At 38.3% G+C, this 144179-nt stretch overlaps 1 protein-coding gene across 2 annotated transcripts; it reads right to left on the bottom strand.

Moving 5' to 3' along the window:
• Positions 1-14088: 14088 nt before the first annotated feature.
• On the bottom strand, positions 14089-76823 carry LOC117408768 (centromere-associated protein E-like). 2 transcript variants are annotated; one of them, XM_059000196.1, is made up of 62 exons: positions 76644-76823; positions 74497-74600; positions 74152-74241; positions 65996-66114; positions 65712-65831; positions 65375-65456; positions 64287-64354; positions 64113-64187; positions 63791-63842; positions 62141-62228; positions 61836-61965; positions 61627-61746; positions 61220-61372; positions 60903-61056; positions 60116-60263; positions 59302-59740; positions 59052-59108; positions 58458-58625; positions 56290-56364; positions 55910-55957; positions 53772-53903; positions 53501-53678; positions 52240-52394; positions 49301-49609; positions 48850-49131; positions 48461-48613; positions 48001-48261; positions 47687-47914; positions 44065-44214; positions 43640-43876; positions 43022-43156; positions 42705-42917; positions 42089-42250; positions 41757-41984; positions 41425-41520; positions 37908-38132; positions 37593-37688; positions 36374-36481; positions 36029-36232; positions 35190-35306; positions 34859-35065; positions 31918-32013; positions 31515-31670; positions 30545-30652; positions 29560-29763; positions 28466-28582; positions 28075-28230; positions 27705-27812; positions 27141-27275; positions 25722-26012; positions 25240-25395; positions 24348-24563; positions 22787-22996; positions 22418-22621; positions 21167-21385; positions 18436-18612; positions 17934-18046; positions 17702-17799; positions 17022-17187; positions 16498-16802; positions 16315-16356; positions 14089-15049 (listed from the first exon to the last, which is right to left on the bottom strand). In XM_059000196.1, the coding sequence occupies exons 1-62, from the start codon at positions 76697-76699 to the stop codon at positions 14952-14954; spliced, it is 9597 nt and encodes a 3198-aa protein (XP_058856179.1). In that variant the 5' UTR covers positions 76700-76823; the 3' UTR covers positions 14089-14951. The 2 variants fall into 2 exon arrangements, with proteins under 2 accessions (XP_058856179.1, XP_058856185.1); XM_059000202.1 differs by lacking the exon at positions 16315-16356 and having other exon boundaries at positions 76644-76822.
• Between the last annotated feature and the right edge of the window lie 67356 nt (positions 76824-144179).

Here is a 144179-nt window from a genome sequence, read left to right on the forward strand (position 1 = left end):
CGCTGTCTAAATTGAAACAAAACTGGGGAATCTGTCAATATACTCACTCACCCCGACTTTGTCACTTCAAATAATGTATTTTTAGTGGTTTGTATACTCTACAGAATAACACACTTCTGCACATTATCCACTCCTCTCCGACACAGACCTTGAAAAATTACTGAAATCAGAGACATCATTATTTTTTTTTACTCACATTCTGCTGAAACAACAGCATCTTGCACTCACAGAAAAAATGAATTCAGTGCCGTCTCAACTTCGCCTCCTGCTGTATCTTTTCAATTCAACACATCAAAAACAAATATTTACTTACCTTTGCATGTTTCAATTAAATCCATTTACACAGCTTAACTTGGTGTGTAGTTCAGAGTTATAGATGGGACTACTTTTGAGTTCCCTTTATTGGCGCAAGGATAATTACTAATGCTTTTTTTTCTTTTTTTTCAAATCCACTGTTTGACCTGGATTATAAGTGCATAAAGGCCCTTCAGAGTGTCTGTAGACATTGAATATATCGACCTCGGGGATTGGAGGCACTCAACTTCGTCTTGTGCCGCACGATGTCCTGAGGCCTCCATATATTCGATGTATACGGACACCCTATCGGGCCTTATTGCATACCTCAATCCTTATAATTTAACTTTAGCTGAATGTTTTACACAATAATCCAAGGATTATAGTTTATAACTATTATCTGTAAAAATAAAAATGTTGTAGAAATGAAATTTTGTTTGACAATAAAATGTAATAATTACAATAGATTTTGAAAGGCATTTTTTTTATTGTTATCGACTAATAGACTTTTGATAATGTTGGGAGTAACCCTTAATAAATTCCTAATAAATTTGATTCTAAAGCATCGCTGTAGAAGACAACTGACTTCTGCTAACTCTCCTGCAGAGCAGATTTCTGAGGGCTAATAAAACCTTTTTCAATATCTCCTTACCAGTTTGAATACAATTGCTGTTTCATGATCAGGTAATATGAGGACAAATACCAGATTGACTGTTGTCCTATTTGGACCCCAGGTCATTTGTGTCATAGCTAGTGGGTCCAGTGCACTGTGTATTGCCATAGCCATGATTATAATGCAGAGAACCATGATTCCAGTTTCTTGAAAGCCATCACAGTAATGCACATTTACATATTTCAATTTTTTGCCTTAAGTACAGCGATAGTAAAATACTTTTCCCATCTGCATATTTACACAGCCATTCTAAATTTAGATTTCAGATTTGAATTGTAAATAATGCTGCTGCTTCATCCAAGTGCAGTCTTTTTCTTTTATGAAGAGTAATGAATTAAATGTCTTCTGGAATTATTGTACTTAAAGTAAAGCAACTTTAATGTCTAAATCTTTATTCCATCTAATTATGTAATAATCTATATAAGATGTATGATTACTAAACCAAAACATTCTACATTCTAAAATAAACCTGGTAAAAATGAATACCAGTTTCACCGTTGCGTGCATCTACAGGTACAATGTTAATATAAAGCCAGCAGGGATTTAGCTTAGCCACAAGTAATTGCAATGCAAGTATAATTGATCTCTGAGGCAGAAATAACTATTTTCTAAACCAGCATGCAGGCAGGTGGTTTCAGTTGTATTAGAGCAGTACGGCCCAAACACGGTCCTGGAGAGCCCCTATCCAGCAGGTTTTATAGGTAACCTTTAATCATCGATTTCTTAACACCTGGAACAGTTTCATTGTGATCAATTGAGCAGGTGATTTATTAAATGAAGTCATTTAGAGATCATTTGGTACAAAAAATGAACTACCCTTTTCAGCCCTCAATGGCCTGGATTACATGCTGGGAAAATGTCATGACTTATCTGTCTACTGTCATGATTTATTTAAGGTGGTACGGCTGAGTTATAATTTTAGATAATTTTGGTTTGTTTAATTTAACAATTCCTGCTTTGAAACTTCATGTTGTATTTGATTTTTGTATAATGTATTACATTTGTATTCAAACATAAACTAAACATAAACCAAAACTAACTAAAATTATAATCCAGACCGTACCAATTTAAATAAGTCATGACAGTGAACAAGTCGTGACATTTTCCAAGCATGTAAACTGGCCTAGTGACCAGAGTTCCCTTAATTGAACAAGTTATTTGCTTAATTGATCAATAACTTCCATGTGTTCCCAGTCTTTAGAAATTAGCAATTTAGGGTGACCTACAAAACTTACTGGATAGGGGCTCTCCAGGACTGTGTTTGGGCAGCACTGTATTACAGTAAAGTTAGACAATGGAGTCTAACAGCTGGTTTCAAAGACCCATAGTTAGCACTAGTCTTGGACTAGTTAATGTTACAGGAGGTGAAATAGTCAAAGATTAATGCTAATCGGGGTCTGCGAAACTAGCCAAGTTGTTTCAATTCAGTACTTAAAAAAAAAAAAAAAAAGTTTATTCTGAAGAAAGAATAAAACAGCACACCTGCAGTATGTAAAAAATGATGTATTTGTTAATGTCTTCATTCTACAGTTCTGTGGCTTAGGAAACACAATTCAGGTTGCCATCAATGTATACATATTCTTTAAATCTCTTGAACAGAATGCGCAAAACAAATTAGCTACTGTATTTTGCATTATTATTAGAAATGTGATTACTGGAATAGTTTTCTGCACAACTGTAATTGTTAACAAATAGAAATTTGCATTCAAAACTTGATGCACATGTTGGAGCAATATCATAAACCATAGAAAAAAGAATTAAGCACTTGGTTAACATTTTGAACACAAGTTGTAGAGGTCCGTTGATTTGGCACTTTCACATTTACTGCTTAGAACTTATCTTGGACTATCTTAACTTTCCATTGATTAAGTAATGTAAGATCAGTGCTAATGAGGGTCTGTAAAACCACCCATTAGACTAAAGCCTGTGGAATGTCTCTGGACTGTTGATAACCTGAAAGAAAACAGGCCCAAATGCATTTAACTTAAATGTCCATAACCAGTGGCATGAGCAGACCTGCTAATACAGAACGTTTCTCCTGCATGTGGATGTTTTGTTTTTCCTTTTTATTCTATGGTGCTGACATTTTGTCCATCTGTAGAAGAAACCCTGGTGTCTCTGAAAGTAGTTTTGAATCATGTCTTTTTCAAGTTGAAACTATTTTACATGGGTTAGCAGTAATTTATACTGTACAGTGCCTTGCGAAAGTATTCGGCCCCCTTGAACTTTGCGACCTTTTGCCACATTTCAGGCTTCAAACATAAAGATATGAAACTGTAATTTTTTGTGAAGAATCAACAACAAGTGGGACACAATCATGAAGTGGAACGAAATTTATTGGATATTTCAAACTTTTTTAACAAATAAAAAACTGAAAAATTGGGCGTGCAAAATTATTCAGCCCCCTTAACTTAATACTTTGTAGCGCCACCTTTTGCTGCGATTACAGCTGTAAGTCGCTTGGGGTATGTCTCTATCAGTTTTGCACATCGAGAGACTGAAATTTTTGCCCATTCCTCCTTGCAAAACAGCTCGAGCTCAGTGAGGTTGGATGGAGAGCATTTGTGAACAGCAGTTTTCAGTTCTTTCCACAGATTCTCGATTGGATTCAGGTCTGGACTTTGACTTGGCCATTCTAACACCTGGATATGTTTATTTGTGAACCATTCCATTGTAGATTTTGCTTTATGTTTTGGATCATTGTCTTGTTGGAAGACAAATCTCCGTCCCAGTCTCAGGTCTTTTGCAGACTCCATCAGGTTTTCTTCCAGAATGGTCCTGTATTTGGCTCCATCCATCTTCCCTGTCCCTGCTGAAGAAAAGCAGGCCCAAACCATGATGCTGCCACCACCATGAGCTGTGTTGCTTTTACGCCAAACATAACGTTTTGCATTGTGGCCAAAAAGTTCGATTTTGGTTTCATCTCACCAGAGCACCTTCTTCCACATGTTTCGTGTGTCTCCCAGGTGGCTTGTGGCAAACTGTAAACGACACTTTTTATGGATATCTTTAAGAAATGGCTTTCTTCTTGCCACTCTTCCATAAAGGCCAGATTTGTGCAGTATACGACTGATTGTTGTCCTATGGACAGAGTCTCCCACCTCAGCTGTAGATCTCTGCAGTTCATCCAGAGTGATCATGGGCCTCTTGGCTGCATCTCTGATCAGTCTTCTCCTTGTATGAGCTGAAAGTTTAGAGGGACGGCCAGGTCTTGGTAGATTTGCAGTGGTCTGATACTCCTTCCATTTCAATATTATCACTTGCACAGTGCTCCTTGGGATGTTTAAAGCTTGGGAAATCTTTTTGTATCCAAATCCGCCTTTAAACTTCTCCACAACAGTATCTCGGACCTGCCTGGTGTGTTCCTTGTTCTTCATGATACTCTCTGCGCTTTAAACGGACCTCTGAGACTATCACAGTGCAGGTGCATTTATACGGAGACTTGATTACACACAGGTGGATTCTATTTATCATCATTAGTCATTTAGGTCAACATTGGATCATTCAGAGATCCTCACTGAACTTCTGGAGAGAGTTTGCTGCACTGAAAGTAAAGGGGCTGAATAATTTTGCACGCCCAATTTTTCAGTTTTTTATTTGTTAAAAAAGTTTGAAATATCCAATAAATTTCGTTCCACTTCATGATTGTGTCCCACTTGTTGTTGATTCTTCACAAAAAATTACAGTTTCATATCTTTATGTTTGAAGCCTGAAATGTGGCAAAAGGTCGCAAAGTTCAAGGGGGGCGAATACTTTCGCAAGGCACTGTAGCTTTCATTCAATTCAATAGACTGATTAGGCATCAATGTGTACAGTAAATTCTGCAGAACAATCATTTTATCTTGGCTCTGTTTAGATATATTATTATGCATCATATAAAGTAAATCATTTAATCTTAGCTCTGTTTAGATATATTATTATGCATCTATGTGCACGTACATAATAGCAGTATCTAAGCAAGTATTCTGTAAACTCAAGAATACCGTACTCAACAGCAGCACAAAAAACATATTTTGTGTAATAGCAATATGTACTGTAGCCATTCAACATTATTCAAAACTACCTTTTATTTAAAAAGAAAATATTAATGTTCTCCTATTAAGTAGGTCACTAGATCAGATTAACCGAATAACCCTTTGCTCGCTAGAAGATATATACATTGGATTCAAGGATATTTAAGTAACAAGGCTGGTCTGGCAGCATTGAAATCTTACATTGGAAGCACTAGGCACTGCCATGATAACAAATGTCTTTAAATAATGTGAAAATATAACAAATTGAAACCAAGGCCAGAGACACAAAAAAGTTCACTGGTGTGCAAGTAATGCCATTCCTTTATCTGTCTTGCAATGTGCACAGCCATTCTTCTCATTCACTACACAGTGAATGCTATTTCTTACTCTACCTTCGAATACAAACTTTCACTCAGATTGTACTGTCATCTCGTTTATGGTTCTCAGATGGCTCTTCCACTTTTGGTTTGCCTGTGTGTGTTTTTTTAAACAATGAGCAAGATGATTATTTAAAAAAAAGAAAAGCCCTACGATTATTTTAAATATATTTGCATAACACAATACATTCTGTGGATGGAAAAATACAGTTGTGTCCACATTGTATGAACAGGTGAAGAAAACCATTAAAAACATCTGTTACATATAGTACACATTTGCAAGGTTGGTCCAATTCTTGAATCTTATTATCGATGGATTAGACATGGGTTTATTAGGGATAAGATGGACTGGAAAAGTAGCAAGTTTTCCTGTAATTCCGCAGGTCAAAGTCATCTAGGGGGTCAACACATTCACATTGCCAGACATAATGTATACAGGTATGGAAAACTAAAGCCTCCAACCTATAAATCACAGATGTTATTGTGGGAAGTGTCTGAATTTCTTATGTGTCATTATATCTGCTCATTTTATGTAAAGTCTGTGTGCAATAGGTAGTTGAACAGTATGCCAAATTGTGCTACGAAAAGCTCATACCAAGTTTAATCTCATTTGGAGGTGCAATTCTCAAAATATAACTAGCCACGGGTTGTGCTATACAAAATTTCAATGCCGGCTAATGAAAATGCTATCACAAGAGCTCTTTCGTCTTAATCAAAGCAACATTGGCGTATCATTTCTCTTAGATTAAGGTACATATCGTCTTAACTGTACTTGGATTCAGTGAAGTAACAGATATCTGTGCTGCCGTCAAACCAAACAGGACTGGCTGGAAGATGGCCTGCAACTCCAACAATATCTTCCACAGCACCCTATTCAATTAACAGTTAAAAGAGAGAGACAATGGTATACAGGATACTAAAACAGAAATGCAAATGAGCAAAGCTGATAGAAATTTGATTTGGAAAGATAACACTATCAATATGTAATTTGAAGCAAAATGTGTTTGTGAATAGTTTTTCTTTTTTCTTTGTTTTTGTTTTGTTCATTTTTCATAGTGCAAAGTTATTAAATTTAACTTTTTACTCAATTGCTATGTAACACATTTTTTAAAAAGGTACTGTAACTAATAAATTATATCAAATGTTTTTGTTTTAATACCCAAGCCACTAAGGTATGTGCTTGTATATGCTTGTAGTAAGTTATCTCACTTCAGTGATGATGTTGACTTGTCATGAGTCAGTGGGTGTGGAGCCATTTGCTTTTTGAAAACAACAACCCAGGAGACATGACGTGGACGAGGGGGGGGGGGGGGGGGGCGGGGGGGGGGGGTTGGGACAGACCATAGTTAATTGCAGTTGATGTCATTTAATTTCATAAATATGTGCTTCATCATCTGTGGTGCCTTGAGGAGGTGTTAAGAACGAGACAGCTATTAAAATAAGGTTGTTTTATTGAGGTGCTAGGTTGGATATTAATTATGAATCCAAGCTCATTGTTCTTTGCTGGGGTCCTCACAGCTGTGAGCAGAGAGTGTTGTTCCTGCCAACTGACAAAAAGGAATACTGCAATAATGATGTGGTACTAGAGGAACTAAATTATTACAATCTACATGATGCACTCCAATTTCCACATTTGAGCCATTTGATTAATCTGTACCACAATGCCATGTTGTTTTATACTTTGGAATAAATAGTTCGTTAAATTCAAAAAAAGGTTATGGCAAGAACTGAAAAGTCTAGGTGGCAGTGAGAAATCAAAAAATCAGTCTAATGTGGTTTTGGAAATTGATGGTGAACTTTGTTGTGATTCTAACAAGGTGGCTGATTTAGGAAAAACATCCATACCAATGCAGATTACTCAATTCATAGTCATTTAAGAGGGGATATTTAAATGTCTGTGTCTGCTTACTATGTAGGAAAAGAACGACTCTGAATATCGTGAGGAAAGCTTCATGCGTTGCCATGAAGATAAAAACATTTAACAAGAGAAATGAATTGACGTGTTGTTGCGCACATTCTGAATTACGCCGCGCATTAGCTAGTTTGTCTGGTTACCTTTCCAACACACACACACGCACCTACACACACAATAAAATATAATTTCTCCAAAGTACAAGTTTTACTACTTAGAATTTATGTGTGTGTGTGTGTGTGTGTGCGTGTTTGTGGAACATCTAAAAGTTAAACTTCATTAACACTAGAACCGCCTTTTACAATACATGTTTTTATTTTGAAAATAACTTACAATATTATATTTTATATATTTATATTTTATATATATATATATATATATATATATATATATATATATATATATATATACACACACACACACACATACACACACACACACACACACACACAAGCCTGTTGTTATCTCTACTGGACCTATCAGCCACCAATTCCTTCGTTTTGTACAAGAAATGCACCGGGGAAAATATCAGTAGGATCAGTAGCAGAAACATTTCGATCACGTACCGATTGAGCTACGATTTCTCACTGTAGATCGGGGGATTGCAACCTACACACACTACACGAGATATCTTGTCGCGGACTGCGCCTATTTTCATTGCAGAATCGTAGACATCATTCGGGAGAATCATGGACTCAAGCGAGGAGGCGACCGCTTTTGTCTGTGCATTGTTTTGCACAGGAAAAAAGAAGAAAACGCGGAGAAGATCCATTTGGACGCGCAGTTGGCTTATGTGTCTCCCGATTGAAAAAATCGTGGAGTGTAAGCCTGGACTGCTTAAGTAATTGAACACTGCATAGAGGTGCACGATTTCTTTAAAATGTCTTCAAGGAAAGACACCAGCTGCATCAAAGATCGGAAATAGTCCACTACACGAAGGAGTCATTTCACGAGTCTGTTGTTATTTTTACATTTATATTGTTTGATAATTCATTGCTGGTGAAAATAGAAAGTCTTTAAAAAGGTTAACATAAAAAATTAAATATTCTTAAAACGTAACATTTACCGTTTTTCAGGTAAGTATTTCAATATTTAGGAATATTTGTTGTATAATAGCTATAACAAATGATACACTTTGACTTTTACTTATTTTTTCTGCTTTAATAAATATTACTATGTTTAAAATTGGGAAATATCTTGAAATACTTATTTTTAGACGGTGAAAGGCCAGGAAAGAAGTCTTTTGCCGTGAAAAAATTATAGCCCTAATAGCTTTTGAAAATCGTGAATAACTGGGAACACGTCACTAGATGGCGACACAATGACAGGCATGAGGCTGCACTGTATCAAAGTACTGTTAAAACTCTGCAAAACAGTGACATCTGGTGTTAAAATGATTTAAAGGCTCCTATCACAGACACTGCAACATGTTTCTAGAATCATGTCTCCTGAACAAATACAAAAAAAACCCAAAACATTTTAAAAGGAGCACATGCATATACAAATCCCTTTTTTCTACACAGGGTACAGTACAAAATGTATTGCGTCCAACTGGACTTTCACAGATGTATAAGATGTGCTGGAATTATTTTCATTATCACATTGTACATTTCTGTCTTTTTTTTACCTTAATTATTTTTTTCTTTAAAATATTTTTTTAAAAAATACTTCTGATTGACCTTAAACCTTACCCGTAGAGAAAGCCATCCCCAGAAATATGTTGAAACTAGTGATGGCCAGGATGTCAAAGCTGCCTGCAGCCATTAAGAGTGTGGGTATTCCTTGCTCAACACGATAGCCCACTTTCTGCAGAAGCAGCATGAAGGGGACTACAACAGCAGAAGACACTGCCCCTAACACAAATCTGAGGACAAGGGACTCTGAGTTAGGAATTCAGACACACCAGACTCTATGGTGTATTTTATGAGTACTTGTACTGGCTGCTCTAGGAAATTACAGTAAAATATGTAATTAAGAATGTAGCATCTACTAGAGACTAAAAATATCAGGCCACCATTTGTTCTGACCACAGCCTTGACTCCACAAGGTTCTGGAAGGGGTCTTGAGGAATGTTAATTCAGGTGGCAGAAGAGTGTGACAGTGAATCGCCTAAATTAATCCCAAAACAAGGTATGGCCGATTCCATGGGACCTGCTATTAATTTAATTTGGGTAAAGACTAAGAACTGTTCAGTTATTATCATAACCCTGGTTCCCTGAAATAGAAATGTAACCATTACCGTATGGGTAATTACCTCCTGAAGACCTGAAACCTGAATAACATACATCAAAGCTGCTCAGCGAGCTTGTGGCACAGTGTTATGGGGTACCCCCCACTCCTGGGTGTATTTGGTTTATTTGTATAATGTGGGTTATGTAGCACGGGTGATTTAAAATGTGATTTGTATGTGGGCACGAGGAAGTCACAATTAGTTCACGAGACACTAGTTCATTGCAGACTGGGCAATATTGCAGAACGACTGGAATGCTACAAGGCTAAGCCAAGAGGCTGCCTTACGCATTACCATACGGAACCCCAGTAACAGTAGCTAGGGTGAAAAAATTGAGGGAGAAACTCACCTCTGCCTATGTTAAGGGTCAACTGAGAAGCCAGGGTTTTAAGGGTTTCTACGAGTCAATCTGTAGAACCTAGTGAAGGTATGGGGAGTAGCCCACACCATTGCATAGGTCCTTGACAGATGCACCCTGGAACAAAGCCCACAAAGTTGCCATGCCAAAAAATTAGTTTGGACTGCCTCCAACTTTTCATCCTGTCAACATAGTAAGCCAGGGCCCGCACTGGGCAAAGTGTATGGCACTGTCGCTCTCTGTCAGACTGGAAAGGAGGTGGATGGAAAGCCTCAAATTCCACAGGTAGACATGGAGTGCCGAGATCGTCTTTGGAGAAAAAAGGAAAAAAAATACATATATAGAAATATGGAGAATGCCTGCATCTCACTCACCCACTTTGCGGAGGTAATAGCAAGCAAGAAAGCCGCTTTGAGCGATACATTTCAGCTCAGCTGAATGCATGGGCTCAAATAGAGGATTCATGAGTGCATTAAGCACCACGTTTAACCTCCAGCGAGGAACAATGTCCTTTATAGGTGGCTGAAGCCACCGCGGCCCTTTCAGAAATTGCCCCACCAGGAAGTGAGCTCCTGGGGAGGCAGAGTCCGTTTTGACATGACAAGCTGAAATGGCTGCCAGATAAACCTTTAACGTGGAGGGGGATTTGCCCTCGTCAAAAAGGTCCTGCAAAAACTGCAGTATAACTGCCATGGGACAGGTAGTGGGTCAAACCCACGAGGCAGGCACCAAGTCCCACTTGTAACCGTACTGCGAACACATGGACACTGCTCTGGCATTTTGCAGCCATTCAGGGGTCAGACCCAGACCTGCAGGCTCGATGAGTCGGGATGCCATAAAGTCCCCTGTGCCTGACTGAGCAGGTCGCGACGCTTTGTCCGTTCAGGAACTGCATCAGGGTTTTAACCAGTCTCCTGGGCCAATAAGGGGCTACTAGCAGCACCTTGGCAGAGTCCTGCCTGATTTTCTTCAGACACGGGAGCAGGGCGAGCGGTGGCAAAGCATATAACTGTTGCCTTGGCAACTGGTGTGCCAAGGCATCTAGTGCCAGCAGGTCCCTGCCTGAGCAGATGTACAGCCCGCAGTGAGAGGAGGTTCTTGTATGCCTAGCAGAAAAAGCTTGCAGGCTACGTGATGGAGACAGTGGGAGCTGAGGCCGCCCTGGTAGTTGATTTAAGCCACAAGCACGTCTCCCTCGAATCTCCTGCAAAAAGTTCTACACCTTGCGCACCTCTGCCATTCTACAGTGCCCCAAGCCCAAGCTGGTCATGCCCTTGGTGACGATTTCTCTCTTCTGGTGACACTGCCCAGCACTACGCCAAGGCGTAGATGGGCCAGCTGTTTCCACCAAGAGAGTGTCTTTAGAAACCCTGCTGTTGAACGAGATCTGCAGAGGGCGCATCCACAGGAGACCCAATGGAAGTCTGGGAAGCTGCTGCCATTAAGTCCAGAAGTCTCTAACGTCACTACTGTAAGTGCTCTGTTGAGCTGAAAGCTTCAAAGAGGCAGCTATTCTCTGCACCCTGCAGTCTGTCCACTCAGTCAGTATTCACACGAGACTGAGGGAAGCTTACTTGTCAGAATGAACCAACAGCCTTCGTAACGGTGATGCTAAAGCAGCCACCAAAAACGGCATCAAGATACCGTGGGGGAGATTGTAAGCAAACATGAGTCAAGTATCTTGGTCCTGCAGTGCTGATGAACCCAGCAGCTGCTGTTGTACACTTGTGCTCGCAGAATGACATTGCAGAAGGGCCTGCACTTAATCTCTGTGCAAACAGAATGAGAAAATTCAACAAAAATACAGTAATTGTAATTTTAGCCTTAGTCAAAAGGAGAAATAAAAAACTCCAGCTGGAGCTATTGCAGCCTGGGGGACAGCACAAAGTCAGCTGACTTATGTTGCTAGATGCCTGGGAAGGAGGGGCACAAGGCCACAGTGGGACATAACAAACAGGCCGCAGTGCACAAATACACGTAATTAATAAAACTAATACAGCGATTATTTTTAATATCACATAAAATTGTGTAAAACACAATAAATGCAAAATATAAAAGTAGAAAAAGTAACAAGTACTTATCTGAAACAGCTATCCTGTCAGGTCAGTTCCTGAAAGGAAAAATTGCATTGAAGTCTGTTTTATGTCCTCTGGGGGGCAGGCCATGACTGAGTCACAGGCTTGTCAACCTTATTCAGGTTTCAGGTCTTTAGGAGGTAAAAACCCATTCGGTAATAGTTACATTTCGTACTTGAAAGGGAATACTTGGTTTACGTGGAAAGTGGCGCTATAGAGCTGAAGGAATTAAGCTCCTTGTAAGGAAAAGTCCTACAGCAGTGCTGCCCAAACACTGTCCTGGAGAGCACCTATCCAGTAAGTTTTGTAGGTCACCCTAAAATCGCTAATTTCTAAAGATTGGGAACACATGGAAGTTATTGATCAATTAAGCAAATAACTTGTTCAAATTAAGGGAACTCTGGTCATTGGGCCAGTTTACATGCTTGGAAAATGTCATGACTTGTTTACTGTCATGACTTAAGGTGGTAAGGTCTGTATTACAATTTTAGTTAGTTTTGGTTTATGTGTAGTTTATGTTTGAATACAAATGTAATACATTATACAAAAATCAAATACAACATGAAGTTTCAAAGCAGGAATTGTTAAATTAAACAAACCAAAATTATACAATTATTTATCTTGCTCTTAATTGTATTATTACTTGTACTGTGATACTTGAAATGTATTTGCTTACGATTGTAAGTCGTCCTGGATAAGGGTGTCTGCTAAGAAATAAATAAATAAATAATAATAATAATAATAATAATAATAATAATAAATAATCAACAACAACAACAATTCAGCCGTACCACCTTAAATAAGTCATGACATTTTCCCAGCATGTAATCCAGGCCATTGAGGACTGAAAAGGGTAGTTCATTTTTTGTACCAAATGATCTCTAAATGACTTCATTTAATAATTCACCTGCTTAATTGATCACAATGAAATTGTTCCAGGTGTTAAGAAATTGATGATTAAAGGTTACCTATGAAACCTGCTGGATAGGGGCTCTCCAGGACCGGGTTTGGGCAGCACTGTCCTACAGGAACAAGACTCAACCTTGAAGTGACTAAGGCAACTTGAATTTAAAATAAGTTTCCTGGAATTAATTTATACTTAAAATATATATTTTTTTTTCTGAGGGCCAATTGGCTCGATTATATAAAATACTTCCCAATACCAGGTGTATCGACAGCTGTTAATCATTAACCTCGATATTCAGAATTATATTCAAAGTACCACATGGAACCTATAGCAGTAACTAGTTATAATTTTGCTGCTAGTTGGAGAAAGATTGGAGAATGCTTACCTCAAACAACATTACTCAACTGAAACTGAGATTGGTACATGATTAGGGATACCACATTTCCAGAGTGAAAACCTGATACATTTTGCTCTTCAATTCAGTAAAGCCAGAAACTCTGAAGCAGTTAAAATAAGCGTAGTATATAACATAAATCATAATTTAAAATTAAATTAAACATTTAGTATAGATAAGAGATAGAGAGACATTAAAAATCAGGTATAAAAATGGCTGCTTATCAAAATACGGACTAACTTAAGGGGCTGACTTGGCTGGTGGCACTTCCAATCTACAGTTTTGTACCAAAAAAATGTGAATACAAAATAGAAATACCGGGGCAATTTTACTGTTGCTGACTGGGACAAAAAAATCCCAGTTTTCCCAGGATGCCCGGTAAACCCATACAGGATGCAAAAAAATCACTACTGATCACATGGATCTTAGTTGATTTCTGTATGACGAATAATTTTCTATGAACACAACAATTGTATAGAAATTAGATTTGGGATCACCATGATTAAGTGATTTATTTATGTGCACAAGAGAGAACAATGTTAAAAATGAGTGCCATTTAAAAACAGTTGAAAAATTGCATACAACACAAAGTAAAGGATAACTATTGCTGTACAACGAATTCATATTTTGGAAAGACATTGATAAGACTGAAAATGGGTGATCAGTTGGCAGGGGTTTCCACATCCAAGACTGAACAATTACCGCTGTTACTCAAGGGAGTCTCAGAAGTAAATTAATCATTTGTAAAAATGTAAGTTACCAGCACCAGTGACTAGACACATGTAATAAAAATGAATGTTAATCAATTCTATTTAAAAAAAAACAAGCATGAATGAATAATTAAACCAATTCCAGATACTGTTTTACGAAATGTTTATTCTACTTCATGGGTTAAATACAAAGGTAATGTTTATTATTTACAATTTCTCCCAATAGATTACATGTATAAACTGTATTATTGCCAACAAGGGGTTGCTATTAACAAGATGCAGCCCTCTAGAATATAAAAAGTCAAAAAAACAATTAAAACATAAAACAAAAACATCCAAAAGACAAAATGTACAATAAGAGTGGAGCCCTTACATGAGCAACACGCATAATGTTAGGCACCCCTCTTCTTGGACTGTAGGTTGGGGAATGCAATTCAAAACACAGGCTAGTGCTATTACTGATCTTGACAAAAGCAAATGGCCTGTCAAGTATTTAATACATTGTTTTAAACACGCAACACGTTTATTGAGAAAACAGCTAAAACCGTGTCTCAAAGTAAGTAGTTGCTACTATTTAGTCTTTTTTTTCCCTCTTTCCTAGGGCTCTGTTAGAATTCCCTGGTAATCTGGTATGATTTAACCAAAAAAGCTGGACAGCTGTTTTACAGAAATATTCATATGCTGTTTGTCACTGAACTATATAACCCGTTAATTGTTTAACAGTCACTTAAATGTGACATTAAGTTGTCACTTAATGCAATAACTTTCAATGTATTTAATTTAGTCTAGAGAAAACACCACTGTGATCGATTGGGGTCCAGATACTAGAATCCAATATAAACCAAAAGTCCCTGTAACCAATGCACACAACATATTTCATGATGCTTCAACAAAAACAAACAAAAAAAAAAAACTAATAAATGTTTAAAGTGAGCAAGCCTACATATGTAAAACAAAAGTGGTGAATACTGCAGCAGTGTTGATAAGTCGTGTTGTCCCTGCTCATATTTACTGAGTTTTACATTCTGAAACGGTATCATTCTTTCGAGGGGCTGAAGCCCACCAGTCTTGAGTTTCACTTCCAGCTTCTTTTGTAGGCTCTAGACCTAAAAAGAATACAACATAAAGACTATTTAAAAAAAGATATTAAATTTATAAATATAAAACCAGTATATATATAAAAAAAAAAAAAATCAGCCATCTATTTAAAAAAACTAGCAAACCAGCTAGGCTTCTAGGAAATAAATCAGATGTTTCAATGTATACAAATATTTGAAATAGCTTTAAAAAGAGTAAGTTGTGGGGTTCAGAAAAATATAGCGTTATATGTCCCCACGTTTCTACAACTGTTTAAATAAATGTACCTCTAATTTATTTCATCCTAACAACTTTACACTTATAACTTTAGTCTGTTTCAAAGCTTTTTTCAAAATGGCCACTCTAGTGCACTGATAGTGTATGCATTATTGACCACATTGTCAGACAGGTAACACAGCAATAACAATGTGTGATGTGGTATGGAACTGAAACTGCCCACCACACTTCGCGAACTGCCGATTTCGGCATCTGTCCATAACATTTTATATATTATTTACAACTTCTCAATCTAACTTCCATTTCGGTCTCTCCCTTTTCTAGTATCTGAACTGAATCGCTTCAGTCCCGCTCTGGGAGAGCCCATTCCCTCTTCCCCTTGCCCGACCCGCACTCCTCACACTTGGTTTGCTTGTCTGTTGCTTCGAACTGAACTCCTGACCGCTGTTTAGCCAGGCTATTTAGTTTAAAAACTGCTAATTAAAATGACCCATGGGTGTGAATGTTACTTTTTATTTTTTGTAAAAAAATATAGCATTCATTACGTTATAGCGAGGGAGCCCTGTATATATGTTAAAATATAAAATAAGAAGGTGCAGACTTATTGACAAGGCGCTATTAGGTTACCAGAACTCCAAATGCCAAAAGGTGCACCCATTGTGAAAAAATTACAGCATAAACCATTTGTGAGTCAAATTCCCCATGACTAGTGTAATGGAATCATCTTAAGACAACTAGCTCAGGATTTCACGTTGATACTGATTTAAACTGTTCCTTGCCACAAAGCCAGGGAAATGAATTTGGTGCCTCTCCAAGTACCATACAAGCTACAAAGGTAGCAAGAAAAAGGTACAAACATATTGCTATTAAGACTCAACATTTTAACATGGAACATTGTGAATACGAACCACCCCCAACCCCTGCTTTGGAAGACTACAATTAGAAAAGTTGTCTTAAGGGGGTATCCACATCTCAATAGCATATGTCTAGGTGCCATGCAGATTACATGAATCGTGTTGTGTGGTCAGAGCATAAAACTAAAAAACAAAAAACATACCCTTTGCAGGACAACTTTCACTTTCTGTCCGTTCCGCTATTTCTAGTAAACATGACCCAGAATAGATATTTGAAGGATTACAGAAAGCACATTGGAGCGGGGAAAAAAATGCACGAAAAACACGTAATTTATGTATTTCCAGTGACAAATGCTAAGGTAAGACAATAACAAACACACACTTACCTGGTACCATTCCCAGACTGGAGTTGTCAAAGAACGGTGTTGGACGAGACACAGACATCGAATCAGTTTGGGAGTCAAAGAATTTACTTTTAGGGGAATTGAGCACCAGTGTTTCAAAGGAAGCAAGCTTTCTACGTGGAGATGGAGTCTGAGGTACTGAAACTTGTTGTTTTACTGGAGACAAAGGTAGACATCCGGAATGTCTTTCTATATCAGTCAAGGAATGCATAGCCTTTGATGAATCTTTAAGTTTCCTTGCCCTGACCTTCCATTTAGAAACCTCATCTTGCAGGTTCAAGACAGTACTAGGAAAACAGAGAGGTCATTATAGACAAATACAAAATAAAAACTGTTAACAAAGCTTAGATCTGATTGATATATTCTCTCTCATCAATAAATTTCATGCTTTACAAAATACACCTACAACAAACATTGCTACAAACAATGCATAATATAAAAACAGCAAAGCACAACTTGCATTCAAATGAACATCATAACCTATAAAATTGCACCTATAAAATTACCTATCAAGATGATCATTTTTCTTCTTCAGCTGGTGTACTTCAGCTTCTAGTTTAGCTTTTTCAGCTTTCATCACCAGCACTGCTGTGCTCTGTACGATTCCAAAACCACTTACACAGGTCAGAGGTCCTGCATTAGTGGGGTGTTGATTTCTGTGATCCTCATGTACTAAAAAACAAAAACAGAACAGGTTTAAAAGAATTCTCCTTCCTACCTGTATTTAAAAAAAATGCAGTAAGAAAAAGGCAATTATTCTGCAATATCTGTCATTCAAATAACACACAAGTTTTGCATTCCATGGACTATTCATACATACATTGATCAAAACTTGTTTGCGATTCATGCAGCACACACACTTTTTTTTGTTTTTTTAATAACAGTCCCAAAGAATTCCCTGTATTGGAATACGTTTTTTTTATTTTAACCATAGCAGCATAACCATTTCATAAGTAGAGATTACAGCTGTTTTACAATGATGCCCTTATTTTTATAAACCTAATGGTCCTGTTATAACTTAAAATCAGGGCAGGCCAATGGATAGCTCCTTGAGATGCAAAATATGCATATTGATTCATGTGATTTAGGCCACTGATCAGTATGGTTTTTTAACCAAGTATTTGCCAGACAGCTTTGAGTTAAATGGTCCAGCCTTCCAGTAAATTTTTTTCAGAAACATACTAACTTGTTTCATCATGGTCCTGTTGCATCCTCCTGAGTTTTTCTCTGAGGCTTCTCAGGTTGTCCTCTTTTAAATCCAGGGTTGCTTTCAATGAATCAATCCTGAAGAAACGTGGAACAAATGGTGTCAGTTTTGTGTGTGCAGTAGCATTAAGGACGACATGGGTAGTCTGCAATATACTCGTATAATTTGCTGAGCAGATTCAGTTAATTCACAAGCAGAAACAATATCTTACTCTTGCTGGCATGTTCTTGATAGGACAGTCCTCTCAAACTCCATTTTTACCACCTTTGTCTTAAGACGTTCAAGCTCTTCTGTGTACGGGGCCTCCCCTTTCTTAACTTTTGCCTAAAAAGAAAGAAAGATGGATGAATACAACATTTTAGGAAGTTTCTTGGCTGCCTAAAATACAGCATTAAATAAATAAATAAATAAAAAACTTTTAAAAAGTTGATCAAAAAAACAAAACAGCACATTTACTCTTAGATTGCCCAAGGCAAGGTTTTAGAATGTATTAGGTTTGTTTTAAATTTAAATGCCGACTTGTTTTCAACATTCGTAGAAAACCTTGATTTTCCAGTGGTGCACTTAAGCTACCTTTCAGTATCAGCTTCACAAGCAATGGCATTCTCTTAATTCTTATTCCAGCTCCCTTTCTTAAATTTATTAAACATTAATCTAAAAAGAATTATAACTTGTGTAAAATGTCCTACACTCAACCTGACAAGATGACATACCTCAATATGTACCAGATTAATCTTCAGACCTTTGATGGTATTCTCCTTCTCAGTCAATTTTGCTTTAAGTTCCTTTAGGTCCCCCTGCAATGCATTTGTCCTCCTCCCTTGTTCCAATGCGTTTTCTTCAGCTATACCTAAGGCACCCTGAAGCTCTTTAATTTTTAATTGCATTTGCTGATTTTTGGAAACAAAAACAAAAACAAGGATTAAGTGAAAAGCACGTACACAGGATGTTAGATGTTGCAGCTAAGCAATTTTATATAGTTACAATGTTACCGTTAATACACTGTTCAAAAAAGTCAAGACGACAAACTCTTGTATTCATTATCTACGGCCAGGTTTCCACACCGCTTACAAAAGGTTGATACTCTCTCTCTCCAGTCATTATTTGTGACGTAGCACACACATACCACGCACTACAGGAAGTGCACGTCTAAAACACTGTACGACTTTAAAGGGGGGGGGGGATAAATCGCCTTCTCACAGCAAAAAGCTTTACAATTAAACCAAAAACTTCAGTTTTCTTTGCATGGAAACATGTCCGGAAGTCGTACATTCTGCTTACAAGACTTCAGCAATGAAAATCCTGTTTGTAACCTCGCTCAACTTTCTACTAATTGAAGGCCGTACCAAGCAGTCCTTTATTAGCAAGCTTCTTTGACCAAACAAGAAAATTAGCATACAGTACGAGAGGTTTAGAGACCTCTTCATTGTGTTTTTTTTTTTTTTTTTAAATATTTATGCGAGAGCATTTATTCAAGGTTTCAGATACTGCCATTTGACTCATAAAAAGCGACAATTCATTCTTGTTGTCTGTCTGTTCCATAACTGCATCACCTCTACACCTGCACACTGCAAGCCACAAGGTCTTATCAGCTTGCTGCACGACTTCCTACATAACAAATTTCCAGAAAGTCCTGGTGGATTACAACTTCTCAGAGATTGGTTGAACTCGTATGGACTAATATACTGGATCCTAACAAGAACAAAATATATTTTTTATTATTATTATTTATTATTATTATTATTATTATTATTATTATTATTATTATTATTATTATTATTATTATTATTATTATTATTAAATAAATAATGTAGTGGGAAATAAGGGAGTGTATGGTAGCCTATTGTAGATTTACTACCAATATTTAAAAAAATGTACTATACTAAACATTTTTATATCAAGTGCTAGTATTTTAGACTAAATAGATACAGTCAAATGTAAATGTTTAGCAAATAAGGATAGTACTAGGGCTGCAACATAGGGTACATTTTGACCTTCAAAGGTTCGGAACACATTACTGAAGGAAGGTTCGAACCTTTGATGGTACCAGTTTTCATAATTTACTGGTGAAGTCACCATAGCTACTTGTTTATATTTAATTTAAAATCCTATTATTATTTTACAGGCAATCCATATAAATGGAATAAAACTATTCACATATATAGTTCAAAAATATGTCGTATAGAACAGTAATCATGTTTATAATTTAAATAAAAATACATGTTTACTTACATGTAATTGATGCTGCTTGCGATATATAAAAATGAGCAGTTCATTGAAATAGTTTTAACAAAATGATTAACACTTGGTTAATTTTGGATACTGAATGCGAGATTGAAAATGACTTGGATTTTAGCTTTATAAATGCGCCTGTTCCATGTGATGTTTCAGTGCCACAGCATGACAGTGGAACTGTGTGTAGAGGGACCTGAGAAGGTAAATATGGATGAAAGGCAAGTGGGGAGGGGGGACTGGGTAACTTAGAAAAAGTACGAAGAGGACGACGACACCGAGCAGTCAATATAGAGGAGATTGATCTAGCTAACAGATTCCAAGCACTGAGCAATGATGACCTAGTGCTGGATGAAAACAAGGGTGAGGTGCTGTTAGTAGGTGATTTATACGCTATGGTCGACAGTGATTTTAGCCGTAAAGATCCCGTAAATATTGTTGTTACCTGCCTCCCTGTAGCAAAAGAAAAAATATATTGAATCAAGAGTGCACAGATTATTAAATCACAAAAAAGAGGCTGTGGTCATTGCACATGCTGGTACAAATGTCATAAGGAACAGAAAATCAGAGATTCTGAAAGAGGATTTTAAATCCTTAACAAGACAGCTGTAAGTTAGGATGCAGAATTATTCTCCTCAGGTCTATTACCTGTTGTTGGAGGTGGGGATGAGGTATTCAGTAGAATTAGGGACTTAAAATACTTGGCTGGTTGGTTGGTGTGTGCAAGAAGGGCTGGGATGTAAAAACAACTGGGATTGCTTTTGGAAAATAAATAGATATTATAGGAAAGATGAACTGCAAGCAGGCTAGCTGATAACATTGAACACCACCTAGCAAGGTATTTAAGAAAGCTGTACAATATCAGTAGTCACGCATATTGGCACTCACACACAAACATTTAAATATACCCTCCCATATTTTAATATTAATTAGGTTATTTGCATTAGAACAAGAATTTGTCTGGCCAAAAGAAAACTATATGGAAACACACAACCCAAAAGTACTACCAAAATAGTGAGAAAAAAAGTGACTTTATTCCATGGAAATTGCCCCAATGTCTTCATAAAAAGACTGATTGTATGTTTTTGAGGTCACAAGTGTTTTATACTTGAGACAAGCCACGTGCTCTTGGAAATTCCACAAGGAATGGACAAGCCTCGAAAAACAGGAATGCATGTTCAAAACCACACATCTTAAAATATAAAAAGGTACCTTTATTTCCATTTCATTTGCTCCAAGTTTATCCAAAAGCCTCTGGTTTTCTTCTTGCAGCAATAAAGCTGCACCACTGTTCGGAACTACATTTGTAAGTGAGTCCAACTGCTGAATGAGAGTTTCACTTTTTTTCTTTTCTTCTTCTAGCTGTTTATTTGACTGGAATCTGAAAGATTTTCTTTTTTTATCAAAATCTGTAAACTTTAATGCCAGGCTCTAAAAACAAAACAAACACAAACATGTTTAGTGCAGATGTAATGGCAGTGTAAATATGCACTTTATTACAATCTTATACGCAGGGATTTTCAGTGTTAACCAAAACACCCAGATACACACACACACACACACACGTGTTTATCCAATAAAAAGTCTGAAAAACACTGGAAATGGTGACTCATGTTGACACCACTCCTTTTATGCAATGTCCCTCCGTCCAGACTTGTATCTAGCATTGATTCATCCTGAATACTTTAAACCCCCCACCACCAAATTCCTACATTTCTATTGGAGACACTGCATGCAGACAGGGAGGATTGTACACGCTTGCGAGATTTAAAACAAGACCACAATTAGACACTGAGGGTTGTTCTTGCTTGCAGGATTTAAACTTATATTAGTTAGATAGGGAGGATTGTACACACTTGGATTTAAAACAGAATTACAAATTAGGGGAAAATAATAATGCCTAGACACACAAATCCCCAGAAGAATAAGCCCATGACCATAAGGATTATGTTGTGGAAGATGGCAAAAGAAAGAAGGTACTTGTGTTACATATTGTGCCAGGAAAACTGCCCAAGAATTTTGGAAAGTAACCGAAAACAATGATCTCATTCAGTATATAAAAAGCCCCGGGGGGTATCTACATAAATAGTTAAAAAATAACACAAAAATAAAATTAAACACAAAACAGAAGCCCTATTTTATAAGCACACAACTGGCATGCCGGTAAACATGCAAACTGATAAAGTAGTGATTTAGGTTATGCTAATCAGCAATATTAATAATTTATATGGCTACAAAGTCATTTTCAAGGGTCTCTTCTCAGTTCAATTTGTTTTATTTATCATGTGTTGGCAATGTGAAAACTACTCGCCTAGAAATATCTTCTGTGGTGATAAACTTCTCAAAATTCAGCAATCAAAAGCACATACAGTAGTCAAAGGGAAACTATGCAGTATTTAGAAACTAGTTCAGGAGACAAGAAGTTCTCTTGGAAGTATTTCAGGTATACAACTAGTAAAATACCTTTTGGGCCTGAGATAAAAGCTCAACATGTTGCTTTATTCTAGTTTTCTCCTGGCTTAATATTTCCATTAAATCAGGGATGGATGAACTGTCCAAAGCCATTAGTTTCAATTTCAATTTCTCTCGATCCTGTAGTTCCTGTTGTAGTTCAGTGTCAGTTTTAATAAAAATGTGTTCCAGCTCTGATAAAATCTGGCGAATTTCCTACAAAACAAATAAAATAAAAATACATAAATATACAGCAGGGAGAAAATAGAAGCACTGCTGTGTGACCGAGGCAATGAGGAGGTTTTTCCTAAAACATGTTTATTAAATGAATATTTATTGCAAAAACATAATGAGCACATTTAAAACTCCATCAAGACCCACCTGCAATTGCAAGTCTCTCTTTTCAAGTAGTCCATTGAATCTTTCATTTTCACATTGGTCATTGTACTTTGTAGAGCCATTGTCTGTCAGAAATTGTATCTTCTTGACCAGAAGCTCTTGCTTCTTGTTCTCTTCGTAGCAATCCATTTCACACTGAGCAGTCAGCTGGTGGTGTTCCATCTGATTCTGGGCTAAAGCTGTGTATAAAAACTGACAAGAAAAATACACTAAATATTCCTTTTATGACTTCAACGGATTATAAATAAAAGAACTGCCCTAAAAAAAGATTCTGTTATAAGTAGGTTTGCTACTTTCCAATATTAAAAAAAAATAAAAAAATAAAAAATAAATAAAAAAAACCCTGGTAACGCTCGTTAAACATTAATTAAAAAATAAAAAAATACGAGTACGACAAATAAATTTATATTTGGATAAACGTTGGTGGTGTAAAACTCTTTCTTACCAAAAATCATCATCTCTAAGTTTGTGTAGTTTTTATACTTACTGTCTGTCCCATCTGTTTCATTCAGCTCAAAATGGCTAGGGGTCAATCATCTCAGTGGTCCGTTAGTACTACAGTTTCACTGTCACTTCACCCTGTTCTGACAGATCTCTGACTGAAGCCGCACTAGAATGCTTTCATTCATTTAAAATCTCTCAAATCATCAAGACCTGCACCGACTGTGCACTTTCATTTGCCAGCTACAGCACCTGTTTTTCAAAGCGCCTACTTTGAAAATTAGCGGGTTAAGGTGTAGGTAAACTTTTGCTATAGGTATACAGTAACAGTTACTAGTTTGATTTGAAAATGGGGCCTAAGAGGAACACACTTAATGAATATTGTGCACAATACCCTGACCGACAGCTGAAGTCTCTGCGGCAGGACGAAGCAGGCCCGTCTGCCTTACCTTGCAGTGACTGAGTCCAGTGCAAGTTAGTTCCGTTCAACTATCTAATGTTTTCTTCTGTGCATATTATTTTTATTCAAATTTATGCTATAAAAGTCTGTGCAATAAACTTTTATATGCTGCGTGTTTTACGATTTATTTGAAACAATTTTTTAATTTGTGTAGGATCTTTCTTTACAAGGTATCGCTCCGCTGTGACCAAATGTTATTTAAATTAAAATGTTGGTAACCATGGCTTTGTTGAATATGATAAAGGGGTTCGCTAAATTAGATGTTTCTGAAATGCCATAAAAAGTCTTTAATGCATAAAGGTTGATTTCACTCATTCTCTGCTTGAATTGAAAAATAAATGTTGAACAAACCCCCACCCCCCAGTAAATTATTTCTAAAATAAAACGATTTGGCAATAAATAAATAAATAAATAAATAAATAAATAAATAAATAAATAAATAAAAATAATAGTAGGAAGCCCAGTTATAAGGGTGTTTGCACCTTTAAATTGAAATTCCACCTCGTTTTTTGCAAGCCCTATATGAAGATTACTTATACAATGGTCAAATTAACTCTAACATTTAAATAAGGTTAATTCAAAACAGGGGTCACAAAAACAAACAAGATCACTGCGTGGAGATAGCCATCGCCTATGACTTACCTTTAGTTTCTTTAGTATAAATTTGAACTGCAAGTTCATTCTCTGAATATCAGAGTTCAGGATCTCAACAGGCTTTGTTTGTGCAGAAGAAAGTGGGGAGACCAGCTGCGACACAAGCTCCTTCTGAGAACCAAAGTCATTTAGCAGGATGGTGTCCATGTTGCTGAACCAGCTTTCAAACTGGTCTTTTAGCTTATGAAAGCTCTGCATACAGTCCTGTATTTCAACAGAAAAAAGATTGTGTTACAGTAAACAGTGGCCTGTAGGGTTTTTTATTTTTTTTATTTAGCGTGTCCAATTTTACCTCCGATTTCCTCCGCAATTTAGAATGTCTAGTTTTGTCCCCATGCAACTCAGGAGATCTGAACGTTCAGTGTGTCCTCTGATCCCACAACCTAGCCAATTTCTACTTTTACACCCAGGATCTTGGATATCTGTGAGCTACCAGCCTCAAAAGGACGAAGGCTAGTCCTACAAGTGACTGCGTGGCCAGTAGGGTCCGCTGTAGCATGATGAGGATAAACTGTCTGCTGGTTTTGCCTCCCCGACACATGGGCGGGCCACAGCCAATGTGGCACACTCTCCGGAATTTCCAGCAAAGACAGACGACATCGCACATCCAGAATGCGCACCTGCACTCCCCTGACTGACTCACTCTGCTGGCCACGTGGACTTGCTTCTTACCAAGCGGGTCTGCAGTTTATGTAGTCTTATTTCCTGTACCACTAAATAGCTATGCACTGTAGAGAGTTAGAGGGACAGCAGTTTTGTTTTTTTTATTTGGCCATACTTTCTCATGTATATTATACAGTATTAGAGTGGAATTTAAAAATAGAAATTCACTAATAAAAGGAGGGAGGGGGGGAAACCAAAAACACAAAAACAAAAGTACTTTCAGTTGCTGATCTGTTCCCTCAAGACGCAGCGACAGATTCTCCATCTCTCCAACGGATGGACTGCATTTGCTCTCCATGGAGGCAACCTGCTCCTCGAAGCCTGCAATCTTTTCTAAAAGCCTTTGGTTCTCTTTTTTCTCTTCAGACAAACACTGCAATTATTACAAAGTCATTCTGTTTAACAGCAGATTTAATATCAAAATCAAAATAAAATGCAATATTTTTAATACAACAAATTCAAGAATAAAACCATTTACAAAGCCAACATGTCATTTTTACAGTTTTAAAAATCAAGTTTAGTCCGGAACAGGTTTAATTATTTAAACTGGATAGAACAGGTAAATGAACATCCAAACTACATTTTACCATCACATTTTGCTTGATATTTCCATAATTAGCATCACTAAAATATGAAGTAATTATCTCGAGAGACATTTGAAAAGCAAGAGTTTAAACATTTCATAGATAAGTTACTCACCAACTCAATATTACTCTTTTCCACATTCATTGTCACTTGCAAGTGGTCAAGGGTTTTCTGAAGCTCATCTCTTTCCTGAGCCAATGCTGCCATATCTGCTTGGAGTTGGCAAAGCTTCTTCTCATGCTCCAGTGCCTCCAGCTCAATCCTCTCCAGGCGGGAGACATTGGTCCTCAGTTCCTCCAGCTCTTTGTTCAGCCTCTCCTGGCTCTGAACAAGACTCAAATTCTGAGTCATAATATGGCTTTGGTTAGTAGCAGACTGCTTTAACTCTTCAGTGAAACTCAGAAGCTAGATGGAAAAATAATAAATGTATTAGTATTAATTTTATTAACATAATATGAACAGAAGTTAAATGAAAAGATGAACAGTGGATTTGAGAAGTCTGGTATGGCTTGCTTCAATAATTAAATATCCCCCACAAGCAATTGCTTAACAGGTTCTCATCTCCAGCCTGCAGGGGCTGTACTCATGGGTGAAAGTGGCCAATGATCAGTTGACAAACTCCTGGGGCAAAACCAATCTTTTGGCCAGGGGCCCCCCGAAGTTCTGGAGCTATACATGCTCAGATGCATTCTGAGCGATTTTGGACCACTTTCAAAAGCAAATTTGAACTTGACTTTGTAGAAAAAGAAATTCCTTCTTACAACTTGTCATTTTACCAGATGGATCAACTTGATAAATCACACATAAGGCTAGTTAAACATAGTTTTTGAAATGTTACTCAAACCTTTTACATGTACACCCCTTTCACATACTAATTTTATAAAACCTGAGCTGCAAAAATGCACTCTCGGCTTAACACTAGAATGACCAAGGTGGTCATTTTGACCTTTTTGGAATTTAAATTTTAAATTGCTGTGGGTGTGTTTAAGATAAGGAGCTGCCAGTCTGTCTGTCTGAACTGGTTACTACAAAGTCATTTGTTTTTCTAAGCAATTCAGTGTTACCCCAACACACATTGCAAATGGTTCACTAAAGAAGCAGGACAGAAATGAGTGGTTTGGAATTGCTGCAATTTTTACCAAACAAGATTCTGATGCAGCAAAGACGAACAATATGGTAAGTGCACTGCATATTTTGAAAAACAAAATCTGTGTGATTTGTGGCAGCACTTGGACAATTGTAAATGAAGCCCATTATGTTCAAATGTTTATTTAAATCATGTCATTTCGATTATAGTATGTCTGTATATAAAACGCATAGCTTCGGTTGCGCTTTGTTATGTAGGCAATATAAACCCATTTATCTTAAATCAAGTACGTGCAAAAACATTTCAGTTTTCCACAATATAGATATATACATACACACACACACACCCACCCACCCCTGCGTATTTTTTTTTATGCATTTCTACATGCATCATAGAAATGGACCTGGCACTTATTAAATCTGCACACATATCAGAAGAACATTCACCTTATCTGCCTGGGTCTCCTGCATGTTGGATATCTGAGCTTCTTTTTTAGCAACTTGACACCTTAATTGCTCAACTTCTTGACGTCTATGCATTAGCTCTTCTTGGGTTTGCCTCAATATCTCATGATTCTCTGACTAAGAAGATGAGAACACACGTTATTGGCAAGACAGGAAATAAACACAAGGATTTGTTTACTGTACTAGAAAAATAGCCTAATACATCAATTACCAGGATGAAGGGCAAGAGACAACATTGTTAGTTCAACTTACAGTTGACACCATCTTTAAGGTTAGGATAATGGTTTAATTAATTAATTAGTACAATGTATCTGATAAAACATTGTCATTTTTCCACATTAAAATATTTTTAAAAGCGTTATTTTAATTTGTCTGAGAATAATAATAGGTTTAAGTGGGAGTAGGCCAGATCACTGTGGGCCATAAATCACTTTATTTTTCAATTCCCCAGTGTGTGTTTGTTAATATACCATAGACTGATTATATGCGGATTATATTTCAGTACAAATGTGTTCAAGACCAAACAGCAATACAATTAAAACTCACCTGTTCTGCTAGTTTGTGCTGCAGACTTGATATTTGAGCTGCTTTTTCAGAAACCTGGCTTTTAAACTCCTCAACCACTTGCTGTTGGTGCTTCAGTTGAGTTTCAGACTAGGCAAAAAAATATATATATATGGAATTGCAACTTTGAGATTTTGTTGTGTCTTTTAATGTATTAAAATTGTATTTGACCAAAAACAGAAACATATTGGTACTGATCAAAGAGTTGTTTAGATGTATTCCTACAGCTATGAACAAAGAATAATAATGTATAAGTAAATGTACATTTTTGCAATCCCTCCACCTCAATAAATGTATGAAGATTTAAATAACTACAAACACAACTGCTCCACAATTATATAGCAAATCTCACATTTGACCAGATCTCTTCAGAGGTCTTTCTGAGCTGGTCCATTTCCGCTCTGACACTCTTCAATGTTCCCTGCAGCTCGTCTCGTTCCATGGTGAGAGAGGACAACTGATTCCGTTCACCTGTTACCAGCTTCAGCTCCTCTGTCACCTGGTTTACCTGAATAATGAACACCAACATTATTAAACTGAAGATATCATAAATCCTGACTTAATGTCCCTCATAACTATCTCATTCCTATTCATGGGTCCTTCAAAAACAAAAGTTGGAGACAGAATTACCACAGTATGAAAAAAAAAAAAAAAAAAAAGTATTTCTGTCCTACTAGATGTAAATGTTTAGGTAGGATAAATAAAAAAAAAAAAAATAATAAAAAAACAGAATGCAAGCTTACTTGTTCTTGTAGTTCAGATTCTCTCTTTGCATTCTGGGTCCTCAGGTCACTGACCAGTTGCTGCTGCTGTCTCAGCTCTTCCTGCGCAGATCTCAGTTCATCTTGTTTCTTTGAAGCCTGCATGAAGAATAATGCAGTTAAATTACTTCAAGCACATATTAAGGATAAAAGCAAACACATAAACCATCATTAGATATTTCATGAAATACCAACTTGAAAACCTTAAAAACTTTAAGGTAAATTGCTTGAATGTTGTAATACGTTTTTAGACTTAAGCTGGTGTCAGGATGTGGCTACACATATTCTTACAAGTAATCCTTTCAGATCTTCACTGGCTATCTGTCAAATAATGCACTGATTTTAACTGCCTCTCAGACTAGATGCTCTACTGACTGTCAGCTGGTAGTATCGAGTTTCATTATTTAGGTCTGAAGATGTGAGATGACATTTGTTCTGCTATACTGCCGTACTGAGATGGTATACATTTAGTTTAGAGCATCGGAACGGCAGAAAAATGTTGGTTTACAGCCTCCACATGGCAGTAAAAATGTCAGTGCAAAGGGTGAGAGGAAGATTAGCTTCCAAGTTATTGCTATTAATTGGTAATCAATCAAATAAAATGCAGTGTCGATGTACAATTTATTATTTCGGGAATAAACATAACATTTAATTTGAACTGTTATTTGGCATCCTTTGTTTTGTAGTTCATTCACTGGGATAAAGTAAGGCCTACAACATATTCTTTACTCCTAGGATATTTTTTTTTCCTTTAACGTGTTACATATTGTAACGTCTTGCTGTAAAATAAAGGTACACACACAGGTGCCACACCCCCCTGCCTGCGTTCTGAGCAATATAATGGCTTTTATTACTTTTTGAAAACGAACAAAATATCCAAACGAATATTTAAATTATGACCAAATATCCGAACATGAAAATTCTGTGTTCATCCCAGCACTACCCCCAATATAATGTTTTATTACAATTTGCCAGTTACAAAAATATTTTTGATTTCTTTATAAAATGTTCTTTGTGAAAACACCCTGAAAGAAATATGAGAACACATCACTGACTGGCAATTTGAAGCCTCTCACCATCTCTAGGTTTTGATTATTTTCAGCTTTGAAACTCTCCAGTATTTCCTGAAGCTCGTCTCTCTCCTTAGTGAGAGATGAAATCTGTTCCTGCAGCTCTCCCAGTTGAAGTTCAGTATCTAGTCCTTGATCACCGTCTCTCTTCTCAGCCAGACGATCACGTTCACGAGTTACCAACTTCAGCTCCTCCGTCACCTGGTTAATCTGAAAAGATTTCAAATTTAACTTAAATATTTCTTATATTTCTGTATGACGTACAGTGGGTTTCCCAAGTATGCAAACATTAGGTAAGGGATAAACAATAATAAAGGTTGAATTGGTAAACATTAGTCAGTCAGTGGTTTGAATGTCATTAGGTACAGAAAATAATCCATAGTTTCTTTACCAATTTAACACTTTGAGAGTTGTTTATGTCACTTAAATGTCTTCCTAATTGCTACTAGTTTGATACCGAGATTCAATTGATTGTTCATTTGGTAATTGGATTTTGTTTTTGCTCTTTTGTTACACTTAGTTCAAACAGTTAAAATGTTTGTCTCTCACATTGTGGGAATGTGGTCACTAAGAAGATGAGAACACACATTATTGGTATGAGGAAATAACACAAGGATTTGCTTACTATACTAAAAAAGGAGCAAAATGCTTCAATTAGCAGGATGAAAGGGCAAGAGACAACAAGCTGTTAGTTCAACTTACAGTTGCAGTTGACACCATCTTTAAGGTTAGGTTAATGGATTAATTTATGTGTACAATGTATCTATCTTTGACAAAACATTGTCATTTTTCCACATTTAATTTAATTAAAGCGTTATTTTATTTGTCTGAGAATGATGGGTTTAAGTGGGGGTAGGCCGGATCACTGTGGCCATAAAATCGCTTTATTTTTCAATTCCCCAGTGTGCATTTGTCAATATAACAGACGTGTGCTGATTATATTTCAGTACAATGTGTTTAAGACCAAAACAGCAATACAATTAAAACTCACCTGTTCTGCCAGTTTGTGCTGCAGACTTGATATTTGAGCTTCTTTTTCAGCAACCTGGCTTTTAAACTCATCAGCCACTTGCTGTTGGTGCTTCAGTTGAGTCTCAGACTAGAAAAAAATGCAATTGCAACTGAGATTTTGTTGTCTTAATATATTAATATAGTATTTGACCAAAAACAGAAATACAGTATAGAGTTGGCGCCGCCTAATCGGGATACTGCTTGCTGCTTAAATGGGATATAACTCTGGGTGACTGTTCTTCCCAATGGTATTTATGCTGTCTAATTGGGAAATCACTTCGTTTAATTGGGATACAGTATTTTCAAATGATGAACGGAGATCGCTTTTCAGAGCAAGAAGGGTCACGTAGCAGAGTGCAGTGAGTACGTGATTACCCTGTGACTTGCGTAAACCATGTTGAATTGAAGGAGTCTCCTGTGGTTTCTCAGGCTGCTCTTGCAAAGAAAGTTGCCGTGTCAAAATCGCAGGTGCAAATAATTTTGTTTAGGAATAAAAAAAAAACACATTTCACTCGTATTTTAAATTATGTATTTAACATTTAATGATAATGTGATTTCATTATTTTTCTTTTAATCAAAAATCAAGTGTGACTAAGGTCGTCTCAACGGCCTCTCGTTTAATTGGGACTGCCTCTTATTTCGGGATATTTTCCCTTCTCCCAAGACGTCCCATTAATCAGCGCCGACTGTATTAGTATTGATCAAAGAGTTGTTTAGATGTATTCCTACAGCTATGAACAAATAATAATGTATAAGTAAATATACATTTTGCAATGAAGTAAAAATATAAATATAAATTCCTCCTGCAGATGATCTACGCAGCAAGCCTGTCCCGGCTCTGGAGCAGCTCCTCTTTCTTGGCAGAGTGTGATACATGATTCTGTAAATCCCCCCCCACCGTAAAAAATGTATGAAGATTTAAACAACAACAATTATATATCAAATCTCACCTTTGACAAGATCTCTTCAGAGGTCTTTCTGAGCTGGTCCATTTCTGCTCTGACACTCTTCAATGTTCCCTGCAGCTCGTCTCGTTCCATGGTGAGTGAGGAAAACTGATTCTGTTCACCTGTTACCAACTTCAGCTCCTCTGTCACCTGGTTTAGCTGAATAATGAACAGTAAATTATTAAATCTAAAAACATATTTATCATAAAATCATGACTTTTCATCAGTCCCACTTAACCCTTTTTATCTTATTTCTATTTATGGGTCCTTCAAAAACAAAGCTGGAAATAGAATTGCCACAGCACAAAAAGGAATTAAAAAAATAAATAAAAATAATAAAATTAATGCTGTCCTATTAAATATAAATGTTTCGGTAAGATAAAAATAACCAGAATCCAAAAGTTACTTTTTCTAGTAGTTCAGATTCTCTTGCTGCAATCTGGTTCTTCAGGTCACTGACCAATTGCTGCTGCTGTCTCAGTTCTTCTTGGGTCTCTATGGCCTAAACACACACAGAAAAATAAAATAAATAAAAACAAACAAACCACACACACCACGATTAATAAATGCAAGAATACTTTCATTTATAAATTAATACTCACTCGTCCGTGGAGGATTCTGAACTTTGTGTTTTTTGACCTTCTGAAGCTTGTAGTACTTGATACCTTTTCAGCTACCACAAACAGATATGCACATACTGTACGTATAGTTGAACTGGTACCTCCATCCCAATACTCAAAAGCACGTGCTGAAGAATGCCCTTCCCAAATTAAATCACAATTGCATAAGCAGTCTGTGACAGGGCAGAAGCCCTGCTGCTGTAAATAGTGTGTTTGTGTGTGTATGGGAATGCAAGGACTGGGTTAAACCTATCCCTGCCAGCAATCACAATTGTGGCCATTCCCCAATTAGGTATTTGGTCCTAATTGGGGAGTAACCACATGTATAAAAGAAACCAGAAACCTTGTTTGTTGGAGAAGTTTGGGGGTGAGCGTTTTTGCTGTGATTTTTGTGTTGTTTTGCAACGTAATGGTGAAGGCTAATGCCCAGCCTACAAGTGATTTATTATTTAGTTTGAACCTTTTTTGTACACCCTGGGGAATTACGCAATTACGCGCCCGCGTAATTTTACGCATTAAAACTTATGATCACGCATTGCCACATAATATCCCTTAACCCTATGCCGCCTACGGGGAATTACCATATTTGGGCGTGAATATATAACAACTTTGTGTTAGTGCTTGTAGTTTGGTAGCCGTAAATCAAAAATTAAAACCCAATATATCAACAGAAAGGCATGAAGTAGACCTTTCCAATGATATAATGTTTGGTTGTGGGATGTGTTATATTTTTTCACATATAAGCCACGCCTCCCAAAAAAAATTAAATTGTGTAATAAATAATTTGTAAAAAAAACACAAATACTCTATTTTTTCTAAACGATGTAGAAAAAAAATAGAGTATTTAGGAGCTGCACAATTTTACAAGGATTTCAAATCAGAACTGAACTGAAATTGCTTGTATAGTTGCAGAGCTATACAGGGTTTTGTAATGCGTGTATTTAAGAGCGCCGTAATGGCGAATGTAGGTCAGCTGTGAAATGAAACTGGAAACGTAATATCTTGTTTGTGATAAAAGATAATTATTATTTGTGTATAGCGGTAGCAATATTATATACATGTATATTATTTAGACAGTGTGGAGTAGTGGTTAGGGCTCTGGACTCTTGACCGGAGGGTCGTGGGTTCAATCCCAGGTGGGGAACACTGCTGCTGTACCCTTGAGCAAGGTACTTTACCTACATTGCTCCAGTAAAAACCCAAGTATAAATGGGTAATTGTATGTAAAAATAGTGTAAAAAATAATGTAATTAAGTCACTCGCCTGCAGCAGTGACCGCAAGTGAAACTGTCTCTGCTGAAGACATGCAGTCAACCAGCAGCTGCGGATCTGAGGTCAGAAGAGAGGCGCAACAGTGGATCCGTTAGGTCAGCATGTGTGTCGGCACTAAGGAGCGAGTCTCACAGTAAACATCGCCTCTTGGGATGGAATGGGTAAAGGACCCCAGGTACAGCCTCTGGCTATACAACACTGACCATGGTATGCTTACAACCTTTAAAAAATAAATAGGTTGATTGATTTGTAACGAAAGGAAATGCTTTGTGTAACTAACAATTATACAATGTGAATAGTGTAAATTACCAATGAAGAAGTATAATGCTGTTAATAATCCATATGGGAGAGTATTTTCACTTATTTTGACACTTCCTCCAATGATCAATTCTCAGTTTGCTTGCGTGAATTAAGATTTGTGTGTTGAAATGTCAACGTAAAGCAAATCAAAACTTGTTAAATATCAAAGAAATGAGCGTTTGTTTGAAACACAGCCTGGAGGTTTACTGACTTCCAGTTTCCGAATATCATTATCAGAAGGCCATGGCTGTTTTTTTCTCCAAGCCACGAAAAATAAGCTGCACAGAGAACACCTGCACTTTGTGCAAAAAATAACAGCAACCCCCCCCCCCCCAAATATAAAAGCATTGGCTTCTAGATACATAAATGCTGTAACAAAACACAGCTGATGCAGAGCGCAGCAACTCACTGTACAATCTTGTTCTCTCTGATCAGAGGCATTCTCTTTCAGAGGACAAACTAAAAGAGCTGGTTTTCCTTTATTTCAATTTTGCAATTTAAAAAAGACTTTACGTCAACATAAAATCATTTTGTTTAGTCTTTGATGCTTTATTTTAATTTGACCTGCTGTGCTATGATAATATGAGAAGTACCCAATATAATTGCACATAATTTGTTATGTTGCACAGTACTTTTGTTTAATTGTACTTGTAAGCATCTAAAATCTACTGCAGGGTAATTTTGCTGAATATTCCTTATTTAACAACTTTAGTTTTAACATAACTGCTGGGTCACTTTTTTCAAGGAATGATAAAGCACTTGATTCTGTGATACAAATGTCCTGTATGTGCTATATAAATACATAATACCTGCATATATTTCTAATGGTGGTTCAAATTGTGTTATATTTCATTTAATTTGTAAAACAAATGAAAGGATTTAATGTTGCATAATTTTTTTTTTCCTTGCATAATTGTGTTTTTCTGAGCAGAATTCCCTGGGGTATAATTTTGGCCCTCATGCCAGTTTATTTTATTCCTGCTTTTGTATGTGTTTGTTAATAAACGTGCACACCAGTGCTTAAAAACTGCACCTTTCTGCCTCTGGGTCTCTTTCTGTCAGTAACAGCCTGGGCTGTGATGCTACCCTGTTACATAGTCCTATAGATATATCACATATCCTCTTCAGGAAATTCTTAAGCTTTCCAACACTCACCATCTCAATGTTCTCATGCAAGTCATCCTTCATCTGGTTCTTTTCAGCTCCGACACACTCCAGTATTTCCCGAAGTTCATTTCTCTCCTTAGTGAGAGATGAAATCTGTTCCTGCAAATCTCCAAGTTCAGCAGCATCTCTCCTCTCAGCTAGAAGATGATCCCGTTCACTGTTTACCAGCTTCAGTTCATGAGTCCACTGGTTTACCTAATAAGATAAAAAGTCAACTGATTATCAAAACAAAAATGACATTTCCTTTAAGACATCAGGACTTGTATTTGACCATCCCAGTTTGAAGTACAGCAACAAGATATCCAGAATGCAAGCTTACTTTTTCTTGTAGTTCAGATTCTCTCTTTGCAGTCTGGGTCTTCAGGTCACTGACAACTTGCTGCTGCTGTCTCAGCTCTTCCTGCGCAGATCTCAGTTCATCTTGATTCTTTGAAGCCTGTATGAAGATTTAATAGTGACTAACATAATGCTGTTAAATTACTATAAGCACATATTAAGGATAAAAGGAAACACAGAATGCATCTTTAGATAATTCATGAAATACCAATTTGAAAACCTTAAAAACAACTTGTAAATTGCTTGATTGTTGTAATATGTTTTTAGACTTAAGCTGGTGTCAGGATGCGGCTGCACATATTCTTACAAGTAATCCTTTCAGATCTTCACTGGCTACCTGTTAAACAATGCACTGATTTTAACTGCCTCTCAGGCTAGATGCTCTACTGACCATCAGCTGGTAGTAATGAGTTGCATAATTTAGGTCTGAAGATTTGTGTGGTGACATTGTTTCTGCTATACTGAGACAGTATACTTTCAGTTTAGAGCCTCGGTACAGCAGAAGTTTTTGTTTATGGCCTCCATATGGCAGTAAAAATGTGCCACAGATGAGAGGAAGATTAGCTTCCAAGTTAATTGCCATTAATTTGTACTTGATTGTAACTGAGGGAAGGACTTTTTTTTGTGTTTTGAAATCAACACACATTTATGGATTTATTTAATACCTGCCGATAAAAACTTCTCAGCACACACCTAACAGAATGTTTTATTACAATCTGCCAGTTACAAAAATATTTGTAATTTCTTTATGAAAGGTGCTATGAGAAAACACCCTGGAAGAAATGAGAACACATCACTGACTAGCAATTTGAAGCCTCTCACCATCTCTATGTTTTGATTATTTTCAGCTCTGACACTCTCCAGTATTTGCTGAAGCTCGTCTCTCTCCTTAGTGAGAGATGAAATCTGTTCCTGCAGCACTCCCAGTTGAAGTTCAGTCTCTAGTCCTTGATCACGGTCTCTCTTCTCAGCCAGATGATCACGTTCACGAGTTACCAACTTCAGCTCCTCCGTCACCTGGTTAATCTGAAAAGAAGATTGACAAATACCGGTCGAAAACAATAAAAAGAAACCAGAGATCACATTGCTTTTGTACCTTTTTAACACTATAAATCAAAGTGTTTCCCTTCCCCTTTAAGACCAAACAGCAATACAATTAAAACTCACCTCTTCTGCCAGTTTGTGCTGCAGACTTGATATTTGAGCTTCTTTTTCAGCAACCTGGTTTTTAAACTCATCAACCACTTGCTGTTGGTGCTTCAGTTGAGTCTCAAACTAGAAAAAAAAGCAATATAAAATCTAAAGATCAAAGGGTGACATCACAGAAATGTTTTAAGTGCACTCGCATTAGAGTCCTGCATCAGGTCGGGTTCAGGTTGGAATGTGAACTCTCTCGGTTTGGGTCAAAAAAATAAATACATTTTTGGGTCTGAATTTGAAAATCACCAAATACGTTTTCTGTCCTTTCAGTGTACTCGTCTGTAATCCTTTCCCAAATAACGTATTAGAAGGTAAATATACCAGTATTTCCTGCACTAACGCAGGAGGCGATTAGGGAGCAGTCAGCCGACTAAGCAGCGTTCTTGCTTGCTTTATACGTTGCAAGAACCTTTTATCAAGTCTGCTTGGCGATATTAAAGTTTGTGAACAAGGTGAAACAAAAAAAGATAGCACACAGTTTATATCAGGTAGTGGATAATAGTTTGAGTGTGCAATTCTTTTGGAATCGTAGTGAATGAAAATAATGAACATGTGACTGGATTGGTTACTTGTCTTTTTGTGAACGACAGCCACAAAACTGGTACATCTCTGCAAAAGCACAGATGTAGCTCACTTTCAACTGGTGGCACGAAAGAACAGACATGTATTTTATGGTAAAATTAAGTAGAAATAGTTAATATGCTACAATGTTAAAATATATCCAGACTAGAGAAAGCGTGAGAGAGTCAGTTGAAGCTGGCAGTAGGTAAAGGACAAACACTTGCGGGTCTGGGTCGGAAGTGGGGTCGTAAAATTCGGACCCTCACAGGACTAATTTGCATTGAATTTTGGGTATGATAGGAACATGAAAGATTGTCCAGCATTTTAACAGCTGGGTACGTAAATGTAAACCCACTCAATTTGATTACAGGCCCATCACTCAGCATAGCTGATACTTGTGCGAGCGAAATAAATGCAGAGGATTAAAAATGGCGGTTAAACATGTCTGACAGTAAAAAAAAATACAGAACATTTCACAGGAGTATGTATGTATGTAAATACTCACTGTATTAGTCCATTAAAATTATGCCAAAGAAATATCCAGAATGACAAAAATGACATCATGACTTGTATTTGACCATCCCAGCTTAAGCACAGCAACAAGATATCCAGAATGCAAGCTTACTTTTTCTTGCAGTTCAGATTCTCTCTGTCCAGTCTGGATCTGCAGGTCACTGACCAGTTGTTGCTGCTGTCTGAGCTCTTCTTGAATCCCAGTGGTCTGCATAAACAATTAAAGGATTGTAAAAAAGAAAGTTTTACAATTCTGTACTTGTTTACACACTTCTAGATGAGCTATTTAAAAAAACCTTCACTGCAAAGCAGCTTGAAGCAGTCTAGTTATTGAGCCAATTAAGCACACATGTGGCCAAATGTGTGAATACACCACATCACTGACTGGCAGTTTAGACCATCTTATTTTATAATGCAACAGACTAACCATCTCAATGTTCTCCTGCATCTCAGCCTTCAGCTGGTTCTTTTCAGTTTCGACACTCTCCAGTATTTCCTGAAGCTCATCTCTCTCCTTAGTGAGAGATGAAATCTGTTCCTGCAGCTCTCCCAGTTGAAGTTCAGTATCTAGTCCTTGATCACCGTCTCTCTTCTCAGCCAGACGATCACGTTCACGAGTTACCAACTTCAGCTCCTCCGTCACCTGGTTAATCTGAAAAGATTTCAAATTTAACTTAAATATTTCTTATATTTCTGTATGATGTACAGTGGGTTTCCTAAGTACGCAAACATTAGGTTTTTGTTTAATAAAAATCGCTGTCTTTATAGGTGTGTATGATTTGTTTGTTAGCGAAATCTCAGTCAACAACTGAAGACATGAGGATAATTTCGTACCACTTAATTTGCACCAATAAAACATAACCTGATTAACCGTACTGATGGCATATCAAACACTTAGATGACAGATACGGTTGCATTGTTGTAGAACTTAAGGATAAAACTAAATACATTGACAAGGAATTGCATTAGTTCCATTACTTAGTTGAGCACAAGGTGGTTTCAATAAATACCATGATTTAAAATATAGGCCTACTATGTGATAGTTTGGATTATTCAGTCTATTTAAAACCAGTCGGTAGGTGTTTATTGTTTTGATTATTTTGAGAGAGATAGAGATATTATATATATATATAGATATATAGAGATATTATATATAGATATATATATATATATATATATATATATATATATATATATATATATATATGGTCTAATAAACTGCTACCGAATAAGACCAATTTTGCTACCTACTTTCCATGCAGGTAGCAAACCCTCACTACTGCCTTAAAGTTAACGTCTAGCCCTGATATTATATATATTTTTGTTATGCGGAATGCGATAAAACGAGAAGCAAAAAAAAGTTGTTCACCTTCATTTTACAACGTGTTTGTTTTGTTGTGAACAATTCATTCTTTACTCATGGGATATTTTTCTATGTTAACGTGTTACATATTACAGAGGTCTTGCTGTAAAATAAAGGTACACACACAGGGGCCACGGCCACTCACCCTGACCCTGCTGCTATGCGGTCTGTGTTCAGAAAGGCTTTTATTACTTTTTGAAGAACGAATATCCGAACGAATAATTAAATTATGAGTAATTATCTCAACATGAAAATCCTGTGTTCGTCCCAGCACTAGACACACACAGTTACAGTCAAAAGTTTACATAACTCAATGGAAAATTATCATTTCTAGAAATTTCTCAAAGAATTTTAGGTAAAATCTTTTGTAGCAAAAAAGTTTTGCTTTTGTGGATGAGGGAAAAAAAATGTTGGCGACCTGTTTCAATATACAAAGTATGTATTGTTAGATCAATTATGTTAATTGAGAGCTTAAGTTGGAATGAAAACCAGAAGACCCTGCGACCCTCGAGGACTGGAGTTCGACACCCCTGGTCTAAAGTTATGGGAGGACGGGGGATACTGTGAAAGTCACAGGCTAGTAGCGTGTGTTGCCACCATTGGAAGCAATAGCAATCAGTCATAGTCACTCAAGCGTGTCACAGTCAAGGATGAGTGATCGAGGGATTAAAAAGAAACCAAAAACATTTCGTCAATGTTCATCATTTATATACCTTTGAAAATAAATGTGATAAGTTTCTTTTGATGCTCAGTATATATTAGCTACTAATAGAAGCAAATGGACTTTTTTTTTTTTTTTTTTTAAATGCTGACGCTTGTCAACTGTTAAGCCATGACGTTGTTATGCCTATTGCACCAACCAACAATTTAGCCTGGCTTAGCTACATCTGACGTCAACATTCTACGTCTGGCATTCAAAAATGCGCGTTCATGTAAATTAGACTTGCATATTAAATCTTAAGGACCCGAATGAATGATGCAATGCTTGCAACAGCAAAATTCTACAGTAAACTTATTCTGTTTGAAATTGTTCCAATTTTGTTGCCTTGTTTTCAGCTAATGTTAATGGATCCCCGCTTGAGTTCCCCTGTAATGACTACACACAGCAGCTTCTGAGCTGTTGCTAGGCAGTTGTGAAACAACTTCCGGGAGCACTGCAAACTTTAAATTTGTAAACTGAAATAAAATAATGTATATAGCAAGTGCTAAAAGAAGGAAGCCAAACTTTGATAACATTGAAATTAGAAAGCTAATTTAACTGTGTAATTAATATAAAAAGACTGTGTAATTAACATAAAAAGACATTAATACTAAAATGCTAAGCAGTACAACGCAAATGACTAAATCAGAAAAAAGCAAGGTAATTGGAAAGGAGTTCAGTGTGGAAGATCCAGATACTCTGGACTGCAGTACAATGTAAAACTTCCTGTGAATGGGGGGCTCCCGAGTGGCGCATCCAGTAAAAGGACTCGCTAGAGTGCAGGATGCGCTCTATAGCCTGGACGTCGCGAGTTCGAGTCCAGGCTATTCCACAGCTGACCATGGATGGGAGCTTCCAGGGGGCGGCGCTCAATTGGCAGAGCGTCGCCCGGGTGGAGGGAGGGTTAGGTCGGCCAGGGTGTCCTCGGCTCACCGCGCACCAGCGACCCCTGTAGTCTGGCTGGGCGCCTGCGGGCTTGCCTATAAGCTGCCCAGAGCTGCGTTGTCTTCCGACGCTGTAGCTCTGAGGCGGCTGCACGGTGAGTTTGCAGTGTGTAAAGAAGCGGGCGGCTGACGGCACACGCTTTGGAGGACAGCGTGTGTTTATCTTCGCCCCTCCCGAGTCAGCGCAGGGGTGGTAGCGGTGAGCTGAGCCTAAAAAATAATTGGGCATTTCAAATTGGGGAGAAAATAATAAAAACTAATTGGCAACGACTAAATTAAAAAAAAAAAAAAAACACACTTCCTGTGAATGGATGGAGTAACGTCAACATTTGCACTGGCCATTAAAAGTACAACGAGGTATGTTCCTTGCTTTTAAATTTACAGGTTATTGAATAAAAAAAAAAAAATAACAGATTCATCCGATATCAGACTCTAATAGCAAGTTGTAATTGATAGTAATGTTACTATTGCAATGTATTTTCTATTGTTTTGGCCAGGTTACAATATTTGCACTATTCAGATTATTTTATGAATGTTATTATTTGATAGAATTAAACAGATGTAGAATATTTAGGTTGCTATATGATAAGTGTTTTTTTTATTCTGAATACAAACATATTATTATTTGGTACTCTGATTTGCACTGCACAGCTAATGCTGCTGTAGCTTTAAATTGGAGGAAATATGCACTGTGACATTGCTGCACAACTGCTTAGGTTAGGTTGTGTCTTGGTAGAAGTTTCACTGAGCTCTATTTTAAATTCAGTAAACAAAAAAAAACAACTTGTGCCTAAGGAAATAGAGTAATGAATGAAAAAATCTCATCTTGGACATTGCTTGTACACTTCGTGAACCCGACAGGTTCCTCCAAAGAGTAAACGTAAACTTTAATAGCTTACACTATGATGCCAAATAAATATCCAGAATGCAAGCTTACTTTTTCTTGCAGTTCAGATTCTCTCTGTGCAGTCTGGACCTGCAGGTCACAGACCAGTTGTTGCTGCTGTCTCAGCTCTTCCTGAATCTCAATGTTCTGCATAAATAATTGTAGGGTTATAAAAAGAAAACACAGTTTTACAATTCTGTACTTGGTTTATAATGGAGCACACACTTCTAAATTAGCCATTTAAAAAGAAACCTTAACATTACAAAGCAGCTTAAAAGCAGTCTAGTTACCGAGTCAAAAAAACATACAGGTCACCAAATGTGTGAATACATCACATCACTGACTGGCAGATTAGATTCTCTCTCACTTTATCACATACTGACCATCTCAATGTTCTCCTGCATGTCAACCTTCAGCTGGTTCTTTTCAGCTCTGACACCATCCAGTATTTCCTGAAGCTCATCTCTCTCCTTAGAGAGAGATAAAATCTGTTCCTGAAGCACTCCCAGTTGAGGTTCAGTCTCAGGTCCCTGAACAATGTCTCTCTTCTCAGCCAAGAGTTGATCTCGTTCACATTTAACCAGCTTCAACTCTTCAGAGAGATGTAGAACCTAGAGATTTTAAAATCAATGATAATAGCAGCAAGATCTTCTGCAATACTGAAACTCTGGAGTTTCAATAGAATTGTTGGTCAACACTATGAATTCAATGTTACCTTTTCCTGTAGTTCTTGGCTAAATGAATCCTTATTCTCCTCTGCACTGTCTGTCAATAGAGATTTTCTCTCTGCAGTTTGGCTCTTCCGGTCACTTACTAGCTGTTCCTGCTGTCTCAGATGTTCCTGAGTGCTTCTCAGCTGCTCCTGAGTCTCTACAGCCTGCACTCCATGAACAAAATTGTAAGATCGCAAAAATAACGCAGTTAAATTACATTATGGTCTGTACCATTCAATAATTAATATACAATAGTTAAACAGTGGTCTCCCTTTATACCGTGGAACCAGTTACAAGGCAGTATGGTCATGGCTCCCATTTTCCCTATAATGCCATTCCACTAGCAGTTTCATTCTCGTTAAAAGGCGGAACACAAACAGAGGTCTTGAAACTATGGCTCACTACTAGAGTGTAACAAAGGGAAGCACAACATTTCATAACATGTGACTATAATGATAAATATATACCTGGAAGCCATTTTCCTTGGTAAAGTAACTTGATAATTTGTGCAACCAAAGAAGTTTGAAATTCCAGCTAGTACAAGTAGAATGTAAAATCCTTAAAAACAACATGCCAGAATGCTGAACCACTAATAGCAGATACCAAGTAAAAACACACCATCTTGATGTTCTCCTGCAGGTCAGCCTGGAGTTGGTCCTTTTCAGCTCTGACACTCTCCAGTATTTCCTGAAGCTTGTCTCTCTCCTTAGTGAGAGATGAAATCTGTTCTTGAAGCACTCCCAGTTGAAGTTCATACTCTGAACCACATTGTCTCCTCTCAGCCAGAAGATGATCCTGTTCACAGGTTACCACTTTCAATTCCCTAGTCATCTGTTTAAATCAGAAAAAAAATGTTAAACAAAACTGTTCAATTTTCTCTTACAATAGTACAAGGTGTTATGTTAATGAAGTATTTTCAATAAACTCAAACTTACTTTTTCTTGTAGTTCTTTTATTCCACTCAAGTTCTCTTCACCACTTACTACTTGGGATTCTCTCACTGCAATCTGTTTTTGTAGGTCATTGATTTGTTGCTGCTGTTGTCTCAGCTCTTCTTGAGTATCAATAGCCTGCATAAAATGACTAGAATTTAAAAATCAACAAAATAAAAAAAGGTAATCTGTACATTGAAGCCCCCCCCCCCCCATCATAAAGAGTGCATTTCATGGTTTCTTTATTGGTCATTAACACTAGTCAAGTCAGCTTATAAAAAAATCGAAGTATGCTTGTTTCTAAATGCATATAATACATGACAAATCAACATGCTCTCAAGTTTACTATGACACTTGCATTTGACCTTTCCTTTTATACCCTTAAAATGTAATTTGCAGTATCTACAATCACAAGTTAAACTGAACTATAATAATGACTTTCTTTATTAATAAATCCAGATTTAATTTTCTTGGAACAGTAACTATGTACTTTACAACTCAGAAAATACCTGAACACTAAACTAAATATCCAACCTCCAACCTATACCCTGAACAGTACAAAGTAGATTATACCAAGACAATCCCTCGAAAAGCCCAGTTCCTGTGTTTTCTAACATTCACCATCTCAATGTTCTCCTGCAGGTCAGCTTCCAGTTGTTTCTTTTCCGTTTTGATGCGCCCCAGTATTTCCTGAAGCTCATCTCTCTCCTTAGCGAGAGATGAAATCTGTTCCTGCAGCTCTCCCAGGTGAAGTTCAGGCTCTGATTGCTGAGCCATATTTGATGCCAGAGCTCTCTCAGTCATGAGGTGGTCCCGTTCACTGGTTAACAAGTTTAGTGCCTCAGTTAGCTGGTTAACCTGAAGGAAGGGGGGGGTATTTGTAAGTTTGTATAATGCATGTTATTAAAAAAAAAAAAAAAAAAAAAAAAAAAGTGCAATAAAATGTTCTAGTCTTAGTGTTTCCCTGCCATCCAGAAACAAAGTTTATTTTGTATTATTTATATTCCTTCTGTCTCATATCATTTGTGACTAGCATTCATACTCACTTTGTCCTCCAAATTCGCAGCTTCTTTGACTTCAATGTTTGATAGCTGTAGTTCTTTCTCTGCAATCTGACTCATCAGATCATTAACTAGTCTCTGGTGCTGCTCAAGCTCCTGCTGGGAAACCCTCAGTTGTTCCTGAATCTCAAAAGACTGGTGAGAATAAAAGAAAAGAAAAGCACACCCATCTTCAATCTGAAAACTAGTACTTGAATTTCAGTGGCTATTTGTTGGAGTCCCAAAAACAAACTCAACTATTAGAGGAATGGATTTATTTTGGACCAACTTGGCTTCTTATTTGAAATTCATTAATTGTGCAATAAGTTTGAAGTTTTGGCATTGATGCTATGTTAGTTTCAGATTATCTGAATCATCAATGGCTAACTCATGGGTGAAAGTGGCCAATGATTTTGACAAACTCCTGGGGCAAAACCAAATCCCACCAACTGTAGAATAACAAATCTAAAATTATACTCACTTTTATAGAGAAGCTCTGGACCAGTAACCTTTTTTTATTCAGTAAAACTAGTCAGTTTGGGTAACTATAGGGGAGTGTTTCATTCTAAAAGCAGTAGAACAATTCAGTGTTTTAAATCAATATCAGAAGCAATGGTCAATTTTGTGTCTCAATCATAGGCACCTAACTTTGTTAAACAATAGGGGGGAAACTGAAGGACTAACTGCTGAGCATAGAGAAGCAAATGTTTATTTGTTTTATTTTTTTATTTTTATTTTTTTTACAATTAAGCAGCTCTAAAGAAACCTACAAAACTGGCAGATGTTTCAGCATAAAATGTACATGTCCTGCACCTAGAATTCCCACATGTAGTTTATTAAAAGGAAAGTGTTGAAGAAAAGCAAGTACTGTTCTTTAGAAGGTAATTATTTCAAAAGCACTGTTTTTACTATATAAAAAAAGACTTCTCTTAAGCAAATGCAAAGACTTTTTTTTTGCTGAATAAAACTAACTTCAAACAGTATAAACTTAGTTGCAGGAATGACCAGTAAAGAGTTGTTTGTTTTACACCATTAAAATTACACCAAAAAAGTGGGCTTGCATCTTCAAAATATACTGATGAAACTTCTTACTTTGTCATACAATGTAGCAAGTGTACCCAAGCAGTCTGTTGAAAATAAATACTCACTTTCTCTAAAACTAAACATTGCTAAACCAAATACTTTAGATTGCCGTTGAACATCTTTCTTTATTTCCTGCAAACTAGATAAAACAAGAGGTTCATCTGTTTCTGGTCATTTTTTCTGATCTTTATGATGCCCCGTTTCTTGGACACGGTGCTGCCTGTGTGATTTGACCTTTCAACTTATTTTTTTTATTTTTAAGGGAGCAGTGCTCTGTAGGCTACTCAGAAACAACCAATTTAAAACGTCTTGTTCCTATTATTGAAGAAAAATTACTGTTTCATTTTGAACACGGTAATAAAAACAATTGACATGCTGATTTTCTGTAATATATATATTATGTGGACACACACACACACAGAGGCAGTCAGTCCTCACACTTATGACACAATTGGTTCCTGAAAGTCGTGTTTTCCCATAGGAACAATGTTATAAATTGGGGTTACGTTCCCGACTCTGTTCAGATAATATATTTTTACAAAAATGACACATTATATTGTACTCATACAAATATGTATGAGTACAATAAGACGAGGAGCGTCTGTATATATACATAATTATATACACACACTGCCGGACGAGCAGAGAAATATGAACACAGTTTATTTCAGACACTGTCTTTCACTACATGGTGTGAAAGCCTGCATTGTATAGGATTAAAAAAAAAAAAAAAAAGTTACATTGGTGTGAAATGACTTAACTAAGTTTTGTACTCAAAGTAACATTTAAACTTGCCAGCAGTCAAAAGCAAGTCTTTATACTATTGTTTTTTTGTGTACTATTTAAAAGCTTGTGTATGTTGATGTAGCTGAACCTACATTATTTCTTGGCCTTTCCATGACATTTGTGAATTATTGCTTTTTTTCCCCCCGCAACTCGCCCGTGAAATGTACTAAAACTCACTGTAACAAAATCGTATCCTAAATAATGGTATTTAAAACAGGATTTATGTGTCTGTCTTTTTACATATCCGCCCATACTCTGGTCCCATCTCAGTTTGATACGCGACGGATTACTGTACTTTATTACATTCATAGGTTTGAATACATCTTTATTAGTGTCTTAAGATTTTTAACTGCATACACGCTTGTTTGTTTTGATTACTGTACTGGTGACATTTTGAATGTCAGGTTATATTATTGTGTGGGAGTTTATAACGTCCATCGCTTACTGCGGGTGAATCAGTCACACAAACGCACCTGTTCTAAGCAGTGGCGACTAATCTTTTTTTTTTTTTTTATTAAATTAAAAAAGGCAAAACTTTCCAATAAGGACCTTAAGTAGGGGACTTGCTTATAGGGAATCAGAAAGTTTGAGATAGTACGTCTTTCTGTTTCACGACTATACATGAACCCCTAAGTAATTGCAGCAGCAGTGTGGAGTAGTGGTTAGGGCTCTGGACTCTTGACCGGAGGGTCGTGAGTTCAATCCCAGGTGGGGGGACATTGCTGCTGTACTCTTGAGCAAGGTACTTAACCTAGATTGCTCCAGTAAAAACCCAACTGTATAAATGGGTAATTGTATGTAAAAATAACGTGTAAAAAAAAATAATGTAATTGTATGTAAAAATAATGTGACATCTTGTAACAATTGTAAGTCGCCCTGGATAAGGGCGTCTGCTAAGAAATAAATAATAATAATTGTCAAATTGTGCCAATAAGTTGGCCGGTGACTTATGATTGGCAACATGATTGGTCTTGGTGGGCGAATTGCAATGAACTAAAAGTAGAGTACCAACTGGAGATGATCCCTTGGTTCATATGGAGAACAGTATTAAATGACAGACCACAAGATAGTGTTAATTGCAACTAAATCTAACGCTACCAGATAGTGCTGGTTAGGTTTTAAGATGATCTCTACTGCAACAAACACAAATGTATCAGTCTTCTGCCCCTATATGATTGGAAAACAAGTTATTAAGTTAGTTCTGGGATTATTTGGACTAAGTGCTCTACTAAGTTGTTACTCATATGAATAAACCCTTTGTTTTAACATGTTACAAAAAGCCTGTCAGCTGGATTTTATTGACTTGTCTAATTTTATGACTTTCTTTTTAGCACAACCATTTGGACGATTATTAGGACCATCCTCTAATTTCGCCTAATTATTTTCCACTTCAGGTACTGAATACCTTTGCATTGAGAAATTTAATTGACACCTATATCTCATTCTCTTCAGTGATGATAGGGTAACGCAATATCTCTGAAAATAGGTTTTACTAGAAAACACTGTAAAATTTGCCTGTTTTCACAAAGTGTACCATTATAATTCTACACAAATATAGATTGTAAATATATATAAGAAAACACTTTGTGTCTCCACCCCACCCAGTAATTATCAAAAATCTCAAGTTTATTGATGTTTCAATGAATAAGTGGAGTCATTCTTTGTCCGGGTCTGTTCAAACCTACACAAATATAAATCAAACACAGCACCAACTGACAGATTAAAGCACATAATCTTAGGCATACTAAATGTGACTCACCAATTCAATATTCTCCTGCATGTCAGCCTTCAATTGGTTCTTTTCAGTTCTGACACCTTCCAGTATTTCTTGAAGCTCATCTCTCTCCTTAACAAGAGATGAAATTCGTTCCTGCAATGCTTCCATCTGAAGGTCAGTCTCTGAACTCGGTGCAGTGTCTCTCCTTTCAGCCAGAAGAATATCTTGTTCACTGGTTACCAACCTCAACTCCTCAGTAACCTTGTTTACCTGAAAAAATTAAATAAAATCAATATCCACTGTGAAAACTGTGTGACCAGTCATCTTTAGTTTTGAGGCACTGAATCAATACTCACAGCTTCAGTGTTCAACTGCATGACTTCTAGTTTTTGATGGAGCTCATCTCGTGCTTGTGTTGTTGTTGCCATCTTCTCCTGTAGATGTTGCAGTCTGCATGTCTGCTCTAGAGCATCCCTCTCCATGCACGCCAGTCGAGATGTACTGGTGTTCAATTCCTCCTGCAGGCACTGTATCTCCACAGCAAGCCTGTCCCGGCTCTGGAGCAGCTCCTCTTTTTCAGCCAATAGGTTGCTATAGCCTAAAGTATCTACAGAAACCTAGGAATACAAGATAAAATGTCAGCTTGTCTCAGACATTTTCAAGCTCATCTGGTTATCAGAAAGACTAGTATAAGTGTTTATATTTATATGCAATAAATTCCAAGCAGCTTCTTTTTCCAACACTATATTAAAATAATAACCATTTAAAGATTGAGGCTTATGGCACACAGGTGCGGTTAATTTTTTGTTTTCATACCTCCTTCACACATTCTGACAATTTTCTCTCTACCAATCTTTCTTCCATACTGGCCAACTGAGCTTCTTTTTCTTCAATCTGATTATTCAGGCCACCAACCAACTGCTGAGTCTGGTTCAACTCTTCCCGAGTGTTGCATAGGTCAGTCATAGTCTAAAACAACAAGAACGATTAATGTTTCATTACTGTTAAGGGTCATGATGGGAGCACAACATTTGCTATAAACAATTTAAATGAATTAATATGATGCCGATTTGTCTACAGTATATTTTTCAGAAACAATTTTACTAGTAGCAAATGTACCTGTTTCACTATCTACTAATCATTTAGTAATCAAAATTGTACAAATCCAGATCATGTTAGATTTGAAATACTGTTTAAAAACAAACCTTTTCTAGATCTTGTTGAACATTAGTCAGTGCATCTCGCTCAGACCGCACAGTCTCCAGAACTTGCTGGAGGCAATCTTTTTCTTGATTAAGAGCTTCCATCTCTCCACGGAGCTGCTGGAGTTTGTTACCCTGTTCCATCCTCTCCAATTGGGACACGTTGGTCCTCAGCTCCAGCTCTACATTCAATCTGTCCAGGCTTTCAGTCAAAGCTTCTTTCTCAGACTGGAGGCCACTCACTTCCACAGATTTCTGTTTAAGTTCATCTGACAGTGTAGTTAACTTGAAATAAATATTGAGATTTTAAGTACTGGTTTGTTTAAACAAATGTCAATATAAATTATAATATGTAATATTTATACTGATTTGTAAAGCTTGACATCTACAGATCAGCCTAAAAAAACAAGAAACATGCAAGCGATGCTAAAAGGAATTATGGTCATCAACTAACCTGTATTTCCAACGTCTGTAGATCATTTAGGAGTTGTTCTTTGTCTGCTATTAGGCTCTCAGATTCAGCCTTGATTTCACAGTTTTGAGTTGATTGCAATAACTGCTGCACTTCACCGAGCTGTTGTGTTAAATCCACCACCTTCATCTCTGCATCGTTTAGCTTGGATACGGTTTCTGACAGTTTCTCATTCGCCTGCTTAGCAGCCTCAGTCAACTCGTGAATCCTACTGTCCTTTTCAGCTATTTTGGAGATCAGGCCTTCTCTTTCAGATGTCACAATGCACAGCTCATTAGTCACACGACAGACCTAACAATGGGCATATATGTACATATTAGTATTGTGGATTTCTTTAGTGTATAGGTCTTTTTTGTTTTATTCATAATGGTCTGCAGTGTTAATAGAAATAAAGTGAATGGAATTACATTTTAGGCATCTGCTATAATCTACTGATACTTAAAGCATTCTGTGGTCCAGTTTGGTGCCTCCCCCTACTAAGGTTTACTGCTTAGTGGTGAACATTTTCTTCCCAACAAAAGTGGTAGAATATCACTGTATACTTCTTGATGCGTTGTTAAACACGAGGTGCAGCCGAGTGCCTGCAACAAACCAAGAACTGACAATATCCAGCACAACCCATGCCCTCAAGTGTCTTATTGCTTTTAAAAAGCACATTTAAATGTTTTATAAAAAAAGAAAAAAAGAAACATTTGAAAGTATAACCTTCCACAACAGAAAATAGTCCCCATCAACTAAAAATAATATATTTCAGGTAAATCATTTTCATTTGTTTCAGTAAAGGCAATTCAATTATTTTTTTAAAATACTTTAAATAACTATAAAAAAAAACCTTGCTTAGTTGTATTTCAGTTCCTTTGTCTTTGTAGAGATTAATTTGAATGTTGACGCTACACAATTATTAAAGTAACTCATTTGCTGCAGAAGGAGGTATTTAAGTGCAGGCAGAGGTTTTGCTATCATCTAATCTTGTTTGTTTATTTGGCGATGTCATGGAGTGTTCCTCTGACAAGATGTTGCTCCAGCGCTTTCTATTTTCTAGCGAGGGTGCCCAGCAACCCTGCAGGGAGGTCTCGGATCTGAGATTGCTGATGGATGTTGTTTATCTCGCTTGCAATCCAACGTTGGACAGTTTCTGTATTAAGGTACTGTGGATGCTAGGATTAGCGTATATCTGTAAGGTGCCTGCCTTCCTGCATATTCTAGGTAAAATCGTTGCTAGGTAATTCACTCCCATTGGCTCTAGCGTATACCAAATAGTGCAAGAGTGTAAGGTGCTTTGTTGGGATGCAGATAAGGCAGGCAGATTTTCTAGAAGTTTTAATAAATACTTCTCCAGTGAAGCTACTGGGCACAAGCAGTTTCATTAAAAGGTAATGGTGGCTGTAGGAACAATTGCCTTGAATTAGTAACTGTTTTTGATACAAGTGCATATCTGGATATCTCTTGGATTCATTTCTGAGCACAGCAACAGTACAGTGTGTTGAACATTTAACTGGAGCAACTTCCGAGCACAAAGGAGGGGGTAGCGAGCCCTTTGACCAATGCACTTTAACTGAAACCGGCACAAAGGGCCTCTACAGGATTGTAAATTGATCGAAACATCCGAATGAAATGCTGAACCTATACTTGATGCTAGTAAGGCAATAGGATTTAACTTGCACTGTAGTTAAATGTATTACTGGGGAACCATATTGGGTTTATTGTTTATTCTTGCTGTATTGATGTGTATATTGAACTGTTACCTCCCGATGATTAAGTTTTTCATTTCTGTACCAATAGTATTATCTAATAATCGGCTACTATATTTTAACTTACCTTGTTGTGCTTGAGGGTGTTTTGTGTGTTCATCGTAATTCTTCAATCTTACACACATCATTAAATAAAATGATTATGATGAGGTCTTAATGTGAATGCTCAGACTATTTAATAGATAACCAATAGATTGTCTATTTAGTCGATCTAATAGGGTAATGGTCATATAGTGTTTATTCAGGTTAATTAACAAATGTATTTAAATGATTTAATTAGTCAAATTAAACTTAATTGTTTAAATTAATTATTAAAACAAACAAACTAACATGATTAGCCCCACATTGCATACTTAGCTGTTTTCATAATAAGAGTCAGTTTTGTTGTCTGTTTCCCTTCCTTCCTTTCCTCTGCGCCCGAAATGTAACTGGACGTCGAACCAAACTTTACTAAACAAGACTAGTAGCTGCGTCAGGGATTAGGTAATGTGTTTAATCCTGGCCTTTTTGTCTCAGTTTATTTGTAACCACAAACACATTATTTTTAAAAGTTGTGAATTCTGTGTCACTCATTAAACTCTGTATTGCTTGCCTTTCCAATTTCTGACTGCCATAGAAATCTAAGGATATTATTTAACGGTTCTTTTATTTATTTAAGTCAACTTGTATTCGTTTATTTTATTTTTTTTCAAAAAGCCAGTCAATGACGCATTTAACAGCCCAGTTTGTTTGTTTTGTGGTATTGATTTCATTGAGTTTTCTAGTACGTCAATGTTACATTTTTGTACCTCAGCGTGACGGGTCAACTTTCTTTTCTTCAGTTTCAAGAGAGTTGCTTTCATGAATTGATGCAGCTTTGTTTTGTAACCATTTCATCAATTGTCAAGGGTGCAAACAGTTCAAAAGTGATGTTTTCAGCATCTTTCATGACGGCAGGTTTTCTGGACAGGTGTTTTCTTTGATTTTACATGGCGCAGTGATACGTGGCTAGCACACGTGCAGCGATTTGCCTTTATTCAGAAGCAGTTCCTAATCGTGACATTTTGTTGGATATTGTAACAACTTGGAACACTGATAGATAAATAAGCATGCAGCATTCTAACACTCCGTTTTATAATGTAAAAGGATCTTTATGCACCCAAGCTTACACAGTGCACCCACATTTCTCACCTGCTTCATTAGTCCTGCAACTTTTTCAGGTAGGTGCTGGAGTGCTGATGAAGCATCAACCTCCTCCTTTAAAGCAGTTTTATCTGCAAACGTTTGCTTTAATTCCTTCTTTAGATCTGCAACTCTTCTTTCTAGCTCAATACGTTCAATCAGATCTGGAAAGCAAAATAAATACAAAGACTTCACTAAACACATTTTATGTTACTGCAGCTCAGACTACTCAGCATTATTTTATTTTTTTTAGTAAAAGGCTATATTATTTAAAGTCCATTGTGAGTAGTTCTGGGACAAATAGCCGAACAAATATTTGACCTGTATTGAGATAGAAAATTCATGATGTTCATATTTCGCTAGAAATTAGAAAAATACCTTGCACTTATTTACCACCTCATAACAAGTCACGTGACAGTTTCAAACATGGCAAATGAAAAAGAGCTCTGTGTGATGGGAGATTAATATATAAAAAACCAGGATCAACAAAGCAGCTCTTGAGCCTCTATTTAAATGTTTTAGACAGCAGAAAGTAAAACCAAATTATGCGCATGCATAGTGATCTCAATGGAATGCCACCTGGGGCAAAAACATGTGCTGCTTTAGAGCAAGTCAGAACCTCATGGGACAGAAAAAAAAGGCAAGCACATTATTCTGAAATGCCTCACTTAAACAGTGCCCAACTTGCTGGAAACGTGTAGCAATTTTTATATAGGATTGTATAGATCATACATTATATTATACATTTTTCGTTGCGACTTTGTTGTGTAATAAACGAGAACCAAAATGGTGCGTTTTTTTCCCCCCTTCATTTTACAACGCCATTTCCACGTTTGTTTTATTTTAAGTGTTTAAAGTTAAATTTCAGTTTGTTCAGCTACAAAAAAGCACAAGTAAACCTCATGTTATTACTTTATGAAAACGTGTCTATGGCCACTGGTTTACTGTGAACTGTTCTTAGCATCCTTTTTTTGTAGTTAATTCACTGGGGTAAAGTAAGGCTTACACAATGTATTCTTTATTCCCGTGATATTTTCTACTTTTAACGTGCTACATATTGCTGTAAAATAAAGGTACACACACACACGGGCCACGCCCCCCTAAGCCTGCCTGTGTTCTGAGCAATATAATGGCTTTTATTACTTTTTGAAAACGAACGAATATTTAAATTGTAAGCGAATATCCGAACATGTAAATCCTGCGTTTGTTCCAGCAGTAATGGCGAATTAACGTCTCACATCTTGTATAAAAGAAACTATATAAAACATACCTTTGGGAACCTTGCCATCCAGAAGTGCAGTTAGTTTAGTGTTTTCATTAAAGGCCTGCTGCAGTTCCTTCTGCAGATCAGTTTGCATGTTCTTATAGCGTAACTTTTCAGCCTCCAGCTGACTGCATGAAGTCAGCATATCCTTTTCCATCTGCTGATACTTCACTGTCATTTCATCCTGTCAAAGACACAGAATAGGACATTTAAGTTCATGTCCAGTCACACTGTCATGCAAAAATAAAATAAAATAAAAATACAAACCAGTATTTACCATTTTTTCCTTCATCTCCAGATTTTCACTTCTAAGGATTGCAAATTCTTTCTTGGTGTCACGAGTGACAGTCTCTGCATCTTCAAGCGAATGTCTTAGTTTATGAATCTGCTCCACCAAATCTTTATCAACCTTTAATAAATATTGCAGAATCAAAAAAGTAAGAAATTAGGAATTCCTAGAACAGACACCCCCAAAAAATTACTGTTACCAATATTTCATATACAGATGTGCTCAAATTTGTTGGTACCCTTACAGCTCATTGAAATAATGCTTCATTCCTCCTGAAAAGTGATTAAATTAAAAGCTATTTTATCATGTATACTTGCATGCCTTTGGTATGTCATAGAATAAAGCAAAGAAGCTGTGAAAAGAGATGAATTATTGCTTATTCTACAAAGATATTCTAAAATGGCCTGGACACATTTGTTGGTACCCCTTAGAAAAGATAATAAATAAATTGGATTATAGTGATATTTCAAACTAATTAGTTTCTTTAATTAGTATCACACATGTCTCCAATCTTGTAATCAGTCATTCAGCCTATTTAAACGGAGAAAAGTAGTCACTGTGCTGTTTGGTATCATTGTGTGCACCACACTGAACATGGACCAGAGAAAGCAAAGGAGAGAGTTGTCTGAGGAGATCAGAAAGAAAATAATAGACAAGCATGGTAAAGGTAAAGGCTACAAGACCATCTCCAAGCAGCTTGATGTTCCTGTGACAACAGTTGCAAATATTATTAAGAAGTTTAAGGTCCATGGAACTGTAGCCAACCTCCCTGGGCGCGGCCGCAAGAGGAAAGTCACATCAGCTCTATGTTCACAGACGAAAAAATGAAGCTTTCAAAGAAAAGAACACCATACCTACATTGAAACATGGAGGAGGCTTGGTTATGTTTTGGGGCTGCTTTGCTGCGCCTGGCACAGGGTGCCTTGAATCTGTGCAGGGCACAATGAAATCAAGACTATCAAGGCATTCTGGAGCCAAACGTACTGCCCAGTGTCAGAAAGCTCTGTCTCAGTCGCAGGTCATGCGTCCTCTAACAGGATAATGACCCAAAACACACAGCTAAAAGCACCCAAGAATGGATAAGAACAAAACATTGGACTATTCTGAAGTGGCCTTCTAGGAGTCCTGATCTGAATCCTATCGAACATCTATGGAAAGAGCTGAAACTTGCAGTCTGGAGAAGGCACCCATCAAACCTGAGACAGCTGGAGCAGTTTGCTCAGGAAGTGTGGGCCAAACTACCTGTTAACAGGTGCAGAAGTCTCATTGAGAGCTACAGAAAACGTTTGATTGCAGTGATTGCCTCTAAAGGTTGTGCAACAAAATATTAGGTTAGCGGTCCCATCATTTTTGTCCATGCCATTTTCATTTGTTTTATTATTTACAATATTATGTTGAATAAAAAAATCAAAAGCAAAGTCTGATTTCTATTAAATATGGAATAAACAATGGTGGATGCCAATTACTTTTGTCAGTTTCAAGTTATTTCAGAGAAAACTGTGCATTCTTCGTTTTTTGTGGAGGGGTACCAACAAATTTGAGCACGTCTGTGTGTGTGTGTAGTCTTTCTGCTATGCAAATGTTTGATTTGATGTTCATAAATAAAACTTGAGTTTTATACAATCGTTTGTCTTTCATTATCATATTACAGCTGTATGTGTTATACATTTGTTGAGGTGGGTAACCTTTTGTGTATCTTGAATAATTTAGTGAACCAGTCAAAGCTACAAAGCTAGATCCGCCCCTGATAATCACCAATTGATTGATTGTGTTCACTGTTAAATAAAACCAAAACGCTGCAAGTTATATTCTACTTGTTTGTGTGTTTTGTGAGACGGGTAAGAGGCAAGTAGATTTTTCTAGCATTTTGTCCCTTGACATTTTTTTTTTTTTTTTTAAATTGCACACCCCTGGTCTGTATATATAAAATGATAAATCCATTCAATTGCTTAAATAGGACTCCATGGTGCATATAATACTTAACCAACATGTTGATTTTCATAAGCATGGTACTTAAAGGGCCTTATTTTAAATGGTCTAAATAGCATATAAGCCACTTGTTTTGAGAAACAAAATAGGCCCCAAGTCCACTTGTTGCCTTATTTGCTTATGGATCAGGGACTTACCGATGACTGTAGGTCTGCAATCAACTCTTTAGCCCGAGAAAGTTCAGCCTGAGAAATAAAAATAAATAATGCAGGCATTCTGGAAACTATAGTTAATTATAGGCAGTAATACAGCAAACACATAGGAATTGATGAGTGGTCACTGCGGGTGATCTGTAATACGAGTTTGACCATTTCAGATGCAAGTGGTATAAAATTCTCAGCAATACCAGTTAAAATGTAATTGCTTAAGAATTTGAAAAATATGTAAGTATTAAATACAATGATCAATACATATATACATATATACATATATATATTTTTTTCTTAAAAAAAAAAAAAAAAATTCTGTGCAGATTTAAAGACGACAGACCTATCAACAGTCAACAGCACAACCTCACCTTAAGGCCTTGGATACATACTTCAGCATTTTCAGTGCCTGCCTTTAAGCTGGTGATTTCATGCATTAGGTCAGCCTGCAAGGGCAATTAAACAGGCAAAAAGCATTGGAGGAGTTAGGAAGCAGCCACCAATTAAAAGACCTCCCATTTCAACAGCAGAAGGGCAGGGTTGATTATGTCTTGAGTTAGACAGTGAAAAACCATAGCTTTAAAAGACCCATTTTATATAGAAGCCTTATCCAAGGAATAGGTTTCAACAATATTTAGTTTACCTTTATATCCCATTAATTAATAAGCCTCTTTCAAAACATGAAGTAATTTGAACCAAGTGGCTAATGAAGATTGTTGCTCATCTCTCTGTGGAAACAAATGTTATGGTGCGTGGCTTCAGAAATGCCAGAATCAGTGATTCTTGTCACACCCAGGACAATGCCACAGATATTGCTAGTGAAAATGAAATCACAAATGCATAGTACATAACGATATACTCTCCGATTAAAAACAGAATCTGTGGCCAGTACTACAAACCCGACTTATTAATCTTCCATGTATTACTGTAATTATTGAATATTACCATTACTACTTACAGCAGTGTTAGTTATTGCCTTTGTACTAGTTTTTGAATAAGGTCAGTTGTCACTGAAGTCATACGAACAGCAGCAATTCTTTTTTTTGGGTTGACTTTTAAACTGGCTTTTTTATTTTTGTACGCTTTGGGGTGCTTATGAAAAGCATTTTACAAAATTAAATGTTGCTGTTGTTGAACAAACTAAAAGTCAATTCAACCAAGTTATGCTTGTGCACTCCGCCAATATAAATGGAGCAAATATCAAAACAGTTGTGGTGCAGCTAAATTTTCTGGCCCTGTAAATAAAGGGTTTTTTTTGTTAAAAATGACAGTAACATGTACTTGTCAATTGTATCAATAAAAACTAACATTTGATATGCTGTATATAAAAATAATTAAAAGCACTTGTATAATGCCTTCCCGATTAATTGAGCTCTTGCAGGGCTTCAAATTAATGATGGCCATGCAGCAATTGTCATGGGTGCCCTTCTTAATTGCCGCAATGTCTAGTCACTGCAATTATGGCCGCTGTTCCCTTTTTGCTGCAGCAGATTGAGACATATCAAATTAGGAAGTGGTTGGATCCAAACAATAACAGGATTATGTGATTTGCGTGGTTAAAAGATTAAGTAGCAGGTTTCCGAAAAATGTAGCGTTACACATTCCCACGTGTTGCTACAACTTTTTACACTTCTAACTTTAAAGTCTTTTTTAAAGCTCTTTTCAAAATGTCAGCTCCAGTGAAGTGATAGTGTAAGGATTATTGCCCAGATTGTCAAACAGGTAACACAGCAATAACAATCCATGATGTGGTACGAAAAAGAAAAGCCAGAGCACTTAAAGAAAAAAAACAAAAAAAACATCTCTTCCTGTAGCAATTTAGATGGCAGATCTCAAACCCCATGCACTAGAGTGGCCATTTTAAAGAGGATGCTACCAATGAAAAAAATAAATAAAATACATGTACATTTAAAACAGTTGTAGCAACACATGGGGGAAATATAATGCTGTATTTTACTTTGTCACATCAGAAGAAAAAAAAACATAAAACAAAGCACATGGACTTCTACTGTGCATACTAAGAACATAAGAAAGTTTACAAACGAGGGGAGGCCATTCAGCCCATCTAGCTCGTTTGGTTGTTAGTAGCTTATTGATCCAAGAATCTCATCAAGCAGCTTTTTGAAGGATCCCAGGTTGTCAGCTTCAACACTACATAAGTGTCATCTCAGAAAAGAGATGTCAAGAGTTGTGGGTTTTTCAGGTTTAAAAATAGTTACTTTTGTAACTCACTTGAATATGGTTCAAGTACCGTTATCCGCTTATTTTAAAATTTCCTTTACCACAACAAAACCAAGATGGTAGGAAATACTTTTCTATATTGTATTAGTGTTTATCATTATTAATTGTCCATCTTAAGATAAAAAATCAATTTACGTTGTTTCAGTTCATGCAACACAGTGCATCAGCATTTTGTATGTTACACGGGGAAACAATATTTCAGTTTACCTTACGTTAAACTGTAGAAATATTTAATTATGAACGAATATCTAAACTTGAAAATCCTGTGTTTATATACATAAGAGATAGACCTTTTTACCTCATGTTCATGCCGAACTTCTTTCTCCAGAGCCTCAAATTCATGCATTTCATTCTTCTCCTTAAGTTTGAATTGCAATTCTTTTTTTTCATTTCTTAACCCTTCATTTTCCAGTGTCATGTTATCACAAGCATCACGGAGCACATCCATCTCCGAAAGCAATTTCTCCTGTGTAGACAAAGGAACTCGAGATTAACATTTAGCAAAGAATAATTATGCAAATAAAAGAAAGAAAAAGCACCCCAGTGGCCATACTATAAAATACAGTTTTACCAGACAAAAGGTAAATAAAAATTGGACGGCTATCCAAAATACAGTATAGACTTCAACAGCTAAGATCCCAGTCAGAGTACCTTGACAAAAAGAATGTTAATGAGCTCTATCAGCAATATATGTCACAAACTTACACTACATACATATTAAGGAGCACAATTAGACATTTGGTAATCACTCACTAAAAACTGGAAAGAAATCCAGTCAGCTGTAAACGCTTCAAGTCACAAAAACAAGTGAATATAACAACTTTCACAAAGGTATACATTATAATGTACAACGTTTAAAAAAGTTACTTTTGTTTAATTAATGCAATCATACCTTCTCAGCCTCCAGTGCTTCACAAAGCTGTATAGTCTCCAATAAATCCTTTTGATACTGTATAGATCAAACAAATAGTTTAAATTCAACAAAAATCGTTTCATTGTGCACAACAAGCAGTACTGATTTTCAAGCAAACAGTCAATTCATTTCTAAAATGTGCAAGTTGTAATCCAATCATATTGTACCAGTGACCTATATTCATTGTTATAGAAACCGTTAACTACATTGACTTTTTCAGAATACTAACCAGTTGATCCTGAAGATTATTCTTGCCTTGGTTCTCCTGAATGTGAAGACTATGCTCCAGCTCCATAATCCTTTTCTCCAAAGCCGCTTTACTTTCAGTATATTCTTCTTTAGATGTTGAATGCTGCTGTTCCAGCTCTAGAATTCTCTCTTCTAGGCCCTTCCCAACATATTCCTGTTCTAGCTCTTTTTCCAAGAGTTGCCGCTCCAAATCAGCAATCCGCTCGTCAAGGACCCTTTTCACTTCCTCGTGTTCTGCTCCTTTAACCTCCCCAGTTTGGGACTGTAGCTGCTGCTCTAGTTCAGACACCCTTTTCTCCAAGAAGCTTCTCATTCCAGTTAGTTGAACTTTTTCATTTCTTTCACTTTGAAGCTGCCGTTCCAAATTTGCAATTTTTGCTTCCTTGTCATCCATTTGAGGAGAAGCCACATCACATGCACTAAATTGTAATAACATTTTAGAATTCAAGCCACATAATTGGTTTTGATTTTAGCAGTTCAGAAGTAAAAATCAAATGTACCTATATAGTTTCATAGTGTACTGTTGTGACCAATGCATTCTACATATTTATTGTACTGGATTGAAGAGACCTCCACCAATAAGTTTACCTGGATATAAGGGTCACATTTGCATATCCCTTACATACAACACCCTCAGAGCATTAGGTTATACGTTAAGGGTAGTGTATAACTAAATATAAAAAAGAGAACTGTACAAAACTAAATTCCAACCAGACATGGCTGTACTAAGCAAGCTTATAGGTTTAAAAAAAAAAAAAAAGAAAGAAAGAAAAAAGCATTACTGTTTTCCTTACCTTTCCTGTCCATCAAATAGCGGATATTCCTCTAAAAGAGTGGAATAAGCATTCCTACTCCTGCGAACAGCTACGTTACGACTTGCATCTAGTTCAAATGGATCATCCAAGGTATGTGACCATGAATCCTCAATTTCAGTACAATCAGCTGTTAAAAAAAAAACACACACACACCACACAAACAGTGGGGTTATTTACTGGATCACAATTAATCAAACAATTTTAATTGCATTTTCTTTCAAATCATGAATGATACATTTCATAAGGCTCACAACATGTTATTAAATACATCTTTGAAAAATGTAATTGAATACTCTAGCTACAATTTAAATAGAAAACATTAAACTGACCAAAATATCTATGAATAGACAATATCCCATTCTGTATTCAGATTTGCTATTAAAAGTGTGATTGGTTAAGTTGAACTTACTTATAAATGCCCTGTTGACATTTCTCAGTTTTATTTATTTATTTGTTTTTTTGAAGTTTACCTTTTCACTGCTCTTGTACAATTTATATACTTTGCATAAATTATTTTATTATTTTCTCCCAATTTGGCATATCCAATTATTTTTAGGCTCAGCTCACTGCTACCACACCCGCGCTGGCTCGGGAGCGTCTAAGACTCACCGTGCAGCCACCTCAGAGCTACAGCTTCAGATATATAGTCCATTTACATTTTTAGGCATTATGTTGAGGTGCAGGGCAGTCTGACAATATATTATTTAATATAAAGACTGAAATGTACAATGACTGGAAATAATTAAACTTCAGGCTTCCAACTTACAGTCATCAAATTCAGCTAGTGTTGACATTTCACATTTCATTCTTTTGACAAAAGGTTCAGATGTAGGCAAACCATCAAACTTAAATCCTCCACTTGATTGCAAGCTGTCACGCAATTTCCCTGGGGCCCAGGTAACTCTCCTCTTATTTTTTATCTGTAAATGATATATGAAAAGGCTTTAAAAAAACGATCTTTACATAATAAGATATAAGCATTTAAGTGCCTTTCAATGAACAGCCATCAATAACAAAAACGTGTAGGTTACAATGTTTTAGAAGCTGCTCATGCCCCTCATCCACTTACACACACACACACACCTTTTGTTCCTTCTTTGAGAAATCTGAGGTAATAATCATTTTGGTCAAGTTCTTTATTCTATCTTCTTGTTCTCTTTGAAGTTGTTCCTTTTCCAACAGTAGCTGTGCCAATTCAATCTTCTCAGTTGCCTGTGCACGTGTCTCAGAAAAAACCTGTACAGAAAAAAAAAAGTTTAATTTTACATTATATATATATATATATATATATATATATATATATATATATATATAAAATAAAAAAAAACCTTCTTAAATAAAACCCCTAAACACCAGCACTCTTTTTTTGTTGTAAATTCAGACTTGATTGGAGCAACAAAACAGACAAAACAGAACAGACAGAAATCTCAGACCGAAACAAAGCAGACAGAAATCTGCAAGGAGCATCACATATACCAAAATGTACTTGCCTCTTCCAGACGTTTCTTGAGATCCACAATTTCATTTCGATATCTTTTCATCAATGCCTCGTCATCCAACACCTCATTGACATGAGGATCATTCTTCATGTGTTTAGCAGTGCTGGCAAACTGGGGCAGGAGGGTCATTAAGGCATTAAATCACTTTCTCAATACAATTGCACTGACAATAATGAGACAGTAATAGCAAGATATTTTACCTGAAGAGTGCTGAGTGTTTCTTCAATTGTGGCTGGAGTGATTGTGCAAATGATCACTGTTTTTGCATTACCACCCAAAGAATTTTGAAGGATTCTGGTAAGTTTGCTGTCTCTATAATTGATAAATCCCCTGTGAGTAAATAACACATTTTGTTAAATTCCATTGTCTATTACTGCTTCACATTATCAAAGTAATTTTTAGATCTGTACAAGCTTCTTTCAATTGCCTTTAGGCATGGTGAACATAAGATAGACATTTCATTTTTAACAAGGAATCCCAAACACTTAGTAATGATTCAGCTTACCCAGCATGGCCATCACTCAGCTTTTTGATTACTTGGCCAATGACGAACAAACTCCGGTTAATATTGCAGCCTTCTTTCAGTCTAAGTCCTAAAACAAAATAAACTCTCACCAATTGAGGTTTAAGGGCACATGTGTTTGAACATGAAATGTTTGCTGTGTATTTACTTTATCTTATGGTGTATTTAGGATCGGGTTAATACCAATAGTTGTGACTTTGTATTGAAATGTTTGCTCATCAGCAGCTAGACAAATGTGTAACCATCCATAAATAACCTTGTGTAGAATCTAAAACACACATAATCGTTTTGTACTTTTAACATAAGTAGCTTGATTAGATATAGTATACAACTGAGTAAAAGGTGCATTAGAGAATGTACTGAGTTTTAGAGAGTCCATGTAATTAGTTGCAGCACCTGCAAGGCCTAATGCTATGTGAACCAAAACTGTTGATAAAGATTTTAAGCAAACAGAATGATGTAACCACAACAATGTGTACTACTGGGTGAAACACAGAAGCAGTTATGAAATATGAAAACATTAAAAGGCCCGGTCCACACTACATAACCGATCTCGAGAAAACGTTTGAATTAATCCAGCTCAAAGCGTCCACACTGAAGTACCATTTCATGTTTACTCAGGCTTAATGTGTACACACACTACTAAAAAAGTTTGGTTACAGTTCCTAGCAGCGTAGTGGACTGTGAGACTTAATACAACAGTATCCCACCATGCACTGTCTGTTTACAACCTTGCAAATATGGAGCCCGTGCCCATGGAAGACATAGCACTGCTTAGCATGAACATTATGGGTTAATTTCTTAAAAACACAAGCTATCAGCAACGGTCTTGCCATAGGCAAGCTTTGCATAGGCTCCTGCACTGGTTAGGTGTTCTTTCAAAGCCTGCTTCTTGCAGGCAAGTAGACATTTTATCAGAAATGTGTGCATTTCGTTCAAGAACTTCATTGCTCCAGATATTAAGAAGTGCCTTGATTCTGGCATCTGACCACGTCATTCGACGATCCACCATTTTACAACACAAGCCTAAAATGGTACAACAGTATTGATGGTCGTTCTCAACTCCTTAAGGCACCTGTTCAGAGTACTGTATTTGTAATGTCCACGCACCAAAACATAAGAGAACATTTTGGGATATTGGAGGATGCACAGAAAATGTATTTCAGTATTACAGTATTACAGTGTCCACACTTCTGACAAACCGCACTACCTGATTTGATCTCATTTAGAACCGGACTAGACTACCTCCTGAGGTGGTCTCAAGTCCAGTACTAAACACTGCGCAGTGTAGACAGTAACCATATTTAGCACTTTTAAGATGATCTGAAAGCAACCAATATGGTTTAAAGGCATAGTGTGGACAGGGCCCAAGTTAGGTATAAATCAGGGTAATTTAGAGCTTTTGTTGCACCAGGAAGAATGAAATAAAGACAGTCTGGCCATCTCTCCAGAATATAGGTTAAATATTAGTATTAAACTGACCAATTATTGTATTGAGCGAATCATTCTGGGTAACCCATCAGAAAGACTTACATCAGTGAGCCACTTAACACATCTAAAATTACTGATCATTTTCTAGAAAGAAAAAGAAAAACATTGACACCTTGTAGTCTAAATAGAGCAAAACTTTACCTGCTGCTCCAGTTTGGCTCGCTCTTTCACTTCCTGCCAAGTCAACCAAATTCTATAAAAACAAAATAAAATAACAAATACACTTGATTTACCCTCACATAGGAGTAATATACATGTTTATAATATTCTAATTAATTTGGTCTATAGATATTCGTCAAATAACAGAAGCATAACAAAGTATCATTGTTGTTTGTATTGCTTTCTTTTTAAGTGGGTTCTTTTCTATATATATATATATATATATATATATATATATATAATGCATCTATTGAACAGAATGGTCAAATGTTTTATTACTGTATTTACAAATATTGTAGCTTACCAGATGGGAAACCATGACTGCTCCATCCACATTTTCTCCATTAGAAGGCTCGCTTTTTTCTCTGCTTTCCAAAATCTACAATAAAAAGCATTTAAATAAATAAATAAATAAATAAATAAATAAATAAATAGCTGGTAATAGATAATACTGCTATTGTATTGTTAAAGAACTTACCATTCTGAAAATTGTATGAGACCTGCTGCTTCGCTCATTCATTTTGGTCTCTCCGTAATGACGATTTTCTTTCAAAAGACAAAAGGAGAGAGAGAGAGAGAGAGAGAGAGAGAGAGAGAGAGAGAGAGAGAGAGAGAGAGAGAGAGAGAGAGAGAGAGAGAGAGAGAGAGAGAGAGAGAGAGAGAGAGAGAGAGAGAGAGAGAGAGAGAGAGAGAGAGAGAGAGAGAGAGAGAGAGAGAGAGGAGAAACACATTAGACCGTTTAATTCTAAACTACCTGTTACTTAGCCAGAACATTAGCCAGACATTCTGAATGTTCCGCTGTCCTCTACAGTGGGTGCGTTAAGTAACTGAGCATCTCAGAGCAAGAATTTTTCTGCTCCCTAAGATCAATAAAATTTGCTCTGTAGTGTTCTGAGCTGCTCGGGGTGGGGGGGGGGGGGGTGGAACTGAACATGCCGTTAATTCTACATTTTCTGATTCTGTATACTTTTAAGATTAAGTTGGTCCTTTATAAGGCCTAATAAAAGAGAAGCATAAGGAGGCAGTCTTTCCAACAATATAATCCCTTCCAATGTAATCACATTTTTATAGATGCATTGAGACCGAACACAAAACAAACAATCTGCTATTTTTGAAATGCATATATTTTGTACCTGTAGTAAACAAACAACCCATACTATAGAACATTACATTTCCACATTAGAAGGGTACATAAGGACCTTTTTTATTGTGTTACATGTTCCCATGTGTTGCTACAACTGTTTACTTAAGGTGTGTGTATTGTTTTATTTTTTTCCTGCTCACATATGTAACTAAGATGGATTTACCAGTGGAAGGAGGATGATGGGAAATGTAGTTCTGAGAGGTCAATGCGGGTACATGGGAAGCCATCTTGAGGCAGGGAATGCAATTTTAAAAAAGTGGTCAAAATGTTAAAAAAAAATTAATTAAAATACACACACCTTACGTAAACAGTTTTAGCAACACATGGGAACATGTAATACAATAAAATAAAAAGGTCTTTATGTACCCTTTAAGCCTTCTTACACACAAAGTACAACCACAAAAAAGTCAAGTGCTTCTTACTCTCTCCTTTCTTTATCCACTCCAGAACATGCTTTGCGGTTACAACAACTTCTTCAGACAGATCAGCAACGTATACAGTTCTCTGAGGGAAAAAAAAATAAAAATCAATACAATAATCCAACTGTAAAAGCGTTTTTTTTTTTTTTATGGTGCATAATTAGTAACATATTAAAAGTTAAGAAATTACTCAGAAGAGTACAATCTGGTATCATGTGATCCTATTAACAAGAGTGACATTTCTAAATAACCGAGGTGTTTAAACCAAATTACAGAAAACTAAAAACATATAGGCCAATCAGTCCTGAAGAAACAAGTACAAAAAATAACACACACTTACATTCATATCCTCACGAATTTCTAAAGGTTTCTTTTTCCTACTGTCACAGAGTAGATCTGTTACAGTCTCATTGTATATTTCCATGTAGGACACACGGAGCAGAAACTCCCTATTAGGGGTCTAAAAGAAACAAGCACATTAAAAAAAACATACCTTTAGCAATTAAAAAAAAAAAAAAAAAAAAAAAGACAAAAACACAAGTGTTGCTTTAGGAACCGCAGCCTATTTTTTATTTTATTTTTTTTTTAACTCCAATAGCTATTGGAATGGTGGATGCAACTTACCGCATCAATTGTTTTAAATATATCTTGAATTGCTAAAGGTATGACTCCAAGTGAGCTTTGACTTCCCATCATTGTGAATGTCTTCCCTGAAGAGGTCTGACCATAGGCAAAAATAGTTCCTGTAAAAATAAAATTTATTTAAATATTACATACAGGTGCACTCCACTTGTAACAGATCCTGTTAGAACAGAGTTCAGTTTATAACATATTGAGGAGGCAGGTACCTGCCAAGCATGGGTTTTAATGGGGAATTACTTCCCTTGTTTTGAATCCAACACTTTTCACTATATATCCAAGCATTTTGTTGACTTTTTTTATAGCTTCCCCACACTGCATACATGAAGACATTTCTGCGTCAACATAAACACCATAGATTCCTTCTTCAATTTCAGTATCTCCCATATGGTATTTATAATGTTAAATTATAAATGTTTATTGCCTGCGTGCAGTACACTTTTAGCTATTAAATGTAATTTGCCATGTGTCTGTCCAGTTCTGAATACTGTCTAGATCATTTCGGATAACCTTTACTGCTGCATCAGTGTTTGCCACTCTTGCTGTTTTTGTGTCATCTGCAAATTTAACAAGTTTCTTACTATACCAGAATCTAAATCATTAATGTAGACTAGGAATAGCAGAGGACCTAATACTGATCCTGTGATAAAGTGGCGTCTACCTGTCTACATTCTTTGAATGCTTGAAAAACATTCCCTGAGTCATAACATTGCAGGTTCATTCTCAGCTCTATGCACAAAACTGCGACGATCAGAACCGATATTATTATTTATTATGATTTATTTCTTAGCAGACGCCCTTATCCAGGGCAACTTACAATTGTTACCAAATTATTTTTTACATTCAATTACATTATTTTTTACACATTATTTTTACATACAATTACCCATTTATACAGCTGGGTTTTTACTGGAGCAATCTGGGTAAAGTACCTTGCTCAAGGGTACAACAGCAGTGTCCTCCACGGGGATTCAACCCACGACCCTCCGGTCAAGAGTCCAGAGCCCTAACCACTACTCCACACTGCGATAGCAAAAAAAACCCTGAGACAATGGAATACTACAATGCCACAAGGTTCGGTGTGGATGTGCTTGACCAGATTGCACAACAGTATTCAGTCACAGGCGGATCTCGTCGGTGGCCTGTTGCTGTATTTCGTAACATTTTGGACCTGGCAGCCATCAATGTGTATGGTTTTGTACAAGGAATGTACCAGGGAAAAGGGGCAGAGACAGATGCCCCTTCTGGCAGTGCTGTAGCCGCTGCACCCACACGCAAGAGGAAGCAGTGCCAGGTTGCAAATTGCAACGACAACGAAAAACATTCGATGTCTGCAGCGGTTGTGGAAGGGCAGTGTGTGGTAAATGCTCAGGGAAAGTGGAGAAGCGTGTATTGTGTGCAGACTGTACAGGTTAGAAAGCTGCCAGGTATGCAGACTAAATAAAGATGTTATGTAAACAGTTTATTGTATTAGTTATTTATGTTTTGAAGTAGTGCATTATATACTATTTTTGAAAAAAGACCCTTCGATGTTATTTTTCCAAACAAATAAAATGTTATACAATTTTGTATGTACAGAGACCCGTTACAAAATAGTTACTAGTGAAATGTTTATTTATGTTTTAAGTTTCTTGTTTTGTACTGCTCTGTGGCAGTCTGGCTCGCAGTGGTGATGTGGATGACGTCACGGACCAGGAAGTAACTCAAACCAAAACAGTGGATGGGCGGTTGAAGCTGAGTGCTGGTGCACTCAGCGTATTTAATAAACAAAACAAAAACAAAAGATTTAACAAAACACCAAACAAAAGGGCACGAGGGCCGAACGAATAAACAAACAAGTAAGTTTCGTGCTGGATACTCCAGCACGTTTTAGCAATTGTTTTCTTCCTCTCTCTCTCCCGTTCTCCACTCTCGAACACTCCACACCCCGAGTGCATAGTGCTGCTGGTTTATATACTCTGGCCGAGGGATTTAACTAGTTGGTAATTATCTTATTATCCCCCGGCCAGAGTCTGCACGCGTTTGGTAAGGATGCATGACTGTCAGCTAGTTAAATAATCAGTAGCTGATCAGCCATGCATCCTCACGAGGTTTTTAAATATAACAATAAAAGACGCGGCGCTTTTACCCGCGCCGCAAACAAAAATACAAATAATAATAAATAGGGGCGGGACACTCCGCCACACATGCCCCCCCTTGTGCGCAGCACACATGGCCTTTTCGGCCACCTCCCCCCTTAGTCCCCAAAGTCCTGGTTAGCAGTCCCGGCGCAGGAACAGGGGCAGCAGCGGACCAAAGGTGGCGGCCACGGTGGGATGTCCTCCTCCCACCCAAACAGCCGTAGCGTTCCAATGGCCCGCGCACCGGCCGGCTCCTCTGGCCAAAAAAATTTTGGGGGTGGTCTCCAGACCTGCCCCCCCTTCTTCATGGCCGGCCACCCTTTCTCCTGCAGCGAAATTGCTGCGGGGGAAGCTGGTCTCCTGACCTCCCCCCCCTTCTTCATGGCTGGCAGCTGCCCTTCATGGGGCTCCAGCCACAGTATTTCCTGCCGCGAAAGTGCGGCTGGGGGAGCTGATCTCCTGACCTCCCCCCTCCTCTTCACGGCCAGCAGTTCCCCTCCGTGGGGCTCTGACCACATGATCTCCGGCCGCGAAAGTGCGGCTGGGGGAGCTGGTCTCCTGACCTTCCCCTTCCTCTTCATGGCCAGCAGTTCCCCTCCGTGGGGCTCTGACCACCCAAACTCCTGCCGCGAAAGTGCGGCTGGGGAAGCTGGTCTCCTGACCTCCCCCCTCCTCTTCACGGCCAGCAGTTCCCCTCCGTGGGGCTCTGACCACAGTGTAGTGACCCCAGGCGAAGCAGGATCCCTGGCGACCCCAGGCAAAGCAGGATCCCTGGCGACCCCAGGCGATGTGGAACAGGCAGCCCCAGGCGATGCGAGGCAGGCATCCCTGGGTGGTGCGAGGCAGGGCAGGAGCAGTCCTTCCCATGACGGTGGATGTGGAACCAGCAGGTATTCACCCTCTGCTGGTGGAGGTGGGAGGGGAAAGCAGTCCTCCCACAGTGGCTGAGACGGAACCAGCAGGTATTCACCCTCTGCTGGTGGAGCTGGGAGTGGCAAGCAGTCCTCCCACGGCGGCTGAGGCGGAACCAGCAGGTATTCATCCTCTGCTGGTGGAGGTGGGAGGGGCAAGCAGTCCTCCCACGACGGTTGAGGCAGAACCAGCAGGCATTCATCCTCTGCTGGTGGAGGTGGGAGGGGCAAGCAGTCCTCCCACGACGGTTGAGGCAGAACCAGCAGGCATTCATCCTCTGCTGGTGGAGGTGGGAGGGGCAAGCAGTCCTCCCACGACGGTGGAGGCGGAACCAGCAGGCATTCACCCTCTGCTGGTGGAGGTGGGAGGGGCAAGCAGTCCTCCCACGGCGGTTGAGGCAGAACCAGCAGGCATTCACCCTCTGCTGGTGGAGGTGGGAGGGGCAAGCAGTCCTCCCACGACGGTGGAGGCGGAACCAGCAGGCATTCACCCTCTGCTGGTGGAGGTGGGAGGGGCAAGCAGTCCTCCCACGACGGTGGAGGCGGCGGAGGCAGAGGCAGCTCTTGCTGCTCTGCTCCTGGTGATGGTGGAGACAGAAGCAGCTCCTGCTGCTCTGCTCCTGGTGGTGGTGGAGACAGAGGCAGCTCCTGCTGCTCTGCTCCTGGTGGTGGTGGAGGCAGAGGCGATGGGGCGGATGCTGGCCACTCAGAGGGAGGCTGTGGCGGTGCTGGCTCCCTCTGCTGTGGCGGCTGGGCTGGTGTGTGCCGTGCTCCCTTCAGCAGCATAAATAGAGGCTGCTGGGGAACACCAGCATCCTGCCCTTCTCCCCCCCAGAAAAATTCAGGGGGTTGAGCCTGTAACTCCTCCCCTTCTGGCTCTTGGGACTGCAGCTTGGGTCCTAGGGCTGTGGAAGCCCCGACTTCCCTCTCTTCGGGCCGTGGACACACCGACTCCTCCCTTTTGGGCTGTGGACGCACCGACTCCTCCCTTTTGGGCTGTGGATGCACCGACTCCCCCCTCTTGGGCTTAGGACGTTCGGGCTCCTCCCACTCAGGCGCAGGACGTTCGGGCTCCTCCCACTCAGGCGCAGGACGTTCGGGCTCCTCCCACTCAGGCGCAGGACGTTCGGGCTCCTCCCACTCAGGCGCAGGACGTGCGGGCTTCTTTGCCTTCTTAGCACCGCCCCTCCTTCCCTTCTTCGGGACCAGCAGTTCCACCTCCTGCCATGGAGGGGGTTGGTCGGGTGCTTTGTGCCCGACCTTGCCGACGGCAAAGCACCACTCCTCCCCTTTGAGGCAGGTGAGGCAGGTTTCCTGATCCACCTGCGGCGATGGTATGGCCTTCAGGTGGATCCACTCCTCCGCAGTCTCCACCTCACCTCGATCAAAGGCCTGCACAAAGAGGGGGTCTTCATATGGGCACACCTCAGGGAGGTGCCCATACTCCAGGCAGGCGAGGCACCATGTAGCCCCTCCTTCCTTCAACTCCCTCTGATGCGCATGCCACCTCTCCATATAGGCGTCCACTTCATCCATTTTTTTTTTTTTTTTTTTTTTTTCAAACACAAAAAACACTATTTGAAAAAACGAACACGAAAAAAACTTCCTTTGCTGTTCCTGGTCCGGCTGTTGGAGGCGTTGTTTGTCCCACGCAGGACACCATATGTGGCAGTCTGGCTCGCAGTGGTGATGTGGATGACGTCACGGACCAGGAAGTAACTCAAACCAAAACAGTGGATGGGCGGTTGAAGCTGAGTGCTGGTGCACTCAGCGTATTTAATAAACAAAACAAAAACAAAAGATTTAACAAAACACCAAACAAAAGGGCACGAGGGCCGAACGAATAAACAAACAAGTAAGTTTCGTGCTGGATACTCCAGCACGTTTTAGCAATTGTTTTCTTCCTCTCTCTCTCCCGTTCTCCACTCTCGAACACTCCACACCCCGAGTGCATAGTGCTGCTGGTTTATATACTCTGGCCGAGGGATTTAACTAGTTGGTAATTATCTTATTATCCCCCGGCCAGAGTCTGCACGCGTTTGGTAAGGATGCATGACTGTCAGCTAGTTAAATAATCAGTAGCTGATCAGCCATGCATCCTCACGAGGTTTTTAAATATAACAATAAAAGACGCGGCGCTTTTACCCGCGCCGCAAACAAAAATACAAATAATAATAAATAGGGGCGGGACACTCCGCCACATGCTCCTTTTGAAGTTTCTCCTCTAATCAGTACTTTCTGTTTTCTACATGTTAACCACTCCCTAATCCATGTGCATGCATTTCCTTGAATCCCTACTGCATTAAATTTGAGAAGTTATGCAGGATTTTGTCAAAAGCTTTCTAGAAATCTAAATTGCAATTATCCATTGTTGATGTTGCATCCTCAAATAAATCAAGCAGGTTAGTTAGACATGATCTCCCTTTCTTAAAACTATGCTGGCTGTCTCCCAGGATTCTGTTACCATATAGGTAATTCTCCACTTTGGATCTTCTTATAGTTTCCATAAGCTTACATATAACAGAAGTCAAGCTTATTGGTCTGTAGTTACCTGGTTCGGTTTTGTCTCCCTTTTTGTGGATCGGTATTACGTTTGCAATTCTCCAGCTGTAGGTACAACCTCTGTCTCGAGACTGTTGCATGACCTTGCTTAGACAACTTCTCTCATTTCTTTAAGAGCTATTGGGAGGATCTCATCCAGCCCAGGGGATTTGTTTATTTTAAGAGCTTCTAGTCCCTTTAACACTTCTGCCTCTGTTACTCTAAAGATATTTAAAACTGGATAGGAACAGGTCTGCATGTTGTCCGTATCCTCCTTTGTAAAAAATAATCATTTAATATATTTGCTGTTTTTTTCTCTTCATCTATGATTTTGCCATTTGTATCTGAGACATTTTACTTCCTCCTGGAATGTTCTTTTGCTGTTGTAATATTGGAAAAACTTTTTGTTATTGGTTTTAACCCCCTTGGCAATATTAATTTATATCTCTCTCTGTGTACTTTGTTCTTGGTCCCTTTTAAACGTTTTTTCTCTGAATATTTTTTTTTAAAAAATTGATCCATTAAACCATTTTGCTTTAGGTTTTGATTTGTCTACTTTTGGGATGCAACTTTTTTGCGCCAATAGTACTACATTTTTTAAAAATAGCCATGCTTTTTATTTGTTTATATTTGATTGAAAATCCTATTATTTTACAGGTAATCCATATAAATAGAATAAAACATTCACATGTAGTTTAAAAATACCTTGTATTAGAACAGTAACCATGTTTTTATGATGTAAATAAAAATACACGTTGTTTATTTACACTTGATGCTGCTTGCCATACAGTAAGCTTGCATTGCAGCAGCACCAACTGCAGCGGACTTAGGCAAAACAAAGCTTTACACAAGTCACCGTTCCAAACCGGTTATCCGTCACATTTTACTACTAGTAAAAATATTAATACTAATAATAATAGTAATAACAACTTACGCTTGTCAGGTGACCGCGCAGATTGGTTGTTCCTCCATGACACAACAGTCGCTTGCAGCTTGCATTGAATTTTTTTTTTTTTTTTGGTCGTCTGAGCATTTAACAAAAACCCTAAACAGCATAAGGGTTTCAAGACATTTCTTTGAACTCATCTTACGTTATACAACGCTTTGCTGTCGAGATGGCGAATGAAGAAATTAAAGGTTTGCCTCTGGATAATAATACCAGCTGGTGGGGGAGGGGCGGACGGTGCTCAGTTTTCGAAATTAATTTTTAGTTTTAGCGTATATTTTGTATGTTTCAAACATATTCTACCATAGCACTTCTCTTACACTGTCTTGTACACAAGGTATTCAGTACATATTTTACTTATCGATTTTCCTCAAGGTGAGATTTTCACACGTGATATAGGCAAGTAAATAACTGTTATTCGGCCCATTCCTGGTATTTGACCAACGTGTCAGTTAATGCCACAAGATGTTGTGGAATTAAAGTCGACAAAATTATTGATATTATATTCATTGAACGGTTTTAAACATTCGTATTGGCATTATAGTTCAATGCTGTTTTAGAATTACCAAAAAAATGTTTTGGTACAGATGCTGAAGCATTAGAACGTTTATGATAAACTGCAACGGTATGTTACATTTAAGTTCCAAGATGTTTTTCAATGGTCATTTTATCTCAGGATTAAATTTGATACAACTTAATGGTAATGTATAAAGTGAGTCCTACTTTTTGTTTACAGCCGTTTGAACATTGCAGTTCAGCAGACGCAACTTGCAAATATTGTTAGTTACCAATATCTGATTTGTAGAAGAAAAAAAATACTCACCTGACAATTAGGAATTCTGTTCAAAATAATTTCATCTTCTCTCTATTTACAATTAGTTTACACAAATAACGCAGAAAAACATTCTAGACAAAAATAACAAATTAATAACAAATGATGAGGCTAATGGTAAATTAGTAATATAATCCTATACATATTTAGGAATAGTTACTTATTTTATTATATTAAAATGCTGGTGAAAATGATACACTAAAAAAACTAATTCAATCTTTGATTGGAAATAGCTATGTATTATCTTCTCTTTGTTGTCCAACATTTTATCTACAATTGTACATACTGTAGAATGTCCCCTGAAATTTGAAGCAACGGATTTCATTCTACATTTTCTAGCAACATGTAGACTAGTATCCCCTTGGCTTTATTTTTTATTCTTCTGTTTTTGTTGGCACAGCCGTTGTACAGTTTAAACGTATAACGTATACAATTTTAATTGCATTTAGCGAAAATATAAATTCGTAAAATTGTACTACAGCACTTATTACATTGTACTGCCCACAGGGGGGTGTTTTGTACAAATAATACATTACCGTTATATGGCAGTTAAGCTTTCTTGTATTGTTTATATTTAAGGTACTAACATTCGCATTTTGAATTGTGTTTACTACGTATAAAGTACTGCTTCCCATTGCCCCTTGGAGTCCATTATAAATGGAGTGCACCTGTATGTGGTACATCAATCTAACAGAAGTGCTAGAATGGTAATCATATTGAATATTCTATTTCAAAGCACATAGTAAATTCTTCATGTTTCTGTAAAGTATACTGGAGCATAAACATCTTACCATTGTAGCCATTCACAGCAGAGACCACAAGCGGTTGTGCTACATCTTGGTACACCTTATCTGTGGTTTCATCTGTATTAAACACTCGGTCTGTAATTAAAAAAATAAAATATTATATATATATATATATATATATATATATATATATATATATATATATATATATATATATATATATATATATATATGAAAAGCTGGTTTGCTCGTATAAATTCGTCCATTCAACATAGTACAAATGATTTGACTACTGTATATTAAAACATGAATTACTCCCTTTCAAGACCCACTTTCCAAATACAGCAGTCGGTAAATTGCAACTAAACAATAACAGAGCGTTTAACTTACCAAAGTTAAAAGATTTTGTCCCATCCACCTGACAAACAGCATGTTTATCAGTTTTCCAATACAATGGAACCGCTTCTTCTGCATCCTGAATGGCACTCTTCTCTCTAAAATGGTCAACTGGTTAATACCTTGCTTGCACATATTAAAACATGCAATTCATAATATTATTATTATTATTATTTATTTCTTAGCAGACGCCCTTATCCAGGGCGACTTACAATTGTTACAATATATCACATTATACATTATTTCACATTATACAGATATCACATTACACCGTGTAACAATTTTTTTTTTTTTTTTTTCTTCCTGGGTAGTAAGTGTTATTTCCCAATTGCTTATGCCTCAAAAGTATAGAAAATGGCTATTATTCCCCACAAACTTTGCTTTTGTGACCAGGACATTGATATTTTGAAATTTACCTGTTTTCCAGAACATTCCAGATAGATTCAGTGCTGAGTAAACTTGGAGTAACTTCTAGAACTTTCCAGTAATATAAATAGTAGTGGAAATACAGGGGCCTTAAGCCCAACAGTTCAGTTTAGTTTCAGCTGCCTAAGTGGATACATATCTGCATTTTTCTGAGATGGCATCAAGGTCATAGGAGACTTCAAAATGGTGGCATTCCTGATGGGTCTCCAAGGCGCTTTTACCAAGTTTCCCTGCTATCTTTGCCTTTGGGACAGCAGGGACACCAAGGCGCACTACCACAGGCGGGACTGGCCACAGCGGACCGAGTTCTCTGTGGGGAGGAACAACATCAAGAGGGAGACACTGGTGGACCCCCGGAAGGTGCTGATGCCACCACTGCACATCAAATTGGGCCTTATGAAACAATTTGTCAGAGCTCTAGATAAGGAGTCGGCAGCCTTCAAGTACCTTCAAGACTTCTTCCCTAAGCTGTCTGAGGCAAAGGTCAAAGCCGGTGTCTTCGTCGGACCACAGATAAAGAAGATCCTGGAGTGCAATGAATTCCCCAAGAAGCTCACTAGTAAGGAGAAAGGCGGCTTGGAACAGCTTTGTCGCAGTGGTTCGGGGCTTCCTGGGCAATCACAAGGCCGAAAACTATGTGGAGCTGGTTGAGACTCTGGTGAAGAACTACGGCACAATGGGCTGTAGGATGTCCCTCAAAGTCCATATCCTTGATGCTCATCTTGATAAATTCAAGGAGAACATGGGAGCGTACTCGGAGGAGCAAGGCGAGCGCTTCCACCAGGATATACTGGACTTTGAATGCCGCTACCAAGGACAGTATAACGAGAACATGATGGGAGACTACATTTGGGGGCTGATTCGTGAAAGTGATTTACAGTATAATCGTAAATCTCGAAAAACTACTCACTTCTAAATCTTTTGTAGTCATTTTTGTATTACTTTAGTATAAATACATCTTAATTTGGATTCATATGTTGTGTTTTTCTGACTTTATGTGAACGAAAAGACACAAATTCGCCCGTTTTCTCATTGGAAATAATAGGTCAATTTCAAAATATCACTGTCCTGGTCACAAAAGCAAAGTTTGTGGGGAATATAGCCATTTTCTCTACTTTTGAGGCATAAGCAATTAGGAAATAACACTTACTACCCAGGAACAAAAATTGTGTTACATAGTGTTATTTTTACATACAATTACCCATTGCCTAATTAATGCATAGCGATACTGACAGCGTGGTGATGGTACTGGAATACACCTTTTTCATAATATACCAACACTTATTATAGTTCAGTTTTAAAATATTGAAATTAAAGATACTTAAGTTATTATTAATGAGAACACAGCAATCTGCAAACTGGCGCCTAAAAAGTATCATACAACAATACACCTCGTTTTAACTACAAATCCCGTACTGTTGACCCGATATAATAAACCTGACAGCGACAGACACACACACACACACACACACACACACACTATACATATATACACATTATATATATATAATATATATATATATATATATATATATATATATATATATATATATATATATATATATATAAACAAATAAAATACGGGCTGCACCGATACTAGCGTTAATTTAATAAGGACTATTTTAGGAAATTCCTGGTAGAATGACGAACATAGTATGCCAAAATACACTAAGAATCATCGTTAAATATGTAAAATAAATAACAACATTGTTTACCTTTGGATGAGCGGGCGAACCCTCACGCAAACCTTAACTGCGCTTTCTTCTGACATTTTAACATTTGTCTCTACACATCCCTAACTTCCTACAACGTCTCCAATACGACAACTACCTCCTGTTTCAAAAATACCGCTCTGTCAGTATGAATTTAAAATTTCAATCTTCGACCTCATTGGTCATCATCATTCCATCGGTTGTACCAACTGTCGAACTGTGGGGGATAGCAAAATATATTGCATTCCTTTGGTACATCCATTAATCTAGTAAATACAATTCATTAGTACGTGCTTGTTTATTTTTTGACAAAATATAACTTAGAATGTATATTTTAATAAAGTGTGTTTTTAATGTATATATTAGCGCAGCTTCCTGGATATGGACGCTTCCAAAAAAAACTTTATTTAAAAAAGCTCAAGCTTTACAGACAAAGTTGCCGAGTCCGCTGTTTTCAGCTGAATTGGGTACTTTGAAAAGGCGGTCGCGGGTTTCTATTTTTTTCTACTACTTTGCATGCTTCTGCAGATGTTGGCGATTTTAAATATATATATTTTATATGCATGGTATTTAGACTCATCTCTCTCTGCATCCACAGAGTTTGCTGGAATTGTCAGGCAGCGCTAAGCTAGGGACGGGCTGTAGCCTGTAGCTGGACAGTACTTTTGTCCTGCGGTGCTTTTAATGTATTTTTCTGCTAGTAGTACTACTACTTGGTATGTATTTGGCTTTCAAATTATTTTACACGATCCGCTGCAGTAATGATTGCAGCACTTTTAGCTTTTTTTTTACTCTCATTTTACAGTTTAGGTCTAATTTTCCACTGATGGTACTACCAGTTGAGATCTGTATGTCATATTAAACCCGCCTCGGATGCCCGGGTCTACCAATTACTTGAGTAGAGCCCAGTTATTTGTTGTTGTCAAGTGTCAATCAATAAATCCTGTCCAGTTAATGATTTTTTTTTTTTTTTTAATTGAAACAAACTAACAAAATCACATTAGGAATTTGTAAGGTAGCATATAGCTTCATTGGATTTTAGTGCAGGTCAAAAGTACACAAAACAGACCTGAGTTCACAGTTCGTGAAACGGCCGTGAAAAACGTGACACGGACCGTGAAATCTGGTCTGTTTTGTGAACTGGGTAGGGCCTTAATTATAACTTTTTTGTCAAAAAAAAAAATTGTGGGAACATGTTGGTTCAAGTATCGATATTAAAATTGAACCGTACCAATTGAAATAGCAATAAAACGTGGCTCTTGTTGTTGTTAGGAAAACGTGAATAGTGCTGTTAACAGTAAAGCACGCTCAGTTATTCTCAAAACCAGGTGGTACAGCAGAGGGCACTCTAGCACTTGTGTGTAGAATAAATAACAGAATAATAACAGTCGACCTGCTGTGACAAAATCGTCATCCAACAGAAACTTCACTTCTGCATTTCCAAAAAATGCGGTCACGACGAGCTTCTTGATGTGCACACCCTGTCTTTTATAAAGTAATTGATAAGACATTCATTTTAGCAGTATCATTTTTGGAGATGTATTTAAAGACTAGACCTAGGTTAGACAGAGGACCACATGAGTGGTACAGATATTTTTTAGAAAGCCATGGGTAAATGGCCAGCCATGAGTCAATAAGTGATAGAAAATGTTACCTCAGGAGATTATTACTCCTGGAGCACCTGCAAGCTTGTTAAATAAGTTATAGGAGCTGTAACAGAAATGGCTTACAGAAGAGGATTCTCTTATGGAAGGAAAACAATATATTTTTTAAAACTATTCTTTATATACCATCAACCAATAGCAATAAAAACACTCCACATCATACATTATTTATTCTCTCTTCTATATGGGGGTAATTTGGATGCAGTAAGATTTGTTGGGCCCTGCACAACCTCAATTCAGGTATGATGAATTTTGAAGTTGGGACGTCCTATTTGAAAAAAATACTAATCTACCATCAGTAAACTATAGTTTACCATACAGTAACCTAATTCTACCAACCCTTTGATGTATAGGCCTACCTAGTGTCTATTATTTCCTCTGGTAGTATTTAGAGTATACTGAGCAGAGCACAATAGAAGTATCTTTGCTGTTCACAGCACCTCACAGTGAAGAGAACATGTTGGTTATTATGCATTGAGTAATTTGAAAGTGGAAATGTGTCCTTTGAATAAACCAAATGCATGTTCTACTCTCAGAGTCAGAGACTTACATTCCTCATTATTGCTGTTCAAAGCACTAGCATCCCACGTATGGAATTTGAACACCATCCTTTTTGGTGGAGCTTCATTTCCTGTAATGGAACACATGTTTTTTTTTAGTTTTTTTTTACTATTATAAAACTAAATCAAAATGAATAATGCTTTCCTCTATTGATTAACAAACAAGCTCTCAGCCAGTAACATCCTTTGACCAAGAAGGTGCTGCTGGTGAGAAATGACCCAGGAAGGGCAAGTGTAACCAATATCCTGAGAATAAGGCATAAAAACTTTGAACTTTATTTAATCCCAGTATTAAAGTTTACCAGATATCAAGTTTTAAAATGAAAAAACATGTTTGTTATAACATGTCAGTTTCATAACTGCACATTTGAAACCTATGTTGATAACAGGTAAGATTTATTTTTAGCTGCAATGCATGACAGAATGCAGAAACTGAAAACACACATCAACTATGTTAGTTATAACCCCAAAAATGTAAAAAAAAACACCTCTTTGGTTTGCAAGTGATGGTGCCTTTTGAAGAATGATCTTAGCCGTAGGTATTGTGGGAGGTGGGAGGTGTAATGCAAGGGCTGTCTAAAACATAAATGGGAAGGGAAAAAAAAAACAGGAGGCATAGCTTACTAGTCAAATAAACAGGAGGCAGTCCAACATTGACACACAAAAAATTGTACATTCTCCTGCTTTCAAGATTCAGCCATCCTAAATCATTGTATGCTTGACAGTTGGACGTGAGACTTCCAAGGGTTTTTTTATCATATGTATCTGGCTCAATAAGGATACTGAAAAGTCTATGGCTATGTTTCAAAGAACTAGCTCCATTGGCTGACTACAGTACATTAATAACCTTCTTACCTTGCTAAATACCTTTCCTCAGATGGCCTATATGGCTTATGCTGTTACACAACTTGGTGGTTTTCTTACAAGTTCATGCATCTCCATAGCTCTTGTATACATTCATAACTACCACTTTATAAAGAAAACAACAAAATAACATGTTTGAAAACAAAATACTGTTTTTCAAGCATAAAAGCAAAAATCTTTTATATTAAAAAACGACCTGGGTTAGATAAAAGGGATGTCTTGGCTACTGATATCTGTCAATAAGACCTGTTTGATGGACATGAAAGGACAGCAGTGTTTAAAGTGCAGAACCATGATTCAAATCATCTTTGATTGATGTAGTTTTAGAACAGGGAAGAGGGAACAGGGAAGAGTTATGCATTGTCACAGCCCACAGTGTATCGCACTTGCTGAGGTACTGCTCTTTAGCTAATTTTCCATTCTTCGCTTCAATAAATTAAACAATGTACAGAAAGTAAGTAACAGACAGATACAATGAGAAGGATATTAATATCATAAGAGTAACCTATGCATGGATATCGTTTGTGGTCCTATGACAAGCTGTGTAAGAGCCAATTTGCTTTATTGTATTTTCAGGTGTCATTCATTTTAAAAATGAAAAGAACAGCTGTGCCATTATAAATATGGCATCAAAATGCAACAAATAGAAACAGCAGACACTACATTTGTTCTAATAAAACACCAGTTATATGTAAAAGATGAATTTTGTTGTCCTCATATGTCGAAACAGGCTTTACCACATATTTTACCACATTCCAGCCCTGAGAACCAAAGACAGTGGTTTAGTAAGAAGTTAAAATAAATGTGCCTTTATAAAAGCCACCATATTAGCTAGGGTTATTTTCGAATACTAATCTGCATACAGTATATAAAGCCTGCTGGATCCAAGAAAAGTAATGTTAGTAGTTAGTAATATTTTTTAAATGAGTTGCATATTTCTTTTATTGTTTTGCAGGCCAAGACAATCTAACCATACCAAATTGCATTAGCCCAGCAGCTTTTACTATTTTTGTTTTTGACAATTTTTTTTATTATCCACATTTTAATTATACAGTAAAAACATAATAACAAACTGGGTCATGTGTTAACATTGCTCATTCATTCAAATGACAGTGATAAAGGTACAGTCAAAATATTCTGAAATATCATTACAGCTTTTATATTTGTGGATATAATACAGCAGGTTCTAAAGTGTCTAGATAAGATAACAAGGCAGCCCAGGTTTTATCAAATAAGTGTGGGCTACCTCTTAGCCCGTATGTTTTTTTCTCTAGGGGCAACACATATTTACTTTGTGGATACATTGAGAAATGGTGGTGGGGGTCCTCCTGATTCCATTGAAATGCCATACAACTTTAGTTTTAGCAGCCACTATAGCTAGGTTTAAAGAGTTATTAATTCAGGTTAGAACGATTGAACTGTATAATCCTCCAGGATAGCAGTTAATGAGGTTAAATGTAGATTTTTTTTTTTTGTAGTACATTACTCATCGCTCTCTCTATGGCTTGCCACCAGGGTGAAGTTTGCAGCATTCCCATATCATGTGATCCTTCCTGGATCTTACATCTGGGACAAAGTGACCAATTTTCTAACAAATGCAGCTTTTTTGGAGTTAAGTAGGTTCTGTGTATACATTTGTATTGTGTAAGTTTATATCTCGTATTGATATAGAGGATTTGAGATCTCGTTTATTTCCTGCTATTGCTCAATGGGATGAGAAATCCCCAGTTTGCCCTCCTACTTATCTCAGGTTGTTAACTTTTGCTAGCCGGCAGCATTATAGTTAGCTAGCTAACGTTAACCGACTTAATGTTACGTTTGTTCGCTAAATGCATGAGTTGACATGAAACCATGCTACAGTCCGCTGGCTAGGTACCTAGGTTCGTACATCATTTACAAGTTCACTTGGACAAAAGTAGTGTTTTGAAACACATCCATAACATATCCATTTATCACTTTTGACATCTCACTTTTGGGGTTTCAGAACATTGAAATGATGTATTGAAACATGTTCTTTTAATAGTATAGCAGAAGTATGATTTTACGTTTGCTTGACTATATTTTGTTAGTAGAGTTCCTATATGGGTTTTGCTCATAAGTCATAACACGGATAGCTGAGGTCAAGAATTGCCCCCCCCCCAATGTTCAAAAGAAAGTTACACCCTTGATATTAGGCATCTTGACTGAGAACCCCCACCTGAAATATTGATTTTGATACCTTTAGTGAAAGAGGTTGTTCGTTTGTACTGGTAGAACTACTACTACTTTCATTATGTTCAGTGTCATTTCTCAGGCATTTGAGAAACTGCTCCATAATAATTACTCAGTTTTACTGTCAGAATTTTCCCACGTACTCTTTTTATTTATATACAGACGTGCTCAAATTTGTTGGTACCCCTCCACAAAAAACGAAGAATGCACAATTTTCTCTGAAATAACTTGAAACTGACAAAAGTAATTGGCAACCACCATTGTTTATTCCATATTTAACATGAAATCAGACTTTGCTTTTGATTTTTGATTCAACATAATATTGTAAATAATAAAACAAATGAAAACGGCATGGACAAAAATGATGGGACCGCTAACCTAATATTTTGTTGCACAACCTTTAGAGGCAATCACTGCAATCAAACGTTTTCTGTAGCTCTCAATGAGACTTCTGCACCTGTTAACAGGTAGTTTGGCCCACTCTTCCTGAGCAAACTGCTCCAGCTGTCTCAGGTTTGATGGGTGCCTTCTCCAGACTGCAAATTTCAGCTCTTTCCATAGATGTTCGATAGGATTCAGATCAGGACTCATAGAAGGCCACTTCAGAATAGTCCAATGTTTTGTTCTTGTCCATTCTTGGGTGCTTTTAGCTGTGTGTTTTGGGTCATTATCCTGTTGGAGGACCCATGACCTGCGACTGAGACAGAGCTTTCTGACACTGGGCAGTACGTTTCGCCCAGAATGCCTTGATAGTCTTGAGATTTCATTGTGCCCTGCACAGATTCAAGGCACCCTGTGCCAGGCGCAGCAAAGCAGTCCCAAAACATAACCGAGCCTCCTCCATGTTTCACTGTAGGTATGGTGTTCTTTTCTTTGAAAGCTTCATTTTTTCGTCTGTGAACATAGAGCTGATGTGACTTGCCAAAAAGCTCCAGTTTTGACTCATCTGTCCAAAGGACATTCTCCCAGAAGGATTGTGGCTTGTCAATATGCATTTTAGCAAATTCCAGTCTGGCTTTTTTATGTTTTTCTGTCAAAAGTGAAGTCCTCCTGGATCTTCTTCCATGCCCACTTTCGCTCAAAAAGCGACGGATGGTGCGATCAGAAACTGACGTACCTTCACCTTGGAGTTCAGCTTGTATCTCTTTGGCAGTTATCCTTGGTTCTTTTTCTACCATTCGCACTATCCTTCTGTTCAATCTGGGGTCGATTTTCCTCTTGCGGCCGCGCCCAGGGAGGTTGGCTACAGTTCCATGGACCTTAAACTTCTTAATAATATTTGCAACTGTTGTCACAGGAACATCAAGCTGCTTGGAGATGGTCTTGTAGCCTTTACCTTTACCATGCTTGTCTATTATTTTCTTTCTGATCTCCTCAGACAACTCTCTCCTTTGCTTTCTCTGGTCCATGTTCAGTGTGGTGCACACAATGATAACAAACAGCATAGTGACTACTTTTCTCCATTTAAATAGGCTGAATGACTGATTACAAGATTGGAGACATGTGTGATACTAATTAAAGAAACAAATTAGTTTGAAATATCACTATAATCCAATTATTTATTATCTTTTCTAAGGGGTACCAACAAATGTGTCCAGGCCATTTTAGAATATCTTTGTAGAATAAGCAATAATTCATCTCTTTTCACAGCTTCTTTGCTTTATTCTATGACATACCAAAGGCATGCAAGTATACATGATAAAATAGCTTTTAATTTCATCACTTTTCAGGAGGAATGAAGCATTATTTCAATGAGCTGTAAGGGTACCAACAAATTTGAGCACGTCTGTATATGCTCTGAGCACACTCTTAAACTCGGGAGACGTTGAGGAGGACATAAAGATGTTCCGGACTCCTGTTAGTGGATCATTCGTGCATTGAGCTTACAACGTATCCAGATGACTTTTAAACAATCACACAGACTCATTTAATTTGAAGTTTTAACAAATCAGAGCAGTAGTGGTGCTCTTTTCGGTTTATTAAATGCTTAAAAATGGATTGAGTAGTCACAGACCACTTCAAATCCCAGCTGACAGGCAGTCTGGGCATTTCCAGTGCCTTTACAGGTTAACAGCATCAATACTTCAATACAGTAATACAAATATGGTTATCATATATTTAGCTCTTAGGCTATAAAATGCAAAAAGCTAAAAAAAAACGCCTACCGCTAAATTCTAGAACATTCAATATATATATATATATATATATATATATATATATATATATATATATATATATATATATATATATACTGTACATATCACTTCCAAGACTAAAACATAATTTCTATAACTTATAGCAATGCATCAATATAAAAGAGATATTAAATTCAAATATATGCTTACCTTCCACTATATGGAACTGTAGTGTAAGATATATTGAAAAATAAGAACTGTCTTCAAAAGGCAATCAGTTTTTCAGAGATCCTCAGAGCATGATCCACACAACTTGTAGTTAGCAAGTCGCATGATACTTGACTGGGGTTTTACCTTGGTTTTTATAGGATTTTTCCCTCCATTGAATACATCAGAATAAATATGATCATCAATCTGCCTTGACAGTTCCTATCTTTGAGTTAATTATATTTTCTAGAAGGATCTGGTCAACTCTGTTTTCAAAATTAACTGAATGTGAACTCATGGTTCACTATCTTCCACCCCTCATTTCCCTAAAAATTAGGTGAACTGGAGTCCACAGGGTCCTTGCTTCCAAATACAATACAAGTTTATGTGTATATATGAGGGATGTTTTTAATATGTAAAACCAGATCTATTTAATGATATTAACCTAGGTCAAATCTCCCTCTTAGCCGCATATTATGTTACCTTTTCAGTGTGTTGTCAATGGGTCAGTTTAACTTCATATACAAATGTGTGTTACAAAGTATTTGACAAAGAGTGTAGGGGTTTACCATAAGCCTGTGAATAAGACCACTAAGCATACAGTGGCAAGTCCAGTTATTTTCATTTAAATTTAAGCTATAATGAAACATGTTAAATATAATAGCCTTATATTAACTTGTACCATGGTTGGACAAAGCCTGCCCTCTCTCTCTGTTTCTAAAAGTTGCCTGCACACCAGGTTTCCACACACCTTGTTTACTTGCCAAGCCTAGCGTTTTAATGAATATGAAACTCCACTGTAAGCACTTTTCCCAATTCACTGCATTAAGTCATTTTTGGCCGATTCAATAGATGACTGGACCGGTATCTTTTCAGATAATACAAAAAAATACTTACATCCTAATTTTTATAACTCGGCTCTCATTATTTTCTTATAATATAATAAGATACATACTCCTGTCTTTCTTAAAGCACCTTCTGTTGGTTATCATTCAAGGTTGGCAAATCCCGCTTTCAAGAGCCAACACCGAATCCTGATTTTTTGAAGGTCTAATGCCCTTATAGAATTCTACTGTGTGTCTGAGACAAACATTTAATTCTTTCACTTTTAAATTATTCAGTTTCCCTGTAAATAAATACCTTTGTTTCTTACTGCAGCAAAACCTTTATATAAACTAAACAGGTGTATTCTTTGGTTTAATTGATAATGTTATGTCTTAAAGACTTTTTGTTTAGTTGGAGAAACTAAACTAATTCTTAAATTGATTAAATTAAATGAACATTATCGCAAATGTGTGTTAACAGTATGTTTGCAATATTGTCAGTGCCATGCTTCTGTTATTTCAAAAGTTTATCTTTAAATGGCATTATAAGATGTATTTCTAGTTAAGTTACTTCAGTATAACAGTTGCTCCTAGAAATTGTAATATTATTTTACTCCATTGATTAATCTTTCAAGATTTTAACGGAAGGTCCAGTTATTTATATCTAAATACAGGCTACCATTAATATGCCAGAGTGCCATAGTGCTACAGTGACTGAACTAAGTCTGACCTTCTTCACTCTTCATACAAAATCCAGTCAAAGCAGGTGTGTTCGTCTTCGCCGCTCCTGAGTCAGTGCAGGGGTGGTAATTTGGAATAACTGGCCATTCCAAATTGGGAGAAAATAATAAAAATAATTGGCAACGACTAAAAAAAAAAATCCCAGCTACATTGGCCAAAACCAATTAGTCATTTTCAACACTGCTTTTACTACAGGCAGGTAAGGACGAGGTTACAAATCGGTTCGCTGTATATGTAAAGTTACAGTTTATACTTTAAATGATTTTATAACATGTAGTTCTAATTCAGATACTTCAATATAGCAATCTCTTATAAACTGCAATTCTATTTTACTTCATTGATATACACAAAAGGCAATAGGTTAATTTTTAATTAGCAGAAAATGCAACCTTGAATATTAAAACTTAGGACTGCTCATACATTTACTTAATGTTCTAATATTAGGTTTCTTATTTATTTAAATATTTTTGTTTTTTTCTTACTATAATCAAACCTAGTTCGATTGCTTCTAGCATATTAACTGTGCTCCATAGATTCTGCCATTCTGCTCTCGCTGAATCAGAATGTTTTAAGACTAAAAGGATCTAATGACTTATAGCACAAAAGGGATGTACCAGAACTGTCTGTGACAGTACACTGACTACAAATGCAACATAAACCTCCCCCCCCCCCCCTCTCTCTCCCAAGTTCCTCCCTGAACTCCTCCAACCTGACTAGTCAAAACCCTTACTTATATCTGCCCGGTTAAACCAGGTAGATTATAAGATCTATAATTGCCTGTCCAATCACAGGCCTCAGCTTCTCTCACATTTCTATCATTCTCATACAGTTATTTATAATATCTGAATCTGGGGGTATATTGGTTTCACAAGACACTCATCTGTACATTTTCTGCAGTCCGGTCCATAGTCCCCTTATATGAAATATTGTACACCCAAGTGTTAATTAATACAGCTGTATTAATGTAATGAGACAGGTTTCTTAAATCTGATCTCTATATCACTAAATATCTTTGAAATGACTCTTGATGCTTTGTAGATCTTTGGTCTGGGTGTCCCAACAGCAGCAATGAACAACAGTCTTTATTACAGATTAAATTGCAAAATGTTTAATTCATTTCTGCTTTTGGTCTCAGCTTCAAGAACTGGAAATCATGCCTTTACATTTCATGATGGTAGAGCAGAACTCGAACCAAAAGCAGCAATATTTGAAACCCATCTGTGATAGAGATGGCTGCAGGGGTGATGTCAGACAAGAAACAGAAACCAACACATAAGTACTGCCGGTTGAAACTGAGACGCTACAGCGCTCAGTGCTTTTATTAAATAATAATAAAACAAACAGGTTGAACAAAACAAAACTACACAAAACAAAAAAGGCATGTCGGCCAAACAAACAAGTAAGTATCGTACTGGTGCAGACCGAGCACGTTTTAGCAATTGTTTTCTATTCATTTTAAAGTTTTACTTTCCTTCACCACCCGACTCGTTCTGCCTAGCGAACACACTCATCACAGTGCAGCCAAAGCTGCAGGTCTTATGGCCGAGGCATTAACTAGCTAGTAATTATCTTATTACCTCTTATCCATAGTCTGCACGAGTTTAATAAGTCTGTGTCGCTGTCAGGTAGTTAAGTAATCAGTAGCTGACAGTCACGCATTCTCATGAGGAATTTAAAACATATAACAATAACAAATAATGGCTGCAAACAATAATAAAACAATTAAATAAGGCTTTTCACTGGTCATATTTACATACATCATAATAATAATAATAAACTATAACTGCCAGGCAGTTTTATAGCTCCCAAGCCCTAGTACCAATACTAAACACTTAAGCAATTACTGGATGAAGCGGGTTTAGTTCTTGATATTTGACAATTTGAAATCAGTAACTTCACCAGTTCTCCAGAAGAAGATTTTGAAAGTTTTTTCCAAAAAATGCATCAGACGGCCATCTTGGTTCACACACAAACACCATTTTGGAAAAAGTCAATTGTACTGTGTGGCAGAGTGTCCGGCCCCTATATATATGTGCACTGTTTTATTATTATTTGTATTATTGTTTGCAGCGCGGATAAAAGCGCCACGTATTTGTTATTGTTTTTGTATTTTTAAAAACCCAGTGAGGATGCGTGACTGATCAGCTAGTGATTTATTTAACTAGCTGATAGTCACGCATCCTTATTAAAGTCGTGCAGACGGTGACCATCTCCCGAGTTAAAAGTTGTATAAACCTGCAGCTCTCTACCCTCGGGGGAGTGTACAGAGGAGAGTACGGGAGAGCGGAGAGAGCGAAGAGAAAGAAACAATTGCTATATAGAAAGTATACTTGTTTCGTTATTGTTTATTTGTTTGGCCAACGTGCCCTTTTGTTGTAGTGTTTTGTTTTGTTTAAACCTTTTGTTTATTTATTATTTAATAAAAGCACTGAACGCCGTAGCGTTCAGTTTCACCCACCACCATTCCTTGTTTTGGTTCATGTTTCTGGTCCGTGACGTCACCACTCACACGCCACTCAACAGCACTCGGTCACATACTGACACAGGCATGATGGTTTTCAGGTTTGGAGTTAATCAAGTAAACCGTTTTTAAACTGAAGCAGTTTTAAATTTAAGTAGATGTAGGTCTGGCGGCCATCTTGTTTTACAGAAGAACACCATTTTGCCATATTTGAATTCCATTGTCCCCAGGATGATGCCTACCAAGTTAGGAGTTAGTTAATTAAACGGTTTGCAAACAGAAGCAGTTTGATGTTTGGGGTGTGTTTTGGCGAATTTGGTGGCAGACATTTTGATAGTAACATTTATCGCAGGAACTTCTGCTTTGCCAACTTGAAGCGGGTTTGGTTGCTGATGACATATGAGAAGTTTCAGATCAATCGGCTCACCGCTTCCCAAGAAGAAGATTTTGAAAGGTTTTTCCAAAAAATGCGTTAAGCCGCCATCTTGGTTGACGCAGGACTGCAAGTGCAATTTTTTTTGCATCTGAACTGTAATCTACACGGGATGATACCTACCAAGTTTCATGTTGATTGGTTACACCGCGTGTGAACAGGCACAGTTTGAAGTTGATGGAAGAAGATGAAGAAGAGGAGGAAAGAAAGAAGAAAGAAAGAAAGAAGAAGAAGAAGAAAAAGAAGAAGAAGAAGAAGAAGAAAGAAGAAAAAGAAAAATACAATAGGCTTCCCAGCCATTCTGGCTCCGCCACACCATCATACCATCAATACCGCTCAGACGAATATTATATTACTTTTCTCCCATTAGTCTCTGATGTTGTATGCGTATTTCTTTTAACAACTTGTGACGACCTCCTTCTTTGTGCTTTAACCCCTCAGACCTTATCTCAATGTTATCCAGACTCAACGTATTCTCCTGAGTTGGTTGTTAATTACAATGCAAGACTAGCAGTCCTAGCTTTCTTCATTTGTCAATCACAAAAAATGAATAGGAAAAAAAGAGAAACCAAGTGGCAAGGTTTCATAGTATGCCAACATTTTAATACTGCATGTTCAATGTGAATAACTGTAATTTGATGTCTCTTTTCAGTTCAGGAGGTGTGAGGGGCCTTACCATGCTGATACCGAAATATAATACAGGCCTGTTGTCTTTTCTAAACGATTGATATTTTAAAAGGCACAAACAAACCTTACATGCTTTGAAAAACCTTGAACATGCATAAATCATATAATTTAATTCCTATAAGCTTTTTAGTATTGTGACTGTATGTGATGCCTTGCCAGTCAAAAGGTACTCTCCTGATTAAATAAATAGTATCACAGCAATAGTAAATCTTTTTTGCGTGTAAGTGCTAACTAGTATTTTCACAGCCATACTAATCCATGCTACAATGTTTCCATATGGGTTCCCCAGTAGCTTTTCCAGGATAGGAACTATTGCACTGGATTGTAGAGGGAGTCATAAAATCAAGTTTGCTGGTTCAAATCTGGTAATGCTGAGTTGGAGATTATGGCTGGATGTCCACAGGGATTGCTGCATTGGTTCTGTGGGTTAGGGAGGAAAATCCTCTGAGCACAGCTTTCCTCATAGGAGCTTCAACAACCTCCACTGGCCAGGTGGCCCATGAGTCTAGGCAGGCAATTCACAGGGTTCTATATCTTGGTAACAAACAAGGTATTAGAAATAGAAAAATGTTAAACTCATAAAATGACTCCAGCCTCATCTTAATTTTGAGAAATGTCAAATGTGTTTGAATTTCTTAAACATGTATTCATCTTTAGAGGTTTTATTCCAGTTGAGAAATGCATACATTAACAAAAACAGAATATTATTCTTTAATGAAATTACATATTATAATTGTATACATTTCTATCTTAGACTTATTCGCTATACTTTTCTTATCTTTTAATAAAAACTGTATGACCCATTGTTAACATGGCTAGGTCATCCTGCCCTGACAGGCAGACATAATAGAGAGTGAAAGGAAGTGGAACTGAAATTAATTAGAAGGACAGCTCCTTGAGTTCAGATGTGTTATTCAAGAATGACACTTGTTATTCTGGGATTTCTTGAACTTTATATTTATTAAACCTTGGTTTTAAAATCAAACTCATTCATTAAAACACCATCACATGCCTTGATCATTTTAAAGTAATATTTTTCAATACTGCACATTTGAGATCTATATAGAAGTGCAGCCTGGGTAAGATAAAGTAAACTTACTTCAGATCCATGATATATATATATATATATATATATATATATATATATATATATATATATATATATATATATATATATATATACTGTATATAGTAGCACAGCAGGGGTGGGAGTTAAAATCCCCCATGCCAAACACGCGTGCAAATGTGTATTATTGTTACTTTTTCCATTGTTTTGTTAATTTGTTTAATTGTTTTGGCAGTTGGCAAATGATTGTAAATTAGCACCAGCTGCCTATACTTGTTTCTGGTGAAGAAGGAGCAGTGACGCTTTTAAGGAATAAAACTACACACCGCAGAAACCTCAGTGTTAATTAAAAAGGCAGGGTTATGCAGTTTAAAAGGAAGCAGAGCAGAACAGTCGGGGGGTTGAGTGATTGTGGGGAACTCCGTCTGATTGTCCTGCCTGCGCAAGCCTTGGAAATTATTCCTGTGTCTTGGGATAGCGATAGTAAGTGCTTTACATTCCAGTCGTAGCTATTTTGTGAAAGTCTAGTATAGCGCGTTTTACCTCTTGGTGAGGCAGACTTTTATTTTGATTTGTTTTGGTTTTGTTTTGCTGTGGCAAATTAATTGAATTACTATGTTTACCGTTGTCTACGCCGTTGCTATTAGGTGACCCGCAGGGTTAGCCGGGGTACCTGTGTTGCGCAGTCATGGTGTATAATACTGTTTGGTTACCAGCTGCAGGAGCAGCGATTTACATGCCAAGTGTATTATTTATAAGACCGGGACAGGTTAAAACACTGTATGGTTTCCAGCTGCAGGAGCAGTGATCGACAAACCAAGTGTGTGTTATTTATTTGACTGGGACTGGTTTAAAACACTGTTTGATTACCAGCTGCAGGAGCAGCGATCCGCATATCAGCGAGAAATGTTTATGGTTACAGAAAAATACAAAACAAGACCGTGGTGTTGGGACATTGTTTATTACTGTTTTGAACGTGGCACTTTTAAAACAGTCACGTCATTCCTGTTGAGGGGAATTCAGTTTTCATCTGTGTTTGTTCTGGAACCTGGCTGTAGTAAGAACACTTCTGCATATCTTGGATTCCCTTGCTGTCTTCCGGGCACACTCCTCCAGAGGGTGCCACTGTTCTCTGTTTCTCTGTGTTCCAGGAAATAATCATTTGAGGGAGCTCGACCACCACTGTTCCTGTGTTCCCGGCTCACTCCACCAGAGGAAGCCCAATTGCTACTTACCTGTGTTCCTGGCTCATTCCACCAGCGGGTGCCCAACCTCCACTTACCTGTGTTCCTGGCTCATTCCACTAGAGGGAGCCTGTTAGAGGGTAGTGGGAGTTGTCTTTGGGAGGACCAGAAAGGACGTCACACACACAGGAAGCTTGTGGGCAAACCTCAGTGCCACCTGGCGACTGAGTAGAGGTTTATTAAATTAAAAAAATCAACAGGGCCAAAACCACAGTCAGCACCCAGGCAGAGTAGCAGGTATTGCAAAAACAAACACAGCAACCCCCGGTAGTACCAACTATGGTAAAACCGGGTTAAAAACCAGTCCCACACAATAATAATGTAGTGCTCCAAAGGATAGTAGCTGCCGTTCTTTAGATGGCCACGTTAGTGGTGGTGGCGCTGTGTCTGCAGTTGGCTCCTTCACGCACTAGCTGCAGCATACTCCAGCACTCACTGCCCTGAGCGGAAATTATACTTCCGGGTACTTCCAAAACATACGCTCGAGAAGAGAAGAACGTAGTCGGGACGCAGGCAGCCGTCTGTTCAGGGGTCTGGAATAGGAGCAGAGGTAAGTAGCAACACACACACGCAGCAGCCCAGCGAACTCCTGTTGCTAACCCAGGACAGAGAGCCCGAATGCAGAAACAGCGCAGCCTAAATACTGCCCAACCCCGCCTCTGCAATCAGCTAATGCCCCCGCCTCAGCCAACCGGCGAACACAGCACAGCTGATTGCAGAAAGTGAGCCCGGCTACCGTGCGGTTCCGCGTCAGGGCAAAACGACCCACCACACCAGAACTCCCAGTATGATCGTTTTCAGGTCGTTCGCCCCGACTTCGGGCTGCCCTATGCAACGCCACAAGAGATCGGGAGGGCGGATTACAGTGGGACCCTATTACACCCCCGTCACAGAGCCCAACCTCCACATACCTGTGTTCCTGGCTCACTCCTCCAGAGGGAGCCCAACCCCAACTTACCTATCTTGCAGATTGGGACATTTTACAGGCCAGGCCTGTCACAGCTTGGTCGTCTCGTAGTAGCATAGAGAGGGGAGAAGAAGTGAGGTAGTTAGTGGCCCGTACAGGGCGAATAAACGCTTCTGAATAAGTGTGTTTATGTGTAAATATTGTAAATAAAAGTATTCACCTGAATAAGCAACGAGTTCACTCCAGTCTGTGGGGAAGAAAATACCGGTGTCCAGCAGCACCACACTACCACTCTTTCACAATATATATATATATATATATATATATATATATATATAAACAATTTCTCACTCAAAAATTTAGAAGAAATGTCGCTTCCCTTTTAAAATAAAAACAATTAACAATGTAAAACTATATTTTCGGGCCTCAATATTATTCCTTTGTTCCTTGTCCCCTCTTCTGTTTTCTGCATGCAATATTTATTTTTAATTTTATACAGCTATTCCACTGTGAAGAGTTTTTGAGCTGCTTTGATAAGCAGCATGCTCTGTGTCAAGTAACAATTAATCACTTCTAACATATGAATAACAATACAAACATTAGTTATATTATGTAAACACAGAATAATTAGTTATAATTATGTACACAAGAAATACAGATACAATGAATGAATTCCTAAACTGGTTAAATCCCCTTTCCTCTTTTTGGTAATTGTGGATATCTACAATCACACCTAGGCTTCTGGGCTTTGCAGCCTATGCTTGCTTCATTGACCTATGACTAATAGTCATTAAAGATTCAGGATTGTTTTGTTTTTTTAGAAGCTGTTGATGCCATGACTGGATTGCAGAAAAGACTTGCACTGCACACTTACATACACAAACTTATATTTACATACCATTTCGACAAAATCATTCCTGTGTCAACAGCAGGTACATTGTAAAAATAAGTACATTTATAACTTGGTGTGACAGAGTGGTGAATGAATCCTAGTCAATAATCTTCCTGGGTCAGTCAGAAGCCAGCCATCCAGGAAGGGGTAGAGTCACAATGCCCAAAGTCATCGCCCTGGAGGAGACGTGATTGAACGAGCTATCGCAGGGTGGATGACTAAGGGTATAACGGGGTGTGATGATGTAATCTGTTCCTTTTGATGTGTTTACTGAAAGGACCCTTTAAAGAAACGGAAGTAATTATAATTATCGTGAGTGTTTCATGTTTTGTTTGTTTGTTGTGCTAACTGTTATTTGTCTTTGTTAGACGGCTAAGCACTAGCTGGGAGCTGTCGCTACAAGCCAGCACTAAACCCGGACTACACTACAGCACTGTTTCACAAACTGTTTGTCTTTCACCACACCTGCACAAGAGCACTAACTATCGGGAGAAGTGACCGTGTCTGTGTTGTGTGTTAATTATTAGTGTCCTATTGTTTCGGGGCTGAAACCCTTAAGAACATAAGAAAATAAAGTTTACAAATGAGAGGAGGCCATTCAGCCCACCTTGCTCGTTTGGTTGTTAGTAGCTTATTGATCCCAGAATCTTATCAAGCAGCTTCTTGAAGGATCCCAGGGTGTCAGCTTCAACAACATTACTGGGGAGTTGGTTCCAGACCCTCACAATTCTCTGTGTAAAAAAGTGCCTCCTATTTTCTGTTCTGAATGCCCCTTTATCTAATCTCCATTTGTGACCCCTGGTCCTTGTTTCTTTTTTCAGGTCAAAGAAGTCCCCTGGGTTGACATTGTCTATACCTTTTAGGATTTTGAATGTTTGAATCAGATCGCCGCGTAGTCTTCTTTGTTCAAGGCTGAAGAAATTCAATTCTTTTAGCCTGTCTGCATACGACATGCCTTTTAAACCCGGGATAATTCTGGTTGCTCTTCTTTGCACTCTTTCTAGAGCAGCAATATCCTTTTTGTAACGAGGTGACCAGAACTGAACACAATATTCTAGGTGAGGTCTTACTAATGCATTGTAGAGTTTTAACATTACTTCCCTTGGTTTAAATTCAACACTTCTCACAATATATCCGAGCATCTTGTTGGCCTTTTTTTATAGCTTCCCCACATTGTCTAGATGAAGACATTTCTGAGTCAACATAAACTCCTAGGTCTTTTTCATAGTTCTCTTCTTCAATTTCAGTATCTCCCATATGATATTTATAATGCACATTTTTATTGCCTGCATGCAATACTTTACACTTTTCTCTATTAAATTTCATTTGCCATGTGCCTGCCCAATTCTGAATGCTGTCTAGATCATTTTGAATGACCTTTGCTGCTGCAACAGTGTTTGCCATTCCTCCTATTTTTGTGTCGTCTGCAAATTTAACGAGTTTGCTTACTGTACCAGAATCTAAATCATTAATGTAGATTAGGAATAGCAGAGGACCTAATACTGATCCCTGTGGTACACCACTGGTTACCTCACTCCATTTTGAGGTTTCTCCTCTAATCAGTACTTTCTGTTTTCTACATGTTAACCACTCCCTAATCCATGTGCATGCATTTCCTTGAATCCCTACCTCGTTCAGTTTGAGAATTAATCTTTTATGCGGGACTTTGTCAAAAGCTTTCTGGAAATCTAAATAAACCATGTTGTATGCTTTGCAGTTATCCATTTTCAATGTTGCATTCTCAAAAAAGTCAAGTAGGTTAGTAAGACACGATCTCCCTTTCCTAAAACCATGTTGACTGTCTCCCAGGATATTGTTACCATATAAGTAATTCTCCATTTTGGATCTTATTATAGTTTCCATAAGTTTACATATAATAGAAGTCAGGCTTATTGGTCTGTAGTTACCTGGTTCGGTTTTGTCTCCCTTTTTGTGTATCGGTATTACGTTTGCTATTTTCCAGTCTGTTGGTACAACCCCTGTGTCAAGAGACTGTTGCATGATCCTGGTTAGCGGTTTGTAAATAACTTCTTTCATTTCTTTGAGTACTATTGGGAGGATCTCATCTGGCCCAGGGGATTTGTTTATTTTAAGAGCTCCTAGTCCCTTTAACACTTCTGCCTCTGTTATACTAAAGTTATTTAAAATTGGATAGGAACAGGTCGACATGTCGGGCATGTTGTCTGTGTCCTCCTTTGTAAAAACCTGTGAAAAGTAATCATTTAATATATTTGCTATTTTTTTTCTTCATCTATGATTTTTCCATTTGTGTCTCTTAGACATTTAACCTCCTCTTTGAATGTTCTCTTGCTGTTATAATATTGGAAAAATATTTTGGAATTGGTTTTAGCCCCCTTAGCAATATTGATTTCTATCTCTCTCTTGGCCTTTCTAACTTCCTTTTTGACTTGTTTGCAGTTCCAAGTACTCTTTCTGTGTACTTTGTTTTTGGTCCCTTTTAAACGCTCTGTAAAGTGCCTTTTTTCGCTGAATATTTTTTTAAATTGATCTATTAAACCATTTTGGCCATTTTGTTTTAGATTTAGATTTGTCTACTTTTGGGATGTAATTGTTTTGCGCCTCAAATACTACATTTAAAAAAAAAAACAGCCATCCTTTTTCTGTGGATGTTTTCTCTATTTTACTCCAATCTACTTCTGTTAGTCTCTGTTTCATACCTTCATAGTTTGCTTTTCTAAAATTGTAAACCTTAGCTTTAGTCATTACCTTTGGGGTTTTTAAAAATATTTCAAATGAGACCATGTTGTGGTCTGAGTTTGCCAATGGCTCTCTGACCTCTGTTTTAGTTATTCTGTCTTCATTATTTGAAAAGACTAAATCAAGGCATGCCTCCACTCTAGTCGGTGCCTTGACAAATTGCGTTAGGAAGCAGTCATTTGTCATTTCCACCATTTCAATTTCGTCCATCTTGCCCCCCATTGGGTTTTCCCATTTTATATGTAACACCTATCACATCGTAGTTACTTGTTAGTGCAGTAGCTTCAAGTTCTAACATTTTGTTTCTGAGACTTCTAGCATTAAGATAAATACATTTAATAGTTGTCTTACCTGAGTTGTTGCCCTTGTTTTGATGTGGTCTCCCCTCTGTTTTTTTGTTTTCTCCCCCCTTCCTTTCTAGTTTCAATGCTTCTGGACCTCCTGAAGGATCCTTTCTCCGAGTAGATTGGTTCCCTTTCTGTTTAAGTGCAGTCCGTCCCACCTATATAGATAGTCCTTGTTGCAGTCCTTGTTTTGCACAAAGCGATACACATTGCTGTGTAGCATCCATGCTTAATATTTAAGTGTTGACACGTAACCCAGCCAAATAAAGGAGCTGTTTTATTGAACTTTCACTGTCTTGTGTGTGTTATTCCTTAGCACTGCACCAACTACACCTGTGCATGGCAAGCCACTTTGCCACACTAGGGCTATAGTTGTTTTTTTAAAACTACAGGGTGAGAATTCCAACTTTTAGGTGAAGAAACAGTGAATGCACCTCTACCTTATGATCAGAATAGAAATGACAGCAAAAAATTATTATACAAAGCAATTAGAAATGCATTCAGGGACAATAATACTGTAATCATGTGGCTTTTAATTTTCTTAATATAAACTGGGAAAACCCAGTGGGATATGGTAATGTAGAAATAACTGATTGATGCAGTAAAACCTGACAAGGGACAGAGTATAATTTAAAAGTGTATAATTGTAAAGTGTATAATTTCAGAAAGGCTAACTTTAAAGGGATGAGACAGGAACTGAGAGAAATAGACTGGGCCAGAGAATTGGAGACTATGACAGCTGAAGCTCAATGGAACAGATTTAAAGGTATAATGCAAGACAAGTGTATACCTAAAATGAAAAAGAGCCGGTTTAACAAGCAGTCACCAAGATGGTGAAACAAATCAATAAAAAGTAATCTTAGAAATTTACAGGAAAGATGGAAGAATTGGGAAGAATATAGAAGTATGCTTAAATAGGTAGAAATGGATGTTAGTAAGGCCAAAAGAGATCTAGAAAGAAATATTGCCAGGAATGCTACACATAATCCTGAAACTTTCTTCCAATATTTTAAAAGTAAAAGGATTCTGCTTGCAAATGTTGTGCCATTATTTAAAAAGGGGGATAAGACAGACACAGGTAATTATAGACTGTGGCAAAGTGGTTTGCAGTGCGCAGGTGCCGTGGTGATGCGGTGCTCAGGATAAACAGACACAAGACAGTTCACGGTAAAACAGCTCTTTATTTAGCTGGGTTGCATGCCGGCGACACTTAATACATAGCAATGTGTATCGCTCCGTGCAAAACAATGGGCTCAGTTCCAAAATAATATGACACGGTTTATAATACACACACAAACACAACACGGTCACAAGTCAACAGTGCTCTTAGTGTATATTATATACAGTTGTAGTCAAAAGTTTACATACCATAATGGAAATGTATCATTTCTAGAAATTTCTCAAAAACAAAGAATTTTAGGAAAAACCTTTTGTATTAAAAGTTTTGCTTTTGTGGATGAGGAAAAAAAGTTACAATTATTTATTTCAGCATTTGTTTTTGCAAAACTCCAAAAATGCTAATTCAAAAGTATTTATACCCTTTGATGCTATGATAGTATTGTACAAGGTGCTAGAAATTTCAATATGATGATGCAGAACCTTCCCATAGCATACCAAAAAAATATTGGCCATCATCTGAAACCCCCTGCTACAAAACTTGGTTTAAAGCGTAACTGGACGTTCCAACACAACAACGATCCAAAGCACACATCAAAATCTACTTCAGAATGGTTAAAGAAGAATAAAATCAATGTTCTGGAATGATCTAGTCAAAGTCCCAATCTAAATCTGATTGAGAATCTTTGGTATGAGCTGAAGAAGGCTGTGCACAAGAGAAGTCCTTTACATTGACAAATCAATCAATCAATCAATCTTTATTTTATAGCACCTTTCATAGTGGACCACCATCACAAAGCGCTTTACAAGATGCAGTAACAACAAGAAAATCCATAATACTTTAAATACAGAGAAATGCATAATACATAATTGTGGCAAAGTGGTTGATTGGGTACAGGTGCAGGAGTGATGCAGTGCGTAATTAAGCAGACAGAGAGGTTTGTAATCCAGTTTGGAAATGGTTTTTATTTATATCCAGGTCTGGTGACCAAATAATAATCCCTGGCAATACACAACAATGTGTAGTGCATAGAGTATATAACAACAGGGTTGCAGTCCCCAATAATAAACACAAATATCCATCCCCCAATATACTAACACAGTTATAACAGTGACAGTAGTGCAGTGCTGTTCCGGGTTTTGGTGCTGACCCTTGGCGACAGCTCGGGAACGTGTTAGCCGTCTAATAATAACAAACAAGACAATTACAGACAAACAAACAAAACACTCACAATACGTATAATCACTGTTCTCTCACTGGTTCTTTCAAGTTCAAAATACAAACCTAAGTGAAGGAACAGATTTCGATTCTCCGCATGACCCCTTGGTAAACAAGTGCAATCGCCTCTCCAATCTGCAGCTGCTACGTCATTTCCCTTCCAGGTCAATGCGTTCTTGCAACGGAATCTCGCTTTCATCCAGACTGGGTGACTTCCCTTGAACCCTGGGAAAGAACTGTCAGACCAGCCTGTCCAAAGAACTCGCTGCTTAGCGCCCTCACAGGTCGGGAGGGAGATTTATAACCAAGATTCATTGTATTTCTGTCACAATGATATACAGTAAAAAAACAATGCATAATACAATACAATGTAAAATGCATAATACATGATATAGTAGCATAATACATGAATAGTAACAACAACACAGAAGCTAATAGCAGATATCAGGCTTAAAGAGCATGGAAAGCAAGAGAGAACAAGTGGGTCTTGAGAGTTTATTTAAAGCGAGCGACAGTGGGAGCATCACGCACCAAAGCTGGGAAAGAGTTCCAGAGTTGGAGCCATGAAGCTAAACGAGCATTCTCCAAGTGTGGTGCACTTTTGTTTAGGGATAAAACTGAGGACCTCAGTTTGCAGGCAGGGACATAGCAGGTCAGCAGTTTGAGGAGGTACTCGGGACCTGTGTGAGAAAGGGCATTGTAGGGGAGCAGTTTTGAAAGTAATCTTGAACTTTACAGGCAGCCAGTGCAGCTGGGCAAGACGGGGGGTGATGTGTTCACATTTTTTATATCTGGTAAGGATCCTGGCAGCGGCATTCTGAACTAGCTGCAGCTGCAGAATGGTCAAAAATCACTAAAGGATCATGCCTAAAGCTCATTGACAGATACTCTAATTGTTTAAAAGAGGTTATTATTGCTAAAGGTGCCACAACTAGCTATTAATTCCAAAATAAAAAAAAAACACACTGCAGAATTTGTGTGACCTGAAATCACAACCAAACTACCTGATGAGTCTGAAGTGCCTGACAGTAGAAAGGTTACATTTATTTGATAAGAAATTAGTCAGCTATTAAAATCACTTGGAGGGGTCCCCGAGTGGCTCGCCTGGTAGAAGAGTAGCCACAACGTGCGCAGGGTGAGTCAAACAGTGCAGTTTCACATCCTGGCTGAGAGGAGTAGGCTGGTCTTCGCTGGGGACCACGAAGGGAGTGTCACATTGGTCCAGGTACTCCCATGGGTTAGGGGGGTAAAACCGTCAGGGACTGTTTCGCCTCATCGCTCTACAGCGAACCCTGCTGGCCAGGTGTCCAGCGAGCTCACAGCGGACACCTGCAGGGCTGGTCTTTGTCCTCCAGAGGTCGGTAGATCGCTGACATCAGCACTCGAGTTCCTGGGTGAAAACAGAAGCTGGCTTGGTCGTGGGATTGGAGGACGCCCACTAAATTCTCCTAAACCATGTTGGAATTGCTGCGGTGAGGAGAAAAGCGATTGGGCATTGCAAATTGGGAGAAAACTGTAATTATAATTGGACACACTAAATAAAATAAATAAATAAATAAATAAATAAATAAATAAAAATCATTATAAAATCACTTGGAGAATAATGTTGTAAAGCTAGGGGATTAGGAGGAAGACAAATGCATTAAAATCTGACTTAAACTAAAACTGACTGGGTCCTGTTGGGGCTTGCAAGACATAATCCTCAGGGTTCATTAATTGTTGCATCTCAAATGCTAAGATGTGGTTAGCATAAACTACCTTAAAATGTAACTGTAACTGAAATACAATGATTCTTGGTAGTAAATCTCCCCCCCGACCTGTGAGGGCGCCAAGCAGCGAGAACAGAGGGCCTTGGACGGGCTGGCCCAACAGTTCTTTCCCAGGGTTCAGGTCAAGTCGGTCATCTAGAAAGGGGGTGGAACTCTGTTGCATTAACGCATTGACCCGGAAGGGAAACGACGTGGCAGTCGTGGATTGGAGGGATGGCTGCACTCGTTTACCAAGGGGTCATGTGTGACGGCATAAAAGGGGACGGAGAGAAGAAATCTGTTCCTTCACTTTGGTTTATGAGTTAAACCTGCAAGGACCCATGAGAGAACCAGTGATAAAAAGTATTGTGAGTGTTTGTTTGTTTTGTCTATAATTGTTCTTGTTTGTTATTATTAGACGGCTAACACGTTCCGGAGCTGTTGCCAAGGGCCAGCACAAAACCTTGAACAGCACTGCACTACTGTCACTTATAAACCTGTATCACCCACCACGAGCACTACTGCACACACCCAGGACTGCTGACCATGGTAGTATATTGTGGGATGGAAATTTGTGTTTATTGTTTCGGACTGCAACCCTGTTATTATTTACTCCGTGCACTACACATTGTTGTGTATTGCCGGGGATTATTATTTTTGTGCATGATTTGTAAACAATGAACAGGGTTAATATAACTAATTTCGTTGTACCTTCTTTTCCAAAGGCTACAATAACCATTTTGTCCTTTGAGGGAGATGTATTTCCATACATATCTTAAAATTAAAAACATTCATTTTTTAAGAGTCGCCAATTATGTTTTGTATTTTCGCCCGTCCCCAATTTGGTTATGCCCAATAGTTGTGTTTTACTGAACTGTAGAATCTCAGGACACATTGTACCAATTTTAATATTATATTATGGTTTATTGAGAAGGCTGGTATTGCTTTGAGGCAAATACCACGGAAATGCTGTATCAATTGTAACATAACACTGACATGGGCGATTAGCATGGGAGTAAAAAGACACAAGACGCCTGAGCCTGAAATTGTACAGAAGATACCAAAGTCCTGTAAAATAATTAGAGCACCTCTGAGAAAATTATCTGGCATAAAATCTGGGACTAAATTTCACCGATGTCGATAAAAATTCCGAAACCACCTGTTTATGTGGTGATTTTTAGTCTCATGCGAATCAGGCTATAGTTACTGGTACACTCGTGGTCCCTACTGGAAACACTAGTACTTGAGATGAAAAAGTTGAAAACCACTGGCTTAAAGACAGTAGGACAAATGAAAAAAATCACAGATTTTTTAGTTCTTCATTCTTTTTCCCGTAATACTAGTATTAGCTGAGGCTATAATTCATCTTTGACTTCGACGTCTCAACGTACGTCGGTTTGAATAGTACGTGCACGTTGTCCAATCAAAAGAGTCGAAGGCTGAATCTGATGTAAAAATGACAGGATTCTGCCCAATCACAACTAGATACGTGTTTGACTGAATTGTTTATTTATTTTATTTTTTTTTAAGTGTGCTTAGGTAGGCAAAGAAGCAAACAGCACACGGGTCAGAGCTTGCATTGGCTGGGACGGGTTTACAGTGTTGCAGGTGGCTGACATTTTTTTCTCTCCGACGTTGTTGAATAATGAATTTCGGGGGGGGGGGGGGGGGGCGGGGGTATATAATTTGCAATTATTGTGTGTAGTTATGTGTTCTTTTGTGTAATTTGTTATTATCATTTAAGATATTGGTTGCATTTTGCTGTATGATTTATTTTGATTCATGTATTGTTTTGAATATGTGTGCATATTGTTTATTTTTTTGTTTGTTTCACTAATTAATAATTGAGCACAATCAGTCACGTACCTTTCCTAGGATCCAGACTTAAATTGCCACAGATGCACAGACTGCTATAAAACGAGTCGAACAAGGGCACGCAGGAAGTCGAGTTGGGCAGGAGTGAGGACAAGAGCACAGGAGCAAAGACAAGAGCACAGGAGCAAAGACAAGAGCACAGGAGCAAGGACAAGGGCTCAGGAGTGAGAACAAGGGTGAGCAGGAAGTCGAGTTGGGCAGGAGTGAGGACAAGAGCACAGGAGCGAGGACAAGGGCTCAGGAGCGAGCACAAGGGCAAGTGAGGAAGTCGGACATGTTTTTTCTGGATTTCAGCAAGGGGATTGCAGGAGTAAACAACACACTCACTGAACAGAAAAGAAACACGGGAACCATTCAGAAGTGGATAAAGAATCGCTTGAGAAACAAGGAAAGTACCATTTTTTGTCACTTAGACAACGAATACTAAACTTGTTGCAAACCTTTATAAAAAAAACAAAGACTAGGATTGTTATTGTTTCACTGAATCAGAAACATATCACTGCTGCAGTAAATTAAAATATTGCTTATAAAATCTACTGAAATAATGTGGAAATAATTAGAAAATAGAATATATCTGAGGAAACAGCAAAGCTATCACAAGAAGGATTAGAATCGTTGAGGACCGGTCTTGTGTGCAATTCTGATACCTGCTTTAGTTTTTTTGTACAGGATCCTCCCCCCCCACCCAGACTCAATGACTCGAACGGGAAACGGCGTGGCATCCAAGGATTGGAGGGGCGTATGCGCTCGTTAACCTAGGGGTCATGAGCGAGGGTATAAATAGGGATCGTAGTGTAAGTGATCTGTTCCTTTGTAAATGGTTAGAACAACCTGAAAGGAGAACCAGTGATTAAAAACGCAATTGTTGTGTGTTCGTTTGTCTAAGTAAACTGTTTGTTTGTTTGTTTCAAAGACTACTAACACGATCCGGAGCTGTAGCGGAAGCCAGCATAAACCCAGACATCACTTTCACCCCTGCATTCACGGAGAACTGTAATACACCACTAGCACCTATTCACTGTCACTAAAAACTTTGTTTGTGTTTGTGTTTTATGTTTAGTGTTGGTGTACGAAACTGGACTTTTTGGTTATGGGTCAAACCCGGGGATTACAATTACTGAGTGATACACGCCACTGTATCACTCCATCATTATTATTTACAGGTGTTCGCCATAAGGCTCTGGGCATTGTTTAATAAATCAATAAACACCCTTGCACCTGGAAATCATTGTCTGTCTGTTTTGTATCCGCTCTGCACTGCACACAGATGTAACCACTCACCACTTTGCCACAGAAATATTTTGAGAATTTTTCTTTTTTTATTATTTCTCGTGCCGTCTAAGCTGATCAACTCAGCAAGTCATGGAAACGCAATGTAATGTAGCGCTGCAGCGTTCCTGCAACACAGAGAATGTTTTAAAAGCTGTGCAGTTATTTTAACAGACACCTCAACACTGCTTTCATCCCTTGTTGTTTTTAGGGTGAGGGGAATCTACTTGCTTTTAAAGTGTTTTTGTTTTTTAAGTTGGCCATAGCCGTCTCTTCAGAACTGCAGACAATGCAAAATGAATTCAGAATGATAATTTCTGCTGTTCTACCCAAACAAGACAAGGGGTCTGGTTTCATGAAAGGATTAGCTCTGCGAGATCCACAGGGTGGTGCAGATTCTGACAGTTAAGCATAAAGCCTTTATTACAGAACCGAAGTTCTGTTGTATATACTGTAAATATCTACTGGCCATATTAAAATTGAAGGTCATATTTGGCGACCGGGCGACCTGATTTGAACCACCCTGGTAGAACCTCATACAAGACAGGGATGTTGATGGGAGTGGAAACTATGAGGAGGGATGATTGTCAAGTTGAAAGGTGAAGGGGAGATCTGATTTTACTTGCAGAAGGTCGTGAACCAGTCTGTTGCATAGGAGGAGCGGGTGAATGGAGCGATGACAGCGGCCATATAATCTCCCATATGATATGTATGTTTAGATCATTTTGAATGACCTGCTGCACCAGTGTTTGCCACTCCTCCTATTTTTGTGTCGTCTGCAAATTTAACAAGTTTGCTTACTATACCAGAATCTAAATAAAAAAATGGCCATTTTGTTTTAGATTTAGATTTGTCTACTTTTGGGATGTAATTCTTTTGCGCCTCTGGTACTACATTTTTAAAAAACAGCCATCCTTTTTCTGTGGGTGTTTTCTCTATTTTACTCCAATCTACTTCTGTTAATCTCTGTTTCATACCTTCATAATTTTATGAAGAAGATGGGTCAACAGCGTTGTCAGCGGTAGGATGGACAGATTTCTTTGAAAATGTTTTGCTTGGATTTTGAGTTGAAGGATGTCCAGAAGGAGAAATGCAGTCACCAATCGAGAATTTGGATTCTGAAGAGAAAGGAAAGTGCAATGCGTGAGTAGCCGTTTATATCTAAATTGATAATCTTACATTTAATTGACTGAGTCAGAGTCTGCAGGGCTATGTGTGTAGTGACACACAAATGAAAATGCAAGACAGCCATTTCAGATTCAGCATTCAAGAATTTGGAGCAAGAAAAGCTTCGAGAGTACTCAGGGAGAAGATTGACAGGTTGACAGGGGCGGGCACTGTGGGCACAGCGGGATTAGTGGTGTCAAGAGTTGATGGGCCAGAACAGTTTGTCAGCTGTGTAGAGATACACGTGTAGTTATCCAGCCTCTGCCTAGCAGGTTTGGTCCTGAGCCTGTCACCATTACTAGTGGCAGTTTTTTAACTGTACCTTGGTATGTCACAGTTACTTGTGCTGCTCCAAGAATGTCTACTATTTCTCCTGCATAGGTCTTCAGGTTAATTGCACATGTTCCATGCTCAGGAACTATTGCATTATTCCATAATTCTGAATACTCTGCTTGATTCATAATAGTTACACTGCATCCTGTGTCTACCTCGAATTTAAGATTTGTGTTATTAATATCCAGCATCAGAGTGATTGGCGTTATTTTTAGAATGTCTGATTCCTTCATGCTATACATAGTATATGCTTCCTCTTCCTCACCTTGCTCTTTCTCTTCCTCTTCCCTCAGGTGGTGAGCACTATGACAGCTTTTGGACTTGCGGATCTTTGTCTGCCTTCCTCTTCCTGGAGTTTGCCCTTGATATTCACTTTTTTTTTTTTTTAAATGTAGTGGTCGCCAATTATTTTTTATTATTTTGTCCCCAATTTAGTAATGTCCAATTATTTTTAGGGTCAGCTCACCACTTCCAGCCCTGCGCTGACTCGGGAAGTCGAAGTCGAACACATGCTGTCCTCTGAAGCGTGTGCAGTCAGCCGACTGCTTTTTTACACACTGCAGACTCACCATGCAGCCGCCTCAGAGCTACAGCGTCGGAGGGCAACGCAACTCTCGGGCAGCTTACAGGCAAGCCTGCAGGCGCCTGGCCAGACTACAGGGGTCGCTGGTGCACGGTGAGCCGAGGACACCCTGGCCGACCTAAACCCTCCCTCCCCCCGGGTGGCGCTCGGCCAATTGAGCGCCACCCCCTGGAAGCTCCCGTCCTCGCGACGTCCAGACTATAGGACGCATCCTGCACTCACTTATAATTTTATTTCAGCAGGCTTTTTATGTGGCCTTTTATTCCACAGTTATGGCATATCTCATTTATAAACCTACACTCTTGAGGTGTTTGCCCCCACAGTGGTAGCAATCTCTTGTCAATGGATGTTTCTGTTGCATTTTGTTGCTGAACATTTTGTTTACAGACCTTTGGGAAATACAACTAACATTTGAGACTTCTTTTTAAAGTGTATCTTTACTTCAAAAAGAGGTATTAAAATAATCTGGGTATATAAATTAGTACAAGCAAATTGAACAAAAATAGAAAAACAGTTACAATAATCAAAAATAGTGCCTTGCTACAATCAGTTTTCATACTGAGTCAACTTTCATATTCAAATCAGTTGCCATATATTAAAACAAGGCTTTAAGTTAAATTACCATACAGCAATAAACCATCCTTTAAACCATCTAAAAAAAACAAACTAAAACAAGCCAAAATAAAAACTAGTAAGCATTACTAAACAAACCAATATTCAACCTATAACAGTAAAAGAAAACCACACAATTGACACACAATGTTTGAGTGTAAAACAATCACACACCTTTCAATTATAAAACAACACAATATATACAGTATATATATATATATATGGTAATTATACCAAAATTAAAGTTAGGTTAATTGCTACAAGATACAACAGCAAACTCAGTCAATAAGCACATAATTACTAGATCAAAATCATTAGGCTGAAATTAGTATTTCAAGAACTATTCAGAGTTTTTACACAGGCCTACTTTAGTTTACAAACCCAGTTATATCAGTAATTCATAAACTATTCAAAGTGTTTTCACATAGCAACAATATAGACTAATAAGATAAGCAATACATACACTTAATGAGGTCAGTAATAGTGTTCAATTATAATCACACATAAGCCCAGCGAAAACGTAAACACAAACGATATAATAGAACAATGATAAAAATACAAAAGAAAACTTCCCGTCAATAACAAGTCCCCCCAGAGTCTCACAACAGCACACAGTTCAGTTTAGTTAGTTTAGTTTCGAGTTCCACAGGCAGTCTTGGACCCCGTCAGCGACCCCTCAGCAGCAACACAAGCCAAATGGAAGTAAATCCCAGAAAAGGTTCTCCAAATCCGTCTTACACATCGCCTTTATACAGTCCTATTTGTTTATAACAACAAGTGTCCCGCCATTGGTCACAATGCTGAGTCCATTTAAAGTTAACAAGGATTCAAGTAATGCATGACTGAGCCTGCTGGCTCGTCACTCTATCTATCTATCTATCTATCTATCTATCTATCTATCTATCTATCTATCTATCTATCTATATAAGGAAGTGAAAATATGGCTTGCCAACAGAGATTCTTTTCACCTGGTGTTGTACTAGATCATGTTTTAAATCTATATAAGGTGTTTCTTTCAAAGCTACACATCTGAAACCTGTACGTCGAATGGAAGTTCACAACAAGAATAGTTATGCAAAGCAGGGCTTTTTAATCAAGACTCTTTGTATCTCTAAACTCTCATATGGTCCTTTAATGGCAGCAAGTACAGGAACTCTACAGTAGACAAACAAAAAGAGCCGGACTTGAGAGAGCATTGTGATTACTAAAATGCCTTCAAAGGGCGCAACAGCTATAGTATTGAAAAGGTAGATACTTATGTCTTGTCTTTGAACAAAGTCTGAAAAAAGAAATGTGTCATGTTCATGAATTGATTTTGTCAGAACAAACACCGGCATAAATTAAGACAGTAACCTTCCTGGCCCCAAACACGACATTTAGAAAACTAGCTAGGCAGATAAAAACAGCCAGATGTCTTCCTTTATGTTTGAAATGTTTCATCTTCCAACTTACAGACACAGTACCACTTGGCTATTCAAGGGTTTCACTTCAACTGACCACCGGGCCAAACAATCTAGATAATCCCTTAGCTAGACAGATTTTAGCTGGGCATTAACAGATACTGCTGTCAAAGTACCTCATGATATATAGGTAGAGGAAAGGTAGAGGTGAAGCTATATATTGATGAAACAAAACGATGCTTGGCTGATCGCTTCGTGGAACATCTGAGAAGTATACGAATTAACACCTCTACCTTTCCTGTCGCCAGACATTTTAACAGAAATGACCACACTATAGAAGACATCACAATTTGTGGGATGGTTCAATGCTATGGAACTAATAGTGGGCGCGTTAAGTAAGTGAGCCACTCAGAGTGAGAACGCTCAGAAAGCACACTGAGCAGATTTAAATGATTTAACGCTCTGCTCCACGAGAGCGCTGAGCGACTTTTAAAAATGGCGAATAATAATTATTTGCTTGTTTGTGTTTGATGTGATGGTAGATAAAATGGCCCCATGTGAAGTTACTGTCCCCTGCTGTACCTCGCTGAGTTTGGCGCTCTGTTTGGACTGAACCTCATATCTGGCTGTGTTTAATACCGGCAATACCGACATAATAATGAAAATTGTGAATAATACTAATACTACGAGCCTAATAATAATACATTAATAACTATAAAACAGCTCTACATTTAAAAAAAAAAAAATGAAATTAAATTATACAAATTCGAAAACAACAATTTTTACCATCTTATTTAGCCAATTTAATACATAACTTCATAAGTCGAAACCAGTTCATCGTTCTTGACATACGTATTTCTCAATCCTGCCTGTGATCTTCACTTGTTTCCTGCAGGTGTCCATTCCGTCCGCTCACTCTGATCACTGATGAAAAATGCTCAGGAGCGCTCTGAGCGGCTCAGCGGGAGTGGAACTGAGAGAGTCGTTAAGTTGATTCTTTTACTGAGCCGCTTATTTTCAAACTAGGCACTTTGGAGCCATTTGGAATGAACATTCTATTCTGAGGTCATCATCATCATCATCATCATCATCATCATCAACATTCTGGAATTCTGTTTAAAAGACTACTTGTTTGTTTTTTTATCAACTTCTTAAAGCACTGTTTTTTTTGTATTCAGCCGATGAAGGACTTGTGGTCCAAAACGTCCTGATAATTGATTTGTAATCAATTATTCTACCTTTTTAAGTACCTGAAATATCCTTTTCTTTTTTTCTTTTTTCTTATTGATCATTTTGGTACACAGCAGTTTTCCTTTTTCTCAAACTTTATATATACAGTATATATATACAGTACTGTGCAAAAGTTTTAGGCAGGTGTGAAAAATGCTGTAAAGTAAGAATGCTTTCAAAAATAGACATGTTAATAGTTTATATTTATCAATTAACAAAATGCAAAGTGAGTGAACAGAAGAAAAATCTACATCAAATCAATATTTGGTGTGACCACCCTTTGCCTTCAAAACAGCATCAATTCTTCTAGGTACACTTGCACACAGTTTTTGAAGGAACTCGGCAGGTAGGTTGGCCCAAACATCTTGGAGAACTAACCACAGTTCTTCTGTGGATTTAGGCAGCCTCAGTTGCTTCTCTCTCTTCATGTAATCCCAGACAGACTCGATGATGTTGAGATCAGGGCTCTGTGGGGGCCATACCATCACTTCCAGGACTCCTTGTACTTCTTTACGCTGAAGATAGTTCTTAATGACTTTCGCTGTAAGTTTGGGGTCGTTGTCATGCTGCAGAATAAATTTGGGGCCAATCAGATGCCTCCCTGATGGTATTGCATGATGGATAAGTATCTGCCTGTACTTCTCAGCATTGAGGAGACCATTAATTCTGACCAAATCCCCAACTCCATTTGCAGAAATGCAGCCCCAAACTTGCAAGGAACCTCCACCATGCTTCACTGTTGCCTGCAGACACTCATTCGTGTACCGCTCTCCAGCCCTTCGGTGAACAAACTGCCTTCTGCTACAGCCAAATATTTCAAATTTTGACTCATCAGTCCAGAGCACCTGCTGCCATTTTTCTGCACCCCAGTTCCTGTGTTTTCGTGCATAGTTGAGTCGCTTGGCCTTGTTTCCACGTCGGAGGTATGGCTTTTTGGCCGCAAGTCTTCCATGAAGGCCACTTCTGACCAGACTGGCACTGCTGGACATCTTCCGATTGTGAAGGGAACTAAGCATGATGTGTCTTTCATCTGCTGCAGTAAGTTTCCTTGGCCGACCACTGCGTCTACGGTCCTCAACGTTGCCCGTTTCTTTGTGCTTCTTCAAAAGAGCTTGGACAGCACATCTGGAAACCCCTGTCTGCCTTGAAATTTCTGCCTGGGAGAGACCTTGCTGATGCAGTATAACTACCGTGTGTCTTGTTGCTGTGCTCAGTCTTGCCATGGTGTATGACTTTTGACAGTAAACTGTCTTCAGCAACCTCACCTTGTTAGCTGAGTTTGGCTGTTCCTCACCCAGTTTTATTCCTCCTACACAGCTGTTTCTGTTTCAGTTAATGATTGTGTTTCAACCTACATATTGAATTGATGATCATTAGCACCTGTCTGGTATAATTGTTTAATCATACACCTGACTATATGCCTACAAAATCCCTGACTTTGTGCAAGTGTACCTAGAAGAATTGATGCTGTTTTGAAGGCAAAGGGTGGTCACACCAAATATGGATTTCATTTAGATTTTTCTTCTGTTCACTCACTTTGCATTTAGTTAATTGATAGTTAACATGTCTATTTTTGAAAGCATTCTTACTTTACAGCACACCTGCCTAAAACTTTTGCACAGTACTGTATATATATATATATATATATATATATATATATATATATATGTATAATGTGGCAAAGTGCCCCAGCCAAGGCTGGTCTGCGCCCTTGAAATATTAGGCGCAGCCACAGAATATGTTGAAGACAGGGCAGTGCCTGTATATTTTTATTCGACAACATAAACAAAACTTTTAATCTATAACCCGGACAGCTATCCGGTAACCAAAAAACACTTGTTATACACAGTACACAAGTTAAACATAATACACAGGACACAATACCTTTCTTAAAGTTGTCTCGCACAGGTCCCACACTGGTTACCCCCAGGCTCCACACAGACCTCACACATAGACAGACAGCCTTGAACAAACATTTTGACCTACTTTTATATACAGGTATCCCATCCTGGCTCTAATTCTAACCCCAGGGCATTCTGGGGGATGTAGCAATGTTACCATTTTCATTATTTCCCCAACATAGATAAAACTGGGGCAACTAGTGGTAGACTTTCAACTCTGTTTGATAGGAGCCTTAGATTAACAACTATTTACAAACTCAACAATTTAGTCTGACAAGATTGTCTTTGGTAATTTTAGAACTACTGTAAGGCTATAGCCAAGGGTCTAATACTAATGCATATCAGCAGTTTCTTCACATCTTTGATATGCTATTACAATTGACTGTTTTCTGGATAGTTAATCCAGGACATAGTCACTAGAAAGCCCACTGTACTGTTGTTTGTCTTCTTGTCTATATGCCTTGCACAGACTTAGCCCTTCTAATTTAAATTATTTCTATTATGTATATACCTATGCAGACACTAAAATCACAGCATGATACTAGAGATGCCCAGGTTCCAAATGAGTTCAGAAGGTTCTTTTGGATGACTATTTATAAAAAGATGCAGGTAGAATTATATTTTATTTCATAAGTGGTTTAGGGCCGGGACTGAATGTTAATTCTATTTAGCTGTTATATCGTGCCCATTGAAATTCAGTAGCACTTTGCGGGTAAGCAAAAGCTGCTCTTCAATTCTAGTTGCCAGCCATAGACGTACTTCCACCAACACCAACTTGGAATCAAGTGTTCTTTTTCTGGCAGCACGGAGTAAGTATTCACTAGTTGAAAATGCTGCTGCCCCTGATATTGCGTTTAGCTAATTCGAATTGAGTACCAATCCAAGCTGCCCCTGATTTTTTTTTCTGACCCTTTCCCAAAGCGGGTCAAAGCAATCAAATAATGAGTGGGCATAAACATTTAATCCACATCTGGGCTGAGCAGGTTTCTCCGAGATTGAATATTCTCGTATCGTTTTTTTTAGTAACAAAAAGCTCCAAAGACTTGTTAGGATTATCGGAAGCAAAGCAATAGCTTCCGTCCTTTCGGTTTTGTAAACAATGAATGCCATCTTAACCGCAAGGCTTGCTGGGAAAGAACCGCCAGCATCCGTCAAAAACTTGCTTGCTTGGAGTCTTTTCACTCTTAACTCAGGTAAACTGTCAGTGGTGGTTCAGGAGGAATGCAGGAGAACCCGGAACAGCTCGGACTGGCGGTCAATCAGTGCTCATGGAAACAAGGTATAGGTAGTTTTCAATAATGTTCATTTATGGGATGAAAAGGCTAAGCCCCTCCAGGGACATATTCCAATGTGTTACCTTACTGTACTTAATATTCATATTTAGTTTTTCTTATCAATTAATTTTATTCAGCCCCTTGTTTAAATTCACGGCGAAGGTGCGTCATCTTGTGTTCGGACATTGTTGACATTCCTTGGCGTGTGTTGTAATCAGATCGGAGAGGGCTACATTTCTTTAGCCCTCAGATTTGTGCTATGCATTCATCAATTCATTAGTCAGGGCTCGCAGGGACTCCCGAGTATTTACAGAAACTACCGATGTACCCTTCAGCCCGCAAAATACTTATTCTGCGAGTGCGAAGTGAGTTTATAAATACTTATTCAGCGAGTGCGAAGTGTGTTTATAAATACTTATTCAGCGAGTGCGAAGTGTGTTTATAAATGGCTAGTACAATGAATTGCATTGACAATTTGCTTCAGTAGCATTTTTCTGTGTCACTAGAAGAGAAGTTGGGGGTTAAAAGGTCTACACCAACTGCATGATACTGAAATGACACAAAATGACAAGAAACAAAACCAAAGCTTTTGTGTGTCATGTTTTGACAGGAAGGATTGGCTGACGGTGAGCGAAACATTGTTTTGCTCCTTATCCATCTTGTTTGGAGGAGATACAGCTTGGACCAAAACCAGAATTAAAGTTTTAATACACGGATCAGAGAAGTTAAGAAAAAGGAATGCAGTGTTTCTCATATAGGGAACTGTGTTGGACTGACAATGACAGGAAATGTTAATATTGCTACTCAGACTGATGAATGTTACCGTATTTCGTGCAAAGGCATAATGAGGTTGTACATTAGGTGTGTTCTTTCCCAGATAATTGACTGCATCAGATTCTGTGGAAGTCATGAGTTGCCACTGAAAGGTCATGATGAGAGTGTGCTGTGTATGAAAATCAAAAGGCTCTACATCAGTGCTTTGAGAATTCAGAAGGAGGACGGTTGGAATGAGCTAACGGATTTGTACAACAGTACTTAATTCAAAAGTGTGTAAAGCGGTTCGACATTGCTTAAATGCTGGGGGAGAACAACCCTTTTTCAGAAACCTTCCAAATGACGGCCATTACTTCCCCAGTAACAACAGCAGAATCAGAGAGATGTTTCAGTACGCTGAAACGTGTAGAGACTTTCCTGCACAATAAAAGGAGCTTATCTGCAGTATTACTGACAATAAGGTAGGATTTCATTTAATATGCTTATGATGTAATTATTTACAACCAGCATTTTAACCGAGCACAATATTAGTCAATTATGAAAAGATGTGTTGGTTTTAGTAGCCCAGCCCCTCTAGTTTCTTAGGCTACCAACGGCCACTGAAACCAGCAGTAGTTAAAAAAGAATTAAATAAAGTCCATGTTATCCTACATTCGTAAGCAGTCTATTATGTTCTTCTTTTCTACCTCACTGGTCATTTAGCTTTTTAATAATGTAATGAAAGGACATGAAGAATGAAAACCCCTATTGATTGTTCATTATTTGACCGCAATAAAGTAATTTGTGAGAATTTAATTATTGTAACACCACAGTACCGTGTGGGACATATTCCCTGAATATGATAATAAATGAACGTGTATTAGAAATGTAACTGGATTCATTAATGAAACTGTGTGTCTTGAGAAACAGGGCACACTGCTGTGTCTTGAGAAGAGGGCCTCTGGCTTGCAGACATACTGAACTATGGTGACCTACTGATTAGAGGACCGGTACCTGAACTGGATTAGGCTGTGCAGACAGTTGAATTATGTACAGATAATTCACACCTGCAACAACAATCGTTTTGACGCAAGGAAGGCATAAACCAGTGATGTCCCAGTGGAAAATGACATTAAAAACATTAAAACATCAAAGGACTGTGTGTTTAAAAAAAGGCAAGATACACAAATGATCTCATGAAAGTGGCTATTTAGCAGAGTGAAAAAGACTATAAATTTCCAAGAAAAACTAAACATTTTGTGCTCCACATCGAATGCTAAAGAAGGTGCTATCACTCTGCTAAGCAAAGCTGCAACTCCGGGACTCTACGACTAACTTTGCAGTGGGGGCTCACTTTAACGAGACGGTGGTGGTAGTTTGGTAACAAGAGCAATTCCTTAAAGTCAGAGTGGTTAATAATTGGATTTATGTGGTACTATAATGGGATAGAATTGGGTCTTGCTGTATTTATTTTGTAACAGAAGCACGCCGGGAGGCATTCTGCGAGAAGGGCGATTGACATTGCAGCTGTGGCCCACTTTAACGGAGCAGTGGTGGTAGTCTGATGCTGACCCGAGAGACGAGGAAATGGAGTGGGCATGAAACTGAGGAGGGCCCATGCCAGATTGCAGGATACTGGGATGGAAAACCTCAACGAAAGATTGTGAAACTATTTTGTCTCTTGTGTAGGGTGTCGGATGGAGAAGCAGTGGGTGCTGGTAATGGCTTTGGCACAATTGTTTTATTCACTTTAATTTATTTTTAAAATGTGAGGACACGTTTGGGAAAAGTGGGCAATGGTGTAACAGGGTCAAGAATGTCTTGTTCACATTTATTTTACACTTGTGTCTTATTATTTTTGTAACTTTATAGTATTGATTTGATTATGACACGCTTTATGTTGTCTGACATTTTGTTATTAATTTCTATCCTGTTATATTGGCTTCTCCACCCATTTCCCTTTATCTGCCTTATTGGGCACTGACTAATTGAATTATTGATCAATTTACACACCTGAATATAAATAGCACATGTTTTTACAGACGGGATGGCCATCCTGGGGTTTGTTTGTCTGTGCATTAGTGGGAACGCAGCATTTGGATCTTGGAACGACGAGTAAGAGAGATTGAAACGGATCAGTAAATGGAGCATGTGTTGGGCTGATATGCCAGTGTTGAATAATGAATGTGAGCGGCTTGAGTGTTTTTAGCCTGGCGGTAGCCGACAGGAATTTAAGAAGTGTAACAGAAAAGGCTATAGTGTGATGCTGGTTTCTCTGTCTCTGTCTATCTCTGTGTTCCCTCCCCTCCCCTCCCCTCCCCTCCCCTGCACGGACATGGTGTTTGTGTATATATAGTGTGTGTGTATCTTGTTTTTTATTAGTACTATTTTGTTTCACTATTTCATGAAAATGTGTATTCCCTTTTATTTGCTGGGTAGCAATGTTATTGCACTGGCACAATGTTTAATACGTGACCTCCATTGATTTGAACCTTGTTTACTCATTTTGAAGTCTAATTACTTGCATGTGAATAGAATGATTGTCTCATTATACAAGTACTTTTTAAACACTATAAAAATGATTTCCGTTACACGAGAGTAGATGTTAAAACTTCATGCTGATTTGAACTCGGCTCTCGTCAAGATAAGCACCAACTAAGACGTAGCTTTGCAGTAAACTAATGTGATCCATAGGTGTCTCCATCCATTTGCGCTTCCTTCCATATGATGATGTAGATATCCTTCTGTCTGGTGTTAATGGCTGAAGTGTAATGCTGGCTCCAGGGATCAGCTTATTTTGCCTCCCTGGAGCATCAGCACACACAACGGCTGCGATGCTGGCTCAGGGGATCAACCACAGTGCGGCCTCCCCAGCGCATCAGCATGACAACTGTCTGGATTGAGCTAAGTAGGGTACATCTCTGGGGTCTTCAAGTGGGCACCATCCATCCTCAGTGTTTCGTCGACTAGCCCACGACACCTCAAGAGGGCTCGACGGTGATTCTGGCGTCCCAGCATCACCCTCTTCCGTCCCCCACTCAACTCATCAGCGTTTCTTTCTTTCTATTGTGCTTGAGATCCCCAGCCAGAATCTTTCCGTCTCAACCACAGCCAGTTGCTGCTACTCTCTGCTGCTTCAGATAAGTTCTTCACTGTGCGACGCAACTCTTGGCCACTGAATCCGATGTCTCTGAGAAACCGGGTTGTAGAGTGTGCCACAAATCCTCGACAACCCACCTCCACTGGGTAAACCCAGACTCTCCATCCTCGCTGTTCCGCTTCAGTGGCTAGTTGAGCATACCGCAGTTTCTTCCTCTCATACACCTCATCTACAGCATCCTCCCATGGCACTGTTAACTCTACCAGGTGAACAAGGTGTGCTGATCCAGACCACAAGACAATATCTGGTCCAAGGTTAGTGGTGGCAATCTCAGGTGGAAAAATAAGCTGTTGACCAACATCTGCCAGCATTTTCCAGTCTCTAGCAGCTTCCAGTTGTCCTGGGCGAGGATTGGTTTTAACACCTTTTCTTGGTGGTTGCTCTCCTGGGCGGAGGAATGTTGTCTTTTTGTGTAATGTTTTGATGGAACAGGTGACAACTTATTGGTCATGTTATGCTTGTCTTCCAATGCTAACGCCAAACATCGCAGCACCTGGTCATGGCACCAAGTAAACCGTCCTTGGCTAAGAGCCACCTTACGTCCTGTCAAAATGTGCCTTAATGTTGCAGGTGTTGAACACAAAGGACATGAGGGATCCTCTCCTACCCAGAGGTTTAGGTTCTGTGGTGATGGGAGAACATCATATGTTGACCTGATGAGGAAACTGATCCTGCTCTGTTCCATTGACCATAGGTCTGCCAGCCAATCTTGCATTGTTCCACACTCTCCCATATCATCCATTCTCCCTGCTTGGCCTGGGAAATGGCCTTTATACACCTCATCCTCTCCTCCTGCTTTTGCACCTCATTGACTACCAGCTTCCTCCTTTGAGCTGGGGCTGCCTTGTGCCATGTAGGAGGAGCTGAACTGAGACCAAGACCCCCTCTTCCATGCTGAACTTGCCCTATGTTATCACTAATTCAAAGGGCAGCCTTTGCATCTTTCACAGCTTTCTTTGGCGCCCACTTTCTTCCAGTTTTCAACACAGGTGCTGCATCCCTTACGCATTTGTCGCGTGACTCTACTAATGTCATTTCCAGTCTGACCTTCGTGCACTTATACTCCTCGGTTAGAGCGGAGACTGGTAGCTGCAGTATTCCTTTACCATAAAGTCCCACTCTGCTGAGGCAGCGTGGAACTCCCAACCATTTCCTGATGTATGAACTGATTAAAGCTTCCAGCTTCTCTACTGTTGTCAAAGAAACCTCGTACACAGTCAATGGTTACAGCAACCTTGGCAGCAGACCAAACTGAAAGCACCAGAGTTTTAGTTTGCCTGGTAGAGCGCAGCTGTCTATGCTCTTCAACCCTTCCACTGCTTGTTGTCTAACTTCTCCCACACGAACTTTTAGATCCCCGTCGTACCATCTCCCAAGACTCTTCACTGGCTTCTCAGACACTGTTGGTATTGCCTCACCATTAATGAAGAATGTTTTATATACTACTTTGCCTTTAATTTTAGAGATGCTCCTTGATTTAGTGGGCTTGAATTGCATTCGTGCCCATTCAATGTTATTGGTTAATTTGCCCAATAACCGATTAGTGCAGGCTACTGTTGTAGTCATGGTTGTCATGTCATCCATGTATGATCGAATTGGTGGTAGTCGCATTCTAAAAGCCAAGCTCTCTCCTCCTACTACCCATTTTGATGCCCTAATGATTACTTCCATTGCCATGGAAAAGCCAGTGGAGAAATGGTGCATCCTAACCTATCATTCCAACCTCTAGGCATTGCCATGTAGTGCTGAATTCTGAAGTTGAAAAACAAAATTGCAAATCTCCAAAGTAGGCTTTCACTAAATTTGTTATTGTCATCGGTACACTGAAAAAATCAAATGCTGCCCAAAGAAGTTCATGTGGCACTGAACCATATGCATTAGCCAAATCCAGGAATGTCACATGGAGCTCCTTCCTCTCCTTTTTAGCTGATTGAATTTGTTGCCAGATCACAATGATGTGTTCTAAGCATCCTGGGAAACCTGGAATGTCTGCTTTTTGTATTGAAGTGTCAATGAAGTAGTTCTTTAATAGGTAAGTTGACAATCTCTGAGCAATAATGCTGAAGAAAATCTTCAGCCTTCTACGTTTAATAGGGAAATAGGACAAAACTGACTGATGCTTGTAGAATCTTTTTCTTAGGTATAAAGAAAAAGCACTCTTGTACACTCTGTATGGAACTCCATTAGGCCCTGGAGATGATGAAGCCCTTGCTTTTTTCACAGCTTGCTCTACTTCTTTCCACTTAGGTGCACAGTCCTCCATTTGGTATTCTGGTGGATTGATAGGTGGGATGTCTGACGGAGTTGACATAGGCTCCTGCCTTTTTGAATCTGTATGTGTTTCCTCCAAATATCTCTCCAGCTCAACCTTATATGCTTTTAGTGTGCCATTCTTCTCACTGGTGAATAACTTCTTTACAAATTTGAATGGGTCTTTATAAAAGTTAGCTCTCGCACGCTCCTTCTTTTTGTAGCGTTTCCATAGGCGCTCAGCTCTGCGCAATGTTGCAAGCTTATCTTCTGACTTTGTTCTGCTCTTCTCCATTGCTTCCTCAGCTGTCTCCTTTCTCTAACTAAGCGTTCAATCTCCTGCTGCCATCTAGACTTTCCAGGAATAGTTTGTACTTTTTCCTTCCTTTTTTCAACTCCAAACCTCTCACTTCCATATGCGTAGATGATGTCCCCAAATTTATCCAGCTTCTTTTCAACTGTTCCACTTAATCTTTCCAATGCAAAACAGAGATCTGTGTTTACTGTGTCCCATGCAGTTTTCTCACAAGCTCTTGGCCATTTAACTCCAGGCTTGTGCCCGTTGAGGTTCTTTTCTCTCTTATGCTGGTTTGTCTGACCGGGTTCACAAGGATCATTAGGTTCATCACTAACTGTGTCCATGCAAGTCCTCCTCATGTCTATGACAGGGGTGCTGATATCCTGCGAACTGTGGTTTGCTTCCTGTCGCTGGATTTCATTCGACTGACTTGACTGACTTCGTAAGAAGTACTGATCAGTGCAAGGCCCTTGTCCCTTCTCCCTCAAGCATTTGGGTGGGGGAAGCCCTCCTAATTGTTTGTTTGGTGCCCTAGGCAGCTGCCTATGTCACCTACCCCTAACACCAGCCCTGACCAAATACAAGACCTTTCTGGATTACAAAATTACTTTTATCTCTGACCCTTACCTGGGGTGGAACTTCATCAAGGAACTTCATCACGGTGACTTCAGCTATCCGGTGTTTATCGGGAAAAACTGGACTGAACTAAAACAGGGCCCAAGTGGGCAGGTTTTCTTTTATTTATTTTTTATTCTTCAGATGCCGCATTGCTGTGTATTCACAGCATACAATAATAAAAGTGACCACTTGAATTGCATTTTTCTGTCTGTGGTGTTCTCTTTCATACCAACAGTTCAGTGTTCACACCATTATCCACCCCTCTCTGACACAGATCTTGAACAAATTACTGGTGTGTCTGCATTGACAGGAAGGAAAAAAAATAATTTGGTGCCATCTCAACTCCGCCCCGTGGTGTATTGGAACGTGAAATAGGTGTTACAGAAACTTGGTTGTCTGACAGTGATGGAGACGAATATAATATTAGTGGGTACACACTGTATAGGAAAGACAGGCAGGACAGGAGGCAGACGGGTAGCGCTATACATGAGAAATAGTTTTGAAGCCCAGGTGTTAAATCTGGACAAAGAGAACAACGCCGAATCAATATGGGTCAGAATAATGGACAAAAATTCAAAGGGCATAATAATAGAAGCATGCTATAGACCGCCAAATTCTGATGCCGAGCAAAATAATCTGTTATCAATGACATTAGAAATGTGTGTAGCAAAGGAAAAGCCATACTAATGGGGGATTTCAACTTCCCCCATAAAAAATGGGAAAACTTGGTGGGGAACACTACGGACGAAATTGAAATGGTGGAAATGACAAATGACTAACGCAATTTGTCAAGGCACCGACTAGAGGGGAGGCATGCCTTGATTTAGTCTTTTCAAATAACGAAGACAGAATAACTAAAACAGAGGTCAGCGAGCCATTGGCAAACTCAGACCACAACATGGTCTCATTTGAAGTGATTTTTAAAACCCAAAAAGTAATGACTAAAGCTAAGATTTACAATTTTAGAAAAGCAAACTATGAAGGTATGAAACAGAGACTAACAGAAGTAGATTGGAGTAAAATAGAGAAAACATCCACAGAAAAAGGATGGCTGTTTTTTTTTTTAAATGTAGTACTTGAGGCGCAAAACAATTATATCCCAAAAGTAGACAAATCTAAATCTAAAACAAAATGGCCAAAGTGGTTTAATAGATCAATTTTTAATAAAAATCAGCGAAAAAAGGCACTTTACAGAGCGTTTAAAAGGGACCAAAAACAAAGTACACAGAAAGAGTACTTGGAACTGCAAACGCAAGTCAGAAAGGCCAAGAGAGATATAAAAATGAACATTGCTAAGGGGGCTAAAACCAATTCCAAAAAGTTTTTCCAATATTATAACATTCAAAAAGGAGGTTAAATGTTTAAGAGACACAAATGGCAAAATCATAGATAAAGAAAAAAAAATAGCAAATATATTAAATGATTACTTTTCACAGGTTTTTACAAAGGAGGATATGGACAACATGCCCCACATGTCGACCTGTTCCTATCCAGTTTTAAATAACTTTAGCATAACAGAGGCAGAAGTGTTAAAGGGACTAGGACCTCTTAAAATAAACAAGTTGCAAGCCCTGTTTTGACCCACCTGTCAATCATGGCGTTGACACAAAGAGGCTGAGCGAGGGTGTGTGGTTGAAGCGGTCGTCCCATAAAAATGATGCTCTCCTGTTCCTTGGGTGGCCTACAGCAGGACACCATTCATTGGAAGCTCTGGCCAGAGAACTTGAGTAACCACAGAGAGCGAAAGTCTGAGGACAAAGAAATAAATTAAGAAAGAAAGAAACTGCCGGTGCCTGATACAGCAGCTGAAAGGCAGCAGAGGCGGCTGAAGAAGACGGCCGCTCGGTTTGAGTTTATTTACGTTCCCAAACAGGTAAAGTACAGTCTCTGGGACGTTAATTATTTTATCTCAGGGGGATCTGGGCAACCCCATAAAAGTATACTGAGGAAACAGAACAGCGCCACTTTACATTGTGTCTCTCAGGCTAGCAGAGGCTGCAAGACCCTGCTTAGAGCAGCCCTTTTCTTTGTAGTTTTATTTACAGTGTTTTCATTTTTGTTTTTCTTTTTGATTATAAACTACTCATACAGTACCTCAGGGTGATACCATTGCTGGTAGCAACCCTGAGAGTGTCAAATATAAACACACCCAGTGTAAATAAGAAATCCTGTGCACCTGTGTGGCATCTCAAAGATATTTCTGACTCCTTTGTAATCAGTGAACCACCCACACACCCTACGTCTTTAGGAGGTAAATACCCATTAGGTAATGGTTACATTTTATACTTGAAAGGGAACGTGCATTTACAAAATCTAGAAAAGTATATATAGTACAATAACGGTATACTAATATTAAGAAACTAGAAAAATAATGTTTCATTCTGGGTGCCAAAACATAGCCAATGTAGCTACGGTATGTGTATCTTCTTTTTCTTTTTAAAGATAAAACAGGAATTGTCACTAAAGTCAATGCTTATGGTCCATCAGACCCCTTATGATTTGCACAGGAATAAGAGCAGGAAAATGAAAATAAGCACATACTTACCAAAATAGTTCAGGTTGAAAGCCTGTTGAATATAGACGAAAGTTATTTAAAAAAGATGAGGGAAAAAATTCAATTACACTTCAGTATGTGAACAATTTGATATCTTCTCATACATGATGGATGTGTAAAAAGTATTGCCACAATTATATTGTATTTTTTACAATACAGTATTTGTGACAATACCATTTACACATCCATCATGTAAGAGAAGATATTAAATTGTTCACATACTGAAGTGTAAATTATTTTTTTCCCATTTTTTTAAATAACATTCATCTACATTTATCATACACTACACCATTTTTTATTATCTCTGGTGTGCAATTCTTTTCCTGTCAGAGTTTGGTCTGTACAAAGAGTTATGATGCTGTAAACCAAAGTAAACAGTTTAAACTTGTAACTTTAAAACAGCAAGTTTCCTGTGGTTTTCAGGGAATCTACTGTGCTTTGCCAGTTATGTTTTTTTTTTTTTTTTTCTTTTTGCAGTCAGGTTTCCGTGGCAATCTGTTTTTCTTCATGAAGACTGAAAAAAAGTTTAGGGAGCGTGTTAAAATTACAAGCTTTAAATCTTTTTTCATACAACTATTTTGCCATTTTTATGTTCACTAGGTGTTTGTGTTTGCTAACATTTCCGTGTAGCTTTTTGTGGAAGTGGCTTCCCTTATGTCAAAATCAAAGTGTATTACAAAGCATCTTTGTCTGTGGATGGGAGATTTTTCGGGTGGTTGTTTTATAGATGTTTACAGTGACTCCCTGAGGCAGCATGTGAGTGGTGTGGTAATGAAGGGAATGTCCAGACAGTATTTGAGTGCAAAACGTCTGTGTTTATTTACAATAAATAATAAACGCTGCCCCTCTACTAGCGGGGTGTACATGGCGGGTTATAGTCCCGAACAGCAAATACAATACAAATCCACTCCACGGTACACAAAACTGTGCTCTCCAAACAGGAGATGTGGTGGCGGCAGCTCCCATTTCCTATTCCTCATCTGCAACAACAAACAAAAATAACAACAAGCAGTGCTCCAGCTTGTCAGCATGTCAGTGTAAGAGGCCGTAAAACTCCTCCCTGTTATCAAACCCGGCGCCACGGTCTATCCAATCGCTGCATGCCCATGGCTGACCACAATGGACTTGCTAGCTCCCCTGCTGTGAAGTGCCTCCATTATGTCCTGGTGTTATAATTTCTCTTCTGCTGGCAGCCTGGGCCAACTCCAGGCGGTCCGGCAGCAGCCTGGCATACTCCGGTCAGGGTGGTTCAGTGGAGGAGTCTGCTGGCTGGCCGAACACCATCAGGAGGTGTCTATGGCGGAGTGGCAGGCCAGGAGGACAAGGGGCAGTTGGGCATCCAAGTTGTGGTGGTGATGGCCAGCTGGACCACGAGCAGGCGGTTAAACTGCTCGACCAAGCCATCTCTCGGCGGGTGAAGGGGGATTGTCCATGTCTTGCTGATGCGCAGCCGTCGTCATATCTCCGCGAACACAGTTGATTCAAAGTTCTACCCCTGGTCGCTGTGGAGCTCTTGGGGGCCCCCTAATTGGCTGAAGAACCCCTCCAGCAGTGCTTCAGCAACTGCAGAGCTTCAGTGCACAGGCTTCAGGCCACTTGGTAAAGCAGTTGAGTCCTACCAGGATGAATCGGTTTCCCCTGGTCTGAGCGGGTGAACAGGCCCAAGATGTCGACCCCAACCCTCTTCATGGGTCAGCTGATGGGAAACTGTTGGAGGGGGGCGTGTATCCAATCCATGGGTCCTTTGCGGGCGGTGCAGCTGTCGCAGAGGCGGCAGTATTAACACCTAAACGAAAAAGGAGAAACTACCAGAAAAATAGCAGAAAGACTTGGTTTACTGAAAAGCACTCTGTGGTTGATTATTGACAAACACATGATAACAGGCAATACAGTGGCGTGTATTGCTCTGTTTTAATCCACGGGTTGGTCCTGAAATAATAATAGTCCCGATCTTTAACACCAACATGTAAAAACACAAGTCCACAGTGAGTGATATTGTGCTCGTGGTGTAAATACAGTTTACTCGTGAAACAATTGGTGCAGTGATGTCCGGGTAAGTGCTGGTCTTTCGCGGCAGCTCCAGATCGTGTTCAGCCGTCTAATAACAACAATGTGGTTCCTTAGACACAACAGAAACAAACAAACAATTCACGTTCTCCTTCCGGTTCAGCTTTAACCATACAAAGGAACAGATCATGTCGCTACGTCCCCTTTTGTACCGTCAATCATGACCCTTTGGTTAACTAGTGCAACCACTCCTCCAATCTGCGGCTGCCAGATCGTTTCCCTTCCGGGTTGATGATTTAGAGTACAGTAGCTCCGCCCCCTTTCGAAATGGCCACCTTCCGTCTAACCCTGGGAATGAATTTTCTGGCCATCCAGTCCAGGGCACCCTAACCCGAACCCTAACCCTTTACACAGTGCCCTCACAAGTCGGGAGGGAGATTTATCACAAAGAATCATTCTGTCTTTGTCACAAAGACCAAGAAAGATTTCTGCAAAATCTGGAAGAAGAATCGTTTGAGCAGCACGGTAAAATCCTCAGATTACCGCTAAAGATTTGACACAAGAATTGAGAGAAGATGGTCAAGAAATTCACGAGCGAACAATTCATTGTCAATACCATTTAGAATTCTGAATGCTTGAATCAGATTGTCTTCTTTGTTCAAGACTGAATAGATTCAATTATTTAAGCCTGTCTGCATATTACATGCCTTTTAAACCCTAGAGCAGCAATATCCTTTTTGTAGCGAGGTGACTAGAACACAATATTCTAGATTAGGTCTTAATAATGCATTGTAAAGTTTTAACATTACTTCCCTTGATTTAAATTCAACACTTTTCACTATATATTCGAGCATCTTGTTTGCGGTTTTTTTTATAGCTTCCCCACATTGTCTAGATGAAGACATTTCTGAGTCAACATTAACTCCTAGATCTTTTTTCTAGATTCCTTCTTCAATTTCAGTATCTCCCATATGGTATTTATAATGCATATTTTTATTGCCTGCGTGCAGTACCTTACACTTTTTCTCTATTAAATGTCATTTGCCATGTGTCTGCCCAGTTCTGAATGCTGTCTAGATCATTTTGAATGACATTTGCTGCTGCACAGTGTTTGCCGCTCCTCCTATTTTTGTGTCATCTGCAAATTTAACAAGTTTGGTTACTATACCAGAATCTAAGTCATTAATATAGATTAGGAATAGCAGAGGACCTAATTCTGATCCCTGTGGTACTCCACTTGTTACCTCGCTCCATTTTGAAGTTTCTCCTCTAATCAGTACTTTGTTTTTTACATGTTAACCACTCCCTAATCCATGTGCATGCATTTCCTTGAATCCCTACTGCCTTCAGGTTGAGAATTCATCTTTTATGCGGGACTTTGTATCCTCAAAAAAGTCAAGCAGGTTAGTTAGACACAATCTCCCTTTCCTAAAACCATGCTGACTGTCTCCAAGGATACTCTTACCATATAGGTAATTTTCCATTTTAGATCTTATTATAGTTTCCATAAGTTTACATATAATAGAAGTCTGGCTTATTGGTCTGTAGTTATCTGGTTCGGTTTTGTCTCCCTTTTTGTGGATCGGTATTACGTTTGCAATTCTCCAGTCTGTCGGTACAACCCCTGTGTCAAGAGACTGTTGCATGATCTTGGTTAGCGGTTTGTAAATAACTTCTTTCATTTCTTTGAGTACTATTGGGAGGATCTCATCTGGCCCAGGGGATTTGTTTATTTTAAGAGCTCCTAGTCCCTTTAACACTTCTGCCTCTGTTATACTAAAGTTATTTAAAACTGGATAGGAACAGGTCGACATGTGGGGCATGTTGCCTGTATCCTCCTTTGTAAAAACTTGTGAAAAGTAATTATTTAATATATTTGCTATTTTTTCTATGATTTTAACATTTATATCTCTCAGACATTTTGCCTCCACTTTGAATGTTCTCTTGCTGTTATAATATTGGAAAAAAATTTTGGAATTGGTTTTAGCCCCCTTAGCAATGCTCATTTCTATCTCTCTCTTGGCCTTTCTAACTTCCTTTTTGACTTGCGCTTGCAGTTTCAAGTACTCTTTCTGTGTACTTTGTTCTTGGTCCCTTTTAAATGCTCTGTAAAGTGCCTTTTTTCTCTGAATATTTTTTTTAATTGAACTATTAACCCTTTGCGGTCCAATGTCGGACCAGGTCCGACATTACAATTTTCCCTTTCCGGACCCTGTCTGACATCATCAAAAAGACTTAAAACACAGGTCTCTAGTCGTTTTTTCTCCAGACAAAGCCTAGAAAACCATTCAATGGCTGAGTGAGACCGATAGGAGCCGAAAAAAAGGGGGGGGGGGGGGGGGGTGAGGGGGCAGACCTGAGCAATACACATAGCCCCGGCTTCTACATCCAGCGCTCAAAAAAATATCACTGAAATTTGCATAGCTTTTTGAGATGTTATAGTAATAATGACTTGGATTGCATTATTGATGGGTTTGGTGATAAAACGAGTGATCAGGAGATGATTTATCGGTATGCACGACTATGAAAAGGTATGTGAAAAAGGTACAGCGAACAAGGGGTGGGGCGGGGCTGGAGATGCAGTACTGAGTGTCCTGTTAACATGCAGTGCCTTTTAAACCTGTTTTACTGTGAAAAAAAATACTTTTACAAAATAAACTGCATGTGTGAAACGTGCTGAATAAATGGACTGCAAAGGGTTAAACCATTTTGGCCATTTTGTTTTAGGTTTAGATTTGTCTACTTTTGGGATGCAATTGTTTTGCGCCTCCTAGTACTTTTTAAAAAACAGCCATCCTTTTTTCCGTGGTTGATTTCTCTATTTTACTCCAATCTACTTCTGTTAGTTTCTGTTTCATACCTTCAGAGTTTGCCTTCCTAAAATTGTAAACCTTAGCTTTAGTCATTACTTTTTGGGGTTTTAAAAAGCACTTCAAATGAGATCATGTTGTGGTCTGAGTTTGCCAATGGTTCTCTGACCTGTTTTATATGTTTCATATCTGCTTATACAACAAATAAAATTTAAAATAAATATGCTTATTTTAAATTTGTACCTAAAATCTGTAAAAAAAAATTAATAAATAAAAATAATAAAATAACCAAAGGCAACAAGCCCCAGTGATAAGGTGGCTCTTACTAATAAGAATTAAGAAAATAAGACACGGCTGAGATTCAACTTCCAGCACATCAAAGATCATCAGATATAATGTTCATGGGCCACAATGATGAAAAAACAACCATCACATTTCAGACCTAGTTTTGTATTCTTGTTTGTTCAATGCCATTCTAGTCTGTCTTGAGCTATTCTTTAATAATGTACCCCTTCACAGCAATTTCTGGATAAATGGTGAGTTTTGATTGCCAAGTGCATTTTTTTTAAAGGTCAGAGTCTCTGAATATGTCTGAGAAATAACCTCATTCCAAGTGGGATGACTGTCACCCTTCCTCCGATAGACTAAAAGGAAAGGACTACGAGGAGATTACTGACCTTCCAGACTAGTCTTAAGATCAGCTGGGTCTTTCATTCAGAAAGGCCACCTATCATTGCCTTTCACTTATTGTTTGGTGAGTGAAGTATATCCTTTTACAACAGGCAAGGGAGAAGATTATTCCAATGAAACTCTATATTATGTTTGAGCAGTCTATTCCATAAACAAGTTACTCCCTAACTGGGCTTTTAGCTGCCTTGCTCAATTTTCTGAAACTAAATCTCAATAAATCTCAATTGCTGGCTACAAATAAAATATTGTCTCTGTTGATTTCTGTTGGATGCAGCACTATCCTTATATCAATGGATCAATGAAGATTATATCAGACTATTAAACAGTAAAAACAGAACTTTATTAACGGAATACATTAATAAACTCCGTCAAAGTGAATGTGGAGGGACTGTAGGTTATACACTTAGGGGCTGATGTAAGGATACATGCAGTGATTTGCAGCTGCATAACACCCATATTGCTGCCAAAAAAACTGTTTAGATGGCATAAAGTGGGTATTTAGCGGTCAATAAAAATGCGGTGTATGTAAGAATGCTTTTCACCTGCCGTTCTGCACCCGCTATCAAATTAGCACTTTCCACCGTTAATCCGTTTAAATTATATTGAAATATATTAAAATGAAGACGAGCATGGAATTGTCATAAGTCCATTTGGTTACCGCTGTAAATTGAACTTTCATATTTGTGTTGCGTTAAATACCTGTCTTTGCTGCCCAGTATACCGTAATGTTACCGAGTTGCTGTACTGGTGTTTTATGAATTTTCTTGTTTTCTCCATTTTCTTCCAGTTACATTTTTACTAAAAGTTTTAGTAAATTTATATTACTCAATGTCTTTTTTTCTTGTGGCAGCATTTTCATGATTTTCAATGAACACGTCTCTGTTTTCATCAGTAACATTTGTAAATCTGGTCGTCATTTTCATTAAACTGCCAGTTTGTGTGCTGTGGTGAAGTCAGTTAAGATGCCCACGCGACCTGTACATAATAAACCTTATAATCTTACAGCTGTACATAATAAACCTTATAATCTTACAGCTGCCTGTACATAGTAAGACTGTAAACTCTGGGAGTTCTAATAATCTACAGGGCTGTACAAGGCTACTACTGATTATTATTAAAATGATAAAATTAAAATACAAATTAAACTTTAAATGTGCACTTACCGTGCTCAATCCTGGAAGAGCAGCAGAATTCAAATCATGCAGTAGTACTGTACTAACATTCAATGCCACCAAGAAACGGGTTTGTGCTTTTACTGATTTTTTTCCCTCTGACATTCTGGATCATCAGAAGAGAGATATTTACTATTTTTGAAGTCTTCAACCAAACGTATCTGTTTCCGTTTGCTCATTACCACCACTAAATAAACAGTATTGGTATCAATAGTTATGCAAGACCAAATTAAAATGCTGACAGACACATTGATATTTTAATATTAATTGAATCCTGTGACAGGGTAGGGTCTCGGCCCAGGATGCTATTTAGCAGGGAGAGAGACTCAGATACAGAAAGCTGCAAGTTAGCGCTTATTCAGACTCAGATAGCACAACGACATTGGGCCAACGTAACAAGTAAAGTTGGGCCAACGGTGACTTCCAATGTTGGCCCAGTGTCAGTGGCCAACCATGTATTGACCATGGGCCAACATGAATCCAATTATTATCCAACCTTGTCCAATGGCTCTCTGTATATGTAATATACATCATTGTTTGTATTTTGCCCCATTATCACCCAGACAGTCTTCAATATGTAATATTGCAACATTTGAACTAGTATGATAAAATAACCAAAATAACAAAATCTGCAAATTAATAAATATTGATACTGCCAACGCTATGTAGCAAGTAACTGAGATGAGTGTAAAAACAAAACAATACCCAATTAACTGCCCTGTAAATAATGTTAGCAGTGCATATACTGTACCTTCACGCTAAACAAAACACACAAGGGCCAGAACAAAAGGGTGTACAAAAAACTCACGAATACAGGACGGAAGAGAACAACATGGTAACATAAACATTACCCTCCACCTCTATCACCAACATTAACTCTAAATTAACACCTGTGAACCCGTGATACACCTGTGGCTTTCCCAACCCAATATCCCCCCCCCCCCCCCCCCCCCCCCCCCCCCGCCCCAAAAAAGAATTTCTCTCCCTAAAAAAAAACTACATGTAAACCGAAATTGCCAAAAAAGTTACTATGTGAAAGACTTTTTTCTATCAGGATTTTGATTGTCACTGGCTTCAAATGATTTGCAGTAAAGTGCTGCATGTATATATTTGAATAACATTGTGCATCTGTACATTTCTGATTTACTGCTGGAATATTGATTAGCAATAACATAAATAATGCACAGATACCAAAGGCGAGAACCTCCAATAGATAAATGAATCACTGTCACTGCTGTATGGTGTTGAGATACCTTGAGGTGCTTTGGATCAATTTATGAATGTGTAACTTTTCCAACTATTTAAAAGGCCAGCCTGCAATTGTCATTGCAAACACAACAATGCAATGTAATAATCCCCAATCAATCAATATAACATGCGATTATTATTACAGTCTAAACCTAGTAATGTTTTTATAAGTAGCTTGTTATGAATTATTGAACAAAAATCTAATCAGTACTAACCCTTTCACAACCAAGCCATTTTTCATAGATGTCACCCCACAACCAAGCATCTTGTGACCGTTTTTACCACAATAAAGCATGTATTTGACAGTAGATTGAATTTTTGTTTTCATTCTAACAAAAAAAGTGAAAAAAATGTAAAACTGTTTTTTTAAAAAAATTATATATACACTGAGTGTACAAAACATTAGAAACACCTGCTCTTTCCATGAAATAGACTGACGAGGTGAATCCAGGTCAACGCTATGATCCCTTATTGATGTAACCTGTTAAATCCACTTCAATCAGTGTAGATGAAGGGGAGACAGGTTAAGGAAGGATTTTTAAGCCTTGACACAATTGAGACATGGATTGTGTATGTGTGCCATTCAGAGGGTAAATGGGCAAGACAAAAGATTTACAGTAAGTGCCTTTGAACGGGGTATGATAGTAGGTGCCAGGCGCGCCGGTTTGAGTGTGTCAAGAACTGCAACTGCAGCTGGGTTTTTCATGCTCAGCAGTTTCCTGTGTGTATCAAGGATGGTCCACCACCCAAAGGACATCCAGCCAACGGCAGGCCAGTGGTCGAAAATGATGAAAGAGGCCAAAGGAGGCTGACACGAATTGTGCAGAGCATCAGACGGGCTAGAGTTAGTCAACTGACAGTCCAGTACAACATTGGTGCCGAAAGACCCATAAAAGAATGCACAACTCATCGTACCTTGACACAAATGGGGTATGGCAGCCGACGACCTAACAGAGTTCCACTTCTTTCAGCAAAACACAAGAAACTGCAGTTGCAGTGGGCTAAGGAACAAAAACACTGGACACTGGAGGATTGGAAAAATATTGCCTGGTCTGATGAATCCCGGTTCCTGCTGTTTCACGCTGATGGGAGGACAAGGGTATGGAGAAAACCACATGAGTACATGCATCCATCATGCCGCGTGTCAACATTGCAGGCTGGTGGTGGTGGTGTGATGGTGTGGGGTGTGTTTTCATGGCACACATTGGGCCCCTTGATAAAAGTGGAGCAACGTTTGAATGCTACAGGATATCTGAACATCATTGCCAATCAGGTGCATCCCTTCATGGCAGCAGTGTATCCATCAGCTAATGGATTTTTTCAGCAGGATAATGCCCCATGCCACAAGGCTAGGATTGTCCAGGAATGGTTCCACGAACATGACAGCGAATTCAGCTTACTGCAGTGGCCTGCCCAGTCACCAGATTTCAATCCAATTGAGCATCTGTGGGATGAGATGGAACAAGCTATTCGGAGTAGAGATCCACTACCAGCCAACTTGACACAACTGTGGGAAGCATTGGAGTCAACATGGGCCAGCATCCCTGTGGAACGCTTTCGACACCTTGTAGAGTCCATGCCCCGACGAATTGAGGCTGTTGAGGCTGAGGGCAAAAGGGGGTGCAACTCAATATTAGGAAGGTGTTCCTAATGTTTTGTACACTCAGTGTGTATATATATATATATATGTAGCTATTTCAGGTTTTTCACGCCATCTTATTCATATGATTCTGTATGAATTCACATCCTAGCCTTGTATTTAATGTAATATGCCTGTATTTAATGTATTTGCATTATGTTTTACTGTTTGTATTTAATGTACTATGCCCTGTATTTCACTGTATTTAATTTATTATGCACTATTCCTCACTATCTTGTAAAGTGCTTTGTGATGGTGGTCCACTATGAAAAGCGCTATATAAAATAAAGATTGATTGATTGATTGATACCAGTTTAATACCATGCCCTTTGGGTTGCATGGAGTACCAGCAACTTTCCACAGGATGATAGATCGCATTTTGCGACCCCATTAGCAGTATGCCACTGCTTACATTGTTAATGTGGATCCACAGTGAGGATTGGGCTGATCATCTGTATAAGGTAGGGGCAGTACTGCAATCTTTGCAGGAGGCTGGGCTCACTGCTAACCCAAAGAAGTGTGCAATTGGGAAGAGTGAGTCAGAGTACTTGGGGTATCGAGTAGGGAGCGGCCAGATTAGATTGCAAAGGTGAAAACTTTGGCTGACTGGCTGATTCCTACGACCTTCTTGGGATTAGAGGGCTACTATAGGAAGTTAATCCCGAACTTCTCCATGCTCGCTGCTCCCTTGACAGACCTCACCTGGAAGGTTGCCTGAAATACGGAGCCGTGTCAGAGGGCCTTTCTCGCTTTGAAGAGTAGACTTTGTAGCAAACCAGTGCTGTGCAGTCTGGATTTCAGTAGGAGCTTCACCGTGCAGATGGATTCGTCAGACAGGTTTCGGTGCAGTGCTGTCTCAGGAGGTGCGGGGAAGCGAGCACCCGGTCCAGTAAATCAACAGATAGCTCCTTCCCCGCGAGAAAAACTATAGTACCATCGAGAAGGCGTGCCTGGCAGTAAAATGGGCAGTCGAGGCATCTGGGACGACACTTCACCCTGGTTACAGATTATGTCCCCTTAGCATGACTTCACTGCATGAAGGACAACAACGCCAGGATCACATGGTGGTACTGTAGCCCTCTGCCTTCCGTGAAGTGCACAGAGCAGGAAAACTGCATCAGAACGCAGATCTTTTCTCTCGGGAAGGCATGGGGGTGTAGGATTTTTGAACGGACTAGTGGTGCCATTCTGAGGGGGAGGGTATGTAACAGGAAGAGATCTGTGCTGACTGTCAGGCGCATGCATTGTTCTGCAAGGGGGGGGGAGGTAGGAAGCCATGTAGGACCCGGGTGAGCAGCATTCCCTCTAAGGTTAAAATGTGCGCATTTTTCGCATTAAGTGGCAACAACCTTCGCACTCAGTTTACTAACTTTTGCAAGTTATTATCATAAATATCAACCTCAAATTGAGACTCCAGCCTCTCGAGGCAAATCTGTTATTTTGAGACCATTCTTACAAAGCATTAACATAAGCATATCTGTGTCTGTCTTGCAGCTGATTCTCTGATTTCCCTCTGTAAAAATGCACGTCACATTAGTACAGAGCTCGCTCGGGCATCAGCGGATCTACTGGTACAGGGTGGGCGAAGCAGGCATCTGGCAATTCTGCCTCTATAGAGAGTGCTGCTCAGTGCTGCTCATGAACTTTAAAGTTTCTAACTCGTCGTATAATTGAATACTAAAATCAGTGAAGCACAATCTTCCTGCATTATTTAGAAGTGTAAATACTCTGGTAAACATAAATAAAAATCACAATACTCACACTTTGACGGTTTTTTGTTTTATTTCCCATTTCAGAAATCATCTCAAGCATTTGAAACTGGTAAAAGTGTAATCAGCACATTAGTCGAAAATACAAATTTATGTGTATAGTAATTGAAGAAGACACACCATGTCCATTATTATTATTATTATTATTATTATTATTATTATTATTATTATTATTATTATTATTATTATTATTATTTTTGCGAGTTTAATCATCATGTGACTTCACTCCATATCTCAGCTGAAACGCAACATGGCGGCTGCACCAATGAAGAAAAAAAAACAATGTTTCAGTAGGACAGTTTAAAGAAATCTGATTGTCTATATGACAGGGTTCGTACGCTAGTCTGGAAAAATGCCAAACTCATTACCAAGGCTTAAAAATGCTTGAAAAACCATGTCTCCGTTATGAAAGTCTTGAAAAAGTCTGGAATTTTACTAGTATAATAATTGATTTCGAAAGAGGTTCAGCAGCTCTAGCGGCAACTGTCTAGGCAATTTACTAGTAGCAACTATATTGCTTGCGATCAAATCCCGCGAGGATTGCCCCGTGTAACACCCCTGACAACGTACTGACAACTCAAGCAAACCTACCCAGTCAGCGCACAGGTATATGTCACATGACTCTGTCTGCTCCAGTAAAACGAAGGGTTAAATAAACAAAACACTACGACAGCCGAAATATATACATTTATATTGAAGGCTATGTTTTTTAAACAAAGTTACAAACTGGAATTACAAGCTACTGTACTCTGCTCACCACGATTCACATTGTGTTACCTTGTTGTTACCTTTATTAAAGCGTTAACGTAATTTCCCAACCCGGGGGGAAAAAAAATCGAATACAAAACAATAGTTATTATCATCACTGACTCGGATTTAAAAAAAAACAAACAAAAAAAACGCTTTCTGTAGCCCCTATGGTGTGTATAAACATAGCATGTTAACATCGCTTTTTCATTTCTTTAATATGATTAATAAAATGTACTGGTAATTTTATTTTGGGGCAGCAGTGTGGAGTAGTGGTTAGGGCTCTGGACTCTTGACCGGAGGGTTGTGGGTTCAATCCCCAGTGGGGGACACTGCTGTTGTACCCTTGAGCAAGGTACTTTACCTAGATTGCTCCAGTAAAAACCCAACTGTATAAATGGGTAATTGTATGTAAAAATAATGTGATATCTGTATAATGTGAAATTATGTATAATGTGATATGTTGTAACAATTGTAAGTCGCCCTGGATAAGGGCGTCTGCTAAGAAATAAATAATAATAATAATAATAATATTTTAAATGTATGGTCCAGTGGCTAAACAAAAAGGGCTTGTAACCAGGAGGTCCCCGGTTCAAATCCCACCTCAGCCACTGACTCATTGTGGAACCAAGATTTCAATTAACATTTGCAATTGAAACAAACAATTTATTAGTGGTAGTAGTGACAACTGTAATAATAAAGGAAATCAAAGAATAAAAACAGTACTAATATTATTAATAATTTAGCTAATGGTTTTATCCAAGGTGACTTCCAGCAGCTTATATTTTTTGTTTTGGATTGTCCTTTTTGTTATATATGTTATGGCGAATCTGCTGATGCAAATTAATGCTACGTCTATGTACACCCCCTAGTGGTTGATTGTTGAATCTACACAAGTGAATGCAAGTGTATTTGTACTTTTCAAGAACGTAACAGATAAAAAATATCTGAAGGTTAACGGATCTCCTGCCCTTGTGTGTTTCATTAATAACACATCTTAGCTGTAGTACAAAACACAACACTTTTACTATAGCGAACAAAATTCTTTGGACCCAAACAGGGTTGTTATAGCGAGGGTGTACTGTATTTAGTATTTCACTTGTATGTTTAATATACTACACTTGCATTGCTTCCACACGCTGTCGCTGTGAACACTGGCTGGCTTTTGTTTGTTTTCTGTTTGCTGCTGGCTCCGCCCCTCCCCCCCGTGCCTCAGAACGGCGGCAAATTTGAATCAGCTGTTCTGAGTTTCAGCTTGTTATCAGAAAAAGACACGCAGCTGTTAGACTTTAAGCTGTTGTGTTTTCTGATCAAAGCAATTCAAGATGTAATTTAGAGATGTAATTTCTCCTTTCTGCTTCTAACTGCTCTGTACTTGTCCACTTATACTTCTCCCACGCTGTCGCTTCCATAACACTTCTAGTGTTAATAGAGACATTTGTAAATGGTTCAGTACCAATCAGCTTCCAGCTCTAGCAGGTTTCTTTCTACCGCTGTGATGTAGGCACAAATCAACCTGTGTATGTTATTTCATTTTCATGTCCCTGATTCGTAAGTCTGTCAGTTTCATTGGCCGGGTTTTATTATTATTTGTGTAACACTATGTCTTTGTTTTTTTTTTGTTTTTCTTTTTTGGTCGCCAAATGAGGCAGGCTGCACTTTCAGTGTTTTAACACAACTTTGTTGAAACCCAATCAGTAGTCGTGCAAGGCCAAATTGGAACTCAGACACAAACATTTAAATATACCCTCCCGTAATTGAATATTAATTGAGTTATTTGCATTTGGGAGGAGAATTTCTTTGGCTAAAAGAAAACTACATGAAAACACACACAACCTGAAAGTACTACCAAAATAGAGTGAGAAAAAATGTGAAACTTATCTTAATTTTTCCATGGAAATTGCCCCATTGTCAGCTCTTTCTCTTGTTGTAGAAACGGATGCGATGCTGCTGGTCAAAAAGCTTTTACTACAGCCTCAGTACAGGCGCAGATTATGTTTTGCAACCATTTTTCATCAACAAAAACAGGATGCAGCTCAACAATGTAATAAGAATTTTCATCCACCAATCAGGAATTGCAGGTAACTACCACACAGTTGATTATGTAAGACATCCAGTATAGTTTTAGAAAAAAAATAAAGAAATGCTTAAAGAAACTTAATAAGTTAAATGACAAATGTTTCAACCAGTCCTTGAGAAAGACTTCTAGTTGAAAAGTTTGTCATTTAACTTATTTTAGTATTTCTAAATTTAGCAGTATTGAGTATTTAATAGTTATGGATGATATAGCTTTTAAAAAAGCCAGTGGAAGGAAAACAAAACATGGAAAAGGTAAATAAATATGAATATTAAAAATGTAAACAGGTTACAATAAAAATAAAGCCACGGTATCCATTCGTAATAATGTTTTTTATTTTATTTTATTCTATTTTATTTATTTATTTTATTATCGGGCATTACCTTAGTTGTCCTGTACATTGTTTTAAACTCTCCTTTACATTTGCCTATTATTACAGTAAGAACCATTTCTAGATCTAAGCACCAAAATAACTATGGATTTCTTAATAAGAGTTGTCATATTTCAACAGAGTGTGATCAAAGGGGCTTTGAAAATGAGTCTTCAGAGCGAGCAATTAAACTGTTGCATACTGAATACCAGTTGGAGGTTACTAGAAGTTCTCTTTCAGTTCTCCACTTGATTAATAATACAAATAAATGCAAATATAAAATATATAATTGAACCCCTTGCTACCTACCCTATACACTTGCAACAATGGGTATACATTTAACAGGGTATTTATACAGTGATGGGAAGTTGTAAATAACACAACACAACATAGCTACATTTTAGTTTTGTATATGTACAGAAGGCTATTGATGGACAAACTGACACAATTAGTGTATAAATGTCCCATTTTTTTAATGAGGTCCCTGAAACAGTCAGTATAATGATTCAAACATATCTCTGCACCTTCTGTTTGAGGCAGAGCAAGAGCTCTGCCTATAAATAGTGTAGTGTTTTGTAGTGTTTGTGGTGTTTTGGTGGTGGTTGGCAGGGATGGGGTTAATTCCCGTCCCTGCCAAAAACATGTGAGAATGTGGCTGCTCCTTAATTGAATGATTAAGTGATAATTGGGAGCAGCTACATCATATAAAAGGAGAGCTCAGAGCTGCACTGGTGGAGACTACTAAAGAGCTGAAACCAGAGAACGCCACGCCACGCCACGCCACGCCACGCCACGCCACGGCACGGCACGGCACGGCACGGCACGGCACGGCACGAGCTTTGGCTTTTTTGTTCCGTACCACATCCTGGATTGTTATTGCTGTGTCACCTGTTTGACAATGTGGGCAATAATCCTTGCAATACTGTGACAGAAATTTAATGAATCTTGGTTGTAAATCTCCCTCCCGGCCTGCGAGGGCGCTAAGCAGCGAAAGTAGAGTTCTTTGGACGGGATGGCCTGACAGTTCTTTCCCCGGGCCAGGAAGTCAGTCAGTCTGGAAGAAGGCGAGACTCCGCTGCAGGAACGCATTGACTCGGAAGGGAAACGACGTAGCAGATGCAGATTGTAGAGACAGCTGCACTTGTTTACCAAGGGGTCATGCGTGATAGCATAAAAGGGGATGGAGAATCGCAAGCTACTCCTTCGCTTAGTTTTTAGCGACAGCAGACCGGGAGAAACCCCCAAAAGAGTGAGTGTTTTGTGTTTGTTGTTGCTGTTAGTAATTGTCTTTTGTTTTGTAAATCACTAGACGGCTAACACGTATCCGGAGCTGTCGCCTTGGGCCAGCACTACCCGGAACAACACTACACCACAATCGCTATATAATTGTTATCACCCACCACGAGCACTACTGCATGCACCCAGACTGGTGACCGTGTATTGTATTATTGTGGGGTGGATAACGTTTGTTTATTATTTGGGCTGCAACCCATTTATTATTGCTACCTCCGTGCTTTACACATTGATGTGTATTGCCGGAAGTTTATTGTTTGGTCGCCAGACCGGGAATTACAAAATAGACCCCTTTTCCAAAACTAATTATAGTTTCCTGGCTTGTGATTATTTCTGCACTGCATCGCTTCTGCACCTGTTTTCAATCAGCAGCCACTTTGCCACAACTACTTACTGACAGTCACTTTGTTTCCAGCTTGCTATATTCACACTCCACTGGGTTTTAAATTCCACTCGGGGAGGGGTTGAATAGTTTGTTTCTGTACTTAATAATTTTTAGGTGCATTAAATTAGCCTCTTTAAGTGGTCCCCAGTGGCAGGGCCGGATTAACGCAAGGGATTTAGGGGCTGCAGCCCAGGGCCTCAGATTTTGAGGGGCCCCTAAATATATATATAAATTATAATACAATATCTGAAAAATGAATTGGTAGCGAGTGACTGTATGGATCGGAACAACAGGTCTGTTTAACCACGCTGTATTGCGTTGGAGGAGCAGGGACTACAGTGGATTACAGTGGGGCAATCTCCATGAAAAATAAAAATATGTCTCACCTTTTTCTCACTCTATTGGTAGTAGTTATCGGGTTGTGTGTTTCCATGTAGTTTTCTTTTACTGGAGGCAGTGTCTGAGTTCCAATTTGGCCTTGCACGACTTATCATACAGCTTTCTTAAACCGGGTTTCCATTAAGTTTTTAGGTTGTCTTAAAACAAAGCCTGCCTCATTTGATCCCCAAAAAAACAAAAACAAACAAAAAAAGACAAGCTGTAGCTACACAAAACATTACATAAGAAAGCGCTGTGCACTATCCTTGTATTATTTGCTAAACATTTTTTGACTGCATATATATTTACTCCAAACCTATTGTACACATACATATTTGTAAGAGATAAGGACAACACATTTCCAGATAACTTCCTTTTACGACAAAGGAGCCTGCAGTTTGCACTTCCCATTTTGTATTTGAAACTGCCAGTAACTAACGCTGTGGCCAATGCTCATTTTCAAAACTGTAACTAATTCAAACATCGAATCGGGTAAAATATGGATCAGCTATGGCATATGGCTGATGGTAGTAAGTAAAAGGGAAGCAAATTAATATGCAAAGAGGGCCCACCAAAACGATAACAGTCCCGGGCCCCCATTAAACTTAATCCAGCCCAGCCCAGTGGGTCTAGTAAAACACTGATGTTTGAAGTGCCAGTTGCTGATCTAGGCTGGGGACCTCCATGGTGTGCTAAATTGGTCTTTCTGCTATCGTGGGTTGGTGGGTAAATTGTCAGACCAGTACTTGCCTCCAGGGAGCAGAAGCTTGGTCCATCTGTTGCTTAACTTTGGTGGATAAAAAGAGGCAATTTGCTTGACAGCCAAAACAGAGGTTAACTGTTCATCTCCAATCTTCTTGATTGGTAAGTGGATAGCAGTAATACCAGTACTGGGCATTTCAAATAGAAAAAACGGGGGTAACATTGAGAAAAAAAAAATGTCCCTTTTGCCTACCAAATTCAACTCTGTATTTTCTGTGCATTGGAACTTTTATACTATTAATTTATGTTAGAATGAAGTCTGTATCTAACCTGTAGTCTATTAGAATATTACGCTAGATTCCTTGTTCTTAATTTGCCCCTTTTAAACATCATGATACTGTTTATTAAACAAAATAACATATTAGAAAAGTATTTGTGAAAAGTTTCTACTTGTAAACTTGTTGGTCAAGGTTAAGGTGTATGACCTAAATTATTTCAGACATTTTAAGGAAGCCTAAATCCCTTTCTCTTCAGCAATGTGCAAGGTGTCCTGACCAATGTTTCAAAATAACTACCATGGTTTTCCCCTGGCGCACTTTTTCTGTCAGGATAATTAGCTATAAAAGGAGAGTATAATCTTTGAAGAAATGTTGACAATATTTCTTGTGGGGATGATCGAATAAACAGGACTGGATTTCATAAGGATTTTCTAGTTCATTAATTCATGCATACCAAAATGCCTGCAGTGACAGTTTTACAAACCACAGTGAGCTCAAGTGATACTATTGTTATTTTTGATCCATTGTGGCAAGGCCCCCTGGAGGAAGGGCGGTCCGTCTCGCCACAGACTCCCAAAGGTTTTATTTCCTCTACTAACCTGGGGGGGGGGCCCTTGTTTTTCCTCTCCTGAGTGCTAACTGACTACGCTGGCACCAAAGCAAGCGAGCATAAGTGGGCAGAATGGTCTTTTCATGTTCTGGAATTTCTTATGTTCTTAAATTTAGAAGGGATTTTGTGATAAGCATATGTGGTGGGTGGGCACAAGTCGTTCATAGAAGAAGGATCCACAATATCAGGTACAACAAAATCTGCCTACTTACTACAGATTGGCTGTGTGTTTTGGATTACTCAATCCAGTCCATTGTGAAGGAGAGTAAAGCAGCACCGTTTTTTTCCCCCATTAAATTACATTTTTTTTGTAGGTTATTTTATTTATTTTTTCCACGGGGAATGGGGTCAAGTCAACATGAATTAAGTAACCATTTCCAGTGTTTTTCTGGTGTTTATTGGATATAGACCAATTTCATTTTTTGTATCAGGTGTTTTGTCGTTTTTTACGGTTAAAACCGAAAATCAGAAGCTCTAGTTATAATTAATTGTTTGCTGCCTGTAACAGGGCGAGGTGCCCTGTACAGTGTTTTGTTTATTTATTTTTAGAACGAGGTCTCCCCCTCCACCCCTGTGCAGTTTATTATTTTGTATTTGTTTTGTTGTATTTGTGGTTTATTATTATTATTTATTTATGGTGTATGGTTTTGTAAATATGATGCGTCAAATTCCAGGGATATATTGAAGAAATCATCTTTCGGAGACAGAACTACTTTCTCATCTACTGTAATCCTCTTGCAAATTGTCACAAAACAATTTAATCTGTTTATACATGTATTTATATAGAAAAATGACAAATACATGATATATTTAAGATATACGTGCCTCGCTGATATTACCCACTGGAATATCAGCAGTAAACAAACTCTGTGTGGCCCACTCAAGTATTTTAATACAAATACAACCATTTGCCTTCCAAGAAGAATTCCAAAGCAACCACTAAAACAAAAAGATTAACTGTGAACTGACCATAGGAGGCTGTGTGGTCCAGTGGTTAACCAGAAGGTCCCCGGTTCAAATCCTGGCTCGCTCACTGAGTCACCCTGAGCAAGTCACTTAACCTCCTTGTGCTTTCGGGTGAGATGTTGTTGTAAGTCACTCTGCAGCTGATGCACAGTTCACACACCCTAGTCTCTGTAAGTTGCATAAAGGTGTCTGCTAAATAATAATAACAAAAATAGTTAGACTTTTTGGAAAATCAGGAAAGGGTTAAGGGAATAGTGATTTCAGATTTCTTTAAAATGTCCCCTGAAATAAAAGGCACATGTGCAGGAGGAGCTGTTGTTAATAGGGAGATCCCACTTAAATGCAATTTCTGCTAAATCACATCAATTTGGCTTCTTTTTATATATTTGAATGGTAATATTATTATTTTTGTAGCAGCTTTTCCATGTAAAACCCACTCCTAAATCTCCTTTTAACTGTCTGAAACCATGCTCCTTTTCCATACTGTTTTGCATGAATCAACTTGGCAAATCTCATAAACGTTAACAGGATCTATTGTAAAACTAAAATGCTTTAATGTTTGCTCAATAACTAGTACTTCATTAGAGAACCGTACCTTCATGTAGTTATAAAAGACCCTGGGCAATGTGGTTCAATTTGTATTTAAATATGGTGGAACTGCACAGCCACATTTCTGAAATGCTGAAGTTAACAATCCAAGGTCTATCTGTGTCTTAAAGTAAAAGAACATGTCAAACTTAAGAAAGGAATTGGAAGGAAGTCATTCAGGGAAATTGAAGAATATAAATGCCCCTACTTTTATTCAATCAAAGTGATTATACTTCTGATGACCTAAATACATTTTTTTTAAAGCCTATCTGAAATGTGAAATTAATAAAGACAGAAAACTTGAAAAACTCATTTTTCCAACCTAGTTCAAATTCACATTAATGGAATATTTTAAGAATATGTAATTTACTGAGATAGCAGGTAGAATACAACTTTTGGGCCTCATCACCAAACTAATACCATGTAATTTACAATGCAATCAGAGAGAGCTAAGAATTCTAAACTTCATACATTTGAAAACTGCAGTGCTGCACTGCGTGCTTACCTTATAGCTAACAAAATAATTCCATTTAAAAATACCTGTTTTGCACTTTCATTAGCAAATATTTTAGTTATTTTAATGTTAAATATGTACACTGCACACTGAGACCAGAAAGTAAGGTCCCAGGTAAAGTTATGACTAGGGTATTTTTTTTTTTTTTTACCTTTACCAAATAATGAACACTGCAATGGTTCATTATTAAGCTACAATGGTATGAGCTAACATGGTAATTTATTGTAGTACCATGGTACCATATCAGAACCACTGTGCAATATTTGTTCTAAATCCACTGTGTTGCCATTGCTGGAAATGCTGTTATCTTCTATCTGTTGGATCTGTCAATACACTAGTATTATAAATGTACCCAATGTGTTTTTGTCTAGGCAATAAACTACTGCTAAATCCATCTAAATATTTCTGTTTAGTGGGTCCACGGATACCCCTTTTAACTAAAAGATAAACAGAGATAACTGTTTTAGGCAGTTTAGATTAATTAGACAAAACTGTTCTTTAGACCTTGATATCCATTGTATAATGTGACATCTTATAAAAACAGCTGATAACATCCATGATTATATTTGCATTACTTCTTTATCATTGCTTTCAGATCATGTTAGAATAAGGTGACGAGAGCCTAATGATGAAGGTGCCGTCACAAGTCTAATCCAATCTCCAACTGTTCCTATTGTGAAAGGTACTTGAAAATAATATTATAATGCTTCACCTAGTGTTCAGATTAAATCAGAATTTAAATCCCTTAGGTCACAAATACCATACAGTGTTCTAAAAAAAAAATGCAGGAGATGCTAGTAGCCCTTGCATTTTTAATGGGAGTCTGCATGTTTATGAGGAAAGCTTCTTTGAATTGGATTAAACCAGGCTTGGTTTTCATTATATAGTAACAAGCTAAGATTATAATTTTAAGGAGACATAGATCCGTGGCCTCAATTTTCCTAAAATAGCCTTAAAATGAAAACTATTTTGATCTGTATTTATGATATTCAAGTGTTTGTTACTTAAAATATTTCATTGGACTGAAGTCCACAATATAGTCTCTAAATCACCTTGGATAAAGGCATCTGCTAAATAAACTAATGATAATAATAATATAGAGCTTGGAGCTGGTAGGTCAGGTCATATTTCAATATTTATAACAGACCGCTTTGTCTCACAACAAAGTAATTAATAATAAAATAACATGTTTGATTGTTTAGCATCCTGTTGTACTATTAAACTATTTATGATTATATTGCTGTGATAACAAATGTTGGTATTTTTATGTGGCATCCCTTCCCAACATATGCCATAAACTACTGGGATTATCAATACAGATGAAATACATATAAAATTACTTATCACTATAAATTGATTTGAAGATTTGATACTGTTTTTTAGATTACCATATATGTAAGACAAGTTTTCAGGTGCAAGTGAACGATATATAGAAACAGGTAAATTATTACAGTAATAATGGGAAAACATTAAAACTATACAGCAACTATGGGAAATCATTCTTCACTATTCAAATCTACTTCTGAATCCAAGAGAAATCTGATGACTACTTGCTGCTGTTTTTTGATGTTTAATAGCTCACTTTAAAATCATCTTCTGGAGAGGTATTTGTTCTGCAAACAAGTGCATTTGAATTTATAGTACTTTTTTTTTTATCAGCTTGATGTAAAAACTTTCCCATTTAATTAAACGTTCCCATATTGCCAATTTTCTACCTGACCTTAACTTAAGTAACTTAAAAGCATGCTTATCTTATTTATCATCTGCAGTAATTGTCAATCCATTTGCGTATATTTAAAAAACAAACAAACAAAAAAAAAAAACTTTATGCAGCGGTCCAGATAAGCTGTGTACAAAATACAAAATACGCACAAAATTCAAATTTAATGCGTAAAAATACGCATAGCAATTTTGCTGCACAGCTTGTCTGCCTCCCCTAAAACTTCCACTAACAACTACATCTCCCAGAATACAATGT

Source organism: Acipenser ruthenus, chromosome 2 (genome assembly GCF_902713425.1).
Source record: "Acipenser ruthenus chromosome 2, fAciRut3.2 maternal haplotype, whole genome shotgun sequence".
NCBI classification, from domain to species: Eukaryota; Metazoa; Chordata; class Actinopteri; order Acipenseriformes; family Acipenseridae; genus Acipenser; species Acipenser ruthenus.

Excerpts from the sequence above, each read along its gene's own strand:
- LOC117408768 (XM_059000196.1), bottom strand. The coding sequence starts at position 76,699 with ATGTCAGAAGAAAGCGCAGTTAAGGTTTGCGTGAGGGTTCGCCCGCTC. Across the intron at positions 65,457-65,711 it reads AAATTCGTGAGGATATGAAT|AGAACTGTATACGTTGCTGA; the intron begins GTAAGTGTGTGT and ends TTTTTCCCTCAG. Across the intron at positions 64,355-65,374 it reads GTGGATAAAGAAAGGAGAGA|AAAATCGTCATTACGGAGAG; the intron begins GTAAGAAGCACT and ends GTCTTTTGAAAG.